Here is a 117,834-nt window from a genome sequence, read left to right as displayed (position 1 = left end):
AAGGAAAGGAAGCAGCACTGGAGACCTGTGTTTCGTCGTTAATCAAGATAACGGCATTTTTTTCCAAATGTCTGTGGAGGGGGTCACACAATTTTAACCATTCACTGCTGTAACCCCATTTTCAAAGTGTGGTCTGTGAGCCATATGAATCAAAGTTTCTTGCAAAATCCAGGCCAAAATCCAGACATAAGGAATCAGAGGGTCGGGTCCAAGAATATGCATTTTGAACAAACTCAGGTTCATAAAGCTTGAAAAGTTTTTGAGGCTGTTGTGCCTGTTGTTCTCTTAGTCTGGTACATTCTTGCCCAGATAGACAAAGGGCTTGCTTCGTTCAGGTCTGTTTAAATGTCTGCTCCCCAGAAAGGTCTTTCTTGACTACTCAAATAGAGTAGCCTCTATCACCTTCATCCCCTTAATGTGCTGGATTTTTATCAAAGTACTTACAACCTGACATCATATTACTCTTGTGTTTGTTTATTGTCTGGCTCTTTCATTAAATGTAAGCTTCATGAACATATCCGTTTCACTGTTGTACCTTTAATGCTTAGAACAGTGCTTGATACATAGTGGATATCAGAGAATTACTCATTAAATGAATGAATAACTGCTCTATGCCCTTGAAGACTGCACTGGTCATTAGTGCTGACTGCCAACTATTTCCAGCTCTTTCCCCTTCTGAGCACAAGGTAGACTTGTAAATCTGCTCCTGTTTGTAGGATGGGTTCATATGACTAGTTCTGGTCAATAAGCTGTGAGTGAAAGTGACTGGAGCTTTTAAATGCTGGTGTGGGATCGTCCAGGCTCTCTCAGTTTCCCTTTGGCACAGTGATTGGCAAAATTAGACATGGTGAGTCTGATGAGAAGAGAGCCCATGCCAGCCTGCAAAAGGCATGTAACGTGAGTGAGAAAGGAGTCTGTTATTTCAGGGCACTGAGCGGTGGAGCTTATTACTACAGCATAACCTAACTTGTCCTGACTCTTACAGCGATTCCATGTAGACAGTTGTGCAACTGTCAGAATCCCTGGGAGTTCCCTGAAAGCTTCGGGGATTTCAGGTGACTTCAAACGCCTCAAAGTCAAACAAAACCAAAAAACGTCCCTTTCAGGAAGTCAGGCCATGTTCTGTCCTTCCATTTTCCTTCTTACTAGGGGACTTGGGGAGGGAGACTGGGGGACGGTGGTAAAACAACTCACTCAATGGGAAAACCAGCACGCTCCGGGACCACCTCTGAAGTGATCTCACACCCTGACCACACACTCTAACCTCACTGTCATAATCCTTCCCCTTGGTCAAAAATAAAAGCAGCACACCCACTCTGCTGGGAGTGAGTCACAAACAGAAAAAAGTCAATGGGTCTGAGCCAAGAGGATCTACTAACAAGGGGGAAAAGCTCCCAAGGGAGGTGTTTCAGCAGATGCTGTGGTCTCACCCTTGTAGCCTGAATGACTAGACAGATCCAAAAAATGTTAAAGTCCGGGCATCCGACACTACTCCAGCAATGTCCTGACCTTATAATGAGACTAGAGTTTCTTTAGCACTTCTTCTCTGGAGAAGAAGGAATAAGTTGCTATTCATGTGGGGGGTGTGTGTGTGTGTGTGTGTGAACAAGAAAGAAGTCTATGTGTGTGTTGTGGGTGGTGGGGGGATGCTATTTCAGGGAAGAAGGGGACTGGGCTGGGAAAACTGGCATCAGAGGAGACATGCCCCAGCCAGGGAGCCTCATGTTGAGGTTGAGGAGGGCAACTACCCGCCCCAACTCTAATTTCTTGGCTCAGGGAGATGAACTTTAAGATAAACTTTATGATAAACTTTTTGGATTGGTTACATGGAGTTATATGATTAATATCTCCATTTTCATCTCCGTTCCCATCCAAGAAGCCAAATGTAGGGCTCTGGCCCTGCACTATCTCCTCCCGCATTCATGCTAAGAGCAGCCCCTGCCACTCCACCAAATCAGAGCTGCAGGAGGAAAACAAAAACTAGAGCATTTTTCTGTACAGCCCAGACAACTGGGGAAGAGCTTTATGCCTGATGGTTTCAGACAGTCCTCAGTTTCCCATGGCCAGAGATAATGCCCCTCCCCATGAGTCTCTCTATCCAGGAAATCTAGGCTGGGATGCCCAAACCATGCTTTGAGGCTGCAGGGAAGGACAGAGATGGAGACTGTTAGCAATTATTTCACAAATGGCATTTCAAAGCCGATCTTCCAGGGATGCACTTGTTGTCAGATCCCTGCTGCTTCTTGCCCCAACAGGCTGTCACTCAGAGCTCAAGCTGGGTCCATGCCCAGGACCTCACCCACTCACTGTAATCCTGGAAGGGAAGGAGTCTTAAGTGTGTGGAGATGGGCAACAGGGTGTGGACACAGCAAATGTTTATATGGAATACAGATTTCTGCAACAACCCCAAGAGAACTGCTTGCAGAAAAAGTAGGAGATGAAAATAAGACACCACAAGGGCAAATTGTATTTTCCCTTTTACACCTTCAGCAGAAAGTATTCAGGAATAGCCCCTATTGGGCTTTTCTCTGTCATGTCCGCTGAAGTACACTTGTCCTGGGGAGAAGGAACAGAGAAGCCCATTCTCTTATCACCACCTCAGACCTAGAGCAATGGTTTTCCAAGTTGGGTCCCTGGATCAATAGCATCAACACCTGGGAACTTGCTAAAAATGAGTCATCTCGAACCCCAGCCCCAGACCTATAGATTCTGAAACTTTGGGGATGAAGCCCACTAATCTTAACAAGCCCTCCAGGTGACTGTGATGCATACCAAGGTTTGAAAACCACTGATGTAGCAAAAGCAAGGTTAGGAGAGGGAAGAGGAAAGGTAGAGGAGGGGTGGGGCAGAGGGGGTGGCCTGTGGCTCACACCCCTCTTCGGAGCTCCTCTATTTGGTAGCACTGTGGGGTTGATTGTCCCATGGGTCATTCCTCAGAAACCACCTCATAGGGTGAGCTCCGGCCTCTGGTGAACCCCAGAGCCCCAGGAACCTCTCATCTGCTACAGATTTGGGAGGCAGAGGACTATGATTACCATGAGGGAGAAGCCATGGACTAAAGCTGACTGGGAATTCCCTGGCCACTGGACTCTGGAATTCTTAGGAATTACCTAAAAATTACCTCCAAGGGAAAAACAAAAAGCAAAAGTGAAGATTCCCCTACAAAGCACTAGGGGGAGACCGGTCTCTGGCCTGGGAAGAGAAAGGAGAGACCAGGTCCAGAAGAATTTTAGACTATTCTTCTAAAAAATGACCACCGCTAGACAGACCAAACTGAACCCGTGTTTTAAGAGGAAAGCTGTGATCACTGAGTCATAATGACGGAGCTGGAAAGTGTCAGGTTAACACCCACCCGTCTCGCTACCTCCAGCCCAGTGTGCAGTTAACAAAATTGGGGCTGGAGAGGGCCCAGGCCCAGGTTCAGAGATCCAAGAGTCCTCCTTATCCACGAGATGGGCCTGTTTCCATGGGCAAAGGTGCCTGTCAGGAAAAACTACATGATTTGTGGGAACCGGTGCAAAAAGAAGACGCCTGGCCCTTTGTTCAAAAAGTAAGACTTTCAAGATGGTGACCGCAGAGCGTTAAACCAGACAGGAGTCCATGAAGCAAGCCTTCATTGGGGAAAGTGCCGGGAGAAAGGAGATCTCTCTTTGGGTCCCATGACTGAGCCGTCCATACCAGGTTCCACGTAGGGCATTTAGGGGAACTGGTATCCCCTAAATAGTAGTTACTCGAGCAGCTCTAGGGAGCGGAGGGTTGGCTAAGGAAGAAAAGCTCCCCCAACCCTTGGGGCGCGGGAGCGTTCTCTGCATCGAGTCCCCCTACCTCCCCCGCACCAGTCTTCCAGGAAAGAGGAATACCCTACCCGGCAGGGCTGCAAAGGGAGGGGAAATCCAACCAGAGCGAAAGTCGCACGCGGACAGCTCTGCCAGCCCCAGCTGCGCTGGCTGCATCCGGCGGTCAGCCACGGGACAACGCGCGGCTGCCGGAGCACAAGCGGGGCATTCCCGACCCGCGTCGAGCTCGCCTCTAGAGGGGGCGGAGGGCGGCGACAAGCCGGAGACAGAAAGGGCCAAGGAGCGCTGCCTTTCTGTCCGCACGATCAGCGGGAGGGTGGCGGGCGGACGCCTAGACGGAGGGGCCCTACTGAGACCCCCATCAAGCCAGTTCCCAAGCCTTTCCCTCCGACCTGCTCCCTCCCGGGGCGCGTGAGGGTGCGGGTGGCGGGTGGACCTGGTGTTGGGGGAAGTGATCGGCAAGGGAAAGAGGCAGGGCTGAAGGCCGAGGGTCCCTCACAGAAATGCGCCCTCTGAACTGTACTGTACAGAGGCGCTCCTCTGCGGAATCCTGCAGCTGCTCCAGGTGACGCCCCCAAATCCACACTCGCGCAGACGTCACCCCGCACCGATCCTACCCCTCGGTCCGTCGGTGGTTCCCTTGGGTAGTTCTTCCTGCCACTCCGACTCTCCCCGCCCCCGCCCCGCCCAGCAGGCTGCGGTCCCTTTAAAGGCGCGCTGATGTGGGGCCGCCCCTTCTCTCGGGGCTGCCTCGGGAGTAGCGCAGTCGCCAAAGCCGCCGCTGCCAAAGCCGCAGCCACTAGCCGGGCATGGCCATGGCGTCCTCGGCCATCGGGCAGCGCCCGTACCCGCTACTCTTGGACCCCGAGCCGCCTCACTATCTACAGAGCCTGAGCGGCCCCGAGCCGCCGCCGCCGCCCCCCGACCGGTCCTCGCGCCGCTGTGTCCCAGCGCCCCTCTCCACTGCGCCCGGGGCGCACGAGGGGCGCAGCGCCCGGAGGGCTGCCCGGGGGAACCTGGAGCCCCCAACCCGGGCCTCCCGACCCGCTCGCCCGCTCCGGCCTGGTCTGCAGCAGAGACTGCGGCGGCGGCCTGGAGCGCCCCGACCCCGCGACGTGAGGAGCATCTTCGAGCAGCCGCAGGATCCCCGAGTCCCGGCGGAGCGAGGCGAGGGGCACTGCTTCGCGGAATTGGTGCTGCCGGGCGGCCCCGGCTGGTGTGACCTGTGTGGACGAGAGGTGCTGCGGCAGGCGCTGCGCTGCGCTAGTAAGTGTGAAGGCAGGGGAGGGGCGCGCGGGGAGACCGCAGTCTGGGGGCGAAGGACTGGTAGGGCCCTGGGGCAGGGAGAGAGGGGCCATTACACTCTCTGGCTCCAGGGGAGCCCCGACCATAAGGAGGTAACCCCTGGGGACAGTCTTCCCCTTAGCTCCCTGCCCTGTATCCTTTAGTGCCTGCCCACTGCCTAGGTATGGTTATGCGGTAGTTAACAGATACCTGTCTCCTGACAGGTGCATGCCTCGGCCCTACACACACACACACACACACACACACACACTCACACGCAGGTTGTGGGGGTGGGTGGGTGATGGCCTCAGCGACAAGGTCATTCTGTCATCTCCCTGTGCACCCTCATGGTTTCGTTGTGAGTTCTTGGGAGTGGGTTGTGAGACTGCTGTTAGATGACCGTTTGACCCTTGCTTATTAGGGTTACTGACAAAACGCTTGTTTGTCCGCTCAGACCTCTCCTCCAGGGGGACCTATTGGGACAGGGAGGAGACCTTGTTAGGCTCCGGATAAAGGCAGGCTGTGAGACTGAAGAGAGCCTGAAGTCACCCTGAACCCGTGTCCCCTCCTGCCTTTCGCCTCTGGCCCCTCAAACCTTTGGACTCTGCTCCAATGTTTGGCTGTGCCCTGCCTCCTCCCCTTCCTCCTCCTGGGTTCCTGCCCTAGTCGTCATGCTCTAACATTACTCAACTCCTGACAGGGTCCCTTCATCTCCACAGCTCTCAGGTCCCTCCAGTCACCTCCTGAGCCAGGCTCTTCTCAAAGCCAGAAAACACTGGGCCCCCAGTGTATACATTTTCTGAGCTAATCTTCAGTTTTCTTGGGGGTTTATTATTTTTCTCCTCCTACAGTTAGGGGTGCGTATGCCTTTAATAGGTGTCCACCGTCCACCCCCTCCCCGGCATTTGCTCTTGCGTGTTTAGCAGAGGATATCCACAGCCATGTGTTCATGTGTTTACATGATATTTCAAATAACTGAAGCCCAAAGCACAGACAATGGCACAGCCTCTAACAAGCATCTCTGGAAATGGATTGTGGTTTGCATCTTTCAGCAAAGGCCCTTCCCCCATGACAGCAGCCTTACATCTCCCATCCAACTGTAGCGTTGGACAGCAGCAGCGATTTCCACATCAGGAAAACCCTACCTTTTTTCTGCCTGCAGTCTGCAGCCGAGGCTGTTCAGTGTGCTACCCGCTGCAGCTGGCTGCAGGGAAATAGAGCTCAGACTCTAAGCCTGGATCAACTGGAAGGGAAAGATTGGAAGGGCAAGTGGGTGGTGCTCTTTCCTCCACCAGAACTCCCAGTTCAGGTGCTAATTAAGAAGGAAGGAGCAAAGGTTTGTAGAGGTACATGTTGTGGGTAGAGGGGCTGCTGTCCTTTGGTAAATGCCTTTGACTGCAGTAGAATCGAGTGCAACTTACCCTTGGGTGTGTCGGCAGCTTTTGCACTTTCAAGATTCCCTTACTGCATCCAACAACCCCTACACACAGGGAGAGAGCCGGGAGCCTCAGTGAAATGAGTTTTATCATAGCTGGAATCCCAGGAAATCTGCTTCATTGGCATTCTAGTTTGTAGTTAGACTTTGGGGGACTATATCACTTGTTGAAGATTTTGCACATAGTTTTGTGATTTTCTTTTTCTGGTTTGGTGATAATGGTACCCTTGTGTGTATTTGCATGTGCCTGTGTGAGATACTCCATGATTAAATGAATTGATCATCATGTCACATCAGAATTGTCGATCTCCTTTGATTAAGTCATACATCATTTCTAGTGGCAGGAAGACTCAGGCCCCCAGGCAGTACCTCTGACTTTGTGCGTGACTTGGTGAGGTCTTTTTACTTTCCTGAGCTCTCATGGCCCCCCACATAGTTGGTTTAATACTAACGATGTCTGAACACTGGAAAGAAAGCAAAACTGGAATCAAGGGGCTACAAAAAGGAGTCTCTGTTTGTCATGACTAATATTTAACTAATTGTGAACCTATGGCTGGATGGCAAAAGTTGAGAAACGTTCTGATGTGCAGATGAGGGCTGGCAGGTGGAGACATAGCAGGCCAAACTGGTGGAGCATCTTTCTTCAAGCGGAAGGGTCTGATTCCATGGTGGGGTTGCTTTGTTTTATCTTCATTTTGAAAAGCAAGTGTTAGAAATAGGACTTTAAAAAATCATACTCTGCAGTAGTTAAGAGTACAGACTGGAACCAGAGCCCTGGGTTTGAATCCTGACTACCACTTAGTCCCCATGTTACCCCCGGACGTCTCTGTGTTCTGCTTCCTTGTTTAAAAAAAATGGGGACAATGATATTACTTACTTCAGCATGTTAATGTGAGAATTAAATGGATTAATATACATAAGGCACTTGGAACAGGGCCTAGCAAAATGCAATACGAATGTTTAATTCGATATGATTGTTATTGTCCCCTCCCATCTAACAGCTGTAACAACTAGTCTGGGCTCGTGACACCTCCTAGGATTACCTTTCGAAGCAGTGAGTACACTTTGCAAACTCTGCCTGGTTGCTGAGCTAAGTGGGGAGGTGACTGCCATAGGCATCCCAGAAAATTTGGGTATTAGGCGTTCTCTAGAAATGCCACTCCTACCTGATGTCCTGCTGTGGCTGAGGAGACCCTTCTGTGCCTGGCATAGGGGCCACGAAGTCCTTGGCTCCTTGTCTTTGTGTTACTTGCACCTAGCAGAGTGCCAGGCACACAGCAGGGTCTCACCGCGTGGTGAGTGATGAAAATGATGGCTTGTTTGTGCTATGAAATACCCCTGCCCTTGGAAACAGGCAGGAGGGCATTGGGTATGTGAATGTGAGTGACATCTGTCTGCCCAGGAGGCTGACACTGGGTGGGAACCATGTTGGCAGAAGGGGCTTTTAGTAAGGAAAACATTTCGGAAAACACTCTTCCCACTGTCTGTCTGCCTTTTTAGCAAAAGTTCATCTAACCTAAGCTTACCCCACTTGAAGGTCTGTAACCAAGCTCTGGTTAATGCTGGATTTGTGAACAGGGAAGTTCAGAGTTAATATTAATTTCTAGGATTAAAGAAATCATAGTTGTGAGATAGAGAAGGAAATCCAATGGTGATATGTGGAAAGACAGAGAGAGAACGAAAGGTTGTGTGAGCACATGTGTGTGTTTTGGGGTAGGGGTGGTGGTAATGGTGAGAATGCATTTCTAGCATTCTAGCGGGGGAATGGTCAACAGCAAATAACCAGAGAAACTCACTGGCTGCCCTCTGACTTTGTTCTCAGGGACTTTCCCTTACAGATGATGTCCCTTCCTCTTCCTTCTGTAGAAGGTGCATGGAGGTGGCCTTTTACCTTTCATCTCATTTTGGTGGCTGCGTAAGCCATCCTGGACCAGGGAATGGTCTGGCACTTGGAGAAACCTAAGCCTTACTCAAACCCTCCTGGAGATGCTTAGACACACCTTGACCATTGTCAGTGGATGCCACCTGTCTGCTCCTGGAGTCCAAGTCTCTCTCCAGAGGGGGCGTTATTCAGGGTTGTGAAGTGTTAAGTGATTGGAATTACATGGTTAAAGGGAGGCCCTCTAACCTCCCGACTCTGTGATAGATTTTAATGACGCTGTGAATACAAGGCCCTGCCATGCAGCCCTCAGGGAAGGGCACCGGGACTATTCTTATTAAGAATAGCTGATGTCTCCCAAGGCCTCTAGTCCGGTCTCTCTAGTCTTGTTGCTGCACTATTGGCTGGGTTCAACTCTACTTTCTGCACTTTCTGCACAGCTGGAAGCACCTGCGTGACAGCCCCCTGATCCTGCAGACCCATCCCCCCTTTGTGCATTCTTTGTGAAAAAGGCTCCTAGGACATTGGCACTGATTCTTCCTGTAGCAGAGAAAGGTCTTCATTTCAGGCCTCTCAGAAATCATCCTGTGTTATTCTGGCGGCTTCTGTATTTATTTACCTTCGGCACTTGGAAGGTATTTGTGCACCCAGCAGCACTGAGTGTGTGGTGTGTGTTTTCCTTGATTTAGCCCCATGTTTGGCTTTAGAGTTTAAGAAAATGAAGCACAGAAATGGATATTTTGTTGTTAAAGATTGTGGGAATCCCCCACTCCCAAGCCCTCTCCTACCCCTGGCTCTAATTGGGGTCTTCTTCTTGGGCAAGGTCCTGTTGGAGGATGTGTGTGTTAGGGGCCAGGGAAAGGACCTGGAATGCTTTCAAAGAGGCCTTCTGAGCTCCCCACGCTGCAGCCCGGTTTTCCTCTCCTCCCTGCTTCCTGTCTTATCAAAAGATGAAAGTGAAAGGATTAAATGTGCGCTTAATTTTCCCCACTATTCATCAGAGCATGAAAATTTCTGATTATGGAGTGTGGGGGGCTTGAATCCCAGGTACAGTCAAAAATGATTAATGCCACTTGTCTGCCAGCCTAATTAGACTTGGTAATGAACGTGTGTGTTTGCCTGCTGATCCTGCGGAGTTATTAGGTGGAAGGGAATTGACATCTCCTCGCAGCATTGAGGGTTTGGTCTGCTATCCTCTCTCCCCAGTTCTACGGGCGAGCCAGCCTGTGCCAAGCCTGGCAGGTAGTCCCTGAGTAACAAAGAAAAGACAGCCCCCAGCCCAGTCCCAAGGGCCCTGCTGGGTAGGAGAGTGAATTTATCCTGTCAGGGAGCCACTTCCTGTGAAGTGTGAGCAGATCTGAGGCCAGAGCTCAGGAGAAGCTGCCGCAAGGCCGAGTCCAGGTCTGAGAATGGGCACAAGAAGAATTCTTTGCATGTCAATAGTGTCTTTTCCCTGAAGAGCCTAAAGTGTTTTCATGCCCGCTGCTATATTCATGCTCAAAATAGCTCCATGAGGTCAGAATACAGGGATACAGGGATGCTTAGCTCAGTTGAAAGGGAGTTACCTGGTCAGAGGTTACTTGCTGGCTTTGCCAGGGACAGTGGTAAAGTTAGAACCTCTCGGGCGGGCCTCATTCTGACAGGTCTTCAAGGCTGTCATGATGTCTCAGGCCCTCAAGCCATTTCCTCCACTTTGGGCTTCAGATCCAGCACCTCTGTGTGAGAGGCAGTTACCTGAGATGGGATGGCCAGGGGTGGGTCCCAGCTCCTGCACCCCAGTGTTCTCCCACAGGGCTCTCTCTGGCTCCCACACCCACCCCTCATCCCTCAGTTTCCCCGTGGAGGGCAGCTGCTGGCACTCTTGCCCTGCCCAAGCTTACTATGAAGGCTGCTGAGGAACCTGTAAACACATCTCTGGCCTCACCAGAGGCCCTTCCTGTTCGCATTCCTCAGATGGCAAGGTGAGTATCCTTGGGTGGGTGAGTATTTGTGGGTGCGCAAAGCATGCAAGCTCCCCACCCCCAGCCCTTCTGAGGGAACCATGTTCCTGGGGCTCAGTCAGCGCCAGCTGGTACAATGTCCTTCTCACAAGCTTGCAGACCTGGGTCTGTGCTGGTGGCAGGATGTTTTCTGCCCCCCTGCAGGGTCTCACTCCCTCTCTGCTGACTCTGGGCACCTGCCCCTCCCGCAGGGCTCTTTCTGACTCTCCAAGGCTGGGTGGGGAAGGGCTGGCAGCAGCTGGGAAGGCCGGGCCTGACTGGGGAGATGGTTTTGCATTTAGTCATTTTCAGTTTTTTTCCAAGAGTTTTGGCAAGCCTCTCTCCACATGTTCCGGGCTGGATCTCAGGGTCGGAAGGGGAACAGAGCCAGTTTTGGGGCTTAGGGGAAGCAGCAAGGAGGCTGAGGTGATGATGTTAGACCAGGCAGAAGGCTGGGTTCCCTGGGGGCACTGGTTTAAGTGGAATAAGGTCGGAGCTTGGGAGCAGTCAGGGGTTGCCCCACCCCAAGGTCAAGACTATCTTGACTCAGACCTGGGGAAGTGACTTTTGAGTTTTTTTCTGAAGCACTCATAACCATGCTGAGGAGACTCAGGCAGAGCCTGGTAGACCCCAACAACTCTCCGTGGTGTGGTCTTTGGCTGAAGTGGCCTACAAGGCCATGCTGGGCCTGTTCTAGCATGCCTGTGGTTCCTAGAGTACACAAAGGTTTGTGAGAGATGTACCCATCGGGAAATCTTTGAGGTTTGATTCTCTTTTTTTGCCCTTTTTGGAGAGGAAGGAGGAAGAGCAGTGGGGTCTTTCCGGGCGTCGTAGCATGTGTCCAGCCTCCCAGGGGAGAACGCCTCACTTTGGCTGAGGAGTCTGGTGACCCCTGGGAATTGTAGCACGTCCCAGATTTTCTTTCGGATTTTCCTACCTATAACTACTGCCCTGGCCCCATTCGAGGGCATGGGGCAGAGGGTTGAGGGGGAGTGCAAGATGTGCATGCTGAGGGTCTGCAAGAGGGTGATGTTGGAAAGAGCAGTCTGTTCATTTTTGTGTGGCACTGAGCAGGTGAGTGGATGGCTGAGTATGACATTTACCTGTGACAGGTTTATTCTTCAGTGGAGGGCCTGTGTGCCACCTTCTTCTGAGGTGATGATGTTATCCTGTGTGCTCCCCATTCCTGTTTTTTGAACAAACATATTTCCAGGGTGGGGCAGGTCTTATTTAGACGTCTGCAGTGGCCATTGGCTGGGGCTCCTAGAAAATTAAATCGTGGCTTACATAGACCTTTAAGAAATCAGACTCCAGGTTTTCATGAAAGTCAGGCCAAAAAGAAGAGCGATGTTCTTACTTTTTAAAAATCCTTTTATGTTTTGTTTCTACTGGACGCTAGAACTGGAAAAGAATTACCATTGTGTTTGCTGAAGATACAAGCTGGCATTCTGTGAACCTGCTAGGATGAGAATATTCACATGGAATAGGAAGAGTTGAGAAGGCAAAGAAACTGTCGGAGCAGAAATAACTCTGTTGCACTTGGCCGTCACTAAGGCCGTTTGATGTGCACTGCCTCTGTCAGGATTGCAGTTCTCTTGTTTGGTCGATAGAGCTGATGTAATCAGGGCCATCTCGTAGATGAGGAAACACAGCATTCAGGGAAGTCAAATGACTTCACTAAGATAACGCAGATCATTAGTAGCAAAACCAGCACCAGAACCCAGCACGGCATTTTGCCTTAGACTAACATCATTGATCACGCAAGTTAGTTGAGTTTATTTATTCATCTGCTGCCCTTCTGCCAGTGAATGCTGAAATGTCCAAAAAGGGAGGTACAGAAAAAAAAGGAAGGTGAGCCATATAGAAGCTAGAGAATCAGCCAGGGCTGGCTAATTGAGAATTGGCTCCACTTAAGCCAATTTTCAACAATCAGTTTCTAAATTGATCGTTATCATGTGTAAATCATGAGATCTTTAGACAAAGGGTGAAGTTTTTCCACATCTTAAGATGAAAGAAACAAGTGTGTCTCTCCCCGTTCCCACCTCACCCCGTAGGTGCTCAGTGTGTTAAGGGGGTGGGCCTGGAAATTCAGGTGGAGGATCTTTTTCTGTTCCTCCTTCTTGCCATGGCCCAGCTGTCAGAGCTCATGACACAGGACTAGTCAGGGACCAAAGTGAAATTAACAGACTGGATGCTAGAGCGGACAGCTAGGGTGAAGAAGAGATGGATAGGGACTGGACAATAATCTGAGGTTGCCTAATGGACCTCTGGCTCTAATCTCAGGCAGCGATGTGGCCCCACGAGAAACAGTACATCTGGGGAAACCTCCCACCCCTAAGCCAGCTCTGACTCTGTATATTTCTCCAGGTCCATCTCTTATTTGGGAGCAGGTACCATTGCTTATTTTTCTTGCTGATTTGCAGGAGGCTGTTTTTTCTACCCAAGTTGAATGGAAGTTGCAGACTTCGTGGTTTCTGCTGAAAGAATTATGTGGGTTTTTTGCATCTGAAGAAGGTATTAACCTCCCCCCACAAAAAAACTTCAGAGATGTCTTATTATTCAACTGGAACAACAGATTCCAGTTGTAACATGAGAGTTTTGAGAGAAATGTTGAGCATATTGTCCATGAATGCCTATCCTAGTGATGAGTGTTTTTTAAAAGCCATCTAGAGGTAACTTTCATATAAAATAGGGTGATAATATATTGTACCCCAGCAAGTAAGATGGTGAAGGTTGTTGCTTCAAATTATGCCAGACTTTGGCTGGACTTGCCTCCAGCATGGAGTCATCACTTGAGTCATCACTTAGATGTTAGAGACAGCAAGAGGTCATTGCAGGCATTTCCCTGCCTCTAGGTAGTTCTCCTCCCAGACCATCATTACAGTAGAAAAATCTATCTAGTTTTCCAAAGGTCAGGAGTGAAGATCCTAGAGCTTCTGAAAGCCCCATCTCCAGACTCTGCCAGTTCTTTCCTGTTGTCTTTCCCAATGACTTAACCTGTCAAAGAACAGCTCAGTGATGAGGAGAAAAGAGAAGTGCAGCCCAAACGGGGCATTCGGAAGGGATTTCCCCATATTACACGTGCCTTTTTCTTTTCTTTCTTTCTTTCTTTCTTTTTTTTTTTTGAGATGGAGTCTCGTTCTATCGCTCAGGCTGGAGTGCAGTGGCGCGATCTCGGCTCACTGCAAACTCTGCCTCCTGGGTTCAAGTGATTCTCCTGCCTCAGCCTCCTGAGTAGCTGGTGCTACAGGTGCATGCCACCACACCTGGCTGATTTTTTTGAATTTTTAGTAGAGATGGGGATTCACCGTGATAGCCAGGATGGTCTCAATCTCCTGACCTCATGATCCACCTGCCTTGGCCTCCAAAAGCACTGGGATTACAGGTGTCAGCCAAGACGACTGGCCGTGACTCACATTTTAAAGTTTCCCCAGCAGCCCCATGTTCTCTTCTTTGAGGGCAGGGATGGGAATGAGCCTTTGCCTGTGCTCAGCCAGGCAGGACTTCCTGGGCCTTCTTGGAGATCTTGGGTGCAAGGACTAGAGTTACAGCGGGGCAAGGAACTTGGCTCCCACCCCTGGCTTGATGGTCCCAAGTGTCATTTCAGGACCTGGACTTGCTTATGCCCTTCTTCTGGTACAGAAGTTGCTTGGTAAACTAGAGAGGGCCACAACAAAGGCTATGGGCAGCTCCCTTCTCCCTGAGGAAGCATTAGGGAGAAAGAACCAGTCTGCCACTGAGGAAGGGTGGCATCTGAGCACAGACGTGTAAGTGCATCTTCCACAAGAGATTCTGCAAGTGTGTGATTCCTCTGAGGTGCATTTCCTCTGGTTAAGGGAGAGGTGTCCCTGCTGGGCATGGTGGCTTCACACCTGTAATCCCAGCACTTTGGGAGACTGAGGCAGGATGATCTCTTGAGTCCAGGAGTTCAAGACCAGCCTGGGGAACACGGTGAGACCTCGACCTCTACAAAAAATATAAAAATTAACTGGATGTGGTGGTCCCCGCCTGTAGCCCCAGCTACATGCTGGGAGGTGAGAGAATCACTTGAGCCCAGGAGGTCGAGGCTGCCGTGAGCCATGATTGGACCATTGCACTCCAACCTGGGCAACAGAGCAAGATCCTGCCTCAAAAAAAAAAAAAAAAAAGAACAAGTGTCCCTCTTCTTGTTAAACTGGTCCCTGCTGGTGGTTGGCAGGTGAGTCCTGTCATCTCTGGGCAGCCTGGGAGGGGCACCCCTCTCTAGTGGCTTTTCTGGAAGGCTCTGCTGCCTGTCTGGTACCAGTCTTCTATCTTGGACTGGGCAACAGGGCCTCCCAGAACTTTTCTACTAGGGCTTGGCAGCTTCTAGGAGTCAGACTGAGGGAACACCTGTGAGTACTGTTTTGGGGCAAGAGAACAACATTTCTGCCCTTTTGTGAGAGACTGACCTTTTCTCACCACCCCGCATCCTCTTCTGCTCAGGTATCTAGTCTCAGATAAATGAATGGCCTGACCCTCTTAAAGCAACACCACCTCCTTATGGGCCCTTCCCCCACCTGGGCTTAGCACGGGAGGATGTGAATTAGCTCCAGTTTGTCCCTTAGGAGCCTGTACAGCTGGTGAAGCATTAGTAATCCACCATCCCCAAAGAAATCCATTAAGAGCTCCTGGGCTGGGCACGTGGTGTGAGGTAACCGATCACTTCTGTCGTCTGAAACTTTGGAGACATTGATTTTCAGACTCACAGGCATGACTGAGAAGTGAGGCTCGGGGCAGGCTCTTCCCTGCAGCCTGTTTGGTGGGGGTATTTTTATCTTATCAAGCTAAAAGCCCCAGGAATAGAAAGTTTTCCATTGGGGGAGGTGGAGGGGAAAGGACCTCAGTGCGGAGAGAGAAGGATCGTCAGTCAGTCGGTGCGTGTACCAGAGCCTGAGGGCCCAGGTGACTGTCCGGCTCATGCGAGGCCCAGGGCCCTCCCCGGAGCCCTCCCCCACCCGGCACTCCACCCCTGACGCCAAGCCTGGAGAAAAGCTATTGATCTCCTGTGCTGAGATGACTGAGGGCCAGGAGGAGAAGGCCACCACTGCCTGCTTTGGGACGGTCACTGCTCAGCTCCAGCGGCTCTTCTGCAGGCTCCCGAAGAGCCACTCGGTCTCCAAAAAGCACCAGATCCTGCAGAGGTTCCGCAACGGGGCCCGGAGGGCTCGGGGTAGGTCCAAGACAATCTGGTCGGGGGAGCTTGGGTTCTGAGGCCTCTGCTCCTGGCCTCTCCCATGGAAAGGAGTACAGGATCTTTCTGGCAGTCTGCTATTTAGTGCTGAATTTAGCACTACTCCTTGGCCCTCCTGATTCCACAGAGAAAAGGCTTAGGTACTGTCACCAAAGGACATGGTCTGCCTGTTTCGGAGGCCTTGAGTTGGTAGTGGATTTTAACAACTTTTTGTTGGCTGAGAATTAGGGCCAAGCAGTCGTCTTAATCAGGATCACTGAGCTGGCAGAATATGGGTATCTCAGATGGCCACTGTTTCCCATTCTGCCTATCCTGTAGCCCTTCAAACCCTGCTGAGCTGCTGAATCAGCCTTCTGAGGACCAGGGAGCAGTGACGTTTCCCAGGCAAAGGCTTCTTACCTGCAGAGTTAGTGAAGGTGCAGGCTGCATGGGGCTGGAGGCTACTGGGCAGAACACAGCTGGACAGGAGCCCTGGCCTCGGGAAGTGGCCAGACCACTGATTCCTCTCCTGAGCACTAACTAGGGTGAGAATAGTCCTTGCTTGAAGAAGGATAACTGGATGGTATAGCAGTGAGTGAAAGATAAGAGGCAGAGACAACCGCAATCCAAATCATCATAGGACCTTAGGTCATCCCATGCCCCTTTTCCAATGAAAGGAAGCTAGGACCAACAAAAGGCAGCCTGCTGGTGGCAGTGCCAGGACCAGGAACCCTGGACACGTGCCTTCCAGCCTTGGATTCCTTCCGCTGTCTCATGCTGTCCACAGCATCTTACATTTCTGTAGCACTCTCTGCTAAAGACTCAGAGCATTTACGTTTGTTTGCCTTCACTATCATTTATTTCCTCCAGATCCTGGTGTGGTGGGAATGGGAAGGGGATTATTCTGTTTCACAGATGAGACAGCTCACACAAGTAAGGCCCCCGTTGAAGGTCATTGCCATCTGGCCGGGTCTGGAACCCACTTCTCTTTAACGGTTGGCACTCTTTGGGGCATACACAATTTTCTTGGGCCCCCTATCCCCATTTTTCTCTATACTTCTCTCATATACTTTCAAGAATCAGTGGGGATCTAGGCAGGGCACCACACTAAGTTGTAGGAATGGGACTAAAATGAAGTGCCATCTCTGGGCTAAGTTTTTGGAAGCAGAGTTTTAAAAAACAATAGGATCTTGACTATGAAAAATATGACTTTTCTGATTAAGGCTTTCCCTCTTGAGAAGTGGAAATTTTAATTGAACTAGACCTAATCCCCATTTGGAGACAAATATTCCTTAGCCAGCCTGAATAATTTATCCTCATCGATAGCCTAATACATACTGTGACCTTCACTGAGAAGAGAATTGGACACCGAGTTCCTCAATTTAAATGCTCACGAGCATGTTGGTATTCATCCTCTCTTTCCCCCTCCCTTACTCTCTAAGAATTATTCAGCAGATCATTTCCTTGCTCCTTTGCTATTCAGCCCAAGGAGTTATAGATTTAAGTAAAATCAATCAGGGCTGAAGTGGTAGCATTAAGGTTAGGGCACATACTGCACTGTGGCTGCGAAGGGCTTGCTTAACTTGTGTTAGCATTTGGGCTTAATTGACAACAGAGGAGGGGAGAAGACAGGATGCTCATGATGATGGGAAAGGTGGACGGCAGACTGTGGACGTCTGGAATATCCTAACTCACTCGCAGCCTGGAGTGTGGCATTTAAGAAAACGTGCTTGGTGGCCAGGTGCAGTGGCTCACGCCTGTAATCCCAGCACTTTGGGAGGCCAAGGCAGGCAGATCACCGGAGGTCAGGAGTTCAAGACCAGCCTGGCTAACATGGCAAAACCCCGTCTCTACTAAAAACAGAAAAATTAGCTGGGCAAGGAGATGGGCACCTGTAATCCCAGCTACTCGGGAAGCTGAGGCAGGAGAATTGCTTGAATCTGGGAGGCAGAGGTTGCAGTGAGCCAAAATCGTGCCACTGCACTCCAGCCCGGGTGACAAAGCGAGACTCCATCTCAAAAAAGAAAAAAAAAAAAAAGAGAGAGAGAGAGAAAAGAAAACAGGCTTGGAGCCAGGCTGCCTTGAGTCAGTATCCTGGAGTTACCACTTTCTGGCTGTAGGGCCTTTCTCCTACAGATTAGCCTCTCTGAGCCTCATTTTTCCAAGTATAAGATAGTGCAGAAAATCCCAACTGGTGTGGGGTGGATTAAATGTCAAACAGTTGAAACCATGCTTGGTGCATAGAAAGCCCGGCACTGGGAGCTGCTGGTGCTGAGTGCTCCCAGGAAGACTTTTCAGAACTGCTCCCCGTAGGTCACTGGGGCAAGCCTGCAGCACGGTTGTCTGCTCCTCCATTGTACCTGGGCCAGGGTGGACTGCCTGCATCTCAGTGGGAGAGATGGGATTTGAAGGTTGCCCAGGCAAACGTAGAGGAGAGACATAAACTCATAAACACATTCCCTGGAAAAACTCCTATCATTGAGTTTACTACATCACATAATTAACAGGCAGAGCTAGATTAGCCCACTGGGTATCTTTAGGAGCTAAGCAAGCATGTCCCCAAGGAGCAAGTCATATGTCATTTTAAAAGGCTGCTGGGGGGTCTGCGGGAAACAGGTCTGGGTCTCTCCAGAAGTCTCTGGTGGTCCTGGCTGCAGCGATGCAGCTGTAAAGAAGCCTTTGTGTGTCTCCAGCAGAGAGGGCCTCTGACATAATCTATTTACTTTCCTTCTCACTGCAAAAAAGCCTGCTTTCGCCCAGTTGATGATTGGCATTTTGAATGGCTGCAAGTGACATCAAAGCAGGTGTGGAAAAACCAGTTGGATGTAGTAGCCTGGCTGTCCCATGATGGACTGAACCTGCCTGCTCCTGGCCTCCTGTGACCTCCTGGCACTACAACTGGGCATACCTGCGGTGCATTCATATCTGTATTTCTGTACCAGCTTCATCTGCCATCCTGCAGTTTGCATATGCCCAGCCAGGTCTCCTTGCAATCCTATTTGGCTGTCCTTATCTTTGGGGTCTGTGGCATACTACCACAAATATACTCCAGGCTAACAAGAAGCTAGGCTGCCCTTTGCCCCTTCTCAGAGATGATTGCCTGCCTTAAACACAGAAACACAAGCAAACAAAAGCAACCCTCCCCTCCTCTTTCCATATGTGTCCCTCACCTCTACAGCCCAAATCCTTTGTCAGCTACTCAGGGTCCTCCGTCTGTCTTCTCAGGGGCCCCAGGGATGGCTGAGAGGGCCCAGAGCCCAGGGCTGGGGGACCTCTGCTGCTTTGTCTCTCTTACACCCAGAGCACAGTGACACATGCCTAGAGGAGGGGCCCCTCCTGAGCAGGCCTGGGGCCGAGAGGGTATCTGACAGCTCCACACTGGCTTTGGATACCATGGGCTTGTTGCTATTTGTTGAGTTCCCTTAAACCCAACTGCCTACAGTGTTTTAAATTATTTTTTATTTTCTTAAGGTGCCTGGCAATAGGATTTCTTTTGTGGTGATGATCAAACCAGTATATCTCTTTACTGAGCTCGCTTTCTCTCTCTCGAATCCTTTCACACACTTCCTCCTGTCACACACAGTCTTGGTTGTGACTGCCTGTGCTTTGTAACAGTGAGCTATGGGAGGCCCTCAGTCAGCACATGGTGAGTGAATGCAGGCTACACGTGCACAAATGAACAACTGGTTAGGAACTGGGTGGATGTGGAAAGAGGGGAGATGGAACCATAGAAAAAGGTTCCCTCTTCTCTCCCTGTGTATCTCTGAGTACATGTGTCCTGATGGTCACACATAATTTAATTGCCCTGTTCAGAAACTATGCTATGTCTTTGCACTTCTCTCTGCATGGCCATACCCTAAATGCAAATTGAGCGTTTCCCGATATGGTGTCGGAGGGTCCAGGTGACAAATCTCTCACATTCACTTGCACGTGAGGAATGAGGTCCGTTTGGCTTGCTCGCCCCAGCACCCTGCCCCAAACCACTTACTTTTACACTTTCTCCCAAAATAGATTGCCTCTTACCATTCTTGACCAAGCGGGGATTCTCAGGGCTGCTCTGTGATGTGCACCGAGGGCCTGCAGACTTTCCCACCTCTTTCTGCGCCCTCCACATTTTCTCTCGGCCATCACTGTCATCAACAAGCTGTACTGCATGAGGCCACAGTGCGATGGTATAAGAAGGTCGGTCAAATAGAGGTGCATCTCTTAAAGGGGCATAGAGCATCATCGGGAAACATAATGTATATAAAAATTACAAAGAACCCCCTAAAATGTAGTCAAGCCAAAAATGAATTAAAATTTAAGAAATTTAAAAAGGTTTAGCTATTGTAAGATGACTGAATTCATTTAAAAGTAAAGCTAATTTTAGACAACAGTGGGCTATGGTTAAAACAATAGAAACGTTATAAACATTGGATGTATTAAAAAATATATGCCAGGTGTGGTGGCTCACGCCTGCAATCCCAGCACTTTGGGAGACTGAGGTGGGCAGACCACCTGAGGTCAGGAGTTCAAGACTAGCCTGGCCAACAAGGTAAAACCCTACCCTACTAAAAATGCAAAAATTAGCCAGGCATGGTGGCGGGCACCTGTAATATGATATTAGGAAACATCAAGGGATAGGGGCAGAAGAGATGGGAAGGAGAGCTCTCACATTGTCCTAGCAGGGAGTCAGTTAATGCAGTCTAAAGTTGAAGCATAGTTTGCTAAAAATGACTCAACACTATTACATTTATTTATAATACACACAGAGAGAGAGAGAGAGAGAGAGAGAGAGAAAGAGAGAGAGAGAGAGAAAGTGGGGACATGCTTCAAGCTGCAGCACCCCCAAAGAACAAAATGGTGGGAACAGGCCATGTGGAGAAGGTGCCGGGTGTCAGGCCTGTCCCCCTTGTCCTGGGTGCCTGGCAGGCGCTCCTCTTACTTCCTGCATCTTGTGTGAACTTGTTGTGAACTGTCTTGCCCTCTCTTCCTCTGCCCACTCCTCCCAAGACACCCCCACCTCAACACGCCCAGCCTGGCCTGGCCACAGTACCTTCCTTTTGTTGGTGTTTTCAGCCTAGGGATGTGTGGTTGTGTTGGAGATGGATGATTAATGTGCCTGCCTGAAAGGCACACCCACCCACACCCACCTACGTGAGACAGGATGGTGCCCCTACGGGCCAGCCGGGGTGCCCAAGTTCTGCCAGGCAGGCTGGGTGTGTTTGGGAGGAGGGCACAGGGGACACATCCAGCCTACCTGGGAATGTGGCTTGGAGAATAAATCACTGATATGTTGGGACCCAGGTTCCAGAAAGAATTTTTTTTTTTTTTTTTTTTTTTTTTTTAGAGACAGGGTCTTACTCTGTTCCCCAGGCGGGAGTACAATGGACCAATCGTAGCTCATTACAAGCTTGAACTCCAGGGCTCGAGCCATCCTCTCACCTCACCCACCTGAGTAGCTGGGTCTACAGGCACACACCACCCACCACCCAGACTAAGGTTTTAATTGTTTTGTAGAGCTGTTTTTTTGTTTTTTTGGTTTTTTTAAAGAAAAAAACAATTGTTTTAATTGTTTTGTTTTGTTGCCCAGGCTGGTCCCAAATTCCTGACCTCAAGCAATCCTCCTGCCTCAGCCTCCCACAGTGCTGGGATTACCGGTGTGAGCTACCTTGAGGGCCCCAGAGAGAATTTTAATATCTGCTTTGGTCTCTGAGCAACAACTGAGCAGATCTTATGCCTTTCCCTTTAGTACAAAATGGCCGCTCAAAAGTGTATGTCAACCCCACCCAGCCCTGCCACACAGAAAAATAATAGAGTCATTTTGGAAGAGAGTAAAGACCAGGATCTTGGGATGGTCTTTAGCTCTCTTGCCTGTGCCTCGGTTCAGCAGAGGTTCCCAGCTTCACCCCATGTTTCCAGCACTTTCCCTCCTCGCCGGCCTTGGAGGAGCCTCCTTCCATAAAGCCCTCCACCCCAACCCACTGTTTTACATGGGAACTTAGCATCTGAGCCAAACTGGAGCATGCTCAGGCGCATCCCCTCTTGGCTCTTCCCACAGAGATGACAGCCCCTGGGTGTCAGCTGCCCATCTTGCCTGTCCATGTGAGGGGCTGGCCATCTCTGACCTTAGAGTTCCAGGTCACTCATCTTACCATTACATTGAGCTTTCCTGTGTGCTTCCTAGCTTGTTTTCTGGCACTGTGTGTGTGTGTGTGTGTGTGTGTGTGTGTGTGTGTGTGTGTGTTGGAGTTGGGGCTGGGGTTATGTGGAGGGAGGGAGCAGTTGTGTGCCTCCAGGCCCTCTGGGTTGGGCTGCGGGATGCTGAATGCCCCCAAGGTGGTCTGTCCTCTAAATCAAGGAACTACAGTAAGTGGTCTCAAGAGGGCTGGGGTTCGCCTCCTTCCTGGAAACATAAGGATACAGATGTCCTGAGCTGGCTGCCTGACCCTTGGAGTGAGGAGTTTCCATTCCCTTGCTGCCAGCCTCACTAGGAGTTTAGCCAGGAGTTTGAAAAACTTATAGATCGTGTTGATTTTGGCAATGGCTGCAGACCTCCAGGCTTGACTATCACAGTCTCTTTGCCTTCCCACTCACCAACAGCCCCCTGCTTTACTCCTCTGGACCCATTAAAGGCAGAAGTTGGAGGGAAGTGGGACCAGGTGGGAGGAACTCAGAGGAGCAGGAAAGTTGCACAATTCTTCTTACCCTAATACGTTAGAAGGGGACCTGAAAATTGAGAGGGTTTTTGGCTGGCATCACATGCTGAGTCCACAGGAAGCTGGGTGGACTCAGGCATCTCACAGCATTGAAAATGACAGCTGCCATTTACTGAGCACCTACCATATGCCAGGTGCCATTGGATGCTTTGCATACATACTCTCTAATTTTGGCAACAAATTTGCTAGCAAGAAAGATATTACCAGCGCCATTTGCAGTTGAGGAAACTGAGGCTAACTAAATTCCATACTTAACTGAGGTTAATTGTCCGGGTGTCTCATACCCAATTAGAGGGAGGGCTCAGGCTCAAACTCTGATTCATGTGACTCCAGAGTCCAGATTCATTCCACGCCCCAGCTTCCGACTGAGTGTTCCATCTTTTCCACCCATTCTCCAAGACCTCTATCGCATATGTTAAACAGTGTGTTTCAACGGATCCCACCATCTGGGTAAGGATTTCTGATGTATGGCTGGTAAGTGGGTGTGCTCTGGTGCCAATCTGTGAGGCAGTTGGTGCTGGGAACGTGGTGTCCATTTTGGCTTTGTAGGGAGCGGGTTTGCAGAGGCTGGGCCTCTTTGAGTGGGGAAGGCTGAGAGCCTGCTGTCTTGTGGAGCCTGAACTTGGCTGAAGAGCTGAGCTTTCAGGACAAGAACCTTTGGCTGCTGCCTGGGTGGTTCCAAGTCTCCCAGATATGGTGTTCCAGAGACAAAGGGGTCATGGATGGAGGACCAGTTCAGAGCAGGCAGACAGTATGGATGGCTTCAGAAACTCCCAGGATGCTGGCAGCCTCCAAGGCTGAGTGACTTGGTTGAGCTTGGAGGACAGCTGTGAAGTGGCACATCTCAGGCCCTCCAGAGACAGGACAGAGACCTCAGGTGGGGCACTCTCCCTGCTCCCTGCTAGGACAGAGCAAAAAGCACTCCTTTCCCAAATTCCTTCAACCCAGGCTCTTGCTGGCCTTGGACCACCCTGACTCCCATCCCTGATGAAGCCCATCCCTGGCCTCACGCAGTGCAGAGTAGGGACCAGGAGTAAGTGGAGGGGATGGTTCTGAGGAACGGGCTGTTGAAGAGCAGCCAGGCGTGATGCATCTTCACTGTCCACCCTGCCACTCGCCAGCTACGGGGCTGCCAAAGGTCATTTAACTCTTCGAGTCTCAATTTCCCCATCTCTAAAATAGGAGTAGACCCAATGAGTTAAAAACTATGTCCACAAAAAAACCTGAATAAAGTTGTTTATAGCAACTTTATTCAGAGTTGCCAAAATTTGGAAGCCACCAAGATGTCCTTTGGTAAGTGAAGAGATGAATAAACTATGGTCATCCAAATAATGGAATATTATTCACCAGTAAGAAGAAATGAGTTGTCAAGCCATGAAAAGACAAGGAACCCCATAAATATATATACAACTTCTATGTACCCACAATTTTTTTTAATTAAAAAAAAAAGACAGGGAGATAATACTAAGTGAATGCATAGTACTAAGTGAAAAAACCGATCTGAAAATTGGCTACCTATCTTATGATTCCAACTATATGATATTCTGGAAAAGATAAATCTACGGAAACAGTTAAAAGATCAGGGGTTGCCAGGGTTAGAGAGGAAGAAGGGATAAATAGGCGGAGCACAGCGGGTTTTTAGGGCAGCAAAACTACTCTGCCTGAGGCTATAATGGTGGGTGTATGTCATTACACATGTGTCCACAGCCATAGACTGTACAGCACCAAGAGTGAACCCTAATGTAAACTATGGACTCTGGAGATAATGACGTGTCGGTATAGGTTCATCAGTTGTGACAAATGTACCACTCTGGTGGGGGACGCTGATAATAGGGGAAGCTGTGCAGCATATGTAGGGGCAGAGGATATAAAGAACTCTCTGTATTTCCTGCTCAATTTTACTGTGAACCAACATTATTCCAAAAAAGTCTATTTTTAAAAAATGAGCAGTGGCTAGGCACAGTGGCTCACACCTGCAATCCCAGCACTTTGGGAGGCCGAGGCAGGCAGATCACTTGAGGCCAGGAGTTTGAGACCAGCCTGGGCAACATGAAACCTCGTCTCTGCAAAAAATTAAAAAATTAGCTCTCTCCTCCCGCCACTCAAGATGCTGAAAGGAAAGAAGGCCAAGGGGAAGCAGGTGGCTCCGGCCCCTGCTGTCATGAAGAAGCAGGAGGCCAAGAAAGTGGTGAATCCCCTGTTTGAGAAAGGCCTAAGAATTTTGGCATTGGACGGGACATCCAGCCCAAAAGAAACCTCACCTGCTTTGTGAAATGGCCCCGCTCTATCAGGTGGCAGCAGCAGAGAGCCATCCTCTATAAGGGGCTGAAAGTGACTCCTGCCATTAACCAGTTCAGCTGGTTAATGCCAAACAGCTACTCAGCTGCTTAAGCTGGCCCACAAGTACAGACCAGAAACAAAAGCGAGAGAAGAAGCAGAAGCCGTTGGCCCTGGCCGAGAAGAAAGCTGCTGGCAAAGGGGATGTCCCCACTAAGAGACCACCTGTCCTTCGAGCAGGAGTTAACACCGTCACCACCTTGGTGAAGAACAAGAAAGCTCAGCTGGTGGTGATTGCACACGACGTGGATCCCATCGAGCTGGTTGTCTTCTTGCCTGCCCTGTGTCGTAAAATGGGGGTCCCTTACTGCATTATCAAGGGGAAGGCAAGACTGGGCCGTCTAGTCCACAGGAAGACCTGCACAACTGTCGCCTTCACACAGGTGAACTCGGAAGACGAAGGCGCTTTGGCCAAGCTGGTGGAAGCTATCAGGACCATTTACAAAGACAGATGCGATGAGATCTGCCGTCACTGGGGCGGCAATGTCCTGGGTCCCAAGTCTGTGGCTCACATCGCTAAGTTCAAAAAGGCAAAGGCTAAAGAACTTGCCACTAAACTGGGTTAAATGTACACTGTTGAGTTTTCCGTACATAAAAATAATTAAAATAATATAAATTTTCCTTCAAAAAAAATTAGCCAGGTGTGGTGGTGTGTGCCTATAATCCCAGCTACTCAGTGGGAGGATCACTTGAGCCTGGAAGGTCAAAGCTGCAGCGAGCCGTGTTCACGTCACTGCACTTCAGCCTGGGTGGCACAGTGAGACCCTGCCTCAAAAAAATCAATGCAATAAAATAAAAATTAAAAATTGGGGTAGAAACACAAATTGCCCAGTCATAGTATGGATTACATGAACTAATGCATGTAGAATACCTGGTGTATGGTGGGTTCTGAGTAATAGTACCTGAGGTCATCACAGTATGGGTACGTGATTTTTCTTTGTTCCCTTTTTGTGGCATTTTTCCATTAGGAAAGAATATATTTTCATTATAAAAATTTAAACAATTTAGAAACTATAAAGGTAGGAAAAGCACTTGAAATCCCATCACTCAAAGCAAACACGTGACCTGCCTTCCAGACATCTCTCTGCATAATGTGTAAGTATATATAGATTTTATATCACTGAAATCATAAAATGCAACCTTTTTCCTTTTTTAGATCGATGCTGTGGACATATTTTCATGTTGACCAATGTTAATATGTATCATCTTATGTAATGGCTACACAGTATTCCATTTCAAAATATAATTATAACGAGTCTTTTGTAGATGGATGTGGGGGTATTTCTAGCATTTTGTTGTCATAAATAACTGCGTGATGAACATTTTCGTGATGATATATTTAGATATGAGTAAATACACACTCAGAATGAATTCCTGCAGGAAGTTGATACCACCTTCTCATTAGTACCTTCTCATTTCCCCACATCCCCTTTAATACTGGAAGTTATTAACTTTGGTTAACAATGTTCTTTTCTGACACTAGAGTGAGATTTTAGAAGTTCAAATGTTGGAGGAGGGGTGAGTAGAAAAGCAGGGAGGAGGGATGTTCCAGGGGGCTGGCAGAGCCTTTCTGCCACGTGGGGCAGGGTTACCCCTTGCAGACTCCAAGCAAGTACACCCAGCCACTCCCCACTGCAGGGAGCTGAGCCCTGGGGCCTCCCTTGCTCATAGGGGAGCCATGGACATTCTGAGGATGATCAAGACCTTTTCCTTAGGACCGTGATGCACCTACAGGTGAAGGTCTGGAGGAAGGTCAGTGGGCACTGATGGGGTGTGCACAGACGGGCTTTTGGGATGAGGATGTCTGATGCTGCGGCCACTGGCCAGATGGACTTGGATGTTAGGGAGGTAAAAAGAAGAGCTAATATTATTGAACTCCTAGTATGTAGCAAATGTTGTGGTGTTATTTACATAACTTTCTCATTTAATTCTCAACAACTGTACTGCTATCATCTCCACTCAACAGATGAGGAAACCAAGGCTAGTAGAGAGTTAGGACCCCGGCCTGGGGTTGGATCAGCACTCGCACTCTGGTCTCTCCACTTCAGCAAAAGGCAGAGAACCATTCCTTCCTTTAGTCACTCAACCAATTCATAGTAGTCCCTTTCTGAATGCTTGCCAGTGAATGGGCTTCCCAAACTCGAGCAGGGCCCAGAGCAAAGGGCTGCAGAAAGGGTCGCATTCAGGAATTGTGGCCAAGGAGATCTGGAGCAGGCGGTGAGGCTGCAGAGGGAACAACTGTGTCTATTGTATGAGGGTCTGAGTCTGAAGGGACATCTTGGGGCCAGGTTGAGAGGGGGTATCCTAGCTAGGGGAGCTGGCAGGGTAGAGGCTGCAGGGTGAGGGTGTGGGGGGCTGGAGGCCCCAGGGCTCAGCTCCCTGCAGTGGGGAGTGGCTGGGTGTACTTGCTTGGAGTCTGCAAGGGGTAACCCTGCCCCACCTGGCAGAAAGGCTCTGCCAGCCCCCTGGAACATCCCTCCTCCCTGCTTTTCTACTCACCCCTCCTCCAACATTTGAACTTCTAAAATCTCACTCTAGTGTCAGAAAAGAAAATTGTTAACCAAAGTTAATAACTTCCAGTATTAAAGGGGATGTGGGGAAATGAGAAGGTACTACTTTATTGATGGTATCAATAAAGCCGCTTGGGATGGTCTGTGCTCAGAGGGCACTGGAGACCCTCTCTGGGTGGTCTTGGAGCTGCCATAGCTAGTCCAGCCCAGAGGCTCCACCCAGTGGAAAAATGGGGGATTCTTAAAGGAGAATCCCCTTGAAAAGGGAGTGAAGATAGGCACCATGAGATGGCGACAGTCCCCACTGACTTGTTCAAGAGGATCAGGACAAGCTTTATACCTGTCTTTTTAAAACTTTGGTAAATTGTAATTTTCCAATGCATATTATTTTTTCAGACTTCCTTGTAGTGCCTAAGAACAAAATTATCTTAAAACTAAAAGTGATTTGTGTGCTTGTTTTGGAAATACCTATAGGGTTAAGGCTGGTGAGACTCAGGAATCCACATAGCAGAGCAGTGGAAGGAGAGGGTAGGGGATGGATCATTAACTCTTAACTGGGAGTCTCCACCTTCCAGGGCTTCTATGTAGTTCTTGACATCAGGAACCCCATTTAATCCTCATGGTAGCCCTAGGAACTGGCTACTATGATTCTTATTTTAAGGTAGAGAAAATTAATGCTCAGAGAAGTTCATAACTGACCCAGGGTCACAGAGCTAATTGAGCGGGGCCTGGAGGCCACACCTTCTTCAAAGTCCATCTCTTTCCATGACATCATAGCATAGGCCGCTGGTCCTCAGGGAGAGTGGGGAAGGGGGTGTTAAGGTTTGCTGTAAGATTGGCTTTCTTCAAAAAGGCCTAGCAGTGTTCAGAGAATGGACATAGGTTACTGATTCAGAAGTTGTCCTGCTTTCCCTCAGGCATCAGAAGTTGCTTTGTCCATGCAGAGTGAGAAGCTGCTGTTCACTGACCTGGGATTGACCACAGGGGAGGCTGGTAGCTCTGCTGTCATCCGGGCTCAGTCACCTCAGTGCCTGCCTTGCCCTCACCCACGCCTTGGCCTGGGCTGGAGGCAGGGAGAGTTAAGTGGAGAGTTCTGTGTTGTCTCTGTATCTTGCATGCAACTCTGGGGTGAAAGGGCCTTAAGGGTTTCTTATCAACAGAATAAGTTATCAACATACCCGCTTTCTGGTTCAGAAAACAGCCACTTGGGCTATGCAGCCACACGGCAGAGGGTGCATGTGTGTGCCTCTGTGTGTGTGTGCATTTGGCAACTGGGGTGGGGCAAAAACTAACATTGGCAGCCCTGGGGATTAAGGGGAGGTTTGCAGCTTCTGAATTTTGGAAAAAGTCTCCTAGCTGTGGAACTCCTATGTAGTTCCACCTGCTGGCTTTACCTCCTCAGGGCTAAAGGGAGAGAAGTAATGCCATCTCCAAGCACAGGCCACGATGGCCTGTGGGCCATGTTTGAGGTGACCTTGGCAGTAACCTTCAGGGACTGTGAAGCTCAGGGGCACACCTGGCGGAGGTAGGCAGGCCACCTTGGCCTCAGTTTACCACTCCCTAGCCTCCCTGTCCTGTCCTGCCAGCCCACTGTGATCTCTGGAGAAGGTTTCCAGTAGAAACCGCCATCTGTTTGGGCCTAAGGGCTCTGTGCTCCTAATATGGCCCAGGGAGGGTCCATGTTGTGGACTGAACTGGGCTTTCCCCAAAAATGATATACTTAAGTCCTAAAGCCCAGGCTGGGCATGGTGAATCATGCCTGTAATCCCAGCACTTTGGGAGGCTGAAGTGGGAGGATCACTTGAAGCCAGGAGTTTGATACCAGCCTGGGCAACATAGAGAGACTGTGTTTCAACAGCAACAAAAAAATCAGCTGGGCATGGTGGTGCGCACCTGTAGTCCTAGCTACTCAGGACACTGAGGTAGGAGGATGGCTTGAGCCTAGGAGTTTGAGGTTACAGTGAGCTATGGTCATGCCACTGTACTCCAACCTGGGTGAGAGAATGAGACCCTGTCTCCAAAAAAGAAAAAAAAAAGTTCTAACCCCCAGTAGCTCAGAATGCAACCTTATTTGGAAATATGGTAGTTGCAGATGTCATTAAGATGAGGTCACACGGGAGTAGGGTGGCCTCCTAATTCCATATGACTGGTATTCTTATAAGAAGACAGAAGCACAGGGAGAACGCCACGTGACGATGGACGCAGAGGCTGGAGTCATGCAACTGCACACCGAGGAATCCAGCAAATCATCAGAAGCCAGAAAGAGGCAACACCGGACTCTCCAGCATATTTCAGAGCAGGCCTGGTCCCGCCAACACTTGATTTTCATCTAGCCTCCAGAACTGCGAGACAGTAATTTTCTGTTTAAGTCACCTGGTTCATCATACTTGGTTCCAGTGGTCCTGGGTGCTGAGGTCCTGGGCCCTCCATCCCAGCTCCTGGTTGTGGCTCCCTCCTGGGGAGAGGGGCTCCTATTGTGATTTGTCTCCTTCGTTTCCCTTTACAGTTGTCCCCTTCTATATGTTTTCATAGGCCCCTCTTCCAAATCCTGGAAGCACATTTGCTTTCCTCAAAGCATCCCCTAGGAATAGGGATAGGGGCTCTCGTTGGAAGGAAAGGTTAGAAAGGGGAAAGGATCATTTGACTTTACAGATGGCAATGTCAATATCAAGAAATGCCTCTTCTCCCAGAGAAACTACAGCTAGAACCTACAAATGTTGCTCCCTAATCTGTTGCTGCGTCTTGTTGGCGAGATCCTTGTTCTCTTTAGTGATGACAGAATCCCACGCCTCCTCTTGGCCCCTGTGATTAGGTCATAGGGGTTACCTGGAGTCTGATCTCCTCTGGAAGCTCCCCAGAGCTGCCTGCATCCTGAAGCCCTCCCTACCTGCTCTGGCTGGCAACTGTCTCTGGTTGAGCAAGCTTCCTAAGTCTGTGCCATAGCCAGGCCCCTGCTTTGGGCTGTCTCTGTTGTTAGATATCTTTTCACATCTGCATCCCATCTGCCCAGCGAGCCTGGGTTTCCCAGGTTTCTTGTCTAATTCCTCCTCACCCTCTGGCTGGCACAGAGCATGAGGAAGTCCCCATGCTCCAGACGCTGATGCTGCTGCCACAGGAGATGGCACTAGCTGTCCAGGGAGGGCTGAACCCTTCCTTCCTGGAAGCTGTGCTCCACCCAGAGTTTCACTTTTCCCTCCCTCCTTCCTCATCCAAACTGAGCACCTACCCAGGTGCAGTGGCTCACACCTGTAATCCCAGCACTTTGGGAGGCAGAGGTAGGGAAATCACTTGAGCCCCGGAGCTCGAGACCAGCCTGGGCAAAATGGTGAAACCCTTTTTAATTAGCCAGGTGTGGTGGTGGGCGCCTGCAGTCCCAGCTACTCAGGAGACTGAGGTGGGAGGATTGCTTGAGCCCAGGAGGTGGAGGTTGCAGTGAGCCATGATAGCGCCACTGCACTTCAGCCTGGGTGGCAGAGTGAAACCCTGTCTCAAAAAGAAAAAACAAAAAAACAAAACATAAATTGAGCACCAGCTGAAGATTGTGGAGGACAGTGGAATACCAAGGATAGGGTTTGGTTTGGTTTGGTTTGGCAGCAGCCGGTGATGGGCTGCCTTAAGGGAACTGCAGTCTGTGGAGAATTAACCACCGGGCTCTAGTGGAAAGTGGCCCTGTCTTTGGAATCTCATGGGTCTCCCCAATCCCTGAACACGTCAGGCCTGCAGGCTGTTGCTTTTGGGTTTGGAGAAAGGCATGGGGGCTCTGACTTCATCTCTGCTGGCCTAAAAGCCCTGAGCTTGGCATTTCCAGGACCAGGAAATATGAAGATGTGCTTCAGGTTTTGCTGCAGCCTGTGATTACATGGTCCGATGGAACAAAGTCTTTGGTGCTCAAACAAGCTTCTTATAAAATCCCAGAACACTTCCCGGAGTCTTCTGCTCCTTAGCGTTGTCCAGCTCAGCATGGTGATGTTTTCAGGGTGTGTATGTGTGTATGTGTGTGTGTGTGTGTGAGAGAGAGAGAGAGAGAGAGATTCAGATGCACAGAGGGACACAGACTACCTGTGCCAATAGGATGAGAGCTAAAAGAGGAGGCGAGAGAAACTCCTTCTCTCCCAGGTGCCTTCCCATTTGTGCTTTATGGCAGCTCTCATCACCGTGGAGTTGGGTGAGCTTTCAATCCTTCCTCCTTTTCCTTGTTGCCACTTTTTGGCATCCCCAGAGCATTCTTCATCGCTCAGAGCTCTGCCCGAGCCGTATAGGTGTGTCCCAGGGCCAGCGCCGGGAACAATGCTGTCCATTGAGGGCTGTGGCCTCAGTGCTCCCTTATCAAAGCCCTGGTGTTTCTGGGCACTGCGGGCAGAAGTTTGGCCTGCACTTCCCTTTGTACCCTTCACATTACTAAAGGGGAGGCTGTTTTTGTGCTGAGCAAGAGGTCTCCCACGGAGGGCCCAGAAATGCATGTGGGTGCCTGCAGGTGGATGGGTGCATGCCCCAGGGAGCTGACTTCATTCATTTCTGTCTCCAAGTGAGAGGAGGAGGGAGGCCTAGCGAACCGTGGGATCTGAAGGAGAGGATATTGGTGGGCTTCACTTTCGAGCACAAGGGAGATGAGCAGTGGAGCTTCCAGACGCTGTTGCAGAAAGGTGGTCGGGCCATGGGTAGGAAGGTCGTGCAGTTCTTGGATCTCTGTGTGTCCCCACATTTGTCAGGGTGCTCCCCTGCAGACATTAGTGGTAAAACCCATGCAAGAAACATGGCCCAGGTGCTTATCTTTGGGTGAGTAAGGGAAGGGGCAGCTGGGGAGATGGAGGTGTCATTCCAAAGCTCCCCAAAAGAGGGGAGAAAAGGAGCCATCACTCCTCCCCAAGACAGTGTGTTCTGTGGTGGCTTTAAAAGTCAACACCAAATGTACTGAATTTTTGGAGCTTGTTAGAAGGAAGGAAAAGCGCTTCAAGGTACCTGAGCCTTTATCAACCAAAAGTGGTCCCCTAATCCCCAGGTATGCAACCAAGTCCAGGCTGTCACGACTCCTGCCACAAACCCCGACCACCAGTCTGGGAGGCAGAAGATCTGACCTTGAGAAAGTCACTCAGTCTCTAGGCCCCAATTTTCTATCTGTAAAATGGAAATAATAATGATTGCAGAGTCACACAAAGTAATGCAGGTGAAAGCAGTTTGCAAACATGTAAAGCACTTAACTTGCATCCTTCCTGGGGGCTCGGAGAGCAGGGTGGCATTGTCACGCTGTCTCCCGCCCCACCACTTCTCTCCTGCGCTGCTCTTCCCACTGGGAACTACTGCAATCTTCCAGGTTATTTCTCTGTGTGAAAGTGGGGAGGAATCCTGCCTGTCCCCTAATCTCCCTTTGGTTCTTTTCCTCCAGACTGTAAATTCACCTGTCACCCAGAATGCCGCAGCCTGATCCGGTTGGACTGCAGTCAGCAGGAGGGTTCATCCCGGGACAGACCCTCTCCAGAAAGCACCCTCACCCTGACCTTCAGCCAGGTAGGCGACAAAGCTCCCATGCCAGGGTGGGAACAGCCTCTGTCGGTGCCCCAGCTTCCACTTTTTCTCCCAGGAGCTCTGGTGAGCAGGAGGTGGCATGAGGCCTCAGATTCCACATGCACTGGATGGAGTTCACAGACACCCTGTTCCAAGGGGACTAGGGGCGGTGACACAGAGAACTCTGAAGATACTCAGAAGTCCCCTGTAGTTCTCCCCCAGTACAGAGCCTATTGTGGCTTAGGGCTCTGAGCCAGAGGTGTGGGTATGGATGAGCAGTGGGGTGGCTTCCAGAAAAGCCTTCTGACAGTCCCTAAAGGCCTCACAGCCCTGGGACAGTGGAGATGCTGGGGCTGAGGCATTTCAAGCACATTGTCCAGCCAAGTCAGCCCAACCTTCAGAGGGGCTGGGCAAATGTTCCCTCCCTGTGTTAAAGAACCAGAAAATGGATGTCCAAAGCAGTTTTTGGTTCTGGGTTTTGTAAAGACACTTGAACTGCAACGTATCTGAACTTTGATTTCTAGGATTTAGAATGGAGACAGAGGAGTGTGTTTGTTGCTTCTGGCATTGAACAAGCATTTATTGAGTAGCTACTGTGTACCAAGCATGAGTGAGAGTTGGGGTAATAAAAGATACATCACAGTTCTTGTCCTCAGATAGCTTACATTCTGGCAGGGGAGGCAGAATACCAACAAATAGCATATACTGTGATGCATGTTGCAATAAAAGTATGAACCAAGCATTTGGGTATATAATACAATTGTTTCTGCTGGGAGAAATCAGGGAAGGCTTTCCAGAGGAGGTGATGTTTGATTTAAGCCTTAATGTGTGGGATGAAGGTTGCAAGTCAGAAAAGTAAGAATATCATCCTTTAGTTCATTTAACAAATAAGTTTCAAATGTTTACCATGTGCCAGGCCCAGGAATGCTGAGGACTTAATGATGAAAATAACAGACATGGCTTCTACACATCCAGGGTTTACAGTAGGGTAGGGAAGCGAGACTTTAAACAAATACATATCCTGTGTCTCTGACGGAAAAATCTCAAGGTGCTCTGAGAAACTATACTGGGGAACCAGGTGCTGGATGGGGGACTCATGAGCAGCCCCAGGTCTCCAGAGTAGCCATCACATGCTTTTTCTGGAACACAATCAACAATGTTCAAATGCCTAATTCACCATGGGTGTTACCAGCCTCCCAGCTGTTCTCCCATGCCTTTCTCTCTCCCTGGACAAAGAATTATTAGAAAGCAAGAATGATATGTTTTTATAAGGGTGATGCTGCATTGGTTCTAAAATGTATATTTTAAAACTCTGAACATCTCTCCAAAGACGCTGCAATAGTAACTATTTCTGGTATAACCTGAATGTAACCAGGCCTCTTGGAAGGGCCTTGCCCTTAGCAGGAACCTGTCTATCCAGGGTGGGGCACAGGGAAAGGGGGGAGGCACATCTGGCCCCCAAAAGCGCTGATGGGCAGTGCAGATGTTTCCTAAAGGTTTTCCTCGGAAGATGGAGGGAGGAGGTTACATAGCACACCATAAAGCAACATTTCCTAAAAATCGTATTGAAGCAATCTTTTCTGGTTTCGATTTGCTTTTCTCTTTGGGAGCTTCAAGTGTCTCTCCTTTCTGGTCTCCTCAGCCCTGCCGTGCCCCGCCCTGGAGCTCGGCTGCCCCTATTACTTTCTGGGTCTCCTCTTTGGGTCTCTTTCTATTCCTTCCTCTAGAGCAGCAGGTCTCAAAAGGCGGCAGTTTTGCTCATCCCCTAGCACGTTTGTCTGGAGACATTTTTGGTTGTCACAACTTAGGGGATGCTACTGACTTCTAGAAGAGGCCAGGAATGCTGCTAGCCGGCCTGTATTGCATAGAACAGCCCCCCACAACAAAGAATTATCTGACCTCAAATGTCACTTGAGCCAAGACTGGGAAACCCCGCCCTAGAGTGGCCTAGCCAGCTCCCAAGTGTGGCAGGCAAAAGGCCCGGGGAAGGCCTGGAGTTGGCTGGATTCATTGTCTCATCCTCCAAATGTCAGCAGTGAAGAGGTGCTTTCAAGTCTGAGTTTTTGGAAACAGAGTGACTCCCTTTCATCTGTTGGAGAGAGGAGTCAACCTTGGAACCCTCTGGCAAGTGAAATCAGGGCTTGTCTAGAGCAGAAACACCACTGAAACATTGCAGAGGAAGGAGCCAAGAACCCCACGTGGGAGCTGAACGGCCCCCAGTGGGCAAACAGCCTGGCATGGGCTTTGCTTCTGGGCCGACCGGATCAGGCTGCTGCTGTATTTGCCTTGGACAGGCCTGACTGCATGCTTCAGCAGAACTGGGGCAGGACCCAACCTTCTATCAATAAAACCTGGGCCCTGCTCCAGGCCCACTCGCCTCTTCTGAAAAGCCTGTTTATGCTCATTTCCGCCTTGGCTTGCTTTTCTGTTAAATCTCAAGATGGAGCTTTCTTTCACCTTGACATCGTCACCTGGGCTGAGCTAACTTCATGTGCTAGTGCTGTTTTCTTGGGGGATTTAAGGGAGCAGGGGCTCAGGTCTGAACTCAGCTAGTTTTGGGTACATATGGCTTAGGGGGTCTCATCTCGGTGGTGTTTCTCCTCTCTGATCTTTTTTCTTTTTTCCTGAGACGGAGTCTCACTCTGTTGCCTAGGCTGGAATGCAGTGGCACAATCTCAGCTCACTGCAACCTCCACCTCCTGGGTTCAAGCAATTCTGTCTCACTCAGCCTTCTGAGTAGCTGAGATTACAAGTGTGCTCCACTGTGCCTGGCTAATTTTTGTATTTTCAGTAGAGATGGGGTTTCACCATGTTGGCCAGGCTGGTCTCGAACTCCTGACCTCAAATGATCCACCCGCCTTGGCCTCCCAAAGTGCTGGGATTACAGGTATGAGCCACCACACCTGGCCCTCTCTGCTGTTTAAGGAAAAGAAAATCATTTATTTTCCTCCATCCAGAGAGAACCATTCTTCATTAACATTTTTATGTGTTCTTCCTGAACATTCATATATTTTTCAAAACATGATTGAGATCACCCTGTAGATAAGTATTTGGCCTCAACATTTTAAAAGCAACAATCCCAAGGTTCTAACTGTCTTGTCTCTGCCATACCAGAGGGAGGCAGCTGGTGAGGAAGGAGGGACAGGTGTGGAAGCGGGCAGGCATGAGCTCAGAATCCCCAATGGCAAACTCAAAAGGTCACTGGAAACAGGCATCAGAAACCGAGGAAGGCCACTGGGAGTTGTTCTGTGGTCGTTTTGTCAACCACAGAAACGAGGGTTTTGGAGTCTCTCCTTAAAGATCTCTGAGGTCTCTGATGTCTGACTTTTCCTTGGGCACCCATGTGTGACCAAGCAAATCTCCTTCAAGTCTACCCTAGACCCCTTTTTCAGTTTAAGCCTCATTTGCTAAGGAACATCATCGCTATTGGCTAAAGACCACACTCAGTTACCCAAACAGCTGCAGTTCTTTTATTTAGGATTTTACACCCCAAAGAATTTATACTTCTGGTGGTCTTTAAGGGGCTCTTATCATGTCACCCCTGGGAGGAAAAAAGCCCTCAGTGGCTCACGATGAAGTGAGGCCTCTGATGGCTTGGTTCAGTCCTTTCGCTGCCTATGGAGAAGCTGGCCCCAAGAGAAGAAGTCTTTGTCCTTGCCCACCACTGTGGATTCTCATTATCACCCGCTGCAGCCCAGGGCAACCCCAGCAGCTCTGTCCCTTTGGCCTTGGGTGCCACTTTTCTTGGTACATGGAATGCACAGATTGCAAAAGAGAAACTACCCCTTCCACTGCAATCCCTTCCAGCCAGTGCTCAAGTGTTATGCCAGCAGGCCCAGAGCCCGACCCCTTCCTCCTGACCCTCCAGAGTCCCTGATATGGTTTGGATGTATGTCCCTCCAAATCTCATGTTGAAGTGTGGCGTCCAGTGTTGGAGGTGGGACTGGTGGAAGGCGTTTGGGTCATGGGGGTGGATCCCACATGAATGGCTTGGTGCTGACCTTGCGATAATGAATGAGCTCTCGCTCTATTAGTTCACACAAGAGCTGGTTGTTTAAGACAACTCTAGCATCTCTCTCTTGCTCTCTCTCTCGAATGTGACACGCCTACTCCCGCTTCCCCTTCTACCATGAGTAAAGGCTTCCTGAGGCCTCCCCAGAAGCCAAGCAGATGCTGGTGTAATGCTTGTACAGCCTGAAGAACCCCTAGCCAAATAAGCCTTTTTTCTTTATAAATTACCCAGCCTCGGGTATTCCTATATAGCAACACAAAATGGACAAAGACAGTCCCTGGTCAGCAACCTCGGCAACCAGGCTCCCAGGCCCTCAGCTGCAAAGACCAGCCCCTCCTATGGCCATTCCCAGACCACACTCAGGCACTTTCCCCACTCAGGACTCTGGCCCTGCTCATGTTCCACCTGTTGACTATTTACTTAACATTTCTCTTTAAATAGACTTATTTTATTAAATTTAAATAAACTTGTATTAAAGGAAATTTTAAAATACCCTTGAATCACTGGTTCGATGTACTTAGGAGTTTTTTCTCAGCACACATTAAATAGACACTTATAATTTCTTTTAATATGTGTCTAAGGACTGCCTCAAATTTGTTCCACAAATACTTATTAAGCCAGGCACTAGCCAGGCACAGTGGCTCACACCTTTAATGTCAGCACTTTGTGAGGCCAAGGCAGGAGGATTGCTTGAGCCCTGGAGTTTGAGACCAGCCTGGGCAACATAGAAAGGCCTTGTCTCCACTAAAAATTAAAAACATTGGCCAGGTGTGGTGGTGTGCACCTGTAGTGCCAGCTACTTGGGAGGCTGAGGCAGGAGGACAGCTTGAACCAAGGAGAAGGAGGCTGCAGTGAGCTATGATCATGCCACTGTACTCCAATCTGGGTGGCAGAGTGAGACCTTGTCTAAAAAAAAAATCCAGGCACTGTTCTAAAGTCCTTTCAGGTGTCATTTGTGGGAGATGCTGCCCTATAGAGGCCACTCTCTTTGCCCATCTGGTGCCTGGACTACCAGGGCACTGGGTCCAGGGAGTGCCTAAGGGGCAGCGTGAGCAGTGGAGAGAACTCCTGGGATGCTGAGAAGGAATTGCCAGCTGTTCTTACCAATACCAAGGTGCTCTTCCAAAGGAGACGTGGATCTGGATATACTGATACGGAATTGTGCGTGAACGCAGGTCCCTCCACAGTACATATAGCACCAGGCCATTTGTATTTTGCAGGTATACAAACACGTGTGTGTGTGTGTGTGTGTGTGTGTGTAAGTGCAGAACAAGGGCCTAGCAGTGCTCAGCTAACTACTGAAAGAGATTTCACCCTGGGAGGGGGTGGACATTGAAAGGGGTAGAGTGAGACTCTCACCTCTTGCCCTTTGTTTCTGTGTTATTTGAAGAGCCAAATGCTTTTCATATGTTCCTAATGTCTTTTTTTTTTTTTTTTTTTTGATATGGAGTCTTGCTCTGTTGCCCAAGCTGGAGTGCAGTGGGGCGATCTCTGCTCACTGCAACCTCCACCTCCTGGGTTCAAGCAATTCTCCTGCCTCAGCTTCCTGAGTAGCTGGGATTACCGGCGAGCACCACCGTGCCCAGCTAATTTTTGTATTTTAAGTAGAAACAGGGTTTCACCATGTTGGCCAGGCTGGTCGTGATCTCCTGACCTCATGATCTGCCCACCTCGGCCTCCCAAAGTGCTGGGATTACAGGTGTGAGCCACCGCGCCTGGCCCTGATGTCATATTTTTAAAGGCAGTAAAGGTTTTCTTAAAACACAGACTCTTAACCTGTATGCCTGAATAGCTAGGTTCTAATCCAGATTGTGTAGATGAAATACTTGACATATGAGCCAGGACAAGCCTCTTAGTTTCTTTGAGTCTCAGGTTTCTCCTCTGAGAAATGGGACCCTGTGAGGTTCCATCAAGAAGAGGCATGTGAAAGCGTGAGTGGACAAAAGCATGAGTATTCTAGGTGACAGTCCGGTGCCATCTCTGGTACCTCTAAGAGTCTTACTAGATTTTTTAACTTTGTTACTCCTGTGATGAAAACCCTCAGTGGCTTCCCATTGCCTTCAAAATGATTCTAAATCTGGATTAGCACACACAACCCTTATGGTCTGGCTCTGCCAACTCTCCAAAACACCAGAAAGTAGGGCTATCGTCCTGGATATAAAACCAGGACTCTCTGGCTTTGTGATCTGAGTGAACATTTTTTGCTATAAGGCTTATAACTATCATTGAGGCCCCAAGTCACTGTTCCACCCTGTGGATGAGTCCCTGTCCCCACTCACCAAAGGGACAGATGGCTTCCAGGGTTCCAGGATAGATCAGCCTGGTCAGCCAGCATTTCAGCCCTGCAGGTCCCTGCTGCCTTTCTGCCTACACCCGCAACCCCAAACGCTGTCAAGCCTTAGCAGGGCCCCTGCTGTAATCACCCCTCAGCCCCTGTCAGTCTTCAGCCCCTGCCAATCACCCCTCAACCCAGTGGTGACTCCGCTGGCTTGGAGTTCTGTGTCTCCCGGCTCCCAGCCCTTTGCTCCCTCCTGCAGACATGCCACTGTCTGCGTTAACTCGGTCTCTACCTTTCCAGACCCTTGAGAAAAAGAAGCTCCTGTGGTCAGTCCTGCCTTGTCCCTCGGCCCAATAGCCACGTGTTGAACCCAGGATGACCACACGGGGGAGCCAGAGAGCAAGAAGAAATGCGCTTAAAGAGGCAGGTGCTGGGGGTGGGGGTGGGGAGATGTGTCCTTGCCTGAGGCCTGGGGCTCCCTAACACGCTTGATAGACCTACCTGCACACCTCTCAGGAGGTGCAGAGTCTTGGGTCTCTTCTGAAAGCTTCAATACATGTTAATTGAAATGTGACTGATAACAATAGTAGCTGACATTTGTTGAGGCATACCTGTGTTCTGTCTACTCATTTCATTTATTGTTGAGAGAAGTGTTGAAATCTCCAACCATAATTGTGGATTTGTCTATTTCTCTTTACAGTTAATATGCCTGTATTTTGAAGCTCCATTATTGGGTGCATAAACTTTTAGGAATTTCTTGGTGTTTTTCTTTTTTTAACAGACAGGGTCTCACTCTTTTACCCAGGCTGGAGTGTAGTGGTGCTCATTGTAACCTTGAACTCCTGGGCTCAAGTGATCCTCCAGCTTCAGCCTCCCAAGTCACTGGTACTACAGGTGTTTGCCACCATGCCTGGATATTTTTTGAATTTTTTGTGGAGATGAGGTCTTGCTCTGTTGCCCAGGCTGGTCTTGAACCCCTGACCTCAAGCGATCCTCCCACCTTGGCCTCCTAAAGTGCTAGGATTACAGGCACAAGCCACCACCTGGGCTACTTTTAGGGTTATTATGTCTTCTTAGTTAATTGACCTGCGTATCATTATGAAATGACCTTCTTTATCCCTGTTAACATTCTCTACTATGAAACCTACTTTGTCAGATATTACCATAGTTACTGTAGCTTTCTTTTAATTACCATTAGCATGGCATTCCCTAATCCACCCTTTCGTTTTTAGGCTATGTGTCTCTTTATATTTAAAGATCATTTCTTACAGGCAGCAAATAGTTGGATCTTGTTTTTCTTTAAACCAATCTGCTCATCTCTACCCTTTGAGTATTTAGATCATTTGCATTTAATGTGATTATTGCAGTGGCACAATCCCAGCTCACAATATAGCTAGATTTTAATTCTATCTTCTTACTACATTTTTTCTTTTCTTTCTTTTCTCTTTTTTTTTTTTTTTTTTTTTTTTGAGACAGGATCTCATTCGGTCGCCCAGGATGGAGTGCAGTGACACAATCATGGCTCACTGCAGCCTCAACCTCCCCAGGCTCAGGTGATTCCCCACCTCAACCTCCTAAGGAACTGGGACTACACATGTGCCACCATGCCTGGCTGACTTTTTTGTATTTTTTTGTAGAGACGGGGTTTCGCCATGTTGCCCAGCCTGGTCTCAAGTAATCAGGGGCTCAAGTGATCCTCCCACCTCAGCCTCTCAAAGTGCTGGGATTATGGACATGAGCTATGGAACCCAGCCAGCTATTGGTTTTCTATGAGTATTCTATCTGTTCTTCGTTTGCTTTTTCTTTTTTTTTTTCCTTGCCTTCTTTTGGATTAATTGAATATACTTTATGATTGCATTTTATCCCATTTGTTGCCTACAAGCTTTAATCCTTTGTTTTGTTATTTTAGTGGTTGTCTTAGCGTTTACAGTATATAAATGGTCCTTAATTTATGGGATTACATCCCAATAAACCCACTGAAAGTTGAAAATATCTTTTTTTTTTTTTTCTTTTTGAGACGGAGTCTCACTCTGTTGCCCAGGCTGGAGTGCAGTGGTCGGATCTCAGCTCACTGCAAGCACCGCCTCCCGGGTTTACGCCATTCTCCTGCCTCAGCCTCCCGAGTAGCTGGGACTACAGACGCCCGCCACCTCGCCCGGCTAGTTTTTTGTACTTTTTAATAGAGACGGGGTTTCACCGTGTTAGCCAGGATGGTCTCGATCTCCTGACCTCGTGATCCGCCCGTCTCGGCCTCCCAAAGTGCTGGGATTACAGGCTTGAGCCACTGCGCCCGGCCTAAAGTTGAAAATATCTTAAGCCAAAAATGCATTTAATACCCCTAACCTACCAAACTTGATGGCTTACCCTAGCCTATCTTAAATGTGCTCAGAACACTTACATTAGCCTACAATTGGGCAAAATCATCTGACGCCAAACGTATTTTCTTATAAAGTGTTGAATATCTCATGTAATTTATTGGATGCTGAACTAAATTATGGTTTCTATCAAATGTGCATCTCTTTAGCACCATCTTAAAGTTGAAAAATGATAAGTAGGACCATTCTAAGGAGGGAACCATCTGTACATCTTTAGCTTATCACAGTCTACCTGTCAAATGATACTATGCCACTTCATGTATAGTATAAAACCCTGGCCAGGCACAGTGGCTCACACCTGTAATCCTAGCACTTTGGGAGGCCAAGGTAGGAGGATCACTTGAGCCCAGGAGTTCAAGACCAGCCTGGGCAACATAGTGAGACCTGGTCTCTATTTTATATGAAAAAATAATTTTAAAAAAAGAAAAGAAAAAACCAAAAATAATAGTATCCTTCCATTTCTCATCTACAGACCTTTGTACCATTCTTGTCCTGTATTTTATTTTTACGTATACTACAAGCCAGGGGTCCCAGCCCCCAGGGTCACACACATGGCCTTTTAGAAACCAGGTCGCACAGCAGGAGGTGAGCAGTTGGAGAGCAAGCCAAGCTTCATCTGTATTTACAGCCACTCCCCATGGCTCGCATTGCAGCCTGAGCTCTGCCTCCTATCATATCAGTAGCAGCATTAGATTCTCAGAGGAGCACAAAGCCTGTTGTTAACTGCGTATGTGAAGGATCTGGGTTGCGCGCTCCTTATGAGAATCTAATGCCTGATGATCTGTCACTGTCTCCCATCACCCCCAGATGGGACCATCTAGTTGCAGGAAACAAGCTCAGGGCTCCCACTGATTCTACATGATGGTGAGTTGTATAATTATTTCATTATATATGACAAAGTAATAATAATAGAAATAAAGTGCACCATAAATGTAATGTGCTTGAATCATCCGAAAACCATTCCCCACACCCCGGTCCATAGAAAAACTGTCTTCCACAAAACCAGTCCCTGGTGCCAAAAAGTTTGGGGGCTGCTGCTGTAAGCCCTTACAATATTTTATTTAAATGGCCAATTATATTTTAAGGAGATTTAAATGATAAGAAATTGTTTATTCATTTGGTTACCATTTCTGGTAGTTTTTTTTTATTTTGGTAGATCCAGGTTTCCATCTGATATCATTTTCTTTCTGCCTGAAGGACTTTCTTTAACATTTCTTGTATTTGTGGGTGTACTGATGATGAGTGTTTTCAACTTTCTGTGTCTGAAAAAGTTCTAATTTCACCTTCCTTTTTGAGAGATTTTTACGGGGTAGAAATTTCTAGATTGGCACCTTTTTTTCTTTCGTTGTTTTAAAGATGTCGCTTCACTACTTCCTCACTTGCATTATTTCTGACAATAAATTTACTGGTATCTTTATCTCTGCTCCTCTGTATATAACATATTCTTTTTTTTCTTTTTATCGCTATGTATTAGTCTGTTTTGTGTTACTATAAAGGTATACCTGAGACTGGGCAATAAAGAAGAGAGGTTTATTTGACTCATGATTCTGCAGACTGTACAAGCATGGCACCAACATCTGTTTGGCTTCTGATCAGGACCTCAGGAAGCCTTTGCTCATGGCGGAAGGTGAAAGGAGAGCAGGCATGTCACATGATGAGAGAGGGAGCCAGAGAGAGAGGAGGAGGTGCCAAGCTCCTTTGAACAACCAGCTCTCACATGAAGGAACAATGCGAGATGCTTATTACCATGGGGAGAGCACCAAGACATTCATTAGGGACCTGCCCCCCTCAACCTAGACACCTCCCACCAGGCTTCCTTTAACATGAGGGGTCAGATTTCAACATGCCATTTGGAGGGGACAGATAGCCAAACTGTATCACACTGGTTTTGAGCAATTGATTATAGTATGCCTTTTGTAGTTTTCTTTATGTTTCTTGTTCTGGGTGTTCATTGAGTTTGTTGGATCTGTGGATTTATAGTTTTCATCAAAATTGGAAAAATTGGGGGCATTATTTCTTCAAATATTTTTATACCCCCCCCCCACTCTGAGGGATACCACTTACATGTATATTAGATTGCTTGAATTTGTTCCACAGCTTACTGCTCTGTTCATTCAAAAAATTATCTTTTCTTTCTGAGGTTCATTTTGTTTTGTTTTGTTTTTTGTTTTGTTTTGAGACAGAGTCTCACTCCGTGGCCCAAGCTGGAGTGCAATGGCGCATTCTCGGCTCACTGCAACCTCTATCTCCTGGGTCCGAGCAATTCTCCTGCCTCAGCCTCCCAAGTAGCTGGGATTACAGGTGCCCACCACCACACCCAGCTAATTTTTGTATTTTTAGTAGAGATAGGGTTTCACCATGTTGGCCAGGCTGGTCACAAACTCCTGACCTCAGGTGATCCACCCACCTTAGCCTCTCAAAGTGCTGGGATTACAGACATGAGGCACTGTGCCCGGCCTGTGCTTCATTTTGGATCATTGCTATTGCTGTGTCTTCAAGTTTGCTAATCTTTTCTTCTGCAAAGTCTAATCTGCCATTAATCCCCATCTAGTATATTTCTCATCAAAGGCATTGTAAATTTCATCTCTAGTAGTTTGATGTGGATTTTTAAAATATATTTTCCATTTCTCTACTTAACTTTTTGAATAAATAGCATATACTTATTCAGACATTTCTCTGGGCTCCTCACAGCCTATCCCCTTCTACCCTAGAAGCAGTGGGCTGCCTGAGACACCAGAATTAGTGTCTTTGAACAATGCTAATATCTGTGTCAGTTGTTGTCAGTAGTCGAGACAGAGTCTCACTAAGTTGCCCAGGCTGATCTCGAACTCCTGGCCTCAAATGATCCTCCCACCTTACACTCCCAAAGTCCTGGGATTACAAACATTAGCCACTGCGCCCAGCCCTGTGGAAATATTCCTGAGTTTTGTTCTAGGACCCAGTTAAATTATTTAGAAGCGGTTCGATCCTTTTTAAGATTTTAAGATCCTCTTTAAGATTTGTCAGGATTGGAACAGTGCTCAGTCTAGGGCTAATTACTTCCCACCGCTAAGGTAAGACTCTCTGCGTACTCTGCCCAGTGCCTAATAAATGATGAGGTTTTCAGGTATGGCTCGTAGGAACAGGCACAATTCCTGACCTCTACGAGGGCAGACACTGTTACCTGTAATCCTTTTGGGTGGTTCTTTCTCTAGCCTTGGGTCATTTCTTCCCATGCACACACTGATCAGTGGGCACCCAGGTGAATACTTTAGGGGCTTTTCTGCAGTTCTCTCTCTCTGCAGCTGTCTCCATTCAGTTACTCTGTCCTGTGAACTCGGGCTGCCTTTGTCTCCCTAGACTCTGAGCAACATCTCCTCAGCTTCAGGGGGTTTTCCAGGCTTCACCTTAGTACCCTCTCTGCACCACGCCTGGGAGTAAACTGGGAGCAAATGTAGGGATCAACTCATTTGTTTCCTGTCTCTCAGGGATTGCTATTCCTCGTTACCTGATAGCCAGTATTTTAAAAACCACTGTTTCGTAAGTTGTATCTTTTTTTTTTTTTTTTTTGGTTGTTTTGATCAGGAGGATATATCTGAATCCTATTCCCTCATCTTTGCCAGGAGCAGAACTCCCCCAGGGGCTATTCTAATACTAATTCATACTAGTTCATTTAATACCCAGCCTTACACATTGGGTAAATGTCTTGAGGGAAGGGATCCTATCTTTTGCCATTTAGTCTTCCTCATAATGCACTGGGCCTTGCACATAGTCGGTGCTCAAGAAGTCCTTCATTTTATTCGATTTTGAAATTGGATTTGTAGAGGTTTTTGGCATTCAGAATGCTGGTTCTCCCACTCACTATGACACTAGGAAAGTACATAACCTCTCTTAGCTATTACATGGGGACACCAGTGTGGTCGCTGTGGCAACTGTATAAAAGCACTTGTAAACTCCATGGAGCATGAATCTTGTTTGTTTACCAGTGTGTTCCCAGCACCTATCACAAGGAATATATATAATAGGACTGGCACAGAGCATAGTTTCCCTTGCCCCCATGGTGTCTGAGAGCCTTCAGCCTAGCAGGCTGCCTGCCCTCTGTAGACACATTATCCTTAAGATAGCTATGGGTGTGAACCATGCCTGCTCTCATCATCTTAAAATATGGTAACTCTCCAAAATGGGAATTTTGTGTTGTGCCCTGAGCACACGGTCACAAATCCATGTGCCCGCCCTGGTACCCAGTCCTAAGGCTGCTGACAGCCCCTTTCTGCCATCTTGGAGCAATTTTAGTGCTCCCAGCTCTAAAATCTGGCTTTCAATAGCTTAATAACTTTATGATCTAGCAATCAATTGATATTGACAGCATCTTTTGTTATTCTCTGGCCAGCAGAAATAAGAGGAGACTCATCACCTTTAGTTGACATGGCAGGAATGTCAGAAAAGTCAGAAACCAGGGTCCCACATCTAATCTTTCCTGGTAGATGGGAGGGTGGGGAGCGGAATACATTAGACCCCACCTCATCCCTCAGTCAGTATTTCCTTAGATTCCAAACCCAAAATTTGGCACTGATTTCTATTCTGACTCCTTCCCTTGATAAGAAACAAATGGCTGCTCCCAGGGGATTCTAGAGGTGCCAGATGCACACCAGCTCACCTACATCTGCCAAGAGAAGGAGCCAGTCCCCTGCTCCCTCCACCTTACCCTGAGCAGAACATCCTTCATCCTTACCCTGACTAGGCTATCCCATCTGGGACAGCCATCTCCATGGCTCCTTCGCAGATTCCTGCCACACTTTAGAAGCCAGAAGTGCTGGCCAAAGCTGTCAGTGATTCATCTGCACTGGACAGCTGCCCTCACAGGAGCCTCTCCAAGGCCTGTCTGACCAGCCCCAGATGGGCTGGCCCACGCCAATGTATTTCTGATTAGGCAGAATGGAAATGCTTCCCAAAAACGAGGCACCTGAAGTCCTGGCCACATGGAGAGGCAGAGCTCTGGTGCATATTTCTCTAGAGATCCTTAAACCCTGGAGACATTTCTCTGGGCTCCTCACAGTCTATCCCCTTTTACCCTAGAATCAGTGGGCTTCCTGAGATGACCCCCAGCTGGGCTAGGCTAGCCCTGAGGCTCTCAGGTGAGAGGCAGCAAGACCTTCCTTGCTAGATATAGCAGTGCAATAGTTGTTCACGTCTCACCCTGGTGACCATGCTGCCCGGGATGTTGGAGGATTGGCCCTGCCCAGAGAAGGGCACATCAGGAAGATGGCTGTTGATCAGAAACGTCTTTTGTCACTCTCTATTCTCACTAGGGAGGAAAAATAGAAGACAGAGCCCCTGGGCCTGACTCAGACCCTGACATGAATTCCTGAGGGTGTGGACAACTGGGGTAACTCAGCTATCTTCAGTAGTTTCAGTGTCAAGGCCTATTGAAGCTGTTAGCCTGGCAGCCAATCAGAAGTGTGGTGTGGGTTAGCACCACTGAGAAAGTGACTGTAGGGCGAGTCTAACCTAAATGGTGTGCCACCACTCACCTCTTACAACAGGAAGTCATCTGGGGAGACACCGAGCTCTCTGCTGTACACAGCCATTGAATGCTGAAAAATGCTACCCTAGGGATGACTGGCAGCATGTTAAGATTCAACCCAGATAGCACATCTGGTTAAGGATGCTTCTCAGAGTCAGATGGAAGGTGTGGGAGGTATGGATGATATTGGAGAATATGTGTCAGGAAGTGGGGAAGACATAGGAGGAGGATTTTGACATCAGAGGAGAGAATAGCAAGAGCTAAGCCACAACAGGGAAAGGTGGCTTCTGGGAATGTGAATCGAATTTTGTGCAGCTGTAATGAGACTTGCTTGACTGCACCTGGAGATGGGTGTGAACTGTTGGCTGGGTGCGCACTGTGAAGGGTCTTGAAGGACCTGCTCAAGAGTTTGGAATAGGCACTGGGAGTTGATGGAGAAAGGACAACTGTAATGGAAAGTTATAGGGGCTCTGGGTTTGAATCTGATTCTACCATTTACTTGCTTGGGCAAGTTTACTCTGAACCTCAGTTCATTTATCTGCAAAATGCCTTCTTGCAGGGTTCTGAGGATTAAGTGAGATAATGAAATGTGTAAGTTTCATTCAGTAACTTTAGTAGACCATCTTATTCAATGTTATTCTCACTAGACTGTATATTATTAGAAGGTAGGGACTGTGTCTTATTCATGCCCAAACTCAAACATCCAGTCTAGTGCTTGCCTGAAGGAAGTGCTCAGTAAATATTTGTTAAATGAAAGAAAGAATAAGCAAGTAGAACTTGATACGTAGTAATTATTCAATAATTTTTCATTGAAATCTGAATAGAAGTTGTTATGGTACCATGATCAGATCTTCATCTCAGAAGGATAACTGTGGCAACAAAAAGGTAGGGGGTTTGGAAGAGGCAGAGATAGGAACAAGGGGAACTCTTGGAAGGCTTTGCACTAATCTTGGTTAATGGCACTGATCAAGATAGGAAATACTAAGGGAGGAAAAGAAGGAGCAGGTAGTTGACAAGGCAAGGAATAAGAAACTCAATCTTGACCCTGTTGAGAGTGAAACTCCAATAGGAAGGGCTGGGTACTCAGTGAGCTGTTACAGATACCCACCTGGAGATACCTGGGAGAGAAAGAATTATGAGCCCTGAGTCTGTCAGGTGTGGTTGATACCATTGGCATAGGTGAGACTTACCCCCCAGGGAGAGCAAGGGTACACGGGGGAGAAGAGAAGACCCCAGGAAGCTGAAAGGAAGATGGGGGCATAGGCAGATGGAGAAAGTGGTTCCTAACTTGTTTGTAATGAACTGTAATTTCAGGCATATTGTTATTATGAGAGTAATCACAGAGGTAAACCATGAGGCTGCAGAGTTTAGAGTTCAAGGACTTGGGTTCTGGAGTCAGACCCAGCGGGATTGATATTTGGCTCACCATCAACTAGCAGTGTGGATATGTGCAAGTTACTTAACTTGCCTTAATCTCCTTTTGCTTTCTGTAAAATATAGATAATAACTGGAGCTTCCTCATAGGATTGTTGTAGGGCTTAAATGAAATTATGAACAAATTATTAGTACAGTGCCTGCACATACTAGCTAACAGTGATTTCAAAATATGTCTCAGGGGTGGAGCGGCACCTCGCCCTGGTTTTCAGCCTCTTTATATGCCACTACATCTGATCATAAGATCATAAGGTTCTATATCTGATCTCTACCCCGGCTACCCTTCAATTGGACAGTTGAGGAAACCTGATGTCCATGGTTGCTCAAGATACCGTATCAAGCTGGAGTTGGAGCTGGGACTAGAATACAAGCTCCTGACTTCCAGACCTGTATCACAGCTTTTCTGGTACATGCAGAACTACAGGGTGGATCTTACAAGAGGATCTGGCCACATGATCTTGTCCTAAGTCCAGGGACAAGAACAGCCAGTTCCCATCCTTTGTGCGATTGCGTCTCAGGGCCTTAAACGCTCTTGCTCAGACTCTTCCATGCCCCCTCCCTCTTACCCTGGCCAAGCTATCACTATTATTGATTATTCATAGGGAAGAGGTTCAGAGGTTCAGACAGGGCCATTAGATGCTGCAGGGAGTCCTGTCTTTCTTCCTTTGAGACTCTGGGGCTTCATTCTGGATTTTTTCTCCTGGAGGATGGCCAACTTTGGTATATCATATATGGTCTTTGTATATTTCTTCTAGTCCTAAAGTCCCTGCCAGCACAGTCTCTGTTTTGCTGACTTCTTATACATGGCTTTCTTCCAAACCTAGATTCACTGACAGCTGGGATAGGGTAGGGAAAGAGACATTAACTAGAAGTCAAGAGGCTTTGAAAGTAATGAGCTGTGATGGAACAAGTTACTTCCCTCAGTTTCCTTATCTATAAAATGGGCATAGTACCTGCTCTTAAGATAAAAGAGTAGCCTGGGTGAAATAATGGATGTTAAAAGGGTTTGAAAGGCTCTATTCAGATATCAGATTTTCATAATGTTTGGAATGGCAGGGAGCAGCATCCTAAAAGAACACAGTGTCCCTGAGAACTTTCCTAACCAGGTCTGGCATCTGGTGTGTTGCTTCTAAGGAGAGATTCATGCTGACTCCTGGGGTACCTTGGCTTGGTGTTTGAATAGGTTGTCACTAACTGTATTTGAAGATTGCACATTTTGGACATGCAGCATTGCCGTTGCATTGCAGTTTCCCCGCATGAATCCAAGGACACGGTGTGGCCACAGATAATCTGGGGCCGGTTTTTTTTTTCTTAAGTATTAGATTCCCACTGAGCAAGGATGTTCTTTTTATGAAGAAAAGCATGTTGCTTAGCTGGTTGGACAACACAGGTGAGCTGTTATTGATGGCCCGAGGACCACAGGAAACCACCTCTCTGGGGAAAACCCCCCAAAACAGCCTCTAAAATACCCATTTGAAAAAAAGATTGCTCCAAAGCCAGAATCTACTTTCACCCCGATTAAAGTGAGATCTTCCCTTGCAAACACCCAGTAGCTCACCCCAGCCCCTGGCGCTGACTGTCTCCTCTTATCTGCCTGCCAGAGGAGACAGCTACTGGTATTGACAGTTCTCCTGCACGGAGGGCGGCCAGCCGGCTGGGGTGCTGACTCTCAGCTCTCTTGTGTTTGTGCCTGCCAGGCACTCGCAGGCTTCTGGGAAGAAGACTGTGTGGGAGGATGAAGCCAAATTGGGCTGCAGTTTGAAACCTTCCTGAGCACTGATGGAGCTGGCTTAGGTGGGAGAGGGAGAGGCTTTCTCATGAAGGTAGCCAGAGCTTAAGATGGAGTTGGCAGCTTGGTGTCCGGGGGGCTGAGTCTAGTTCTCCACCCAGCTTATTTTCCCCAGGACGGGATTGTTTTCAGAACTGTAGGAAAAGTTACACAGATTTGGAGAGAGACCTGATAACCCCTCTCAGCCACTGTCCAGGGCACTCCGGGGTCCATGAGCCATCAAACTCCATGAACATGGTAGCAAAGCCAGGTCTCTGGAGGCTGTTTCCCCACCGGGACTCCAGCTACCACTGTATTTAAAGATGGCAAAGTGCCCACCCAAATAGCCTCATCACTGCTGAGGGTCTATACGTGACAGTGACTAGGGGCGTAGGCAGCCGCACACACCAGGGCTGAGTCCCACCACACATGTTCTACCTGTGTGACTCCCAGCCTTAGTTTTCTCATCTGTACACAGTCTCTGTCTCAAGGCTGTTGGAAAGAGTCAATGATAGACTGCATGTAAATCACCTGCACAGAGAGTTGTTCAAACAATGGTAGCTAGAACTACTATTGATCTATTGGGGGGTTATTGTCTTAACTGCTTTGAAAGATTCAGCCTTACGTGTTCCTTTGTCCGGTCAGATGGGGAAATATAAATGAGCCCTCCTCAATGTTAGAAACGACAAGATCTGGCCAAGACCCTGCTTTCTCAGACTATCAGGAAGATGCACAGATAACCTGGATGGTGTCTGCAGGCTCCTGTGTATCCTGAGGCTTCCTGAGGGCTAAGTTCTATGGGTGGGAAGGCAGCTTGCTCTCTAGGTTGCCATAACTCTGCATCTGATTTGCATGTGTTTGTGGTGACCCTGCACTTTCTTCTGGCATTTCCAACTGAAAATATTGCTGTTTCCCCAGGCAGGGCAGATATTGATTTTCTTCTTCTCTAACCACTCCGATTGACTCGGCTCCCCCACCCAGCGAATGGGGGAGGGAGTGGGGGGGTGAGGAAGTGGATGTGGGAGAAGGGAGGAGGGATGATGTTGCCCTTATAGCTGGCACCTTCTACTCCGGGGAACCTGAGTCACTGGGGCTGATGAGAATGGGCTTCTTCCAGAAGCAAGTGCATGATGAAGAAAGAACAGAGGGAATGTTCCCCCTCGGGTCCATCCTGGTCCCTTCCTTCTCCGCATCCCTTACATGACCTGCGGTTCCGAGTCCACTTGCCACCGGGGGCGGGTGGCACCCAGGCGGAGGGGAGGCGGGGGAGGGGCGCAGTGACAGCCCAGCCGGCTTTGAGGAACCTTGCAGAGGAAGTGGCTTCAGAACTGCTTTGCGCCAGGGGCAGGAAAGGCGCGGGAGGCGGGGGAGGTGCGGAGATGGCGCTCTGCACCGCGGCGGAGGGAGGGCGCTGGCGCCGGGGACACGAAACCGCAGAGCCCGGACGAGTCAGGGAGTGAGGCGCGAGCCGGGCGCCCGGGGCTCTGCAGGCGCAGGCGGCGCGGGGACTGGAGCAGGTTACCCGGCCGCCCGAGCGCTCGCACCCCGCTGAAACAAACACAGGCGGCCTGCCGGCTCTGCCTGGCCCGCTACCCGACCGGCTCGGGGCTCAGGGCTAGGGGCTCACGCCAAGCGGAGCCCGGGGAGCGGTGCCCACCTCCCTCCGCCGCATCCCGAGGCCGGCCCCCTCTGATGCACTGGCGGCCGCGTCCGGGGACTCTGGGCTAGATGACCGTGGACAGCAGCATGAGCAGTGGGTACTGCAGCCTGGACGAGGAACTGGAAGACTGCTTCTTCACTGCTAAGACCACCTTTTTCAGAAATGCGCAGAGCAAACATCTTTCAAAGGTAAACCTAATAATGGAATGCAGGAGCCTTTCGTTGGGGAAAATAACCTCTGTGGTCAATCTAGAAGGAAAACCTTGCTCCCAGCAAAGGGACAAAGCCACATGTCAGGAAAGTGGCCAGGCAGTTGCTCTGAGGGCTGAGCATCCTATCTGGAGCCCTTCAGGGACCCGCGCTATTCAGTTGGTCAGTCCTCCTCACAACGGTTGCGTCTCCAGATCTCTTCAAAATGGCTCTCTAGAATGTGGGGACTGCGCCTGGCTGGTAGATTGGCTGCAGGTTCACCTGTGCCTGAGTGCAGGGTCTCATAACCGCACCCTCTCCCCAAATCCTAGCTTAGAAGTTCTAGATGGAAACTGAATGGCACCCAATCCTTCAGCAGGAGAAACATTCATCAGTTGATAAACATCATAAACACACATTCATCAGTTGAGACTTCCGTATTTGAAGTGGCCAGAAACCACCTTAAGTCGTAATCCAGCAACTTTGCAGAAGTCCAGGGTGTTTTTAGAAGCAAACTAAAACTTCTTGCCTAGGCTGCTGTCGTGCTACCACTTTAACTTCCTGGGTCGGTTTAGGTAACCTAAAGGGGTTTGCGTGTGTTTCCTGATGGCATGATTTGTGTTTCCTAAAGGTGTCTGCCTCTAGACACCCAGCAAGCCTGGGTGCCCTGGCCATTCTCCTAGTTGGCTGCAGGCCTCGTGTCTGTCAGTATCTTGGTGGGAGTGGAGATAAAGCTGAGTTTGTTTATTTGTTTTGCTACTTATATGAGAGGGCTCCAAGCCAGGTCCTTAGAGAGGTTACCTAGAAGGAGCTGTTTATAGACAGAAGTGAGCTGTTATATTTCACAGGTGTGTGGCAGGCTCATCATTAATTCAGCAGTGCCACATCAATTCAAATTAACCAAAACCTTCCCCAGGCCTGACTCTGGGGCCTCCCTTGTTAAGAATTCATCTTGCCTGTAGGCCCTGCCTTTCCTGGGTTCTGAAGTCAGGCAAATGCACTGTACCTTCCCACTGTGAGAAGAGGCCCAAGAACCAAAGGAGAGATTGTGATTTTACATTTGAAGGAGTCAACTAAAATAGGCCCCTGTAACTAGCACCTGTTTTCCGGGGCACCACTCATGAGGCTGGAGAGCAGGGGATGTTCCGGAGGGTGAGGGGCAAAGGGACAGGCGTCCCTTTCCCTGGCTGTAGCTGGGGCTCATGCAGAACACGGTGGCTGCAGAGGGGAGGTGTCCCACCCTCCCATGGGGTTCTTGCCGCATGGTATAAATCCCCCCATCCCCCCCACAGATACTCCAGCTAGCTAGGTATTTAGACCAGTGGTTCTCAACCTTAGCTACACACTGGACTCACAGGAAACTTTAGAAAATACTGGTCATACCTGGTTCCCATGCCAAGAGCGTCTGATTTAATTGGCCTGGGGTACAGCCTGGGCATCAGGATTTTGAAAAGCTCCCTAGGTAATTCTGACATACAGCTGAGGTTTTGAACTATTTCTCTAGAGTGTTTTGTTGCTGCCTGGGAAGGAAATGGTTCCTGTTTTTAAACCAAAGTTTAGGTGCTGTGCCTGCCTCTCACTGCCAGCTAGGCTGCAAGCCCTCAGTTTCAGAGGGTGAGATTTTTGCATAATTAGGTGAGGAAGAGGCACTGCAAAGATGGGGTTTCTTTTACTTGGCAATGAAACAGATAGCTGTTTCTGATATTTCTTGGGAGAAATCGAAATATCGTACAAGAAAATACGCTGGGATGGGGTTGGTGCTGGGGGATGACTTGCTGCATGGCCTGAACAGCCATCTCTCTCCCTTCTTCCCCCGAGTTCTCCTTCCTCGCCTGGCTCCAGAAAATATACCTTTGGTTTGGTCCCTGCAGAAACACTTCCTGTACTTTTTGTCTTGAATCCACCTTATATCTTGAGGCCTCTGTATATCTTCCTGTGTCATTTTGCTGGAGTCTGTAAGCCCTCAGAAGACAGGAATCCCTTCTAAGAAACTCCCTTTACTGAACCCCAGACAGGGTGATCAGGGATAAATGCTTCAGGGTGGTGGGCATGGCCCCTCTTATCCTTACAGGAAGCATCTTGACTGGATATTCAGGTCAGAGACAGTGTTCCTCAGCACCAGGCTGGCCTTCAGCACAGAACACTCCAGGGAGGGGCAGGGCTGGGTGAGCAAATGCAGGGGTGGACTGAGGAGAGTGAGGCTGACTGAGCTGGGGAAGCGTCCTCCAAAGGTTTCAGTCTTTCATTCTTCTAGGTGCCTTTTTACCTTCAATAACACTTTTCCACTCTCTTTTCTCCCGTGGATCACTTCTGGAAAGGGTTTTAAAGAGCTCTGCCATATTCCGACCCCGTTCTGACCCCTTACGGTGCTTTTTTTCTTACCCAAAGAGAGATCACATCTGAGCTCCTAAGATAATTTCTTTTTCCTGTCTCCAAGGAAAGGAGTTGATGTGTTTCCCGGTCATTGAGAGACTGAGGCCCTCATGTGGGAAGGGCTGAGCTTGCTTCTATAAATAGCCTTGTCAGAACAACCTGTGTGGCTGCTCAGTCTGTGCCTGGCTGGAACGGAGCTTCAGGGAAGCCTCGCTGCTGTGCGATGCCACCACCCGGGAGTCGTCACTAGTCAGTCCCAGGAGTTCCCGAGACTCCTCTCCAATGCCCTTAGGGAAGAGGTTGGAGGAGTAGGGAAGGTCTCCCCATTTCATAGGGAGGGGGTGCCTAAATGTCAGGAGACAGCAAGGGAGATGGCGGCACCAGGCCCTGGGCCCTAGCTTGGTCTCTCCTTTCAGAAAATGGCAGTTTCCTGGGGCCACATGCCTCCTTTGAGAGGGGCCGGGGACTTGGTTTTGAGTCACACCACAGTTTTAGGAGGCTGAGGCAGTACTCTCCTGGTACTTTCCCACTTGACCAGGCACAATTAGATCTGGTTTCTCTGAGTCATGCATGTCACAAATGGGGCCTGGGGGAGAGCCAGCCTATGGGCTCAGGCAGTGCAGACGTAGATGGTCTCAGTAAGACCGTCATAGTTACCTCAATCTAAGGTGTTGCCTAGATGGGTAGGGGGACTTATCAGGTCACAGGACAAGGTTTTGATGGACCCAAGGTTAGAACTTACCTCTTTTGTCTCCCAGCCCAGAGAATTTTCTTCCTTAGTCCCACGAAAGACAGGGTTTGGTGATTTGTAGGACTGGTGACTGTGAAGTCAGGCCAGGCCCTCTGCCCATCCCTGATATTTTTCATTTTTTTCCTCTCAGGGATCTAACCCTGGAAGTGGGGCCAGCTTCCATTCCCATCAAGTTCCCAAATGCCTACAGGTGGTGGCCATTTAGGGTTTTGATATCTGAGCAGGAACACGAGTGTTCTGAGCTCTCTCTGCATGTTAAACAGGCTCTGGGACCCCAGGACTCTGGCACGGCCCAGAGCATTGGGGTGAGTGCTCTGAGGACAATACAGCTTGCTGCTTGCAGAATGTCAGAGCACGTCACTTTACAGATGGAGAAACTGAGGCCCAGAGAGGTGGAAGGACGTCACCAGACCACACATCTGTTTGGGTAGAGCCAGAACTAACACCCCTCCAGGACTCCTTGTCAAGTGCTCTTCTTCTTGGTCTTTTCCTACTCAGCAGGTGACCCAGGATATAGGCCTTGTCCTCTCAGAACCTTCTACAAAATGGAACACTCAACTTCAGGCTGGGTCAGGTCTTGAAAGGTCCTTCCCATCCCTCCATTCCTTAAGGCACGCCAGCTAAGGGGACACTGACCCTACACTTGACACTAGCAAGTGGTCTCTGTAATCTTACAACTTTAGTGATTTAAAATTCTTCTAGGTGTCTATCCTACAACTGAAATACGTTAATAGATAAACATCTATCTTCCCATTGGAGACTCCTCCTCATGTGTGTTTTTCTCTGTGGATACGAAGAACAGAACGTTGACTATATCTACAGTTAAATATATCTTTTTTCTTTTCTTTTTTTTTTTTTTTTTTAAGATGGAGTTTTGCTCTTGTTGCCCAGGCTGGAGTGCAATGACGCAATCTCGGCTCACTGCAACCTCTGCCTCCCAGGTTCAAGCAATTCTCCTGCCTCAGCCTCCTGAGTAGCTGAGATTACAGGCGCCCATGACCACACCCAGCTAATTTTTGTGTTTTTTTAGTAGAGACAGGGTTTCACCACGTTGGCCAGGCTGGTCTCGAACTCCTGACCTCAGGTGATCCCCCTGCCTTGGCCTCCCAAAGTGCTGGGATTACAGGCGTGAGCCCCTGCACCCGGCCTATAGTTCAATATTATACTTCAGTACATAGAAAACACACTTCCACGCCTCCATCCGCCTAGGCTTTCTTGGGTCTACAGTGACACCATTGATTTATTTTTCTTCAAGGAAGATGCAAGAGGAAGAGGGTCCTGGAGGTCAGATCCTACACTACTCCCTGTTCCCTGCCTGTAATTTTTCCACCTCCTCCTACCTGGCCAGTCAGCTCCTCCCTGGACAGGGTCCTTGTGGTACTCTAGGGACACTAGCCAACCCCACAGCCCTGGGACAGTTGGGGAGGTCCCCATCTCTCTGCTAGCAGCAGACACACTCAGACCTCAGGCATGGCACCTACCCCTCACCACCTTGGCGTGAGAGAAAAGAAAGAATACTAAAAATAAGTTAGCTCCAAATTTGAGCAATAAAAATTTATTCATCTTTATTCCAAGAATCTTTGGAACCATTGGCCCATTTGACTGTTTTTGTGTGCTAGCTCAAAGGCTTACATGGCTCAAGACTAGTCCCAAAAGAGATTTCAGACTGGCACAGCCTCCAGGTAGCCTCATTTAGAGATACCGCCCAAACTCCACACTGGTGGGATTCACTGCCCGCTGCCTCCTCTGGCCCTTCCCAGCATCGTCAGCCCTATAAGATCAGAACTCACATCTCCTTCAGGTCCAACAACACCAAGTACTTGGTTACAAAAGCCCGTATTGGCCGGGCGCGTTGGCTCACGCCTGTAATCCCAGCACTTTGGGAAGCCAAGGCGGGCGGATTACAAGGTCAGGAGATCAAGACCATCCTGGCTAACATGGTGAAACCCCGTCTCTACTAAAAAATAGCAAAAATAAGCCAGGCCTGGTGGCGGGTGCCTATAGTCCCAGCTACTCAGGAGGGCGAGGCAGGAGAATGGCATGAACCCGGGAGGTGGAGCTTGCAGTGAGCCGAGATCATGCCACTGCACTCCAGCCTGGGGGACAGAATGATTTTGTAAAAAAAAAAAAAAAAAAAAAAAAAAAAAAGCCAGTATTGACCAAATACTGCTTGGGTTGATGCATCTTCTCTCTTGCATCTTGTACAATCGGGTTGGACTAACTTGAAACAACCCCTGCTTTTCAGTCATTGAATGTAATCAGATGTTTATTTCTTCCTTTACTTAAAGTTAGATTGGCAGGTGGGGATCAGGATAACACATGGGAAGCTTGTGGGCCAGACCCAGAAATGGTGGTTGTTTCTTGCACCCACAGGCCATTGGCTGGAACTCAGTCACGTGGCCACACCTATCCACAGGGGAGGTTGGGAAGTGAAGTACAGCTGTGAGCCCTGGCAGAAAAGGAAGCAGGTTGTGGTGAGCATTTAGCTGTCTCTGCCATGCATGCCTCCTGCCACCGTTTCTGTTCCAGGCACCTGGGAAGCTCTGCTCAGACCTGCTTAGTAAAGGACATGACCTCTGTTTCTCTGACCTTGTACCTCTCTCTCATCTGTCACTGAGGCTATTCTGTTCTTGAGATTGGGTCCTGTCTCCCCCATCTAAACTAGAAACCCTTTGAGGATGGGTGCTTTTCCTCACTCAGCACTTTTCTGGTTTCTCTGTAGCATCTGAAACCTTCAGTGTTGCACCAAGTTGGCCTCAACCACCTGCACCACAATTACTCTTTGAGAATGGAGTTTCAGGGGCCCTACTCCAGAGCTACTGGCTCCTGAATCTTTGGAGATGGGACCCTGGACTCTGCTTTTCTAACACTTTTCCCAGGTGATTCTCATATATACTGCAATCTAGGAACCACCTGTTTAGGAAATAGTTGGTAATTGACTGCTTACCCCAACTGGAATGCAAGATGAGAACGTGTCACAGATTCCTAAGAGGTTCCTAGGCTGGAAACTGAAGTCTAGAGAGGGAAGAGGATTTGCCCCTAGTCACACAGCTCAGTAGAGACAGATCCAAGGAGTCAGGCCTCCTGGGTCCTGCTCAGAGCTTTCTCTGCTAGTCTCATCACATGCTGAACTCTTATTTCAAGGCTGTTTGGGTGACAGCCCTTTGAGATCTTGATGGCACATGATGTAAGGGAAGACACACAGCACTAACTATAAATGAAGTCCTGCCTTCCCATCCAGCTCCAGCCACTAAGAGGTTATGGCGAAGTCACTTCAATCATCAGACTCAGGTACTTCATCCTACCCTTCTCAGCAAGCACCCTTGTCATGTGGGTGTCCTTATCTTCCCTGATAACTGAGAGTCCCTTGCCTCTTTGCATGGGAACAGACCCTTTTTACTAGTTTCTCATGGGCCTGGTAGAGATTCTAGATATTGGTTCCCAAGTTCTCTAAACCATAAGGACTTCCCCTAGGGAGGAGTCAGAGAGAAGATCCCCTCCAGGACCACCTGAAACTCACCCAAGACATCCTCGTTCACATGCCGCTTAGTCCAGGCCATCCCTCACTCTCTGTTCTGGTTCCTCCCCTCCTGCCCTCCTTCCTCCCCTCCTGCCCTCCTTCTGTCTTCACAAGTTTAGATGTTTATCCAGAATCAGCTTTTCCCTATAAAGCAATTTCAGTTACAGTTTAGGACACAAAATATCCACCCACCCAAGCAGTTTAGGGAGAAAAGAAGAAAGATTTTATGCCAGTATCAAACCCTGAATCCCAGGTCTTATTGCACATTGTCAGATCAGGCTCTGGATCCAACTCCTAGCCTAGGAGCTTGAAGGGGTCCTAGCTTGGGGACCTGGATTCTCTTCTCTTCTGCTCTTAACTTGCCAGGTAACCCACACCTATGTACCTTCTGGCTTTGGGAGCTGCCTGGGTGGGGAACCCAGACCTGTCCTGCAGGTCCTTGGTTTCTTCTTCTTCATGGTTCAGTCTACCTCAAAGAGTATGGGGTGGGGATCCAGACCTAGCCTGGCATATTCTTCAGAGACAAGAGGATGAGATAAAGTGCCACAAATCCAGAGCACTTGATTTCAGGGCCAGGAGGGAGAAAAAAGCTGCAGTGACAGACGGCTTCAGGCTTGAATCGCTGAGTCTGTGGCTTCTGTTCACAGAAGGCTTCTGTCCTGGGGCCTCATCTCCTCTCTTTTCCAACAGCAGCCCAGCTTTAGCTGGTCACCTCTAGCCTACATCCCTCACCCTACCTCTCTTCCTAGCTCTAGAATGGCATTTTCTACAGCTTCCTGGAGGTCTCTGATACCTAAAATTTAGTGTGTTCAGAACCAACTCATAAATCAGAGATAACTGATTTATTTCTCTGTCTCTGCCCCACCCTCCTAGTCCCCCACCTTCAATACCTCAGGAGCCTTCACTTCTTCTATTCACCCCATCTGTCCCCACAGTGCTGCAGGGGTCAGACCTCCCCTCTCCCTCCCCACCCCACCCTGTGTTGGGTGCTCGTGGCCTCTCACTGAGATGCTCCAGTAAGTCAGTTACTCTGCAGTTTCAATCCTTTGTTTTCTCCTCTGTGTATCCTGCCTACAACTGCCAGGGGCTTATTTTTCCCATATCCCAAAGTCTTCCCAGGCTCCCTTTGCTTCCAGAGTGAAGCCCATACTTGGCTCTTCCTCTTTAATACAGCATCCAAACTCTGCAGCACACGGCCTCAGTCAGAATGATGTGTTTTTTTAACTTTCCTATAGCACTGAGCACCACAGGTGGGGGACATAAAGATGGATGAGATGGGGTCTCTGCACTTGAAGGCCTTAGGGCCCCCAGCCATGTTGTGTAACAGACCCCAGCTACTCCATTTCCCCATCCATGAAGTGTTTGGATGGGGGCCCTGACCATTGAGATATCCTAGTGGAAGATGCTCTCAGCATCTGCCTTGCAGCCACATGGCTTTTATCATGACATAGCAGCAGCTCCTGAGACAGGGAGGATGGAGGGGCTGACTCCTAGAATCAAAGGGTTTAAACAGGAATTGCCCACGAGGGGCTAGGGACAGGCTGCCAGCAGACACAGTGACAGAGCTGCACCACCACTGAGGAGGATGGAGGGGATTCACCTCACCTCTGAAAAGCAGAATCTCCCAGAGCTGGAGGAGATGGTTAGGGGTTATCATAGCTATTCCTCTGTCCCCATGCAGGACTGCACGTAACCCATGACAGGCAGGGGAAGGAAGGTGTGTTCATTACCACCATCCTAAGTTAGTTTACCATCCTAGGCTAAGTTAGTTTACCATCCTAGGCTAAGTTAGTTTACCATCCTAGGCTGAGTTAGTTTACTATCCTAGGCTAAGTTAGTTTACTATCCTAGGCAAGAAAAGCAGGGAGGGAGGCAGCAGAGTGTTCGTGCCTGACAGATGTCGCTGGCAGAAATTCTGCTGCCATCAAGCCAAAGGGTTGACACATTCTATGAGGTAACATGTGAAAGAGGGTGAGCCAGGGGCAAGGTTTCCAGCCCCCACACTTGTCCAGCTCCAAAGCACATGCTCGTCCCACCACACACACAGCTGAGGGAGAGTCCAGCTTTGAAAGGCTCCAAATAAGCTCCAGTCACCCCTCTCAAGCTCTGATGTCCTGCCATAGGAAGCTGTCTTTCTCATTCAGTCAATTTCCTGAATGCTGAAATTCAGGCCATTTTTTTCCTGTTCTAGTCCTGGGAAATCTGGATTACTGTACTTTATTATCATGATCATCTTATCAGCCTCCAATTCATGAACCCCTCACTATCCTCCTCATCTCTAGGCTCTCTCTGATGTGGTGAGTGGTGGTCAACTGTTCCCCTGACTTTGCTGTGGATGACATGCAGGAACTTGGTCTGCAGGGCGCTCGCTTTGCATGGGGAGCAAGAGGCAGGTCTTCTCGCCCCAGAACTGAAGTTCCACCTGTCTCCTCCATTGGCTGGAGCACAGTGAAGAGGCACTTGGCACCTATAATGCCAATGCTCACACTTGGCTGGGAAGGCGTGGGTTCAGGAGGAGAATGTGGCAGCTGGTGAATCCGGGGTGTTAGAGAGCATTTCCAGTTGTAACTTGGATGCCCCCTTCTCTGTGCTCCCCAAACACCTGGCCTCTCTTTCTCTCCTATCTCTCCTTTCAATAGGCTATAATTTTCTGGACCAGGGACCACAGCTTGTTCATCACTGTGTCCCCTGGCACATGGTAGGTGCTTAATGTGGGTTTGACAGAGGAGGAGTGGGTTTGGAGCTTCTTTCCCAGGGAACATGAGCAAGTACTTTAGGGCAAGGTTTGTGAAAGTTGATCTCAGGACTATTTTAAAGGGAAGCTTGCTAAAATTCTGGATGTGGAATAAATGGATTTTTCCAGATACCAAGAAATGAAAAATCCCACTGAGTGAGCAGAAAATGCAAGAACAACTTTTCATACCTAGAGCAGCCCCCTCCACCCCAGCTGTGATTGTTCAGCTGTTGGCCCTGGAGGATGGGGGTAGGCAGGGTGGGTCACTAAGCAACCAAGCCCTGGCACCTGTTGGCAGGAGAGTCGGCGTGGGTCTTCCTCAAGTGGGGCCTCCGAGGGGGTTGGGCAGAGGGGCCCATGGGAGGAGGTAGGGGAGCCTGCTCTGACACATTCCCTCTGCCTGTCTTTCAGCCTTGGGGAATGGCAGGTTGGGGAGGAAGAAACCAGGAAATCTTTTGTTTATTTTACTCTCCCAATTTAATGTTGAGTGGGCGAAAGATCCTGGTTTGGCAGTGCCATTGGTCTGGGCACCCACAGTCAGTGGATGGAGCGGGCAGGAGCAGGCTGTGCTGGGGCCCTGTACCTCAAGGGAGCCTGTCCCTGGGCCTGAGAACCCAGGCCCAGCCTTCGCTCTGTGTGACCTCAGGGAACCACCACTCTAGGCTTCACTTTCTCCGTCTGTAAGACGGGAAGACCTGCCCTGCCAGCGGAAAGTAAGTGATAAACATCTGATTGTGAGAACTCATGGCGAACTCTGGGGTTGGGGATAATAAAGGCCATTTTGAGAAACACAGTTGCTGGAGGTAGGGCTCATGACTAGGGTGGGTGGAAGTGTAAGGCTGTGTTCACAGACAAGGGCGGGCACAAGGGGCTGCTGGGAAATGGCTGGAATGTGCAATAGTAATGACTGGTGACTGGGCCTTGATATGTGTCGGGTACTGTCCTAGGTGCTTTACAGGTAAACACTCAATTTAATCCTCACAACTACTATACTAGGTAGGTACATTACTGTTGCCACTTAAGAGGAAACTGAAGCATGGGAAGGGGTCAAATAATGTGCCCAGGGTCACATAATAGTAAGTGGCAGATCCAGAAGTTGGACCCAAATAGTCTAATGCCAGAGCTCCTAACCACTAAGCTGTAGCTCTTTCCAGAATTCTCCAAGTAGTTGAAGCCCAGTGGCAAGGCCAAAGCATGCCCACAAATGCAGCCTCATGACAGCAGTACCATCTTGGAGTCACCGAAGATAGGACCCTTTGCCAGGCCATTTAGGGGACTGAGGAGGAGATCAAATGTCCCTGCCCCTGGGCCTTTGTGGCACAGTGAGGGGATACAAACATTAAAAGACTTGGAGCTAGTTAATAACTACGTGGACACATTTCAGTATCTCATATTAATCCCTGAGCACCTGGGTGTCGAGACTGCCAGGCTGGGGTGGGGTTAACAGGGCAGGCAGCATGTGAGGACTCGTGTGGGCTGGTGAAGAGGCGCCCAGCCCTCAAAGCTGCAGGCGGAGGGAAGCCAGGAAGGGCTGCACTTCCCCAGTGGGCAGCGCAGGCTGGTGTCCTGGCTGCTGGCGCAAGTCTCAAGCTGCCCCTCCCCTCCTAGCAAGCATGGGCAGTGTGGGTATGCAGGGTGCTGGGTACTGACTCACCTCCGGAGACCACTCGGCTCCCACACACCACCTCTGAATGATCTGAATCATTTATGGGGCTGAATGCACTGTCCTCCAGGGAGCTCCAGCTGGAGCTGGAACCGGCACATGGAGGTAGAGAAAGCTCCCATAGTCACCCAGACCCTGTGCAGCCTGCAGGCAGAACCTATAAACTGGACTCCTAAAGCCACTCCTCTCAAGAACTAGAGATTCTACTGAGTTTCACTCTGTGGTTCTCAGAGCATCTGGAACTTACATAAAACTGAGGAACCCTTTGTTTAAAGCATTACTGTGCAGGGAAGTCCACTATGTGAGGGCAAGGATGCGATCTGGAGGTGGAGATGGATAGCTCCGACCGTGAGTCAGTACGTAGCTCCAAGCTCTGGAGCACCAAGAGTGTGCCACATCCATCTCTCTAGATGCATATGAGGCTGGAAAGCCAGATTTTGACTTCACCTTGACCTTGCCATGACAGGGTAGTGGGAGAACATCTGGAGAAGGCTGGGAAGTCCCCACTACCTGAACCTCCTGTAGGGGCCAAGGCAGAGCTTCCCCTTGGCCCTCTGAAGGTTTGCTGAAAATCACTGGCATGAGGCAAATTGATGAGCAAGCAAAAAGGCACACAAATTTATTTAATGTGTATTTGCGGGAGCCTTCAGAATGAAGATCCAACCCCCAGTGGGGTACAAAAGCTCATACACATCCTGAGGTTTCAGAAAGACTGTGGGCTCAGAGCATGGCCCCAAATAGGTTATGCTTGGTAAATCAGGTTTTAGTGGCAACACAGGTTTTGGGAGGGGAAGAAGAGGAGGCTTGGCTAGCCAAGGTGGTCTTGTTATGTAGATGAAACCTCACAGGTAGCAACCCTCAGAGAGAAGACATGGTAAATGTTTCTTTCAGATCTTTAAAGATGTCAGACTCCATTAATCTCTCCTAGATCTGGACAAGGGAAGAAGGTTTGGCTGCATTAAAGGAGATTCTCTACAGATGCAAATATCTCCCACAAAAGACAGCTTTGCATATCTCCCACAAAAGACAGCTTTGCAGGGCCACCTCAGTCTGCCGGCCCTGTGGCAGCCATCTCAAATTATGTCAAAGTAATATATTTTAGGGTCACATATTTTTATCTTTTTCACTCCTCATGACTCAGTTTGCTCTAGAATATGGGTAGGTGGACCAGTTCATCTTGAGGCCCCTTCCTGATCTCTGAGCACAGGCTTCTGTACCCTTGACTTTTCTGGGCTGTCTCCTGAGAGGTTTTGAGCAGGCATGCCCGCTACGCCTGCAGCAGCTCCTTTGAGCTGATCTGGGCTGTCCAGGTCATTTTTCGTGTTCATTTTGCACCCCAGGAGAGTGGCCTAGTCCTAGGAAAAGAGACTGGTCTTGGAGGGCTTATTTCACTTAGCTTAATGTTTTCAAGGTTCATCCATGTGATAGCATGTGTCAGAACTTCCTTCCCTTTCAAGGCTGAATGCGATTCCATTGTACGGATACAACACATTTTTTGTTTATTCATCCATCAATGGATACTTGGGTTTCATCATCAGTGGATACTTGGGGTGCTTCCACCTTTTTGGCTATTGTGAATCATGCCGCTGCGAACCTGGGTGTTCAAATACTGGTTTTCTGATATTTGAGTCCTTGCTCTCACATCTTCTGGGTGTACACCCAGAGGTGTAATTGCTGGCTCACATGGTAATTCTGTTTAATTTTTGAGGATCACCGTACCATTTTCCACAGTGACTGCATTATTTTACAATCCCACCAGCAATGCACAGGGCTGCAGTTTCCCCACATCCATGCCAATGCTTGTTATTTTGTTGTTTATTGTTTTTATTAACAAGCATCCTGATATGTATGAAATGGTATCTCACTGTGGTTTTGGTTTGCGTTTCCCTAATGATTAGTGATATTGAACATTTTTTTCATGTGCTTGTGGATCATGTATAGATCTTCTTTGGAGAAATGTCTGTTCACATCCATTGTCTATTTTTTAATGAGGTTTTTTTTTGTTGTTGTTGTTGTTGTATTGTGATAGTTATTTATATATTCTGCATATCAAGCCCTTATGACATATATCATTTGCAAAGGAATACTCTCTAACTTGGCCTGAAAGAACTGAGAGAGCTTAGGAGAGAGTTGGCCTGGGATAGGGTATTGGGACCCACTCACTGACCTACCCACCGTCCATCCTTAATTCACTCTGCAGTACTCTGGTTCAGGGTGGTCTGGGAATACAAAGATGGAAAAGGTACAGTCACTGACTGTGGTGTGCTCATAGTCTAATGAGGGACACAGGCTTGTACCACTAACACTAACGTACAGTGTCCAAGCAATGCTGGAATAATTGGGCATATGCTGATGTTGTTGGAAAATCCACTAATTCTAGATAACAGTGGGTATCCCAAAAGACACTGTCAGTTCCAGGAGCAGGAGGCCAGTTCTGTCAGATGTAGAGAAGGACTTCTCAGGCTGAATGGTTAGATGAAGGGCTCAGGGAGATTGAAAGGAGGCTGACCTAGGTGAGGCTGGGCGAGTGGACAGGGACCTAGCCGGAAATCCAAGGAGGAAAACACCCAAAGAAAGACTTTCTAGAAACTCTTGAGGGCATAAGAAGATGTCCCAAGGGAAAATTCCTGTGGCCATCTCAGAAGATTGAGTGTTGTCCTATTCTGTCTGGTTCAAACTTTAGACATCTGAGCTGAAAAGGGGGCTTCATGAAGATCTGGAGCAGGGGAGAACAGAAATGGAAAGGATTTGGGTCATCTATTCTCAGAGGCAGAGGGCAGAATTCTCATCTGGTGTTCAATAGTCACAGAAGTAAATGGGTCCATGGACCAGAAATACTACAAGACCTTTACAAAATTCTGGAACCTTTTAATTACATTTATTTTGGGGTTTGGGGTGCATGCGTGTTACTGCTTCTTTGTATTTTCTTCAATACATGAAGCAAATGTTTAATGAACCCCTATTGTGTGCCTGACACTGTTCTGGGAGCCGCCTCCGTGAACAAGCCAAAGACCCTGCCTTGAGGGAGCTTCTTCCAAGACAGCCCACACAGTTGTGTCCTAGGCCACAGCCTGGCCTTGGAGTGGCTGTGGATATCAGAAAAACCTCCAGAATCGAGTACATGGGCACAACTTTACAGAGGACAGAAGAGCACATGGTGCCCCTGGGATGCAGCAGGGAGGAAGGGAGTCTGTCTAGACCTGGGGCTAGGGTAACCAAATGCACTAGTTGCCCAGGACTGTCCTGGTTTTAGCATTGAAAGCCCTGCATCCCAAGAAAACTCTCAGCCCCAACACACTGGGACAGTCGCCCTACCTGGGACTGAACAGCTGGAAAGCATGGTCAACTTCTCCATGAGGCACAGCAGGCAGAGTGCCAGAGGCGCACATGACTTTAGAGGTGCACAAAAATGTTTTAATTTCTTTAAAATCGTGAGAAAAAAATGAACATTTAGGTTGAGGAAAGTTTTAATATAGGATATTGATGTATTTGTCTTTATACCAATGCAATCATAGAATAAAATTTTCAGTGGGTTTTTTTTTTTAATGGAGGAAGGGGCCCTTGGCCTCAAAGACAAAAGTTCTTAGGACCCATGAAAGTCATAATGTGGCCTTGGCTGAAGGGTCTGTCAGGGATCAAGGTCCCATATTGGGTCCCCACTGACCAAGCTTTGGTCAAATGACTACTGAAGATGATAATGGACAAATTTGGACAAATGACTACTGAAGATAATGATGATAATGATGATGATGATGGTGATGATGATGATTTGGATGATGACATGCTACCTAACATTTATGGAGTGCTTACTGTGTCCTTACATTGTGCTAAGCACATTCAGGCCTGAGATCTCATTTCATCTTCACAACAAATGTATAAACTGCATTTCACAAAGAAATCAGGCTAGGTGTGGTGGCTCATGCCTGTAATCCCAGCACTTTTGGAAGCCAAGGTGGGAGGATTGCTTGATTTTTACCTTCACATCAATCCTGTGAGGCAATAAAAGATTTTTATCCCAAATTTATAGATGAAGAAACTGAGGCATAGAGATTTTCTGACTTTCTCAAGATCATGTAGCTAGTAATAGGAGTCAGAAGCCAAACACACACTCGTGTTCATCCTGCAGGTATTTACTGAACCTCTGCTATATGTCAAGCTAGCACTGGGATCTGGGACGCCATAGAGGGCAAGACAGGCATGGGTGTTTCTCTCACAGAACTCAGTCTAAATGGAAATCCAAGGCTCACTGCACTGTAATTCCTAGGAGAAATTAAGACCTCAAGAACCATTGAAGGTTCTTGAGCAAGTATTTCCTATTTGCCTCATGCTCAGAGCCACCAGGCATAGAGAAGAAGTAGCAGTGGATGTAAGTCATCAAAGAGCTTTAGTCTAGTTGGGAAGAAGACCCGAGATGGATGGTCTACTTGGAGGTTAATATGAGTAGCCAAGCACAGTGGCTCACGCCTGTAATTCCAGCACTTTGGGAGGTCAAAGCAGGAGGATCACTTGAGGCCAGGAGTTTGAGACCAGCCTGGGCAATATAGTGAGAGCCCCATCTCTTAAAAAAACAAAATAGAAATCTGAGTCTTAGTGAGGTGGACTTGATCAAGTTTACAGAAGACCAAGGGCATGGCCAGCACAGGCCACTTGTGGCCCAGCATGCAAGGCAGCACGGCTTAATGGTGAAGAGTAACAGCATCTTTCTTGTTATTTAAGGGATTAAATGAGATCAGGACCTTGAACCCCTCAGGGCAGTGCCTGGCTACTGGCGATTTTTAACATTATAATGAGGCCCTGCTGGCCTTGAACCTAGGTCCCTGTAAGGGAGCTACTGTTCCCTGGTGTGACCCACTCTAGCTGAGCTGCTGACCCACTCTAGCTGAGCTGTGCAGAGACTGAGATGATCACCTCAAAGAGCAGGGGACCCTGTGCCCAGGCTCTGGGGCATGCTGGCAATGGGGGGAGTCTGCTGGAGTGGCCTGATCAGGGCTGCCTGAGGCTTTTTGTCCCAGATCGCACTGTACTTGCTCTGGTGTGCCACAGCACATGCACCTCTGTCTTCCCTTCTCAGGTCACCTGCAGACTCCCAAGGACAGGGTCAAACCCCATCTGCGTCATCTCCCAAGGTGCCTTTCACGATCCTCACCCATAGGCAGTTCATTCAGTTACTACTGGCAGACTGTTGACATTGACCATCTGCTCTACGTTTTTGTCTTTGGGGACATGAGTCTCTTTCCATTCTCAACCTCCACCCCCCACCTCTTTTTTCCCTCTGCTCTGTTAATACATCCTACCAGAGCTGCTCAAATTCCACATGGAGCAGAAGCTCCATGCTAAAGCCCCTTCCCTGCTCTGCTGCAAATAACCTCTTAGAGAACACAGTTCAGGAGTTCCCAACCCTTTTATTTTTGGGACAACGGACAGTGCCATAGAGGGACTTGTGGAAATCAACCCCTTCACTGCTGTGAGTAGGTCTGTGGAGTCCATTTCAGAACACAGGCCTTGGAAGACCTGGGAGGGGGCCCTGCAGTGAGGCCCCATAGGGATTCCTCTTTCTCATTTGGTTGACACCATCACAGAGGGACCAATGACTTTTTTTTTGAGATAGAGTCTCGCTCTGTCACCCAGGCTGGGGTGCAGTGGCGCGATCTTGGCTCACTGCAACCTCTGCCTCCCAGGTTCAAGCGATTCTCCTGCCTCAGCCTCCCGAGTAGCTGGGATTATAGGCGCTTTCCACCATGCCCTGCTTATTTATTTATTTATTTATTTATTTATTTATTTATTTATTAGAAGAGGCAGGGTTTCATTATGTTGCCCAGGCTGGTCTTGAACTTCTGACCTCACCTTTGAATGTGGTTTGGACATTGAGCAGGGTATTCCAAATCCAGCCCAGATAGATGGGTGTCTGCCCCTTGCCTGCAGAGGTTCCCATCTAGGGCAGGCCCAACAGAAGCACCAGGTGTTTGGGGTCTGGAAGGCAGCTGAAGATGGACATTTTCCTGTAGGAGGGGCCTAAGGCTTTCCTCCCTGACTTAAGCCTGGAGATGGCTTCCTTCCAAGGGCAAAATAATTGCTGCTAACAGATTTGCTAAGAACTGAGAAAGAGGAAATGTGGCAAAGGCTCATGGTGAATGGCTTCCGGGGTATTTTTTGTTTTGTTTTCTTGAGTTGTGTGTTAAGAATGCGTAGACTGGCTTGGGCTTGGCTAAGATAGAGTCTTGCTGACAATAGAGAAAAGTGGTGAGCAGTGAAAAAGTAAAGTCGTGACGGTTAGAAATGTTCTTCGTGCTTCTTTAGATTAATTATTCCTGCTGCCATTCAGCCATGCTAGCTAGCCTCCAAGAGGCCCCCCTCTCCACACCCAATTCTCTGAAATAGAAGAGGAAGCAATGATGAAAAAAAAAACACACCCTATCTTATGTGTAAAATCTTAGTCCTGCGAAGGGGCCCTTAGAGCTTCTCCAGTATCACTTCATGATTTCACAGATAAGGAAACTGAGGCCCTGAGAGGGGAAGTAACTCCCCAGAGGTCACAGGTCATTTGATGGTCTTGCATTTGTTCTCATCAGCCAGCTGCCAAGGGCTGAGCCATAGGGCTAAAGCCAAAGTCCAAAGCCTCATGTGTGTTCTTGGCATCAGACCCTCAGGGTGCAGCTGAGTGTGAGGTGCTTCTGGACCTAAGGGTCTGGGGTGGGCTCTGGCCTGAGACTCCCCAGGCTGTCTTGCCCTCCCTTGCCACCCAATCAACAGGTATTTATCTGACACCTACTTAAAGTTCGGCCCAGGTTTCAGCCAAGCGGGGTGCCAAAAAGCTTAGGCACCAAACTAATATCTGTCTCCCTCCAGAGAGCATCTCAATGGGGAGATGGGATTAACATGTGAAACAATCATTAAACAATAATTTTATTTATTAAACAATAAAAGGCAGCATATAATTAGATGCCAACTGTAGCCATACAGGCTCTGAAATCACCTCTATAGGCTCTTGCAGTATGGATTTAACATTAGCCAGCAGCTGCAGAGATCTGTGACGGTGGTAATTTGTACTTTTGCTGCAATGGGAATCTGAGGCTTTGAGGCCATGGGGCTGGTGTTTGGGAGTGAGTCACAGAACCAGGGAGTGAGCCTAGCCGTCTACCTGCATTCCTACCCCAGCCAGCTTTGTTGCCTCCTCATGGCAGAATGGAGGAAAGTAAGCAAAATCCACGGAAGTGCCCAAGCCTTTGTCTACTTGTGAAAAGTGTCCATGAAATGAGAGTGAAGTTACAAAGGCCCATTAACTGGTGGTATGAGGAAATACACAGGAAACATAGGAAGTATGATTCAGGAGAAAGAAAGAGACCACGACAAAACTGTGATTACCTTTCTCCATGTGGGAATCAAAATGCCAGGGATCTGGTATATTAAGAGAGAGGATGGAGAGATGGCTATAGACTGGAGAAACTGCATTGGGAAACTACACAGAGAAGACAAAACTAGGGCTAATAGTATTCTAGGCAGGGGACTCTGCACAAACAACAGTGTAGAGCCAACTGCTGCCCATGGCCAGGTTCCATAAATAAAGTTGGTTTTGTCTTTGAGACAGGGTCTTGCTCTGTCACCCAGGCTGGAGTGCAGTGGCACAATCATGGCTCACTGCAGCCTTGAACTCCTAGTAGGGGCTCAGGTCATTCTCTCACCTCAGCCTCCTGAGTAGCTGGGACTACAGGTGCACAGGTGCACTTCACCACACCCAGCTAATTTTTGCATTTTTTTGTAGAGACAAGGTCTCACTATGTTGCCCAGATTGGTCTCGAACTCCTGGGCTCAAGCAATCATCCCACCTTGGCCTCTCAAAGTGCTGGGATTATAGGTGTGAGCCACCATGCCCAGTAAATAAAGTTTTACTGGAACCCAGTCACTCATCCAGCAGCCACTTTTGTGCTACAATAGTAGAGTTGAATAGTGGCAACAGACTGCATGGCCTGCAAAACCTAATGTATTTACTGCCTGGCCCTTTACAGAAAAAGTTTGCCAACCACTGGTGCAGAGAAAGGAATGAAAAAACTCTATGGGCTTGTGGCCAGTCAGAAGAAGGACTCAAGGAAAATGAAAACTGAAATTGGCTCAGAGGGGTAGAGCTTTGTTTTCCTGGGATGATAGTCACCATACATGCCTTTGGATAGGTCTGGTGATTTTCAAAACACTTTTGTACCCATTATCTCATTTGATTTTTACCTTCATATAAATCCTGTGAGACAATAAGGGATTTTTATCCCAAATTTATAGATGGAGAAACTGAGGCTTAGAGATTATCTGACTTTCTCAAGATCACGTCGTTAGTCATGGGAGTTAGAAGCCAAACACACACTTGTGTTCATCCTGCAGGTACTGAACCTCTACTATGGGTCAAGCTGGTACTGGGATCTGGGACGCCATAGAGGGCAAGACAGGCGTGGGTGCTTCTCTCACAGAACTCAGTCTAAATGGAAATCCAAGGCTCACTGCACTGTAATTCCTAAGAGAAATTAAGACCTTTTTTTGTCCACTGTAGGCAATAGTGGATCATGGAAGGTTCTTGAGCAAGCATTTCCTATTTGCCTCATGCTCAGAGCCACCAGGCACAGAGAACAAATTGAAGTATGATGTAAGTCATTAAAGAGCTTTAGTCTAGTTGGAAAGAAGACCTGAGACGGATGAGTCTACTTGGAGGTTAATGTAAGTAGCCAGGCGCAGTGGCTCACGCCTATAATCCTGCCACTTTGTGAGGCTGAAGTGAGAGTATTGCTTGAGGCCAGGAGTTTGAGACCAGCCTGGGCAACATAGCAAGGCACCTCATTTCTACAAAAAATAAAAAAATTAGCCAGCAGTGTGGCGCATGCTTGTAGTCCCAGCTACATGGGAGGCTGAGGCAGGAGGATCGCTTGAGCCTAGGAGGTCAAGGCTGCAGTGAGCTGTGATTGCACCAGTGCACTCTCGCCTGGGTGACAGAGCGAGACATCCCAAAAAAAAAAAAGTAAGTGTGTGTGTGTGTAAGTAGATGCACACTTAAGTGCCAAATAGTACAGTGTTGCCTTTAGACGTAGGTTAGCTTTAACCTCACTGTGGCTCACTTTCCTTGATGGTAAAATGAGCATCATAATAGTATTTTTTTGTGATACATTTGCTTTGATGAAGAAATGAGCTAATACATGCTAAGTGAGTAGAACAGTGCATGGTACATATTAGCTGTAGTGAGTCATCATCATCATCATCATCGTCATCATCATTCAGGGCTGGAGTGATCAGGAAAGGCTTGACAAATGAAGCGACTTCTGATGGGCAGACAGGCGTGAGATGATTCAAATCGTGGGCCAGGAGCAGGAAAGACTGACAAATTTAAAAAGAGGGAGAGTGAAATTTTTAACAAAAATGAGGTTTGTGATTTTGGTTAAGAAAAAGTAGGCACGAATGTATATAATAGCTGCAGCACCGCGGGTGGGACACACGTCCTCCTCAGCCCACCCTCATCCTGGGGAACCCCCTCTCATTGCTGCAGCATTCCTGGGTGCCCCGTGCCCACCTGGGAATACCAGAAGTCATGTGACTCACTCAGAGCCTCTCATTAGGTCACTCCCACTCACCAAAATTAAGATTACTTATGTCATTGATTAGAATGCAGAAGTAGGGTTTTGGTGCTGTTGCTTTAGTGATAAAATAAAGAAAAACAGCTTAGGGAAATGCTGCTCTGAGTTAGACCCCAGACGACAGGGGTATGGTCCTCCTTATTTTGTTAAGAATATTTAAATGGAAGCATTAGAGAATCACTCAGAGAGGTGGGCGGGGGGGGTGCTCTGAACCCCTAGCACCCAGCCTCTTTACTTGGCTGTTCCCCAATCACCTCCAGAGCTAAAAGAGGACATCACCCTTTTCCACAGCGTAGGACAAGTGAGCACAAACCTATTTTTCACCAGTGCCCTGGACATGCCAAGTGCATTGGGAACAGCTCAGCCATCTGCCACCAATGCCAGCGGCTTAATCGGAGCAGATGAATTCCATGCCAGATGCACCGAGATGTGTGAGCCCCCCAGGAGAGACACCTCACATGCCAATGTCTATATTTGTTAAATCATAACAGAGTTCCCTATTCTGTCTCTGTCTTGGGCCACCCCAAGAGACAAAACTGTCTGCTTGGTTTCTCGCTTTGTACCCGTGGACAGATCCTTCACTTTGAAGGCTTAAGAATCTGGCAGGTGAATAGAAATCAGAGTCTTTGTCTCATCCTCTGACGATTGCTATAGTATCGATCTCGCTCACATGGCAGATAGTGCCTGTTAGGTAAACCTTTGGGGTGTTTGTGTGTTTCTTGGCACCAAGTGTTAATTCTGCAGCTGGATGAATACCCTTGAGATCTGGAATTGTTGTGAGGGGTCTGTCTATTTCAGTTTTCAAATGTTGCTGCGAATTAAAATCAACTGGGAGATTTTTTAAATTCTGATGATGCCCAGACTGCATCCCAGACCAATTAAATCAGAATCTCCAGGGATAAAGCCCAGGCAGCTAAGTTTCTAAAGATCCCCCAGATGATCGCACTGTGCAGACAAATTTAAGAACGACTGGTCTAGATGATACGCCATCCTTTTTTGGGTGGAAAAAGGATCCATGAGCCCTTGTGGCTGTGGCTGGCTGACCTACTTCAGGAGGTGATTCATTTGGTCCTTGGGTCACATCTTGTCTGCCAGATGTTTTTGTGGGCAGCAGCCATCCCAGACCTGGGTGCTGACATTCCATGGCTGTGACATTCGTAGTGCTGGCTACACACGGGGCTCCTGGCACTCCCAGACAGAGCTCCCCATCACCAGCCAGAGGGCCAGGCCTCAGAATGGTGAGGTCTGGGCTGCCGTCTTTTGCGTCAGCTCTGGAAGGCAGAGGTGCCTGTGGCCACTTTCGTCACTTCCCCGCGTTTGTGGTGGGAAAGGGAGAGATAGATGGGTCTATCTGCTGAAGAAAAGGGGAACAGGAAGAAGAAACCCTAGACTAAGACAGCTTTGCTTCTCACTGTATTGAAAATCAAGCCTTTGAAAGCCACAGCACAGCTGCCTTTTCTTACAGGGAAATGGCTCTAGCTTGGTTGGAAACTATGAGAGGAGATCTTTCCGGAGCTTCTACAATTTTCTTTCCATCACTTAATTATTTTTTATAGACAAGTATGAGAAAGCTATTACCTCCTGAGGAGCAACAGCCTACATGCATCAGAGAGAGAGTGAGTGTATAATGGTAACCAGACAACGGGATCTTTCCAATTGGAAGCTCCCAAAGGGAAGGCGAGATAGGAGTAGGGCCAGGGTCAGGCACATCTGGTCCCATAGACATGTGCTCAGCTGGCAAAGGCTGAGGGTAGGGAGCTCTGGGAGCTACCCAAAGGAAGGGATGAGGAATGAGAGGTTTCATTGTGAGAGTCTCGGGTTAATGGACTGACAGTGAATGAAGAGAGTCTGTGAGGCTCACACTACTTGCTACTCACCTCTGGCAAGTGAAGATGGCCAGGGCTGCTTGCCCTTGGGTGGTGTGCAACAGCATCACTGTTCAGTTCCAGAGACCTGGGAAGGCACGCGGGAGAAGGCTGGGCCCTGCATCCTGGTGGCTGCATCTCAACTCGAGTTAGAAGTCCTTCTTTCCCACCTTCACAGGTGACATGGTGCCTCTGGGGCCTGACCTTCTGCTTAGACTCATCTTAGATGAACATTTCACAGATCAGGGAACTTACAGGCTTTGGTTTAATAGCTGCTCATCCCAGCCCTGCAGCATGGAGTTTCAGTGATCATTATGGGCGTGGCAGGCCGGCCCCTTCAGCAAAAGATGCCATCCCATGGTGGCTACATGTGAATTGAGAAGAACATGGTCCTTAGATGGATTTGATTCCAGTTCCTACTTAGCCTCTTACTAGCAGTGAACCACAGGCATGTTTCTTAAACTGAGCCTCAGTTTTGTAATCCGTGAAATAAGAATGACCTATGTAGTATGTGAGAGAAGGTATGTGAAAGTACCCAGCACAGGCTGTTATTAATAGGTCAGGACCCCTTGGGGAGAGTACAGCAGGAGCAGACAGGCCAGGGAACGATGCCATGATGGAAAGAGGATGTCAGAAGCTGGGTGCGGTGGCTCACACCTGTAATGCCAGCACTTTGGGAGGGCAAGGCAGGTGGATCACTTGAGGTCAGGAGTTCGACACCAGCCTGGCCAATATAGTGAAACCCCGTCTCTACTAAAAATACAAAAATTAGCTGGGCATGGTGGCATGCACCTATAATCCCAGCTACTTGGGAGGCTGAGGCAGGAGAATCGAACCGGGGAGGCAGAGGTTGCAGTGAGCCAAGATCGTGCCACTGCATTCCCGCCTGGGTGACAGAGAGAGACTCCATCTCGAAAAGAAGAGAAAAGAAGAGAAGAGAAAAGAAAAGAAAAGAAAAGAAAAGAAAAGAAAAGAAAAGAAAAGAAAAGAAAAGAAAAGAAAGCAAATAAAAATAAAGCAAAGAAAAGGGGAGGGGAGGGGAGGGGAGGGAGGAAGGAAGGAAGGAAGGAAGGAAGGAAGGAAGGAAGGAAGGAAGGAAGGAAGGAAGTAAGTCAGCTGCACTGAGGGGTTAGAGGTGAGAGGCTGGAGCCATGCCAGCTCCTCTTGGCAGCCAGAGCCTGACATTGTATTGGTTCTGTGGGATTGGAAAGTGGGAGAAGGAAGTGATGGCAGGTTGTTCAGGATGGCGTGCCTCCCACATGGCTTGCTGAAGGGAGGAAGGTAGGGCAAAGCTCAGTCACGGGTGCCCCGTTGTGCTCCACGGGGTGGTGGTGTGATGTCGCGGCAGCTGTGAAATTCCCCAGCCAAACCCAGACACCCACAGGACAGTGTCAGATGGTGTCAGAGTCATCCCTCTCTGGGCCTCAGTTTCCTCATTTGCCAAAGGAGATTCCTGATCCACCCCAAGTCTGCTACACTTCTAACATCAGGCAAATTCTGGGTGGGTTCTGACCAACCAGTTCCTGCACTCCCAGCCATTCAGGGACAGTGTGAAGATAAAATTGGGAGGTGGGTAACAGTGAACTTGAGAGAGATCCAGAGAACTGACTGACAGACAGTGGCTTCAACACCAGAATTCACCCCTGTATTCTCTTTACAAGGTGAGGGCCACTGACCTCAATCTCCTCAATTTCATTCTTCACTTATCCTTCCCAGGGAGTGGGCGGAGGAGGGCATCTGGGAACATATGAGAAGAACGAACACATGGTCTCGCAGGAGGAACACAACGGGACAGACTTGGAATTTCTGTTTCGTTCTGTATATACTGACTGTAGGGTGTGAGGCAAGTTGCTAAACTTCTCTTAGTCTCAATAGTCTCACCTGTAAGATGGGATAATAAACTATCCTGCAGATTTCTGGTTTGTGAGAATCAAATGAGAGAATGTATGCCAAGTACTTGGCACAGAAGAGGTCTCGCTAAGTAAATTCTAGGTGTCCCTGTGCCCAGTAGCGGTTTATCTCCTCTGTTATGGTAGACAGCTACAGCCCTTCATCCCTGCCGGTTCACTCATTCATTTGACAAATATTTACTTCTTGCTATGTGAAAAGCACTGTGGCAAGTGATGTGGGGCCTGAGCTGGTCTCCATATGTTCTTGCTCCTTGGGATCTAAGAGAATTCTTGTCTTTCCGATCAGCAGTATATACTGGCACCACGGGTAGATGCCTGTCCCTCCAGCTGTGTTGTTACTTCCTTGAGGAGACAGACCATGGCTTGTATTTCTTTGCATCTCCCATAGCATCAAAGAAGCATCTTTTCCATAGCAGCCCTCCGTAAGCAAATGTGGCTCTGCTCGTTCACCAGATTCATAGTCAATGCCTGAGTGCCAGACACTTTCACACTTATCTCAAGACAAGCCTGTGCAGTAGGTATTGTTCCCATTTCACAGAGGAGGAGACTGAGGCTTAGAGAAATCTGAGTTACTTCCCCAGGAGGGCTGGCTAGACACTGGCAGAGCTGTGATTTGACCTCTCATTGTCTCACTCTGAGTCCGTGCAGTTAGTTCCACTCCGCATGGCTGGTGCTCACTTCTTGGGTACAGAGGCTTTGGGGAGGGCGTGGTTGTTCCCTTTCTCACCCTGAGAACTACTACTCATCCACTTCCACTTCTGTGTCTCTCCCAGAATGTCTGTAAACCTGTGGAGGAGACACAGCGCCCACCCACACTGCAGGAGATCAAGCAGAAGATTGACAGCTACAACACGCGAGAGAAGAACTGCCTGGGCATGAAGCTGGTAAGTGCCCACCTGCCCTCAACCTGGTCCCTGCTCCACCACCCGCTTTGGGTTTGGCACCTCAGCCCTCGCTCTAAATTCTGTGGCTACTAAATTCTGTGGCTACTCCCTGGCAGGTCCCTTCCTTTCCTCCGGCCTCCAGAGGCCTCAGGGGTCTGGAAGGCTGATAGCCAGAGCCCTCAATGGCCTCCATGTGCTTTAGGGAAATAGATCTGACCCTTTCATTTTTTGCTTGTGACTTTGGGAAGCTCTTTTAACTTCTCTGAGCTTCAGTGTAAACTAAGTGATTAAATGATACAAATGACCAAGGGCCGGTATTGTATACAGGCCAACTGTATACATCCCAGTCTAGGGAGGGAGACCACAGGCCAGCTGTATACATCCCACTCCTGGGAGGGGATCACAGGCCAACTGTATACATCCCAGTCTAGGGAGACAACACAGGCTGCTGTATACATCCCAGTCTAGGGAGGGGATCACAGGCCGACTGTATACATTCCACATTAGAGACAGAGACCACAGGCCAGCTGTATACATCCCACACCTGGGAGGGAGGCCACAGGCTGCTGTATACATCCCAGTCTAGGGAGGGAGACCACAGGCCGACTGTATACATCCCACACTAGAGACGGAGACCAGGGATCCAGGACAATGGGACTTAGCTGCTCCCCTTCCTACCCCTTTGACTGTGAGAGAGGGAAATACTCTCTCAGACAGAGGAGGGCACCCAACTTAGCACCCGGTTGGGAGAGGCTGTCTTCAATAGGGAGGGGAGAAGGTAGGAAAACACTGCCCCCTGCTGGTGGTTGGCATCAACTGGCTCTTCGGGGTTCAGCCAGATGGAGCACCAGAAAATCCAGTCACAAATGGACCTGAGATTAAGTCTTAAAGGCTGTTTCTTAGTAAAGAGATGCAGGAGGAAATCTAGTGTGCTCGTTCCCCAAGGCCCTCATTATAGAGCCTTCCTGCTTCCTGCCTGGTTCAGGGGTACAAACTAGAGTGGCTACCCCACACCCGCCTCTTACAATGGGGACTCACCAAAGGCAACTGGCTGCAGGAGGTTTGGGGGAGCTGACCTGAGCCTCCTGGGAGGGAAAGCCACTGCAGTCCTACAGGTCCTCTCTGGTAGCTGGATCCTGAGGGTCTTCTCCCAGCCCACTATGGGGAAAGGGATCTCTGCTCCTTCCTCCAGCTCTCCCAGGTCAGCAGAGGCAGGAAAGAACTCAAGGAGACAGGCGGGTGGTGCTGGGGCAATGGTCCCGAGTGGCAGATATGATCATGCAAGATGGACGGCCCTGACCCCTTATGACATGCCCCCACTGGCAGAGTGAAGACGGCACCTACACGGGTTTCATCAAAGTGCATCTGAAACTCCGGCGGCCTGTGACGGTGCCTGCTGGGATCCGGCCCCAGTCCATCTATGATGCCATCAAGGAGGTGAACCTGGCAGCCACCACGGACAAGCGGACATCCTTCTACCTGCCCCTAGATGCCATCAAGCAGCTGCACATCAGCAGCACCACCACCGTCAGTGAGGTCATCCAGGGGCTGCTCAAGAAGTTCATGGTTGTGGACAATCCCCAGAAGTTTGCACTTTTTAAGCGGATACACAAGGACGGACAAGGTAGGAGAAAGAGTGCACCCAACCAGACCGTTCCCTTCCTACCTGTGTCCAAGCCCACCCACTAAAACTCCTGCCGGCCTTGGGTGGGAGCTGTGGGCTTCTCCTGAGCACCAGGGGTCCAGCTGCCCATGTGGTGTTCAGAACTGTGGAATCCGGGCAGGGAGGAAAGAGCAGCGAGCTTGACAGGGCAGGTCACTGTGTCCCTGACTCTGCAGGTGACTTCAGGAAAACCGCACCCTAGGCTCCCATTTCCTGATCTGTGCAATGGGAGGGATCTGCCCCACCATTCCTAATCTTTCAGGAGATGATGTGAATGGAATCATGCTTTAAACTCTGAGCAGACACCCAACATAAAAGGTTATTGCCCTGTTCATGACTGTCATGTTCATTTCATTAAAAGGCCCCTGTGTCTACTTCCGTTTGTATGTAACCCACCTCTACGTTTCCAATCCTTTCCCCAAAGCCTGGGCCCCGCCCTTCTTTTCTGGGATGAGCTCCCAGCCCCCTCTCTTGGTTTGCAGTGCTCTTCCAGAAACTCTCCATTGCTGACCGCCCCCTCTACCTGCGCCTGCTTGCTGGGCCTGACACGGAAGTCCTCAGCTTTGTGCTAAAGGAGAATGAAACTGGAGAGGTGGAGGTAGGTCTGGACCCCTTGTGCAAACCCAGCCCTTAGGGCACCCTGGGTGGGTGCAGGTGGGCATTGTCCTAACTACCCCACATAGGTGGGAGCCACGCAGCAGGGGCAGGAAGATGACTGTTGAGAGATTGAGCAGGGGTGGGTGATGGCCCTGGGGGTCAGTGTTTCAGCCAGGACTCTGAGCACCCTGGGGTAGCATGTTAGGGCCTGTGTGTGGCAAGGCCTGTGGAAAGAAAGGATTTCATGTGCTTTATTTCTGAAAACTTAGGGAGGAGGGAGACCAAGAAACTCCCTGTGCTCAGGCACAGGCTGTTTTTGCTTCAAAATGGCCTGAGGCCTACGGAGCTCCATCTCTGGGCTCCACTGGGTATAGACGTTTTTGAGCCATTTGTCCTCCCTTTTCTTGAATACTGACCTCCATCCCCAAGGGGAGCTAACCAGTGTGCAGTCTTGTGGCTTAAACTGGGGTAAAAGAAGGCCGGTGCCACCCATGGCCTGAGAATGACCAACAGGGGAAAGTCTCAGTGTTTGTCACACTGTGTTCAGTGGAGGCCTAGAGTTTTAAGGAGCAGTCTTGGGAGTCACTGTGGAGATTTAGGGATTACGGCAGCTAGGACTCTGTCCCTTCTCCCCATTTCAACAAGGGCCGCTCTGCTCCCATCTGCTTTCTTTATTGGCATCTGTGCAGAATATGTTTGGAAAAAGTATTCCACGGACTGTATCTGAATGCTGCTGGCCCTGTGTAAAGCTCAGGTGCTTTGGAGTGTGGAGACCTGGGTTCCAGCTCCAGTTCTGCTGCAATAAGCTGTGTGATTGTGATTATACCACCTTCCCTGTGTGGACCCAGGTTTCTCACTTATCCACAGTGAGGACCAAACCAGATAAACCTTAGCACTCTCTTGTGCTCAAAGAGCATAGGAGTCTCAATTGTTGGCCCCACAGGACTTCTGCTCTCGGGTCAGCCTGACAGAAGTCCAACTTGCCTTCTGCCCTCAGAGGCCAGGTCCTTTAGGGGTAGGCCTAAGCCAATCAGGCTCTCATTATCTGCTCTGCCAGTCATGGGAGGTAGATACCCCAATTTCCCAGCAGATAACAGGCTGAGAAGGGTGGGAAGCTTTGCTCGAGGTCACACCACTGGGGAGAGGTGGAGTCAGGCCCAACCCCGGTCTTCCGAGTCCACGTTCCACTCCTCCACCTGCTTTCTGAGGGTCTGCATGTTGGGAGCCTGGGTGGTTCCAGCATCACTGTCAAGATCTCAGCTGCTACACAGAAACTTAAGATTATTGAGTTTCAGAATAAAAACATGGTTCACAGACTGGCAACTCTTGGTCATGAGATGCCAGCATTTGGAATTTTGCTGCTGCTGTGACAGGCATGCAAAGCCCAAGCTTCCCTGATTCAGTGTGTTCAGTAGCGAACTGTGTGTGAATCACAGATGTGAACGGGGAAGGAGAAGGCAGCAGGGCCCCTTGGGTCGTGTCAACTTCTAACCCGTCTCCTCTTGTTTTTTCCCACAAATCTCCCTCTCGCCTCACAGTGGGATGCCTTCTCCATCCCTGAACTTCAGAACTTCCTAACAATCCTGGAAAAAGAGGAGCAGGACAAAATCCAACAAGTGCAAAAGAAGTATGACAAGTTTAGGCAGAAACTGGAGGAGGCCTTAAGAGAATCCCAGGGCAAACCTGGGTAACCGGTCCTGCTTCCTCTCCTCCTGGTGCACTCAGATTTATTTGTATTATTAATTATTATTTTGCAACAGACACTTTTTCTCAGGACACCTCTGGCAGGTGCATTTGTGCCTGCCCAGCAGTTCCAGCTGTGGCAAAAGTCTCTTCCATGGACAAGTGTTTGCACGGGGGTTCAGCTCTGCCTGCCCCCAGGCTGTGCCCCACCACAGACTCTGCCAAGGATCAGAACTCATGTGAAACAAACAGCCGACGTCCTCTCTCGATCTGCAAGCCTTTCACCAACCAAATAGTTGCCTCTCTTGTCACCAAACTGGAACCTCACACCAGCCGGCAAAGGAAGGAAGAAAGGTTTTAGAGCTGTGTGTTCTTTCTCTGGCTTTGATTCTTTGAGTTCTCTTATTTGCCACCTACAGTACCTTTATTTATGAGTGAAAAGTTGTAGCACATTCCTTTTGCAGGTCTGAGCTAAGCCCCTGAAAGCAGGATAATGCTTATAAAAGGACTGTTCCCATGGTCCCAAGGTGCCTGTTGTTCACACTTAAGGGAAGTTTATAAAGCTACTGGCCCCAGATGCCCAGGGTAAGAGATCTCCAGAGAAGCTGCAGCCTGCCCTGACCCTGGCTCTGGCCCTGGCCCACATTGCACATGGAAACCCAAAGGCATATATCTGCGTATGTGTGGTACTTAGTCACATCTTTGTCAACAAACTGTTTGTTTTTAAGTTACAAATTTGAATTTAATGTTGTCATCATCCTCATGTGTTTCCCCAAAGGGAAGCCAGCCATTGACCATTTAAAAAGTCTCCTGCTAAGTATGGAAATCAGACAGTAACAGAAAGCCAAAAAGAGATGCAGAGAAACGTGTCCAAGCTGTCTTCAGCCTTCCCCAGCTAGAGAGCAGAGGAGGGCCTGGGCTGCTTGGGTTCCCCATCGGCCTCCAGCACTGCCTCCCTCCTCCCACTGGGACTCTGGGATCTCCAGGTGCTGCCCAAGGAGTTGCCTTGATTACAGAGAGGGGAGCCTCCAATTCGGCCAACTTGGAGTCCTTTCTGTTTTGAAGCATGGGCCAGCCCCAGCACTGTGCTCAGAGAGCCAATGGGCCTGGCCTTCCTGTCGACCTCAGTGCCTTTTTGTTTTCAGAGAGAAATAGAAGCAGGGCAAGTTTGCCCGAAGCTCTGCTGCTGGCTCCTCCTGCCAGGAAGTGGACAATGGTGGCGGTGTGGGAGACAAGGCCAGGAGAGCCCGCATTCAGTATGGGTTGAGGGTCACAGACCTCCCTCCCATCTGGGTGCCTGAGTTTTGACTCCAATCAGTGATACCAGACCACATTGACAGGGAGGATCAGATTCCTGACTCTACATTTGCACTGGCTTCTTGTTTAGGCTGAATCCTAAAATAAATTAGTCAAACAATTCCAACAAGTAGCCAGGACTGCAGAGACACTCCAATGCAGAGGGAGAAGGACTTGTAATTTTCAAAGCAGGGCTGGTTTTCCAATCCAGCCTCTGAGAAACCATTTCTTTGCTATCCTCTGCCTTCCCAAGTCCCTCTTGGGTTGGTTCAAGCCCAAGCTTGTTCGTGTAGCTTCAGAAGTTCCCTGCCTGACCCAGGCTGAGTCCATACTGCCCCTGATCCCAGAAGGAATGCTGACCCCTCGTCGTATAAACTGTGCATAGTCTCCAGAGCTGCAAAGGCAACACGAGCTCGCAACTCTAAGATTTTTGTAAACCACAAAAACCCTGGTTAGCCATCTCATGCTCAGCCTTATCACTTCCCTCCCTTTAAAAACTCTCTCCCTGCTGTATATTAAAGGGAGCAGGTAGAGAGTCATTTTCCTTCGTCCTGCATGTCTCTAACATTAATAGAAGGCATGGCTCCTGCTGCAACCGCTGTGAATGCTGCTGAGAACCTCCCTCTATGGGGATGGCTATTTTATTTTTGAGAAGGAAAAAAAAAAAAATCACGTATATATACACATAAAGGCATATAGCTATATATAAAGAGATAAGGGTGTTTATGAAATGAGAAAATTATTGGACAATTCAGACTTTACTAAAGCACAGTTAGACCCAGCCTATGCTGAGGTCTAAACCTCTGAAAAAAGTATAGTATCGAGTACCCCTTCCCTCCCAGAGGTGGGAGTAACTGCTGGTAGTGCCTTCTCTGGTTGTGTTGCTCAGCGTGTAAGTGTTTGTTTCCAGGATATTTTCTTTTTAAATGTCTTTCTTATATGGGTTCTAAAAAAAGTAATAAAAGCCTGTTGCAAAAATGACTCATGTTAGAAATGTCTCCCTTGAACTTCAGCATCTTACAGATATTGGGAGTGGGGGAGAGAGGGTGAGGACGGACATGATCACATGCTTCCTGGTGGAGTCCGATTTTCTTTTGCCAGTGAGCAGAGGAATGAAGACTATTGTTCAAATAATTTGGAGAAAATTGTCCAAATGCGGAGGCGAGAGGGCGCTGCCTGGGTGACCAGCTGTTCCATCTCCGGGGAGCAGGAGAGTCAAGGAGCCTGACTGCAGGCGGAGATGCTGATGTTTGGGAAAGAGGAGGGCCTCCTGGAGCTAAGGGTGATTTGACACCAGGACAGGCTACTGAGCTGAGCCACCATTCTTCTACATCTAGAATTATTTTAAAATAAGGTCGAAACGAACAGATCTTTAAAAGTTTAAGATCACTTCACCTGGAGGAAGGGGGCTAGATGAAATGACCAAAACAGTCCTTTCACTTGAGTTCTCTGACTTTCATCAAAGGAACATCTCAGTAATCATGGAAATAACCACACTAAAGTTATTACAAAGAAATTCTTGCCTGCCTTCCAGTATTGATCACATAGAATGCAATAAATAGGGCCCAAAGAATGAATGAATATCCAACAAGCATCCTTAAAATTGCCCAAGAATGGGGCACATCTGTAACATTTCTGTTCACCTAGACCTCCACGAAACGTATCTTTCAATGATTTTGCCAAAGTCTAAAAATGAAGCAGTTTCTGCTTTTCACTGAAACTCATATGGTTATGGCATGGGTTAATAAATTCAAAGTTGTATGTTTGACATTGATACAGATTATCTGACTTAGCACATAGGAAGAAGAACCTGTTACAGAGTCTGACTCTACTCTGCCTTTGAACATGTCCCTATGCTGTTCACAGGGGGAGAGGGAAGATGACTCAGTGCAAATGTGTCACCGTTACTGGAAAAACACTCAATGCACAGGTCTGGACAGCACTGGGTCATGGCAGAACTGTGGGTCAAACCACAATCAAGGGTAGATGTTCATTTTAGACCCAGCCCTACCACTTACTGGCTTTGTGTCTTCAGCAGAGATCAACAAGGCAGGACATGACCTTTCTTAGCCTCCACTCTCTCCAAGATCGTGCAAAACAAATTAAGTTTGTGAAAGAACTTTGCACAGTGCTATATTTTACTTGTATTCACATAAGGACCATAGTTCATTACTACTACACAGATCATAATCCCTCAATCAGACTCTGGCAGGCCAAAGGCTTTAACAGGATCCTGTTTAGGCTCAATTTCTGGAAATCCCTTTCCTAGTTCCATATGCTCATGCCGGTAGAGATAGGATTAGTGAAATTAAGGAGTTTACTTATGAGTATAAAGGCCTATTCCGGGCCTGATAACAGACGGTAGGAGGCGTCACACACACATTTTCAAACCCATTCCTTTTTTCCTTTTCAAGCCTCAAATGGGCAGTTTGTGGATACTGTGGATATTTTTAAGCCTTTTTTTTTTTTTTTTTTTTTTTTTTTTTTTGAGACGGAGTCTCTCTCTGTCGCCCAGGCTGGAGTGCAGTGGCCGGATCTCAGCTCACTGCAAGCTCCGCCTCCCGGGTTCACGCCATTCTCCTGCCTCAGCCTCCCGAGTAGCTGGGACTACAGGCGCCCGCCACTTCGCCCGGCTAGTTTTTTGTATTTTTAGTAGAGACGGGGTTTCACCGTGTTAGCCAGGATGGTCTCGATCTCCTGACCTCGTGATCTGCCCGTCTCGGCCTCCCAAAGTGCTGGGATTACAGGCTTGAGCCACCGCGCCCGGCCAAGCCTTCTTAATTGGAGAAAAACCGAGAAGAGAAAGAAACAAGTAAACTGAAGTGCAACTGTCTCTTAATGGTAAAACCCAAGAACTCAAGGAATTTAGCCCAGTTCTCCCTCCTATTGTACAAGCAGAGATCCGGTCAGAGAAATGATTCCATAAACTAAGCAGGGACCAGCGCAGTGATTCTATACCTTTCTGGCCTCAAGTGATCCCTCTGGGAATTTGACAAGAGCATGGTCCCTCTCTCAGGAAAATGATCGTACAAAATCTGTGCACCATTTCAGGGAGTTCATGGATCCTCTAAAGACCTATTAAAGACCCTTTCCATGACCTCCATGTTAAGAAGTTGGAGCTGAAGAGGGCATGTGTTGGATAAGACTCTTCACTGTAACAAAGCTGTCATCTAGAGTTACATCACAAATTTACCAGTTAATGGCAGTGTCCTAAAGTTGAGGAAGAATCACTGTCCTATAGAAACCCATGTCCTGATATGCCTGTACTGTTTCTGATTTCTATCTAGCCTAAATTCTGCTGCAATTTAGGGTCAATTCTTTCTTCTGTTGCTTTGATTGATGACAGAGAAGAGCTGGGTTCTGTTTTCTATGTGACTAACCCTTTGAGATGAGAAGGAACTATTTTGGGGCTAGGAAGTTAATTAGGCAGTAGGATATTTGGTAGGAGTTTAAAAAGCGGAAGGCTCCACCTGCCAGAACTCTGAATGGGTTGGCCTGCCTGGAAAGCAGGGAAGGAATGAAATCATTGAAACCACGTGGGCAGAAAGGCAGCCACCATGGCCTCTTCTGTCCATTTAGAATACTCCCGACTTCAAAAATTAGTACAACATTTTAGCTAAGTGGAGGAAACAGAGGGAAGTCATATTTAGATTAGAATAAAAATTTATTTTTGTAAAGAATTATATTTTGTATTTGCAAAAGCTGAAAATGCTCATAAAAATTACCAGCCCAGAGCTTGGATTTCCAATGGATCCACCACGTGAGACAAAAGAGTCTGTCACTTCTTCTTGCCAGGTTTGGGGGCCTTTTCTAGACCTTGGATGTGTTTTCGAGGGAGCTGATACTCTTCTACAATCCAAAAAGCACACACTCCTCAGCGGAGCATGACCTGGCTCCACAGCTGGCCCTCCACCAGTCCCCGTTGTCTCACAATGCCATTCCACCCAGCTCAAACTCAACTTCGGGACTGACCACTTACGCCTACACCTCAAGGCTGATGTGTATATTTCTGAAATTTTCACACTGAGAGCTACTTTCTGGGTGTATTTCAGGCGTTTAAAATTCTTTCACGAGAGAGAATGTGTCTGTTCAGTCTGTGCTCCTCTCTCTTCCTCATAACATTTCTTCTCAGTACCTCCTATGGGGTTCTTCACATAAAGGGGCTCAATTCTAGAAGTTAACATGGCTAGAAGTAACATGCCATAGGCCATGGAATACATTTGCCTAAATGAGCACTTACTATATGCAGGCCCTGAGGATGAAAAAGGCAAGGCTTCTGGCTCATGCAGCTAAGTCTGGCAGGAGGTTCAGACATTAGAAAAAATTAGCCAAGCTGCAGACATTAACCAGAAATATAAACACAATTGGAAAGTGCTACATTAGCAATGTTTAAAATGCTAATTTAGGGACAGGTCTCGCAGGACCCCTGGGCTGGGCCAGTGAGCCTCTGAGGTCAGGTGGGCTTAGGCGTGGGAGGGCATCCTAGGCAAGGGGATAGCCCAGGTGGAAGCATATGTGGGTGAACATGCAAGGAGAATCTGGGGAACTGCAAGGAGACCAGGACCGCTGCTGCCTGCAACGTGGGTGTAGGACCTGCCAGAGAGAGCCTGCAGGGAAGGCTGGGGTAAGGCCAGGGTCAGGCTGGGAGGGTCTTGTTTATTGAGCTTAGGAGTTAATTCTGAAGGCATTGAAGAGGCATACAAAGTTTTTTAGAAGGGAGTGATGTGATCATATTTGTTTAAGAAAGCTGACTCAGGCAGAGATGCGAAGGCTGGTTTGAAGTGAGGACAAACTGGAGGCTGGGCTACCCAGAGTTAGTAGAAAGAACTCAGGCTTTAAGCCAGGCGTGGTGGCTCACGCCTGTAATCCCAGCACTTTGGGAAGCTGAGGCAGGTGGATCACCTGAGGTCAAGAGTTCAAGACTGGCCTGGCCAATATGGTGAAACCCCGTATCTACTAAAAATACAAAAATTAGCTGGCTGTGGTGGCATGCACCTATAATCCCAGCTACTTGAGAGGCTGAGGCAGGGGAATCACTGGAACCCAGAAGGCAGAGGCTGCAGTGAGTGCAGTGAGCCAAGATTATGCCACTGCACTCCAGCCTGGGTGACAGAGTGAGATTCCGTCTCAAAAAAAAAAAAAAAAAGAACTTAGACTCTGGAGTCTAAAAAAGTTCCGTGCCCAGATGTATCACTCAAGAGTCAGATCATCTCAGGGGCAGGCACAGAACCTCTCTGGGCCTCAGTTTCCTCATCTGCAAAACAGGTAACAGCTCTGTGGCATCATTATGATTAAGAGAGATGCCTGCAAAAACCCCAACAATGGACCTAGCACAAAAGTTTGGGTGCTCGCCGAATGTTTTATAAAAAGGGACCAACCAGGAAGAAAACTACTCTAATGGTGGAAAAGAAAACACTGAATTTCAAAGGAGCCAAAGGATCTGATTCAAACATTGGTTCCATCTTCTTGCTAGCCACTAAAATCTAAATGGAGAGAGAAAGAGTGTGTGTGTATGTGTATTATGCAAGTTGAGTTGGCAGGAAGGTCTTTGCTGAGCTAGACCAATGCCTCCACTCTTCAGAGGGGATGCTCACCAAGCAATAGCCAGCCGAGGTGGTGGACCTGGTTTCCCTGGATTTGCACCTGAAGGCTGTCCTTGGCCCCAGGGGCAGAAGTGACGGTGGTGCTAGCCTGGCATCGCTGCTGAAGGATGGCAGCCACTGAGTATGGGTCCAGACCATAGGCCTCCAAGTTCCGGACCACGGTAACCTGGGGGGACAGTGGGGACAGAGACTGACGGTGGTGACTGCATTCCCTTCCCTCCAGAGGGTCTTCCGGAGCCTCAGCAGCCTCCTCAGCCCATGTTCTCTGATGGTTCACCTTTCCTATAACCCTAGTAATTTTTTAATCCAAATAACTTATTTTTGTGCTTCTAAATTGATTCTCTTTACCCCATCCAATATATGTGTTATATATTTAGAGGGACAGACACTCTTTGTATCACATAGAATGTCTACCTTTTTTTAAAAGTTTTTTTATTTGGAGAATTTAAAACATAAATGAAAGCAGAATAGTATATAAACCCACATGTACCTATCACCAGTTTCAACGATTATCAACTCATGGCCAACTTTGATCCATCTATATCCCTGTCTACTCCCCACTCCTCTATTACTTTAAAGCAAAACTCCCCAGACATCAGATCATTTCATCTATAAATATTTCAGTATGTATCTCCAAAAGATAAGACTCATTTAAACATAAAAACAAAACCATCATCACATCTAAAAATAAATTAACAAACAATAGTTCCTTAATATCAAGAATCTAGTCAATAACACATGCATTTTTCTGTTACTCAACTTCACAAATGACAAGTATGTGACTTTGAGATAAAAAAGAAAAATATTAGTGCTTTTAAAATATCACAGTTCTCCTCCTTGTTGCTTTAAAACAAATTTTCATTCATAACTACAGATGGTAAAGTGTATTACTATCAGGGGTGTGTGAGGGATGACTGCTATCAATAAAGACTATAAAAGCTCCAACTACCTTATGCTTGTCAATGGGCTCCAGACCCAGAAAATCTTAGAATCAGTAAGATGTTAGAGGACGTATCTCTTCCAACTGCCCACCTGATGCATGACCCCCCAACTACATCCTCCCCCAACAAGTGCCTAATCTTTGTTTGCAGACTCTCCAGAAAAAAATTCACTATTTTATGAAGCACCAATTTCAATTTTGGACAATTCTATTTGTCATTATTAACAGAAAATTAGTGTTTAAATAAACTATATATATGAAAATTATTTAGTTCGGTGTCTGGCACATAATTAAACTCAATAAATAGTGACTATTACTAATTATTATAAAGGTTATCATTACTGGTTCTCAATTATTGAGAAACAAGTATTTATATGCCAAGTACATTCTAAGTGCTTCAGCTTCATTTGATCCTCAAAATGCCTTACCAGCGAGGTATTATCCCCATTTTTCACAGAGTAAAACTCAGACAAAAAGAGATGAAGTAACACATTCAAGGTCAGGCAGTGAGGCAATGGCTGCATTTGAACCCAGTCCTATCCAAAGCCCATGCTCATAACTGTACACTACTACAAAGTTCTTTATTTTGAACTCAACTCTGTTTTCTTGGAATTTCCACCCAATAACCTATTTCTGTCTTTTCAAGGCATATAGAATAAGTGCACTACTTTGCCAGGGGACAGCTCTGCACATATTTGAGGAGAGATGTCACTGGCTCCCTCCAACTTTGTGTTACCAAGCTAAACACACTCAGTTCCTTCAGCAAGTGTTTTACAAGTTATTTTCATTGAGTAAGGCCTAAGAGGTGAAAGAATATGTGAGAGCTGAATGCCCATAACATAGTTCTAAGAAAAAAATAAAAATAAAATCTTGTTTACTTTTGGAACCAGGCTCTAGCAAGTTTCCTAAAACAAAATCCTAGAGTGAGCGGGGTCAGCTTTACGTATTTCATACAGAGCCCAGCCCAGGCACATAAACACGTTTCATAAGAAATCTTTGATGTGTTTCAGGCCGATTTAAAACCTCCAATCACATTAGGGAGACCAGAACTTGGCAAGAACATTACATCACCATCCTTGAACTTTGTAAATTACCTTTTTATTGGAAGCTCTTTGTGCTAGGGTGATGTCAATTGGACAGATTTTCCCTTTCTTCACAATGGGCTCTTGTCCGGGAAAGGTCACTTGATAGGCAGGCTGTAATTTTTCCAAACACCTGAAGCAGAAGTTATGAGTTGCAAACTGATAAAGCCAACAGGAACCATTTCCTCATACCCCACTACCAGCAGGCAGTTAGGTGTAGGCTGAAATTGAAGGTTCACAACCTTGGTTGCATATTAGAATTATTCAAATCCCTAGGGAGCTGCAGCCAGATCAATGAAATCTGTATCTCTGACCAGGGCTACGTATTTTTTAAAGCTCCCTAAAGTACAGCCAAGGTTGACACCCACTGATTCAAACATGGGAACATCAGTGACTTGAGCCCCTGGAAACAGTCCACTGACCTGGCCTTTTGAGAATCTGCCCTGTCTGCCTTGTGGAGGCTACTACCTGTCTCAAGAATGTGCCTTACGCAGCCTATTGCCTGCGAGTGCTGCTTCACATTTCTGACATGTTTTATAGACCACTTTTACCACAAGGAGTTTCTACCTTTTATCTAACTAAGTTTTCTCTTGCTATCACATATATCAGGATCAATAAACTTTTTCTATAAAGGGCTAGACAGTAAGTATTTTCGGTTTTTTGGCGGTCACCTGGTCTCTTACAACTACTCAGTTCTGCCATTATAGCACAAAACCAGCGCACAGAAAACACATAAATGGATATGGTTGTGTTCCAATAAAACTTTATTTACAAAAACAGGTGGCAGGCCAGATTTGACCCATGGGCTGTAGTTTGCTGACTCCTGATAATAAACTATTTTCAGTTACGTGGAAAACAAGGAATATTAAACATTTTTCCTTTAAAGACTTTAAGACACTTATCCCCAGCCTTCTTTTGCTTCTGCATCTTATTGAAGTTCTTATTTTTTATTTTTTTAAATGCCCTCACTTTAACAGAGTAAGTTCTTTTTTTGAGACAGGGTCTCATCTTATCACCCAGGCTGGGGTGCAGTGATGGGAACATGGCTTAATGCAGCCTCCACCTCCTGGGCCCAAGCAATCCTACTGCCTTCGCCTCCCAAAGTGCTGGGACTACAGGCATGCACCACTAGGCCTGCCTGAAGTTCTTATTTTTAATTAGTGTTCCTTTTTGTTCTTCCTTTCAAGTTCTTCTATGTCATATTGGCTCAAATTGTTCCAAAGATCCCCCAAATCACAGTTCCTCAAGCCTGTGTTTATGTACACTGACTTGGTATGAATTACAGAAAGAAAATCAAAGGCTAAGATAGTGACAGTATTAAAGTTCAATGTGATCGATATTAAGGGGAGGGGGTAGAAAAGTTGGAGAGGCAATGCCCGTTACCTGGTCAGAAGACTGTCCCATGGAAGCTTCATGACTGTATGCTGTTCATTTTTCTCTAAGATGCAGTCACATAGGATGGGATCCAATTTCACAAGACTAAAGGGAAAGAAGAGGCAATGAAGAAATCCTAGACCTTCTGACCTGAAGGCTAACTCAGGATTCATCTCTCACATGGCTTTTATAGACATTCAGGATATGAATCAATTATGGGCCCACAGTCCAAAAGGCAATGTACCTTATGGGTGGGAGGTACACATATGCTTTCCTAGGAAAAGCAGGAGGTGGAAGGGAAAGTGAGATGGGATAAATTTGAAGATCAGAAGCCTTAGCTACTAAGCATGTGAACAAAGCTTTCTAAGCTTAGCATCACAACTGGCTAGTGAGGAAGAAAGAAAGAAGTGGGGATCTTTAAAGTGAAGGTGTTGGCCAGGTGCAGTGGCTCACACCTGTAATCCCAGCACTTTGGGAGGCTGAGGAGGGAGGATCACCTGAGGTCAGAAGTTCAAGACCAGCCTGGCCAACATGGTAAAACCCCGTCTCTACTAAAAATACAAAAATTAGGCTGGGCACGGTGGCTCACCATACCTGTAATCCCAGCACTTTGGGAGGCCCGACGGGTGGATCACTTGAGGTCAGGAGTTTGAGACCAACCTGGCCAACATGGTGAAACCCCGTCTCTACTAAAAATACAAAAGTTAGCTGGGCGTGGTGGCACATCTCTGTAATCCCAGCTACTTGGGAGGCTGAGGCAGAAGAATTGCTTGAACCTGGGAGGCAGAGGTTGCAGTGAGCAGAGATTGTACCATTGCACTCCAGCCTGGGCAACAAGAGCAAAACTCCATCTCAAAAATAAAAATAAAACATAAAATAAAATGAAGGTATTAGATTAAGCTGGTATGTCTCAACTTTTTATCATGATGATTTTTTTAAAAGTGAAAAAAAAAAATTGTTTTTGAGATGTGGTTTCACTACATCACCCAGGCTACAGCGTAGTGGCAAGATCATTGCTGACTGCAGCCTCAACCTCTTGGGCTCAAGCAATCCTCCCACCTCAACCTCCCAAGTGGCTGAGACTACAGGCATGCCCTACCAGGCCCGGCTAATTTTTGTATTTTTTGTAGAGACAGAGTTTCATCATGCTGCTCAGGTGGGTCTCAAACCCCTGGCCTCACGTGATCCTCCTGCCTTGACCTACAAAAATGTTGGGACTACAGACACAAGCCACAGTGCCTGGCCATTAAAGTAAAAAACAATCAATGGAACTCTCTTCATCTGGTAGTTTACCATCTGTATCCCCTTTTAAGAAAATAATACCATAATGGGTACAAACATACAGTTAGACAGAAGAAATAAGTTTAATCTTTGAGAGCAGAGTAAGGTGACTGTAGTTAACAATGTATTGTGTATGTCAAAATAGCTAGAAGAGAGGACTTAAAATGTTCTCAGCACATAGAAATGGTAAATACTCGAGGTGATGATACCCCAAATACCCTGTCTTGATTATTACACATTCTGTGCATGTAACAAAATACCACATGCACCCCATAAATATGTACAAATATCAATAAAAATAAATACCAAATGCTATGACTTCAGTGAATTCTTTGTAAGCTTACATTTTATTCCTCACAATAGCCAATTAAAGATGATTCATGGGTATTTGTGAGAGAATATTTACCTAGTCTGTAGTCAATGTTGACAGTATACATGGATCTGAATACCCCAGACAATAACTCTGAGTGTCCACAGCCCATGGTTTGGAAACCACTGGTCTTAATTACCTCCAAGATGCTATGGTTTTCTATTCTCCCTCCCCAAATGTGTCTATGTCTGCTAAAGACAAAAACCCAATAAGACAGATCTAGTGCTTCTCATGCACTCACTTTTTGTTGTCTGCATCAACCAGGTCATTTTTCTTGGCGTAGTTAATGATGATCATTCGGACCTCACTGCCCTCCAGAAAGCTCCCCTTCCTAGGTGAGGAGAAGTGACCCACGGGTTAGTTCATGCTGTGCCATGAGACAAAATGTAGATGCCCAGACTCACTCCCTGCCGAGCAGGGGACTTTCCTTAGCTTTCGGCCTCTAGTTTCTTCCCTTTTCCTGACTGAAGTGAGCATGACCATGTGAAGAATAATTACAGGCAGAAAAGGTTAAGACCTACTCGTTCATTTAGTCCAGAGGAACTTGCCCAGGGAAGGAGGCTGGAAGCTGGATTTTGGAGAAGGGAACAGGGGCAGAGCAGGTTTTGCCAGTTGCAAAAGAGCACTACTCAGGTTGAGAGGAACTGTAGGCCAGAACACCAAGCAGGCAGAGAAGGGCTGCTCTCCAAAAACTCACTTGTGGCCAGACTCCTGGAAGAGCAGGGTCATGCTGGCTGGGACACAGTAGAGGGGTTTTATATCTGGAGGGTGATAGGGCTGTTCCCTGCTACCCTCCTGGATAGTCTGGGAGGTCGGGGAGGGCTCGGGTATGACGAAAGATGTAATCCTAAAACCCAGCAGAAGGAAAGAAAAAACACATTTTATACTAGCATCTCAGCAATCCCCAGTCCGTGGCCCAGGTGCCCTGGGGCCAGCTGGGCTACAGTGACAGGCCCCCTGCACTCACCTCGGGTGTTTCCAGTCCACAGCCACAATGCTCTCCACCCCTTTGCTCAGCTCCTTCACCTGTATAATCTGCTCCTGCTGCATTTGCTGCAGGAACTTAGAGAGCTAAGGGAGAGAGGGCCAGTGGTAGGGGACTTCATTGATTCCACACACATACTGAGCACCCAGGATGTGCCAGAGTGAGCTAGGCAGGGACTGTGCAGGGATATGAGACAGCCCCTGCCTTCATCAACCAGGAACTGGGAGGCCCCCAACCTGAGGGTCAGGGAGCAAGAAGCTGCTAGAGACTAATTAGTGAGGCCGTTCAGAACTCTAATCAGATATAAAGGGATCAAAGGGGAAAGGAGAGTGGGTGCCACCAACTGCTTCAGCCCAGAGAGAGTTTCTTTCTTCCCCCTTATACTTAGAGTCAAAAAGCTTAATTCTAGCCTGAGCCCGGTACACAGGACTTCCCCAGTGTCCATCTGGCTTATGTCATATGTGCCCCTACACAACTCTCTGCATGGGATCTGCAAAGAAGATCCTTGCTTACCTTTTTGTAGCTTGACTTCTTTATGTCCAGTTGTCGTCCTTCGGGGCTGATGGCAGATGGAAAAGGCAAGTTAAGCTGACGAGCAGTCATGCTGGGACCTGCCTGACACTGAGAGAAGGGCCTTTTTCCTCAGCCTTCCTCCCCCACCTTCAGAGAGAGGCCACTGTGCCAGAACTGTCTGCCTAGGGGTGACATCAGAGAGGGGCACAGACTATGGGACATTCTAAATCAATGCTGTTCAACAGAACTTTTCACAGATGTGGAATGTTCTCTGTGTTATCTAACAGGGCAGCCATTAGCCACATGTGGGTAGTAAGCACTTGAAGTGTGACTATGACCAAGGGAACTGAATTTTAAATTTTATTTACTTTAAATTAATTTAAGCTGAAAATAGTGACATGTGGCCAGTGGCTACTGCATTGGATACAACCTTAGATTCCTCCCACACCAGACAACCTTCTGTGGCCTCCAAAGTTGCAACAGCAAACTCACACTGTGGGCAGCCAGGCCTGGAGTGGGGCCCAGCAAGCCACAGCCTGGGGTCAGGTCTGGCCAACTAATTATCTACTGTCTATGGTCACATTAGTGCTACAATGGCAGCATCAAGTAGTTGCAACAGAGATGGTATGATCTGCAAAACTGAAAATACTCATATTTACTATCTGGCCCTTTACAGAAAAACGTGCTGACCCCTGCGCTACAGCAATTAGTTTTGGAGGGGACATTCCCGATAAAAGCTATGATCTTTTCCTCTCTCCAGAACTTACATCTTCTCTCAAAACATGACATGTAGTAGCAGTGGATTCTCGAGGAGTCCTTCTAGAATCCACCCCAGGATCTTATCCTACAGAGAAGGGGCCCCCTTTACCCTGTATCTGCAACCCAAGAAAGTCAGGACAGATTACCAAGTATCCCTCCACACACCCCAGACACCACACTTATACAGGATAGCTTAAAGATGCCCAAATATAAATGGGAAGACATTACATTAAGAATCACCTTTTAAAAAAATCACAGCCAGATTCTCAAAAATAAATAAATTCAGGCCGGCAACAGTGGCTCACGCCTGTAATCCCAGCACTTTGGGAGGCTGAGGCAGGCGGATCACTTGAGGTTAGGAGTTCAAGACCAGCCTGGGCAACATGGTGATACCCCATCAATACTAAAAATACAAAAATTAGCTGGGTATGGTGGCATGTGGCTGTAATCCCAGCTACTTAGGAAGGCTGAGGCAGGAGAATCTCTTGAACTTGGGAGGCAGGGGTTGCAGTGAGCTGAGATTACGCCACTGCATTCCAGCCTGGGTGACAGAGTGAAACTGTGTCTCAAAACAAAAAATAAATAAATAAATAAATTCAATCTCAGGGTAAAAATCAATAAGCAAACCTCCTGACATGATAGTATTTACTGAATGCTTATTATATTTCAGGTTATGTAATCTTTACAGCAATCCCATGATTATTAGAAATTAGGACCCAGAGAAGCCCAGTAACAAGCTAAAATGCACCTTGCTAGAACACCCTGGAGACCTAGCAGTTGAGCCCGGATGGCTGTCTTCAAAATCCAGGTTCTATCCACATGCAATACTACCTCTCCTGGTGACTTGTGTTTTGGATGGGGTGGGCCGGGACGGGGTGTTCACACGAATTCTTCTTCCTAATAAAACCTAATGTGGCCCCCCCACATACTTTTCAGAAGTGTGAGGAGGTTGAATGTTCCAGAAGAAGCTTCCTGACAAAGAGGCTGCCCTGGGACACTTTCTGCACAGGACACGCTGCCCGATTTGTGAGGTTGCCCAGAACCCCCATGGCAGAGGCAGTGTTTACAGAATCTCAGGAATTTTAACTTTTCAGTCCTTAATATCCTTTCATTGGCTAAAATTTAAGATTTTGTTTTAACAGCCCAGCAAGCTAAGAATTAACTTTCTAGAACCCAGGAACTAATATATTTGTCAGATAAGCCTTCCCCTCTACTCTTTCCACAGCATGTCCCTCAACCAGTCCCTGCATCGGCCCCATTCTGTCCTACTACCAAGGAGCACACGTGAGATCCCGGCCCCGGCCTCCAGCCCACATCAGTGCCTTCCATACCAGCAGGAGAACATGTGGCAGCCAAGGAAAGTGCTGGTGAGTAAAGGGAGGTCAGCCTTTTTGACTCGGCACTTCAAGGCATGCAAGAAGCATTGCTGTAACAGCTCATCCATTTGCTCTGCAGGGAAAAGACAAGAGCCACATCCTTCCTGAGGGATACAGAACACCTGGTACAAGAAAACGACCCCCAGCTTCATCCCTACTTCGCCCCCTTGGCTCTGAAAGGAACCTATTGCCAGGTACCAAAGCTCCCAGCCTCTCTTGAGCACTGAGACTTTCAAGAGGGTTGACCCCAGAGAAGGAGTCAAGCCACAAAGTCCCACCAAGCTAGGAGTGTTCACCCAGAGAAGCTGAGCCAGAAGAAACCTTGGAGGGCTTTGTAGCTGAAAACAGGCAAATGCCAGGGCAGATTAGCACCCAGGAAGACATGACTTACGTGGAAAGGACTCAAAAACAAGATGTGAAAGGGCTGCTGCGCCACCCTCACAGAAAATAAGGACCTTCCCCTCCTCCCCTGGGAGCTTAACAGCCATTCTAGTCAGCAGTGGAGTGGAGCTCGTCAGGCTCCTAAATTGAGAGGTGGGGAGATGGGCTTTTCTCCTCCTAGAGTTATACCTTGAAGCGTTTTGCTATCTGTGGAGTCTTGGTTCAGGCCCCCTGTGCTGGTGTCTTCTGGGGCTTCTGAGAGAGACTTCTCTTCACATGCCTGGTGAGCCTCCCCATTCTCCTCTTCCCCCTCCAGGATCATGTGCCTCATGTCTCCCTGCAGGGTGGAGTCCACCTGGACAGATCCCTTCTCTTCACTGAGATCTGCTGAATCCAGGGCCAGTGGAGCAATGGAAGGTGGAGAGGACTTGTTTCCAGATCGCCTGGAAAAATCTCATGTCAGAAACATCAAGCAGCAGCCCCAATACTCTCCAACCCTGGCCATGGAAGAGTCAGCAGTGAGGTCAGAGACAGCAGACAGCCAATAGGCAGGAGTGGCCAGGAGGGGGCAGAGAGCCTGTGCCTTCATCTCAAGCATACTTTTAATTCCGGGCCCCCAAAAGTTCCATGCCTCAGTTTCCTCATCTCTGAAATGGGGAGAATAAATCTTGTCTCCTCCCTATCCCAAAAGAATAATACTATTAATAGACATCCCAAGACTGAGAGAGATTAAAGGAGTTTAAGATAAACTCCCAAAAATGTTCCCTTCATCTGAGTTAATAACAAAACCAATTTGAATTAAATATGAACATTAAGATCGCAAATGCATCTGTAATATCTGTTTGGTGAAATGCAAACCCAGGGTTCAGCATATGTAATGAAACACAAACACCTGGACCTGCAAAATCAGTGGCTTCTGTGTTACATCAAATGCAGTCTAACGTGGAAAGCAGAGATTGCCATGGTTTTATGCCACTAAGCCTTAGGAAGACAGGAAAAAAGGAGATGCCACATAGCAAAGCAGATAGAGCAGTAAAAAGCTTTATCTTAGCCAACATTATGCAAATCAAACTAAGTTTTAACTAATAGCTATGGCAAGGCTTCTCAGTATTGTTCACAGTAAAGCCAAAGGGTATGTTTAGGCTATTCTGATCAGCTAAATACCATAAATATTTTTTTCAAGGTGCAAGGAGAGAACCAAAGCAGCTGCTGCTAAAATAACTTAGACAACCTGACCTTGATTGCTGTTGCCCGGACTGCTAGTTAAACAACAGGTGCTAGGAGAACATCAGTCATCAGCCCTCAAATATCTAAAAACAGGCTAAAACGAGGTTGTACCTCCAGCAAAGGAGGGCTCAGACAGTACTTGTAAAATTAATAACTCTGGCCGGGAGTGGTGGCTCACGCCTGTAATCTCAGCACTTTGGGAGGCCTAGGTGGGTGGATCACGTGAAGTTAGGAGTTCGAGACTAGCCTGGCCAACATGGTGAAACCCTGTCTCTGCTAAAAACAAAAAAATTAGCTGGCTGTTGTGGGCACATGCCTGTAATCCCAGCTACTCGGGAGGCTGAGGTAGAAGAACCACTTGAATCGAGAAGCGGAGGTTGCAGTGAGCTGAGATTGCGCCATTGCACTCTAGCCTGGGCAGCAGAGCAAGACTCCATCTCAAAAAAAAAAAAAAAGGCTAGGTGCAGTGGCTCACGCCTGTAATCCCAGCACTTTGGGAGGATGAGGCGGGTGGATCATGAGGTCAGGAGATGGACACCATCCTGGCTAACACGGTGAAACCCCATCTCTACTAAAAATACAAAAAATTGGCCGGGCGTGGTAGCAGGCGGCTGCGGTCCCAGCTACTCGGGAGGCTGAGGCAGGAGAATGGCATGAACCTGGGAGGCGGAGCTTGCAGTGGGCTGAGATCAAGCCACTGCACTCCAGCCTGGGCAGCAGAGCAAGACTCCATCTCAAAAAAAAAAAAAAAAAAAATTAGTAATTCCAAGACTGGGCTAGAAAATATAAGAATGAATCTATATCAACAGGCCACAATACTTCGCTAAATGTGTATTTTGAGAAAATCACTGCTTACTGTTTTGCTAAAATGAAAAGAAAATAACCAGAAAATGAACAGGTACAGGTCTCAAGAATGCAACCTTTACAGTCAGAATGCGTTACTTCCATGAGGAGGAGGAGTCTGGAATGTGAAATCTGAATAACATAAAAGTAATCAGGTTATAATCCTGGTATCTAAAGGTCTACCCCGCCGTGATTTGGATTCAGAAGCACTCATCATGGAGCCACATGATGCCTAAAATGTGCATGGCAGCTAGGGCCAGATTGATCAGGGCTATAAAAAAGTGAGTATCACTGTATTGAGAGGAGAACAGATGATCCCTAAGGCCTTCTTTTGGGTCTAAGATTTATAATTCACTTAGAAAATAAAGTTCTCTCTCATTACTTGTCCAAGCAGGGGAAAAAATATTTTCTTTTTTTTTTTTTTTTTTTTTTTTGAGACAGAGTCTCGCGCTGTGTCACCCAGGCTGGAGTGCAGTGGCGCAATCTCGGCTCACTGCAAGCTCCGCCTCTCAGGTTCACGCCATTCTCCTGCCTCAGCCTCCGAGTAGCTGGGACTACAGGCGCCCGCCACCACGCCCGGCTAGTTTTTTGTATTTTTAGTAGAGACGGGGTTTCACCATGTTAGCCAGGATGGTCTCGATCTCCTGACCTCGTGATCCACCCGCCTCAGCCTCCCAAAGTGCTGGGATTACAGGCTTGAGCCACCGCGCCCGGCCGAAAAAATATTTTCTTTATATTTGGCAAGGAAGTGAAAGTCTGGGGTTAGCAACTTGCTTAAAGACATGGCTAGGACCAACACTCTCACTCCTGAATCTCAGGCCCCATCCTCTACCCAGCTGCCCCGGTTCTCCGTAAAACAGAAGAAACTCTGTACCCACCACAAGTGGTCTTGGTAAGTATGGAGCACAGAGAAGCCCCTTCCCTTCAGGCCTGAAGTGAGCATCTCAGCTGTGGACATGGCTGCGACTCCAATGGCGACAGGGGCTCTAAGAAGAAGGAAGCCAGAGACCAGGGTCAGGGAAAGCCTACGGGAAGGGCACATGTTAGGATCATCTTCTGACACATGTGGTAAAAATACCAACGTTACCAATTTGAAGGTCTTGTATCACAGAACCAAACTCAGTCCACTCTCAGTTTTCTTTAGATTACCTATATATATTACTTTCATTAAACTTCTGTATTAGGAACTCCTCTGTTGACTTTATCACTGCCTTTGTTTTATTCCTGCTGTGAATTAAATCCAGGTAGGTCTTGGAAGGATATTTAATGTTCCCTTTCGTTAATTTCAAAAATATAAATTATCTCCTCTACCTTAAAGAAGTCATAGCCATCCCACAAGGAAATTTAAAGGGGAGGCAATTCATATATGATAAATTAGGCTGAGGGATGCCATAGGGAAGAGGGAAGAGACACACAGTGGGGCCAACTAGAGAAGTTCCTTCTGAGTTGACTTTACAAGAGGGATTGCTCAGTGTAACTACGTATCTAAGAACTGGATGTTTCCAGGATATCAAAAACAACCACATATATAGTAACTACAGAAACTTCCAAAGATGCCCAGATGACAAATCTGTTAGCCCAGTGTTACTCAAGCATTGATCAATCAGATATTGCCTGTAAGGATGGGTGACTAGCTGGATAATAGTGGGGGAATAATACATAAGCCTGGCAAGGTAGCCAGGGTCCAAGTGAGAGTTCCCAACACTTGAACTTACTTTATACCTGGCAGCTCTGCTAACTGTACCAATAGGTCAGTTCCTGCCACAAAATCTGAATCTGGCTTCTTTCCCAGTTCTTAAAAGGTTTTTCTCATCTACCCCTGAAAGGTCAATGGCTTAAGAACTCCAGTCTTGAACATGACTTGTATTTTTAACAACCCCTCATATCATTACCCCCACCACAAACCATCCACAGCTCCACCCCCATATATACTCTAAAGGCTAAAGTGAACAGGCCAAATATTCATTTACATAGTTTCCTCCTATCTCAGATAGAATATTGGGGGAAAAAAACGGTAACATCATCATTCTTTTCAGCTGTAATTTCTGCTACAGGTAAATAAAAGTTTTTAGGTGCTTGGTTCCAAAGCATTTAAGGAAAATAGAAGAATATGAGTAGCAGAAATAAGAACTTTGAACACTGACCCCTATCATGCCTACCATCGCTCTTTCCGTCTCTCTCAAAGAGAGACTCTATCAAAATAACGAGTTCACCTTGGCCATCTCCATAAAAGAAAAAAAAAATAGTAAGATGTAATTTTTCACTCACTAGGATAACACAAATGAAGATGACCCATCATATCCAGTATTGGTGAAAGTATAGGGAAACAGGCTCCATATATGCTGCAGGTAGGTGTAAAAACTGATACAGCTTGTTTGTAGGAAAACAGAAAATACACATGATCTTCAACCGAACAATTCTGCATTTTAGTATCTACTCTGGAAAAATACTGGAAACAGTGTCCCTAGAGGCATCAATAAGATAATGTTTGTAATAGAGACAAATTGGAGGCAACCTCAATGTCCACCAGGAGGGGGCCTGTTCCATCATCACACAACAGGTAAAAAGATTTGGCAGATCTGTGTGTTCTTATTTAACACACAGTTAAATTTAAATGTGTATTAAGTTAGTATTTAAATGTCCACATTTAAATACTAAGATGTAACAGTTTAAAAATGAAAATTAAAAAAAGAAAATGTCCACACAATATTAAGTGAAAACATAACACATACACAGTATAATTTTGTTTGAATTTTAAACACACACACCCTAAGCCAGGTATTTTTATACACACATGTATATATGTGTAGAACAACAACAAGAAGGACACACATCAAAATGATAATGGTTATTTCCAGGAGAAAAAGATTGTGGGCTAAGGGGGGCTTTTAATTTTTCAGAGTTGTTCATACAATTACTTCTTATTTTTAAAAAGAAGCAGTGGAGGCTAGACACAGTGGCTCATGCCTGTGATCCCAACTCTTTGGGAGGCCAAGGCAGGAGTATCGCTTGAAGCCAACAGTCTGAGACCAGTCTGAGCAACAGAGTGAGATCCTGTCTGTATATAAACTGTATCTCAATAAAGCTATCAAAAATAATTAAAAGATGAGGATAATGATATGGATATAGGGAAAAAGCATGAGGGTGATGAAAGACAACGAAAAAACAAAAAAGGTCACAAACAGACGGAGACTAAGAAGACACGACGACTAAATGCAAATTGGTATTTTACATTGGATATGTGAAGAGAAAGAAGACACCAGTGAAAAAACTGAGAAAATATGAATAAAGTCTGTAGTTTAGTTAGCAGTATTTTGCCAATGTTAATTCCTTGGTGGTAATAATCTATGTTGTGGTTATGTAAGAGGCTACCATTAGAGGAAGCTGGGTAATGAGCATGTCAGAACTCTACTATCTTTGCAACTCTTCTGTAAATCTAAAAAAATAAAATAAAATAAAATAAAAATGCTAAGTTGAAAGAAAACAGAGCAGCAACAGCAAACAGCAAATATACTCTGCCGAGATGCATGGACTCCCCATAGGTTTGCTGCCATTCCCCTGCTGGCCCACTCTGCTTCTTCCAAAACCGATTTTTGCTTTCACTCTTTTGTTCATATGCTTTATAAGCTGTTATTCCCCTCCAACTTCTCTTTTACACAAGTATTTCCCCCAAAGGCACAGTTGCCTGGCACAGTACCTGTTCCCCACCAAGGAAATGGCACAGAGGTCACCCTTCTGTACCTGAGGCAGACCAGCAGGGGGCATCACTAGTCCAGGCAGCATCAAATCTGCAACGAACAAAACAAAAACATCACAACCTGCATTCGGCCTCCATCTAACTCTGTGTTTTACTTCATCATTTCCTGACTCACTCAACGAAAAAACAGTTATTAGGTATCAACTATGTTATTCATAATAAAAATGAAAAATAGCAACTTCAGTATCAGACCTTCTCCCCTCAGGGGGTTAAAGGTCAAACAGAGTTTGAGTGTCCTGGCTGGGTGCAGTGCCTTATGCCTGTGGCTTACGCCTTTGATGACCCCTTCACCCATCCAATAGCAGGATATTTATTTTTATTCAAATGGTGGTTTCTAAGTCAGAAGTGGGAACCTTCACTTCCTCTCCAGACTCAGCTCCTGACATTCTCCTGACATAAAAGAGGTACTTTCAGCCAAGTGCAGTGGCTCACGCCTGTAATCCCAGCACTCTGGGAGGCCAAGGTGGGGGCAGATCACTTGAGGTCAGGAGTTCGAGACCAGCCTGGCCAACACGGTGAAACCCTGTCGCTACCAAAAATGCAAAAATTAGCCAGGCGTGGTGGCGCACTCCTGTAATCCCAGTTACTCAGGAGGCTGAGGCAGGAGAATCCCTTGAACCTGGGAGGCAGAGGTTGTAGTGAGCCGAGATCATGCCACTGCACTCCAGCCTGGGCGACAGAGTGAGATTCCATCTCAAAAAAAAAAAAAAAAAAAAAAGTTTGAGTAGCCTATAACATGATCTGTCTTGTCCTAGTTTCCTAAATTCAGCTTACTGATTTATGGTATAGCACATGGTGGCTAACAAAGTACTTTCACAACACTTATTTAAGCCTTACAACAGGGCCAGAGAGGCCCAGAGATCTTGTGGAACCAGCCAAGTGAGAAACATAAAACGAACAGGAGAAAAAATTCCATTTTTCAACCACACAAACACAAGAAATGGGTAAGTTTATTACACCAGTTGGCTTTTGCTAAGTAGGTTTCAGCCAATAGCCAGAATATAGGAAAATTCTATTACCTGCTCCCCCTACCAGTTTCTCGAGTACCAGAGGCCATGTTGTAAAGGTTGGCAGAAGATCAGGATAGGACCACAGCGTGTACACTGTACAAAAAGACATCCAGAAAACACTATTACCAAAAAGCCAATCTTTTCGAGAAATGGAAAAACCTAACACTATGGTCGCTTTAACTAGAATACAGGAAAGAAACTCAACTCAAAGCTAAAGAGAAGGTTGTAAGGGGATGCCCAGAGAGGTTTCATTTTTGAGGAAGGAAAAAACCTAAGGAACTGAGTGTCACTTGAAATTTGGAGGCACCTGGATTGCAGCAGCAGAAAATGGCCACAGTGGACAAAAAAGTGAGGGCAGAGAACCAATGAAGCTTTTATTTATGGCTTCAGAAGCAAGTAGCCTAAGAACAGGAAGCCAGCTGTATAAAATTTGGAAACTTTCCCATGTTTACCATTTTTATCCCCTCTGTTTCCATAGTGATTAGCAGTAAAAACCCCTAGGTCAAAAAGCATTGTGGTTGTCTTCAGGTACAGCAAGGACGTAAGATCAGGGGCACGAGTGGCCTACGGATATTGCATTGCACTGTTGCAGCCAACCCTGGAGGATGAAAAGCCCCAAGTTACAAAGTAGGTGTCAGCAGCTATGGAAAAGAGAAAAGGAGACTGAGTCCCCTGAGATTTGTGACAGAGAAGGCAAAGATTCCTAGACAGCCACTCAAAGCCTAAAAAATCCCTGTGAGACATATGGTTAAAGAACATCATGAAAACAGCTGGATACGTAGCTTATCAATCCAGCTTCATTCCTATTACAGTATCTCTTTTCAGTATTTTAGGAAAATCCTGCTACAGACAGTTTTAAGAAACATTTTTTAGGCTGGGCACCCTGCTCATGCCTGTAATCCCAACACTTTGGGAGACTGAGGCAGGAAAATCACTTGAGCTCAAGAGTTCAAGACCAGCCCGAGCAACACAGTGAGACCCTGTCTCCACCAAAAATGTTCAAAGTAGCCAGACATGGTGGCATATGCCTGTAGTCCCAGCTACACAGGAGGCTGAGACGGGAGGATCCCTTGAGCACAGGAGGTTGAGGTTACAGTTAGCTACGATCACACCACTGCCCTTCAGCCTGGGTGACAGTGTAAGATCTTGTCTCTAAAAAATATATATATTTTTGGCCAGGTACGGTGGCTCACGCCTATAATCCCAGCACTTTGGGAGGCCAAGGCGTGTGGATCACAAGGTCAGGAGATCAAGACCATCCTGGCTAACACAGTGAAACCCCGTCTCTACTAAAAAATACCAAAAAATTAGCCGGGCGTGGTGACAGGCGCCTGTAGTCCCAGCTATTCGGGAGGCTGAGGCAGGAGAATGGTGTGAACCCAGGAGGCAGAGCTTGCAGTGAGCCGAGATCACGCCACTGCACTCCAGCCTGGGCGACAGAGCAAGACTCCGCCTCATGGAGACATGCCCTGAAATTCCATGCTTTTCAAGATCTCTGCTCTATCCCTAGTCAACCGACTGTAAACTTCTCAGCCACTGTTCTTTCATCTCAGAACTTCCCTTTGCAACCACCCTTACTTACTATGTTAGCCCTTTTTTAACCCCTCCTACAGTGGTTTTGCATAAGAGAAAACCTTTTACGTCCTAGAATTGGAAGATTCAATTCTAGGAACACTAAGTCCACAAAGATCCTTGGGGATGGTATTGGGAGATTTTGTGCTTGCTTATTTTATGCAAGACAGGTTAATGGAAGAAACAGAGAGAAGCAGATGTTAGGCAAGAACTACCTAATGGTAATGGCCATCTTCATCCTGTTGTCATACCTGTTGGATACAGATTTTTCTCCAGTTCAAAGAGGATGGGGTTACCACCACTCACGTACACAGTCACTGCATCCCCTTTGTAAGCATACAACTTCACAATGTTGAGTTCCTCCTTTCCAGGTACTAACTCAGAGACTTGATCAGTTCCAAGGGTGGGGAAAGCAGTTGTCACATCAGCTCGAAGCTTTCTCCTGTAGAAAGCACACCAGCACTATGAATGCTGCCTGTACAGACTTTTAATAAATATCAAGAACTCAAAAGTGCTCACTATAAAATCACAACGGCAAAAGAAAGACTGCCTGGTTTATGATGTCCTAGTCTCACACACTCTTCCGAAACATCCTAAACTCTTTTTCGTCCATTGTCATCTATTTTCACTCATTCCTGGGGTATGCCTTTCCATTTTATGGGTGGGGAAACAGGCCCAGTGCACAATCCAAGTTAGCCTGACACAGGAAACAGCCCTGCCTTCCTGACTTCATGCCTAGCCCTTGGGCCCACTCCTTTCTCATATATGCTTCGCAAATCTGTCAGTTTATGATTAAATAACTATGCCATGAGACCTACAGACAACTATAAAGCATTGGTTACAAAATTTCAAATACAGTCTCCATTTGTGACCCTGTCTGAACAGATACATTTCTTACCACATGTGCCTTATTCCCTCCCACCTCAGTTTCCAGCTGTCTCTCCTGCCAGAAGTAATCACTAGTCATTTTTTTCTCTTATACTTTTAATTCTTGGTATCCCATCCGATCTCTTCCAAGGGGTATTAATCTCTTTGGAGGGCAAGAATCCCGTATTCCTTCATTTCTGCATTCTCCACAACCCCTTAAATAGTGACTGCACACAGTAAACGCTGTCTTAACTACGTTTTATTTTAAACTCACTAGACTATCCAAAAGACAGCCAAGTCCCCCTCCATCCTCACTTCAAAATGTGTCTAACCCACCCTTGCCTCTTGGGGTCCCTTCCCTGGCATACCCCTCGGCCTCCACCCGAGGATGTCGGCCGAGAATAGCGAGGGCTATGGGCCAGCCGGGCCCAAGAGATGTCTGGTTGTTCTGGTGGCAGAGCAGGCCCCTTTCCTCCCTCACCTGTCCGACCCCTTGATGGCCGTGTTGGACTTGACCCGAAAGGCCTTGGCAAACATGTCTGCTGGGGTGGCCTGGGGAAGAGAGCACAGAAGTCAGGGAATGTCAAGAAAGCGAGGGCGCAGCGGCTGCCAGGCCCACGGCTCTGAGGGTATCCATGCTGGGGCCCGGCCGCGAAAAAGGCCCGGCTGGAAACCAGGGCCGCGCAGCTTCCTGGCCGTTGCCGCTGGGGAGGCCGCGGCCGCCCCCAGTGGCGATGCCTGGAACTAAAGCAGGGCAGGGAGAGGCAGGGCCCAGGGAACGCCCCTCCCCTGCCCACCGTCCCATCCCCTCGCGGGCCTGGCTCTGCGTCTGCGCGAGCAGCTCCGGTTTGGCACTCAGCAGCGACTCGGTCACGCCAACAGCGGTTCTGTTTGTTTTCTTCCACTCCATTAACCTTAGGAACTGCTTTGCGTAGAAGCTCTCTGCAAGCTCCCGTTCCATTCGGTTCGGTTCAATTCAATTCCGCAAAAATAATTGAACTCAAAAACACGAGTTCAGGCTTCGGCCGGGCACCGTGGCTCAAGCCTGTTATCCCAGACTTTGGGACCGAGGCGGGCGAATCGCTTGAGCCCCGAAGTTCGAGACCAGCCTGGGCAACATGGTGAAACCTCGTCTCTATAAATAATACAAAAAGAAAAAAGAAAAATAATTGAGAGGCCGAGGCGGGCAGATCACCGGAGGTCGAGAGTTCAAGACCAGCCTGACCAACATGGAGAAACCCCGTCTCTACTAAAAATACAAAATTAGCCGGGCATGGTGGAGCATGCCTGTAATCCCAGCTACTCGGGAGGCTGAGGCAGGAGAATTGCTTGAACCCGGGAGGCAGAGGTTGTGGTGAGCCGAGATTGCGCCATTGCACTCCAGCCTGGGCAACAAGAGTGAAAGTCCATCTCAAAAAAAAAAAAAAAAAAGAAAGAAAAGAAAAATTCAGTCGGGTGTGGTGGGTGCATGCCTGGGGAGGCTGAGGCAGGAGGATCGCTTGAGCCCAGGAGGTGGAGGTTGCAATGAGCCGAGATCGTGCCACTGCACCCCAGCTTGGGCAACAGAGTGAGACTCCGTACCAAAAAGCAAACAAAAAAACCTTGAGGGCCTTTTGAATATTTTTCTTTATTTTATTTTATTTTATTTTGTTTATTTGGAGACAGGGTCTCGCTCTGTCACCCAGGCTGGAGTGCAGTGGCACAGTCTCAGCTCAATGCAGCCTCGACCTCCGGGTTCAAGTGATCCGTCCACTTTAGCCCCCCGAGTAGCCAGGACTACAGGCGGGCACCACCACACCCGGCTAATTTTTGTATTTTTCGTAGAGACAGGGTCTCACCTTGTTGCCCAGGCTGGTCTCAAACTCCTGAGGTCAAGAGATCTGCCCGCCTCAGCCTCCCAAAGTGCTGGGATTACAGGACAGGTGTGAACCACCAAGTCGGGCCTAAATGTTTTTCTAAAAGGCATTCTATGATTAAGGTCTATTCATTGTACTATAAGCTAGAAGCCTCAGCTAGGATTTTCTGTAAGATTTTTCTCATCCCTGATTTTTAGTGTACATGGGTGGTAATAACAGTAATAGAGAATTCACTGTTGTCCCAGATTTGTCCCAAAGTCACACAGGCAGCGAAGAGAAATTAGGTTTTCCTCAAAGGGACAGCTGTGTTCCCTGGAGACAAGGAGTTAAACACCTGGAATCCTGGCTCTTGGTAAATTAAGTTGCCTATTAAAATTACATTAAGTAATTTAAGTAATAAAAGTAAATTATGTTTTGCATATTAAAACTTCCAAGTGTCCATTCACCAATAAAAAAGTCCTAATTGATTCAGTGACAAGGTTGCAAAAAGGAGAATTCCACACTGGCTTTCCAAACATTAGGCCTTCTGCAATGTTTGCCCAGCACCTATAGTGGCCTAGGGACCAGCCCCAATTCCTCCTAAACCTGTGACCCACTAGGCCTTTACTCTGAAGTATCCCAGCCACCAGGCCAATGTCAGAGGAGCCCAGAGGAGGACAGTGCCTACAACAGACCCCTGTACCCTTGATGTCCCATTTGGCCTCTCTTGGGATGTGCAATACATTTGGGGTCTTTTGCAGCACAGCTACTGAGGAAGCCTCTTTCTTAAGGAACAGAGGAAAGCTATTCAGGAAATACTAAACATTTTAAGCTAGGGGAACTTTTGTATACCAGATGTCCTTGGATAAGAAAACATCAGTTATAACCTAAAAATTAATTAGTGGTGGACAAGTAGGAGCCAAGACCCCAGAGGATTCTGCACCATGGCATCCAGCCTCCTCCTGTGTAGGGCAAGAGCCCCCTTCTCCAGTGGGCACAATCCCACCTTCTCTGCTTACATCACAGACCTGCCTGCTCCCTGCTGGCTGATCCTATTGCAGGGAAAGCGGCCTGAACCTTGACTTCAGCAGGCCCTGATTCCTGAGCCTCCCATCAGCAGCTCCAGAGCCACCCCACAGGGCTCCCAGACTGTTCCCCACTGGTGGGTCTGAGCTGCCAAATTGCAGCAAGGCACAGGACAACTATACCAAGAAAGCTGCCATTTACTGAGAAAAAGGGTCATTTTCACTAATTTTACCTGACAGCAACTGGCTGTAAATTGGATTTCTTACAAGAGTACCAACTATTTGGAAGCAAGGGTAAGCCAGATGAGAGATTCCCTTTTCCCTAGCCTTCCTTTTTCTTCCCTTCCCAGTGAGTCCTAATGGAGAAAATTAGTTTAATTCATTGAAACTTTACTGGAAGCTTTCTAGTCAGGCTCTGTGATTTTTAAGACAAATTAGACACAAGCACTCTGCCCTCAAGGAGCTCACAAACAAGTGGTATTTATGTTCTCTTAAAGTCTATATGACCACAGGGTACCCAAACTGATAATTCATCCATGGCTACCTACTATTTACTCCTTCACTAGCCTTCTCTTCCCTTCTACTGAAGCCCACACTCAAATCCCCTGAAAATATGGATCATTGGCATCTATATTTCAAATGTGACCAATGGTTTGAGAATTCTTTGCTGGACCTGGATGGCTTTTCAGATGAACAGGTGTGTTCACAGACTCAGTAAGAGTCATGATATCTTCACCCATATACAGATGATTCAGGGATATGGGATTTTTACTTTTTCAAATGTCTCCATGCCCATTGCCTCATGTTACCTTCATACCAGTGCTGTTGGCAGTTATTGTTAACCCCTTTGCCAGGTGAGAAACCTGGAATACAGAGAGGTTAACTAACTTGTCCAGGCTCACACAGTTACCTTGCATGATTTAGTCTGTGGATGATGCTTTCCAACCACTAGGAAAAAATGGATGCAATAAATGATGTCAGGACAAATGCTTATCCATTTAGGAGGGAAAGTTTACCTCATATTTTCATAAAAAGAAATTCCAGATAAAGATCTAAATGTAAAACAAAACAAACAAAAACTATCACAAAACTAAGCATGCTTTTACCATATAATCCAGCAATCACTCTCCTTGGTATTTATATAAATGAGTTGAAAATGTATATCCACACGAAAACCTACACATAGTCGTTTATAGTAGCTTTATCCAGAATTGACAAGACATGGAAGCAAACAAGATGTTCTTTCGTAGGTGAATGGATAAATAAACTGTGGTACATGCAGATGATGAAATATTCTTTACCACTAAAAAGAAATGAGCTATCAAGCCTTTAAAAGACATGCAGGGCATGCCTGTAATCCCAGCACTTTGGGAGGCCGAGGCGGGCGGATCACGAGGTCAGGAGATCGAGACCATCCTGGCTAACACAGTGAAACCCCGTCTCTACTAAAAATACAAAAAAAATAGCCGGGCATGGTGGCGGACGCCTGTAGTCCCGGCTACTCAGGAGGCTGAGGCAGGAGAACGGCGTGAACCCGGGAGGCAGAGCTTGCAATGAGCCAAGATCTCACCACTGCACTCCAGCCTGGGGGACAGAGCAAGACTCTGTCTCAAAAAAAAAAAAAAAAAAAAAGACATGCAGGGGCCAGAGTGGCTCATGCCTGTAATCCCAGCACTTCAGGAGGCCAAGGCGGGCAGATCACTTGAGGTCAGGAGTTGGAGACTAGCCTGGCCAACATGGTGAAACCCCATCTCTACTAAAAATACAAAAAATAGCTGGGCGTGGTGGTGGGCACCTGTAATCCCAGCACTTTGAGAGGCCAAGACAGGTGGATCACTTGAGGTCAGTAGTTTGAGACCAGCCTGGTCCACACCCTGTTTCTACTAAAAATACAAAAATCAACCAGCTGTGGTGGCAAGTGCCTGTAATCCCAGGTACTTGGGAGGCTGAGGCACGAGAATCGCCTGAACCCAGGAGACAGAGTGAGCCAAGATGGCACCACTGCACTGCAACCTGAGTGACAGAGCCAGACTCCATCTCAAAAAAAAAAAAAAAAAAAATCTGGAAAATTGCAAAAAGAGTAAATTTTAAGTGTTCTCACCATAAAAAAAGTATGTGAAGTAATGCATATGTTAATCAGTTCAATTTAGCCATTTTACAGTTTACATGTTTCAAAAAATATGTTGTACATGATAAATGTATACAATTTTTTTTTTTTTTTTTTTTTTTTTTTTTTTTTTTTTTTTTTTTTTTGAGACAGAGTCTCGCTCTGTCGCCCAGGCTGGAGTGCAGTGGCGCGATCTCGGCTCACTGCAAGCTCCGCCTCCCAGGTTCACGCCATTCTCCTGCCTCAGCCTCCCGAGTAGCTGGGACTACAGGCGCCCACAACCGCGCCCGGCTAATTTTTTTTTTGTATTTTTAGTAGAGACGGGGTTTCACCGTGGTCTCGATCTCCTGACCTTGTGATCCGCCCGCCTCGGCCTCCCAAAGTGCTGGGATTACAGGCGTGAGCCACCGCGCCCGGCCTACAATTTTTATTCATCAAATAAACACATAATATTTTGGCTAGGCATGGTGGCTCGTGCCTAAAATCCCAGCACTTTAGGAGGCTGAGGTAGGAAGATCACTTGAGGCTGGGATTTTAAGACCAGCCCAGTCAACATAGCCAGACCTTGTCTCTACTAAAAATAATTTTTTAAAATTAGTCAGTTGTGGCCGGTAGCAGTGGCTCACACCTATAATCCCAGCACTTTGGGAGGCCAAGGCAGGTAGATCGCCTGAAGTCAGCAGTTTGAGACCAGCCTGGCCAACATGATGAAACTCTGTCTCTATTAAAAATACAAAAATTAGCCAGGTGTAGTGGTGGGTGCCTGTAATCCCAGCTACTCGGGAGGCTGAGGCAGGAGAATTGCTTGAATCTGGGAGGTGGAGGTTGCAGTGAGCTGAGATAGCACCACTGCACTCCAGCCTGGGCAACAGAGTGAGACTCCATCTCAAAAAAAAAAAAAAAAAATTTAGTCAATTGCATAGAAACAAGTAGATCCAGAAAAAAAAAAAAAAAATTAGTTGAGTTTGGTGATATGTACCTGTACAAGTCCTAGCTACATAGGAGGCAGAGGCAGGCGGCTTGCTTGAGCCTAGGAGTTTGAGGTTGCAGTAACTATGATTGTACCACTGCACTCCAGCCTGAGTGACAGAGCTAGACCCTATTTAAAAAAAAAAAAAAAAAAAAATATATATATATATATATATATATGACATGTTAAGAAAATGAAAAGATTAGCTATGGACTGGGTAAAAAGATTTATATCTGTAATATATAAAGATCTGTCAAAACTTAATAATAAGGAAACAACCCAATAAAAATTGGACAAAAGATTTGAACAGGAACTTCACCAAAGAAACTAGTTAAATGACAATTAGGCACATGAAAACATTCTCAACATAATTAATCATTAGAAAATGCAAATTAAACACAATTAAATACCATACACATTTATTAGAATGGTTAAAACAAAATCAAAGGCCAGGTGTGGTGGCTCATGCCTATAATCTCAGCACTTTGAGAGGGCAAGATGGGCGGATCACTTGAAGTCAGGAGTTTGAGATCAGCCTGGCCAACATGGGAAACCCTGTCTCTACTAAAAATATATTACCAAAAAAAAAAACAGTGCTGGGGGTGGTGGTGGGCACCTGTAATCCCAGCTACTCAGGAGGCTGAGGCAGGAGGATCCCTTGAACCCAGGAGGCAGAGGTTGTAGTGAGCCAAGATTGTGCCATTGCACTCCAGCCTAGGTGACAGCGAGATTCTGTCTCAAAAAAAAAAAAAAAAAAAAAAAAAAAATTGACAATAAATATTAAGTTGTGGCAAGGATGTGGAACAATCAGAACTCTTAGGCATTGCTGGTGGGAATGCAAAATGATGAATAACTTTGGAAAACAGCCAGGTGCCATGGCTTGTACCTGTAATCCTAGCATTTTGGGAGGCCAAGGCGAGTGGATCGCTTGAGCCCAGGAGTGGGCAACATGGTGAAACTCTGTCTCTAAAAAACTACCAAAAAATTAGCTGGGGATGGGGTGAGGGGGTGGCTGAGGTGGGAGGATCGCTTGAGCTCAGGAGGCAGAGGTTGCAGTGAGCCAAGATCCCACCACTGCACTCCAACCTGGGTGACACAGTGAGAACTTGTCTCAAAAAAAAAAAAAAAAAAAAAGAGGCCGGGCAAGGTGGCTCATGCCTGTAATCCCAGCACTTTGGGAGGCCGAGGTGGGCGGATCATGAGGTCAGGAGATTGAGACCATCCTGGCTAACCCAGTGAAACTCCGTCTCTACTAAAAAATAGAAAAAATTAGCCGGGCATGGTGGCAGGCACCTGTAGTCCCAGCTACTCAGGAGGCTGAGGCAGGAGAATGGCGTGAACCCTGGAGCCGGAGCTTGCAGTGACCGAACTCGCCCACTGCACTCCAGCCTGGGCGACAGAGCGAGATTCCATCTCAAAAAAAAAAAAAGAGAAAACTTGTGTTCATACAAATCTGGACATAAATCATACCGAAGCTTTTTCATAATTGCCAAACCCTAGAAACAATTCAAATTTCAAATGTCATATATACAGGACAAAGATCGCAACAAAAAAGGGTAGCATCACTGTGCTTTCGGGCTAACCAGTACTTTGCTGGTGAATTGGATGTCGGGGGAAGGGGAACTCTGACTTAGAGTGCTTACCCATTTCTGCAGTGTAAATACTCCTACCATGGCCTATTTCAAGTTAGGTTTAACAAACTGCAGCTTGCAAAATTCTATTTAACAATCAGCTTGACCAAGTTATATAATCTCTCTGAGCATCAGTTTTCTGTAAAATATGAATGGATAAAACTGCCTGGCCAGGCATGGTGGCTCACACCTACCTGTAACCTTGGCATTTTGGGAGGCCGGGGCAGGAGGATCCTTTCAGCTCAGGAATTTGAGGCTAGCCTAGGCAACATGGCAAAACCCTATCTCTAAAAATATACAAAAAATTAACTTAGTGTGATGGCATGAACCTGTAGTCCCAGCTACTCGGGAAGCTGAGGCAGGATAACTGCTTGAACCCAGTAGGTCGAGGCTGCAGTGAGCTGAGATAGCATCACCGCACTCCAGCCTGGGCAACAGAGTAAGACCCTGTCTCAAACAAAACAAAACACAAACAAAACTGTCTAACTTCATTGTAGTGAGGATTAAATGGAATAATATGCATCAGACTCTTAGCACAGGGTCTAGCAGGTAGTAAACACTCAAAGGGTAGCTACTATTATATTGATTGCTTAGGCCTTAATATAGAATACTCAGCTGCTTAAAGCAGAGAAAAAAACCAAAATCATACAACCAGTGTCCAAAGTCTGCAGCACATGAAATAGAACGCTCTAAAGGATCATTATGATAGTGATTGGTTGGAGGTTCTGAACAATTTTCCCATGTTAAGCTTCTCCAAGTCCTGAGGTAAGGAGGGAAACAGAAGGGTTTCCAACCATAATGATGGATTATGATGGATTCTGGCTTTCTAGTCAATTCTTGCTCATTTGCACTCGGAGACAAGAAAGAAAAACTTTTGAGAATACATGGCCAATGAGAGTGGAAGAGGCTCTGAAATCAGGGAATCATCTGTTATTGCTGTATGCAGATATGTAGCTGTTATGCATTATTCCCAGGTTCAAGGTTCTTAAACCTTAGAAAAGGTTACAATTTTGGCAATTTAAAGTGTGGTCCTATTTCATTTAATCTGGAATCACGGGACTCATTCTGTTTCCTCCCACATATCAGCCACAGGGCTTGGTCATAGTTGCTTCACAAATGCCTGTGGACTTGAATTCCACATTAGAGCTCAAAGGTTCCTCAAGAGCTCCTAATCCCAGGATGGCATATAAGCTTTATGTACCATGTCAACTCTCCCAGGTTGGTACCAGCTGACTAGAGAGCCATGCTGAGGATTCTGAAGCCAAATCTGAGGAGCTGAGAAAAGGTTGTAATTAAAGGGCATGCTGTTTTCTCGGCCCCAGAAGGGAAAGTGGTGATGCATAGGCTGTTTATTGCCAATGATACCCTAATCTCACCCTTCATGTACAGCAGAACAACCTGCAAGTCAAAAGTAGAGACCCAAGATAAAAAATAAAAGTATTCTAAAAACTTTTAGATAAAGTCATGGGTAACAAAGCTTTCATGGGTCATTGTGGGAAAAGTAGCATTTTCTTTCTCTAAACTTTGAGGTCAGACCATGATCTTCTAAAGTATCTTTTAAAAGCATTCCTTGGGTGCCGGGTGCGGTGACTCACACCTGGAATTCTAGCACTTTGGGAGGCCGAGGTGGGAGGATCACCTGAGGTCAGGAGTTCTAGACCAGCCTGGCCAACATGGCAAAACCTCCATCTCTACTAAAAATACAAAACTTAACTGGGTGTGATAGCGCATGCCTGTAAAAAAAAAAAAAAAAAAAAAAAAAAAAAAAAAAAAAATTTGAGGCCTCGCTGAAAAAATGAAAATGGAGGAGAGAGATGGGTGGACGACAATTATCCTACTGCTCTCGCTGCTAATCTTATTAGTTCTAGAGCCACACCTAGGGCTGCTTCCCACTCACCTCTGACCACCACACCTCATCCTCCCTCCCTGTCCATCGTTCACTAGAGGGTCGTAATCCAGTGGTTCTCAAAATGTGGTATCTAGAGCCGCAGTGACATCAGCTGGGATTTTGTCAGAAAACCAAATTATCAGATATTACCCTATACCTACAAAACAAGGAGTTTTTTTTGGGGGGGGGGTGTTTGTTTTTCTTTTGAGATGCAATCTCGCTTTGCCGCCCAGGGTAGAGTGCAGCTGTGCAATCTTGGCTCACTGCAATCTCGCCTCCCAGGTTCAAGTGATTCTCCTGCCTCAGCCTCTCAAGTAGCTGGGATTACAGGCACTCACCACCATGACCGACTAATTTTTGTGTTTTTAGTAGAGGCAGGGTTTGGCCATGTTGGCCAAGCTGGTCTCAAACTCCTGACCTCAAGTAATCCACCTGTTCGGCCTCCCAAAGTGCTGGGATAACAGGTGTGAGCTGCTGTACCTGGCCCTGTGCTTGTTTCAATAATAGCTTTATCAAGATGTAGTTCATTGCCCTACAGCTCACACATTTAAAGTGGACAATTCAATAGCTTTTAGAATATTCACAAAGTTGTGCAACCATCACCACAATCAACATTTTAGAACATTTTCATCACCCTCAAAAAAACCCTGTACCCATTAGCAGTTACTCCTCGATTTTCCTCAGCTGCTCAGTCCTAGACAACCACTGATCAACTTTCTGTTCCTATTGATTTGCCTTTTCTGGACATTTCATATAAATAGAATTATACAATGCATGCATTTGTGACTGGTTTCTTTCATTTAGTTCACTGTTTTCAAGGCGTATCCATGTTGAGCCTTTTATGTACATGTGTCAGTACTTCATTTCTTTTCATTGCTAAAGAATATTCCATTGTATGTGTACATGACATTTTGTTTACCCATTAGTCAGCTGATAGACATTTGGGTTTTATAGCCACTTTGAGGCTACGAATGATGCTATGAACATTCATATACAAGTTTTTGTGTGAACACGTTTTTATTTCTTTGGCGTATATACATAGGAGTGAAATTGTTGGGTCATATGGTAACTCTATATTTAACATTTTGAGGAACTGCCAGAATGTTTCCCAGGTTGTTTCATATTGTTTTTGGTATTATGCTGTCTCATACTGGTTTTGATTTGCATTGCCCTGATGGCCAATGATGTTGAGCATATCTTCATGTGCTCATTGTCCATTTGTATATCTTCTTTGGAGAAATGCCTATTCAGATTCTTTGCCCATTTTTAAATTGAGTTATTTGTCTTATTATTGAGTTGTAAGAGTTCTTCATTTATTCTAGTTACAAGTCCTTTATCAAACATATGATTTGCAAAAATTTTCTCCCATTATGTGGATTGTCTTGGTATTTTCTTGATGGTATCCTTTGAAGGACAAAAGTTTTAAATTTTGATGTATTCTAATATACATTTTGTTTTTGTTGTTCATAGTTACTTGTGCTTCTGGTGTCATGTCTAAAAAACCACTACCTAATTCAAGGTGATGAAGATTTATGTCTCTGTTTTTTTGTAGACGTTTGACAGCTTTTGCACTTACTTTTAGGTTTTTGATCTATTTTGAGTTACTTTTTATAAACAGTGTGAGGTAGGGAGTCAAACTTTATACTTTTGATATAGATATCAAGTTGTCGGCCGGGCGCGGTGGCTCAAGCCTGTAATCCCAGCACTTTGGGAGGCCGAGACGGGCGGATCACAAGGTCAGGAGATCAAGACCATCCTGGCTAACACGGTGAAACCCCGTCTCTACTAAAAAATACAAAAAACTAGCCGGGCGAGGTGGCGGGTGCCTGTAGTCCCAGCTACTCGGGAGGCTGAGGCAGGAGAATGGCGGGAACCCGGGAGGCGGAACTTGCAGTGAGCTGAGATCCGGCCACAGCACTCCAGCCTGGGCGACAGAGCAAGACTCCGTCTCAAAAAAAAAAAAAAAAAGATATCAAGTTGTCCCACAACCCTTTGTTGAAAAGACTACTTATTTCCCCATTGAATTGTCTTGTCAAAAATCAATTTGCCGGCCGGGCATAATGG

General features: G+C 47.5%; 2 protein-coding genes across 6 annotated transcripts; one reads left to right on the top strand and one right to left on the bottom strand.

Moving 5' to 3' along the window:
• Positions 1 to 4,506: 4,506 nt before the first annotated feature.
• On the top strand, positions 4,507 to 83,355 carry RASSF5 (Ras association domain family member 5). 3 transcript variants are annotated; one of them, XM_025359088.1, is made up of 6 exons: positions 4,507 to 5,063; positions 32,494 to 32,615; positions 77,025 to 77,135; positions 78,462 to 78,759; positions 79,281 to 79,396; positions 80,934 to 83,355. In XM_025359088.1, exons 1-6 carry the CDS (start codon positions 4,607 to 4,609, stop codon positions 81,084 to 81,086), a joined length of 1,257 nt encoding a protein of 418 aa, XP_025214873.1. In that variant the 5' UTR covers positions 4,507 to 4,606; the 3' UTR covers positions 81,087 to 83,355. The 3 variants fall into 3 exon arrangements, with proteins under 3 accessions (XP_025214873.1, XP_025214883.1, XP_025214893.1); XM_025359098.1 differs by lacking the exon at positions 79,281 to 79,396 and having other exon boundaries at positions 80,934 to 80,956; XM_025359108.1 differs by lacking the exons at positions 4,507 to 5,063; positions 32,494 to 32,615 and adding an exon at positions 51,307 to 51,830.
• A 2,664-nt stretch (positions 83,356 to 86,019) lies between these two features.
• On the bottom strand, positions 86,020 to 107,094 carry EIF2D (eukaryotic translation initiation factor 2D). Of its 3 annotated transcripts, XM_025397913.1 has the most exons (16): positions 107,053 to 107,094; positions 106,796 to 106,866; positions 105,699 to 105,889; positions 103,885 to 103,968; positions 102,806 to 102,896; positions 99,987 to 100,094; positions 97,228 to 97,481; positions 96,613 to 96,730; positions 94,523 to 94,568; positions 93,992 to 94,095; positions 93,722 to 93,871; positions 93,266 to 93,355; positions 91,383 to 91,478; positions 90,012 to 90,132; positions 87,969 to 88,143; positions 86,020 to 86,223 (listed from the first exon to the last, which is right to left on the bottom strand). In XM_025397913.1, the coding sequence occupies exons 2-16, from the start codon at positions 106,849 to 106,851 to the stop codon at positions 86,153 to 86,155; spliced, it is 1,755 nt and encodes a 584-aa protein (XP_025253698.1). In that variant the 5' UTR covers positions 106,852 to 106,866; positions 107,053 to 107,094; the 3' UTR covers positions 86,020 to 86,152. The 3 variants fall into 3 exon arrangements, with proteins under 3 accessions (XP_025253698.1, XP_025253689.1, XP_025253703.1); XM_025397904.1 differs by having other exon boundaries at positions 106,796 to 107,063; XM_025397918.1 differs by lacking the exons at positions 96,613 to 96,730; positions 97,228 to 97,481 and having other exon boundaries at positions 106,796 to 107,063.
• Between the last annotated feature and the right edge of the window lie 10,740 nt (positions 107,095 to 117,834).

The sequence above is a fragment of the Theropithecus gelada genome, chromosome 1 (assembly GCF_003255815.1).
Source record: "Theropithecus gelada isolate Dixy chromosome 1, Tgel_1.0, whole genome shotgun sequence".
NCBI classification, from domain to species: domain Eukaryota; kingdom Metazoa; phylum Chordata; class Mammalia; order Primates; family Cercopithecidae; genus Theropithecus; species Theropithecus gelada.
The sequence above is the reverse complement of the archived record's forward strand: the minus strand, read 5'-3'. Positions and strand labels throughout refer to the sequence as shown.

Bases quoted from the DNA above. Each gene is read 5' to 3' on its own strand.
- RASSF5 (XM_025359088.1), top strand. From the start codon at position 4,607: ATGGCCATGGCGTCCTCGGCCATCGGGCAGCGCCCGTACCCGCTACTC. The intron at 78,760-79,280 runs GTAGGAGAAAGA...CTTGGTTTGCAG, and splicing joins GATACACAAGGACGGACAAG to TGCTCTTCCAGAAACTCTCC. The intron at 79,397-80,933 runs GTAGGTCTGGAC...CTCGCCTCACAG, and splicing joins ATGAAACTGGAGAGGTGGAG to TGGGATGCCTTCTCCATCCC.
- EIF2D (XM_025397913.1), bottom strand. From the start codon at position 106,851: ATGTTTGCCAAGGCCTTTCGGGTCAAGTCCAACACGGCCATCAAGGGG. The intron at 102,897-103,884 runs GTAATAGAATTT...TGTTCGTTGCAG, and splicing joins GAAACTGGTAGGGGGAGCAG to ATTTGATGCTGCCTGGACTA. The intron at 94,096-94,522 runs GTAAGCAAGGAT...TCTCTCCCTTAG, and splicing joins AGAAGTCAAGCTACAAAAAG to CTCTCTAAGTTCCTGCAGCA.